The 141,559-nt window shown below is 42.3% G+C and overlaps 11 protein-coding genes and 1 long non-coding RNA gene across 17 annotated transcripts in view; 7 read left to right on the forward strand and 5 right to left on the reverse strand.

The window, feature by feature from the left end:
• Window positions 1-18,429: 18,429 nt before the first annotated feature.
• On the forward strand, window positions 18,430-29,016 carry LOC115582392 (condensin complex subunit 2-like). The gene is made up of 18 exons (XM_030418353.1): window positions 18,430-18,546; window positions 19,630-19,852; window positions 20,048-20,138; window positions 20,326-20,418; window positions 20,565-20,682; window positions 20,809-20,957; window positions 21,721-21,910; window positions 22,059-22,141; window positions 22,502-22,695; window positions 23,177-23,322; window positions 23,656-23,762; window positions 25,114-25,233; window positions 25,682-25,789; window positions 25,990-26,133; window positions 26,223-26,333; window positions 26,518-26,594; window positions 26,924-26,999; window positions 28,653-29,016. Exons 2-18 carry the CDS (start codon window positions 19,635-19,637, stop codon window positions 28,710-28,712), a joined length of 2,085 nt encoding a protein of 694 aa, XP_030274213.1. The 5' UTR covers window positions 18,430-18,546; window positions 19,630-19,634; the 3' UTR covers window positions 28,713-29,016.
• Window positions 29,017-31,676: 2,660 nt separating this feature from the next.
• LOC115582398 (vesicle-associated membrane protein 8-like) lies at window positions 31,677-39,085 on the forward strand. Its single transcript, XM_030418362.1, has 3 exons — window positions 31,677-31,906; window positions 35,024-35,188; window positions 37,503-39,085. The coding sequence occupies exons 1-3, from the start codon at window positions 31,892-31,894 to the stop codon at window positions 37,686-37,688; spliced, it is 366 nt and encodes a 121-aa protein (XP_030274222.1). The 5' UTR covers window positions 31,677-31,891; the 3' UTR covers window positions 37,689-39,085.
• On the reverse strand, window positions 34,903-35,480 carry LOC115582403 (uncharacterized). The gene is made up of 2 exons (XR_003984164.1): window positions 35,418-35,480; window positions 34,903-35,328 (listed from the first exon to the last, which is right to left on the reverse strand). It is a non-coding gene; the product is annotated as an uncharacterized LOC115582403 (long non-coding RNA).
• Window positions 39,086-39,317: 232 nt separating the features above from the next.
• LOC115582397 (vesicle-associated membrane protein 8-like) lies at window positions 39,318-41,616 on the forward strand. The gene is made up of 3 exons (XM_030418361.1): window positions 39,318-39,621; window positions 40,177-40,344; window positions 40,851-41,616. Exons 1-3 carry the CDS (start codon window positions 39,592-39,594, stop codon window positions 41,037-41,039), a joined length of 387 nt encoding a protein of 128 aa, XP_030274221.1. The 5' UTR covers window positions 39,318-39,591; the 3' UTR covers window positions 41,040-41,616.
• Window positions 41,617-48,350: 6,734 nt separating this feature from the next.
• On the forward strand, window positions 48,351-53,695 carry LOC115582399 (vesicle-associated membrane protein 5-like). Of its 2 annotated transcripts, none has more exons than XM_030418364.1 (3): window positions 48,351-48,673; window positions 51,079-51,222; window positions 52,926-53,695. In XM_030418364.1, exons 1-3 carry the CDS (start codon window positions 48,671-48,673, stop codon window positions 53,070-53,072), a joined length of 294 nt encoding a protein of 97 aa, XP_030274224.1. In that variant the 5' UTR covers window positions 48,351-48,670; the 3' UTR covers window positions 53,073-53,695. The 2 variants fall into 2 exon arrangements, with proteins under 2 accessions (XP_030274224.1, XP_030274223.1); XM_030418363.1 differs by having other exon boundaries at window positions 48,387-48,673; window positions 51,070-51,222.
• Window positions 53,696-53,820: 125 nt separating this feature from the next.
• On the reverse strand, window positions 53,821-57,102 carry ankrd39 (ankyrin repeat domain 39). The gene is made up of 4 exons (XM_030418359.1): window positions 56,787-57,102; window positions 56,518-56,621; window positions 55,598-55,801; window positions 53,821-55,510 (listed from the first exon to the last, which is right to left on the reverse strand). Exons 1-4 carry the CDS (start codon window positions 56,878-56,880, stop codon window positions 55,364-55,366), a joined length of 549 nt encoding a protein of 182 aa, XP_030274219.1. The 5' UTR covers window positions 56,881-57,102; the 3' UTR covers window positions 53,821-55,363.
• A 563-nt stretch (window positions 57,103-57,665) lies between these two features.
• Window positions 57,666-66,982, forward strand: LOC115582361 (BTB/POZ domain-containing protein KCTD9). Its single transcript, XM_030418319.1, has 12 exons — window positions 57,666-57,859; window positions 58,164-58,285; window positions 58,379-58,422; window positions 61,287-61,383; window positions 61,792-61,850; window positions 61,972-62,100; window positions 62,206-62,273; window positions 62,770-62,865; window positions 62,954-63,103; window positions 63,508-63,613; window positions 63,695-63,828; window positions 64,449-66,982. The coding sequence occupies exons 1-12, from the start codon at window positions 57,812-57,814 to the stop codon at window positions 64,563-64,565; spliced, it is 1,170 nt and encodes a 389-aa protein (XP_030274179.1). The 5' UTR covers window positions 57,666-57,811; the 3' UTR covers window positions 64,566-66,982.
• A 3,893-nt stretch (window positions 66,983-70,875) lies between these two features.
• Window positions 70,876-71,665, forward strand: LOC115582120 (progonadoliberin-1-like). The gene is made up of 4 exons (XM_030417863.1): window positions 70,876-70,978; window positions 71,053-71,200; window positions 71,374-71,472; window positions 71,583-71,665. Exons 2-4 carry the CDS (start codon window positions 71,054-71,056, stop codon window positions 71,622-71,624), a joined length of 288 nt encoding a protein of 95 aa, XP_030273723.1. The 5' UTR covers window positions 70,876-70,978; window position 71,053; the 3' UTR covers window positions 71,625-71,665.
• A 9,864-nt stretch (window positions 71,666-81,529) lies between these two features.
• Window positions 81,530-88,130, reverse strand: LOC115581157 (neuropeptide Y receptor type 1-like). 3 transcript variants are annotated; one of them, XM_030416040.1, is made up of 3 exons: window positions 87,930-88,130; window positions 87,513-87,719; window positions 81,530-83,825 (listed from the first exon to the last, which is right to left on the reverse strand). In XM_030416040.1, the coding sequence occupies exon 3, from the start codon at window positions 83,677-83,679 to the stop codon at window positions 82,582-82,584; it is 1,098 nt and encodes a 365-aa protein (XP_030271900.1). In that variant the 5' UTR covers window positions 83,680-83,825; window positions 87,513-87,719; window positions 87,930-88,130; the 3' UTR covers window positions 81,530-82,581. The 3 variants fall into 3 exon arrangements, with proteins under 3 accessions (XP_030271900.1, XP_030271898.1, XP_030271899.1); XM_030416038.1 differs by having other exon boundaries at window positions 87,513-87,799; XM_030416039.1 differs by having other exon boundaries at window positions 87,849-87,952.
• An 18,292-nt stretch (window positions 88,131-106,422) lies between these two features.
• Window positions 106,423-113,867, forward strand: klhl22 (kelch-like family member 22). Of its 3 annotated transcripts, none has more exons than XM_030417944.1 (8): window positions 106,423-106,748; window positions 106,966-107,237; window positions 108,225-108,390; window positions 108,478-108,801; window positions 109,213-109,622; window positions 110,979-111,171; window positions 111,297-111,530; window positions 111,689-113,867. In XM_030417944.1, exons 2-8 carry the CDS (start codon window positions 106,990-106,992, stop codon window positions 112,028-112,030), a joined length of 1,917 nt encoding a protein of 638 aa, XP_030273804.1. In that variant the 5' UTR covers window positions 106,423-106,748; window positions 106,966-106,989; the 3' UTR covers window positions 112,031-113,867. The 3 variants fall into 3 exon arrangements, with proteins under 3 accessions (XP_030273804.1, XP_030273806.1, XP_030273805.1); XM_030417946.1 differs by having other exon boundaries at window positions 108,478-108,789; XM_030417945.1 differs by lacking the exon at window positions 106,423-106,748 and having other exon boundaries at window positions 106,755-107,237.
• A 5,934-nt stretch (window positions 113,868-119,801) lies between these two features.
• Window positions 119,802-124,302, reverse strand: tbx16 (T-box transcription factor 16). Its single transcript, XM_030416641.1, has 9 exons — window positions 123,749-124,302; window positions 123,501-123,660; window positions 122,561-122,663; window positions 121,975-122,139; window positions 121,720-121,866; window positions 121,560-121,630; window positions 120,974-121,062; window positions 120,607-120,820; window positions 119,802-120,484 (listed from the first exon to the last, which is right to left on the reverse strand). Exons 1-9 carry the CDS (start codon window positions 123,762-123,764, stop codon window positions 120,043-120,045), a joined length of 1,407 nt encoding a protein of 468 aa, XP_030272501.1. The 5' UTR covers window positions 123,765-124,302; the 3' UTR covers window positions 119,802-120,042.
• Window positions 124,303-131,705: 7,403 nt separating this feature from the next.
• Window positions 131,706-141,559, reverse strand: part of cabin1 (calcineurin binding protein 1) — a 51,226-nt gene continuing 41,372 nt past the window's right edge. The window contains 4 exon segments of the mRNA XM_030416639.1: window positions 131,706-133,607; window positions 134,913-135,115; window positions 135,240-135,398; window positions 139,678-139,936. Coding sequence (XP_030272499.1) covers window positions 133,461-133,607; window positions 134,913-135,115; window positions 135,240-135,398; window positions 139,678-139,936 — 768 coding nt within the window. The 3' untranslated portion in view covers window positions 131,706-133,460.

Raw genomic sequence — 141,559 nt, forward strand, 5'->3', positions numbered from 1 at the left:
AACTGAGGCTCTGTTGTAAAAGAGGGAACAAAGTTCAGATTGACAGAGCTGCTCCTCGTCCTGGAGTGACTCACAGCTCCATCAGCCCTCCCTCTTCTTCCTCCTCTCACACAGCAGCTCCACTCTGTCACTATATTTCCTTGTTCCCTCCCCTTCATATCTACAGTCTGTGGATGGGCGTAACTGAGCTGACAGACCTCATTCGCTGCACAAACACACGTGTTCAGATCAGAGCTCAGACTAGTTTCAGTTATCAGGAAGTGAAGCTCAGACGGTCGTTGACACTGAGAGGTGAAATGGAGCAGAAAGCAGTTCAGCTGGACCGAGAACTTTCTTGTTCCATCTGTTTGGATCTACTGAAGGATCCGGTGACTACTCCCTGTGGACACAGCTACTGCAAGAACTGTATTAAAGACCACTGGGACACAGAGGATGAGAAGGGGATCCACAGCTGCCCTCAGTGCAGGAAGAGCTTCACACCGAGGCCTGAGCTGCTGAAAAACACCATGTTAGCAGTTTTAGTGGAGGAGCTGAAGAAGACTGGACTCCAAGCTGCTCCTGCTGATCTCTGCTATGCTGGACCTGAAGATGTGGCCTGTGATGTCTGCACTGGGAGGAAACTGAGAGCTGTCAAGTCCTGTTTGTCTGTTGATTCTTTCTGTGAGAAACACCTCCAGCCTCACTTTGAAATCCCTGCCTATGGAAAACACAAGCTGGTGGAGCCGTCAGAGAAGCTCCAGGAGAACATCTGCTCTCGTCACGATGAGGTGATGAAGATGTTCTGTCGTACTGATCAGCAGTGTATCTGTTATCTCTGCTCTGTGGACGAACATAAAGGCCACGACACAGTGTCAGCTGCAGCAGAGAGGACTGAGAGGCAGAGAGAGCTGGAGGGGAGTCGACACAACATCCAGCAGAGAATCCAGGACAGAGAGGAAGATGTGAAGCTGCTTCAACAGGAGGTGGAGGCCATCAATGGCTCTGCTGATAAAGCAGTGGAGCACAGTGAGAAGATCTTCACCCAGCTGATCCGTCTCATGGAGGAAAGACGCTCTGATGTGAAGCAGCAGGTCAGATCCCAGCAGGAAACTGAAGTGAGTCGAGTCAAAGAGCTTCAGGAGAAGCTGGAGCAGGAGATCACTGAGCTGAAGAGGAAAGACGCTGAGCTGAAGAAGCTCTCACACACAGAGGATCACAACCAGTTTCTACACAACTACCCCTCACTGTCAGCACTCAGTGAGTCTACACACTCATCCAGCATCAAGATCCGTCCTCTCAAGTACTTTGAGGATGTGACAGCAGCTGTGTCAGAGCTCAGAGACAAACTACAGGACGTCCTGAGAGAGACATGGACCAACATCTCACTGACAGTGACTCAAGTGGATGTTTTACTGTCAAACCCACAACCAGAGCCCGAGACCAGAGCTGACTTCTTAAGATATTCACGTGAAATCACACTGGATCCAAACACAGCAAACACAGCTGTTATTATCTGAGGGGAACAGAAAAGCAACAAGAGTGAGTCAACAACAGTCTTATTCTAGTCACCCAGACAGATTACTGACTATTCAGGTCCTGAGTAGAGAGAGTCTGACTGGACGTTGTTACTGGGAGGTGGAGAGAGAGGAACAGTTATTGTAGCAGTCGCATACAAGAATATCAGCAGAGCAGGGAGCTCAGATGAATGTTTATTTGGATTCAATGACAAATCTTGGAGGTTAGATTGTGACACAAACAGTTATAACTTTTATCACAACAGTGTCAAACTCCCGTCTCAGGTCCTCGGTCCTCCAGAGTTGGAGTGTACCTGGATCACAGTGCAGGTATTCTGTCCTTCTACAGCGTCTCTGACACCATGACTCTCCTCCACAGAGTCCAGACCACATTCACTCAGCCTCTCTATGCTGGAGTTTTGTTTATGACTCTGCTGAGTTCAGTAAACTCAAATAGTCTGAAGTCATTTCAGGGTCAGTGGGTTAAATTGTGTGTTTCATTCCTTCAGACTTGTTGTGTTTCCATCATTGTTGCTGAGAGCTGATTGTTGTGGCATTTCTTCACTGCACACAGATCAACCTGTCAATCAAACATTGTGGGCGGTACTTTGCCGCCTTCTTGTTGTTGTGTAATTGTTGGACTTTCTTCAGGCGGCGCTCCTTCCTGTGTCTGTTCAGCCACGGAGGCTCTCGCTGCTCCTGATGACTTCACTTCACATGATCATAATCAATAAGGAGATGCTTCATTATTTGCTTGTACATAGCTGAGATTCTGCTCCAACACACTGATTGTGTGGATGAAGTCAATCTGATCATGAAATCACTGAACAAGAGTGCTTTAACAGACTTTACTGACGGGACGTGTGAACAAACTGAAGCTTTAAATCATGAATAAACAAACATGAACAAAGTCTTTTCTCCTCGTCTTCATTCAGGGTTTCATACAGAGCTGACGGAGAACATGTCAAACTAACATGAGAGTTCATAAGCTGAAGTTTGGGTGCAGTACTTGTATTTTACTCGAGTATTTCCATTTTCTGCTCTGTTGTACTTCCACTCCACTACATTCTGGAATCAGAGATGGAACCTTTACCAACTTTCTGTACCAGGCTGTAAACATGCTGTAAAGTTGGGCACTTCAGCACAGGTGTTAACAGGATAGTCTTGTTTTTGGAGCCTCAAGAGGCCATTTTAGGAACTGCAATAAGGTCAACTTCAAATTGGGTCCTAATGGCTTCAATGATCACTTCACTTTCCCTAGACATCCACCAGCTGGTCAACGTTTCACTTTTTCTGTGAAGTATTTAAACACCTTCTGAGCAGAATGGCACAAAAATGGCATAAATAGCAATTAATGTGACATCCTTAATTTTCCTTACGTGTCACAATGATGCAGACGTTTGTGGTGCTCGAGTGAAATGTCTTAGTGAAATGTGAATGTTATCATTACGACCGACATTATGACTTGGTGGTTGCTCGCTTGCACATAAATAATATTACATGGTAAAGGTCTGAGTCGAGCACCCTGACCAACTACCTGGTTATTCTGTACAGTGTAAGCAGCCCTGTGTGAGTGGACATCTTTGGCATTTGGTTCACATTTTCTCTTAACTCTATTTCTCTCTTCAATATCATTTTTGTTTTCATACAAAATAGTTAAAAAGATCATCCGTTTCCTGTTAGTCGTCTCTCTAAAACTTGTGTAGAAGTGCTCACTTTTGCAGCGCACCTCTCAAGAGAAGGTCGGGCAGGCCATGAAATGAAGTGCCTGTTAATTACATCTTCACTCACCCGAGGCGAGACTGAAGCACACGGAGCCCGGGAAATGTCGATGCAATTGACTTGAGGTCGAGGGGCTAACACGAGATGAGTGATGGAGCGGCAGGGCCACAATCTACACCGCCACAGAAACGCAGCAGCACAAAGATTAACAACACTCGGGCGCTGTGTGGCTGAGGATGGATCTGGTTGTTGAGTCAGTGGGCGGATGTGCTGCATTGTTCGGCCCCGCGAGTCATTTAGTGGGGTTCAAAAAGAAATGGGATCGAGAGTGTTTTCAGTTGGGTGGTATGTGTGTGGAGTCTTCTTAAGTGTGATGTTTGTTTGCTGGTTCATTCATCTTTGAGCGAAAGTTAAAGGCTAAGCCTGCGTGACTGAAGGAAACATTTAGCCACGCAAGCTCAGCAAGCTGACTGAAGTGTAGAGGAACAACAAAAACACAAAATAAGAAGCCTTCTTTTTCATTTAGCATGATATTTACTTTGTTTAAGGTAAACTTACTTATGAACTACTCATTTACTAATTCACGTATGGCAGCAGCAGCACAGGAAGATGCAGCGGCTGTTCCCTCCTCCAAATTATGCTGCTGTTTTTAACATTAATACTTTCGGTTTTATTGCTGAACTACATAATGCATAAGGCAGGAATACTGTCATCATCACTGGAGAGGGAAGTGTGGTGCTTTGGATTAAGAGCAGTAGACTTTGAGATCATCACAGACCTCAGTGTCTTCACCCATCCTGACCAGCTGGAGGAGGAAGAGAGTCAGAATAAGGCCGAGCTAATCCAGCTTGTCTGGCAGTGGCGTGCACAGACTTTTGAAGGGCAGGGGCAAAATACAGCGCGTTCTCACCACTGAAGAGGGCACTGAAGAGGGGCACTTCAGCACGCGTTTTTGCCACCCCAGAGTGCAATTTATCATGTTTTAATCCATAAAGGGAGCAGTTTTGTGTGTTTTGCCAACCAAGAGGGCACTTTAGCATGCATTTTGGCTCCCAAGAGGGCACTTTAGCGTGCATTTTGGCTAAAAAGGGCACTTTAGCGTGCATTTTGACACCCCAGAGGGCAATTTATCATGTTTAAACCCACCAAAGGGGCAGTTTAGTGTGTTTTGCCAACCAAGAGGGCACTTTAGCGTGCATTTTTGCCAACCAAAAGGGCACTTTAACAGCATTTTGGCTCCCAAGAGGGCACTTTAGCATGTGTTTTTGCCACCAAATGAGGGCTGGTTTATCATGTTTAACCTAAGGGGAGCAGTTTAGTGTGTTTTGCCAACCAAGAGGGCACTTTAGCATGCATTTTTGCCACCCAAGAGGGCAGTTTATTATGTTTTAAAACCAGCCCAAGGGGGCATTTTAGCACACGTTTTGTCGCCCTAAGGGCACAACTGGGCCACGACAAGGAAATGAGTACAGCTGGGATGACGTGAGATGGACTCTGTGTTTACAATATCGATGCTCAGTGATCTTGTTTCTGCTGTTAACATTTACCCTGATGCAGATTTAACAGATGTATCAATGTATCAATAACTGGTATATATGTTCTGTAATTTGCAAGAAGCAGTTACTGGTTTTCCATTTCCTGTGTTGGGAGTGGAATTATCTCTCACATCAGCGGACATCATACTGCGTTAAAACAGTACTGTATTCTGTATGTGTTCATGATGTGGCTGAAGGATTTACTTCCTAGAAGATGAGAGGAGGTGGACGGCTGTCAGTTAACTGGACTGATGGACTCAAGGACAGCTTGACTGATGCTTTTGGGAGGTTGCAGCACAAAGCTGAGCTGTCAAGGACACAGTTCACTTGAGTTTTTAAACGGCAAAAGCTCAGGTGGAACCAATAACACTCGTCAAGGTGATTTTATTCTTATCACAAATTTTCCTCAAGGGGCTTTAAAAATCTGCACAGCGCACAACATCCTCTTTCCTCAGGCCTGGATCCATAAAAAAAGCAAACAGAAACTTCCTGAAGTGGGAAAAAACCTCAGAAAGAGCAGCTGACGGCTTCATTTCCAGAATAAACCATTGTAGTAAAGTGACAGTACAATGGTTCATAGTTTTAAACACATATAAATCTTGGAGGACTTTAAGCAACAAGTGCCACAAATGACGGCTCAGTTTTATTCACATGAGTATTTTTGTAGTTCGGTGAGATACGTCTTCTTTCATGGGGATCACATCATGTCAGATTGAGACGTTTAAACCAGTACAACTTATAAACTGGCTCACAGAATGACTCTTCTTTCACATCAAAACTTTCAATACAGAAGGATTTGTTGGGACTTTTCTTTGCCAACTTGATAGCGACATTGGCGTTGGTGTAAATCTGTTCACGCAATCGTTTTCACACAAAACTAGATGGTATTTAGTATTTTTTAAAACAAACTGACTTTCTTAACTTGCAAAATTATATTTCATCTGTTGTCACACATGTGTAATTCATGACATTATTGTTATATGTTGGCATCAAAATTGTGTTTCTCTCGCGATTTACCACTATACATATTTGTTTTAATGCTTTCTGTGCCTCAGGGAAAAGTTGTCTATTTGTCTTTAAAGTCAGAATCACATAAATATAAAAAAACGCCATCCTCAGAGGGAATAATGTCCCTTTATAACCCTGCCTGAAGTTGTTTCTGCAGTTTCACTAATGAAAATCAGTCCGTCAAGGTTTTCTCCTGTGATTTAAATGTCTTCCCCAAAAACAACAACCACAACTGATTCCTGGAGCTAAATAAATGCATTTAAATGGAAAAAAGTTTGCAGTCCAGTTTATTTGTTTAAGAAATGTTATAAAATGCTCAAACGAACTTGAACACCAGTCAGTCAAAGATGAACATGTGACGATAAAGATGAAGCTGCAGCGTGGATCTCTAATGGGACGTGATCTGGTTCTGAGCTTTATTCTCGCTGGCCGGGCTTTGAGTAGAATCTAGGTGATTACTGGAGACGGAGAGAAATGGACGCCTGGAGGTGAATAACATGACAACCGGTCTTAACATACTGTAAAATCATTGATAGCTTCACCTGCATATTCAGCTTCCTGGAATTTGTCGTGATGTGAATGAGATCTTTGAGATTATCAGCGTGATGGTATCGACAAGAACAGTTTTTTGTGAGCATAAAGATGCTAAAAATGATGCTAGCTGGGGCTTTATGAAATGTTTCAGCAGCTTTTTAATCGTGTTTAATGCAAAAAAGAAGAATAATTCACTTTTCTAATCCTGTATCTTGACTGCCACCACTGAAATTATCAGGATTTTCATTTCATTGCAGGATTTCTTTTTAATAAAGTGTCAATACCAGCCTGATAGGTGATGTATCGTCTGGCCTACAGCACACAGCTGCTGGCCTGAGCTTAAATCCTTCAGAGAAGATCAATGAACATGAGTAGGGGACGCAATTATATGATGCTCCACCATACGAGACGCGAGTGGGCTCCTTCATTTCATGGTGGGAGGCCGGTATCTCGCCTGTAACTCAGAGGACGTGATGCGACTGTAAGCCGAGCCTTAAAGAGTTTTCCGCTGATAATAACAAGAGTCCCAGACAGATGTGCACAATAACAGCCTCCCATAAGTGCAGAGGAGAGGCTCGGTGACAAGGAGGGAGGGAAAAAGGAAACCGTGATGGATAACGATTTAGTTTTCTCTAAGCCTGTTTAAATGTCAGAAGGGAGGGGCGCAATATTCTCCAATTAATAAACTGGAGCGCAGTGTGTATCTGCTGAACACTGATAAATGGAGGGAACGGACAGTTAAACAACGGGAGGATTACATGGCGGAGAACGTATGAACAACATTTACAATTTCACAGTAATGAAGCCAGTCAGACTCACTAAGAAGACGTTTTTTTTTTTTATGTTAACTTTACTTAAGCACTGTTGCTGATGGATGGAGAGGATTATGAGCATATATCTCACACCTGAGAGGTTCTCCAGAGCAGCTCCACTGGAGCAGCGAGGTGGTCCGGGCTCCTCGTGGCAATTTTTAGCAGCAGTTGATGAGAAAGTGCGGAGCTCCCGTGGCTCACTTCCAGCCTGCCAGGTCTCCTGTTAAAGCTCAGGGTTAATAAGTGAGTCCAGAAGCATGTTTGAGAGAATTTCTTTCAAATATAACTGTCGATGAATTTCAAATAAATCCAGTATCTCAAACTATTAAAGGCTTTTAGCAACCTCATCCAGCCGTCTGGTTGTCATGTTGGTTGTTCACGCTCATCATGCTAATGCAAGATGGTTTTTTACACAAGTGAGACACGAGGTGATTGAATATGGTAAGCAATGAAGACGATGCTTAAATGTGAGCGCTAACAATCGCTCAGGTGCTAACCAAGTAGCACAAAGCACACCGTCCCTGAGCCAAAGAACATCTGCAACATCTGCAGCAGCTAGTGTTAGCACAAAGCACACAGTTGTTTCTTTATCTATTTCGTAGACTAAAAAGCTAACAGTTAAGGTGGAACGCTCCTAAAGCTTAGTTCCATATAAATGCAGGATAATTCGTTGTTTTGTCGTTAGCGAAAAACAATATTGACCTTGAAGTTGAAAAAGGAGCCTCATGTAAGAAACAAAACTAAAATCAAAAGCCGAAAAAGTCGCGTGAGATATCGCGTCGCGTTGTTGCTGGAAGACAGTAGTTCCACCTTAACTGTCCTCCAGGTTACGTCACATTCTGAGATCGACACTTCTCCACTGGCAGGACGGCGGCGAGCGGAACGAGCTACTGCTAACGTGAGTTGTTCAAAAACCTTCTTTTTAGTAAACTCTGTGTACACAAACAATGTTCTCAATGCTCGTGTTCATGTGTAGAGACCCTGGTGATACTACGAGCAAAGTTTCATGTTGTGTCGAGACTTCTTACTGTTTTAAAAATAGAGATTTTGATGCTATCGTAAAAGTGCCCGTAGCACTCCCATTGAAAATGAGTTTGACCCGAAAACTAAAATATGGTAAATCTTATGCCTCTTTCGTCATAATTATGCTTTTACACAAAGGTTTGACTCATATACATTCACAAAAAGACCCTAGGTTGCATTTTGGCGAGAGTTTCACATTAAGTCTCTCGCTGCTCTGCAGTGAATCCTGACTCGACGACTGGACATGCAGGTGTTCAGGTCAGTTCTCTGACCTCGCTCTTTCACAGTTGCTCTAAATATTTAAGAACATCTCGCTGACTGGCAGACAGTTAATTTGCTGTGCCGTCTGGAGGCCTGTTAAAATCTCCTTTCCTTCGTCTCCTGGCTGCTCACAGAACAATGCGAAACAAAGAGTGACGGCCTGCTATCAAATATAAAGAAGGTCAGGCACTTGCATATTCACCCGCTCCCACCTGTAATCACTCCACTTGTCTCTGCACCAGCGCCGCTCTTGATTTTTTCATGGTGCTCCTACGGTTCTCTGAGAGCCTGTTAGAGCAGCTGACAGTTTGACAGCCAGTGAGGATTGTTCTCACCTGATTCAGCTATCCCTGCCTTCCAAATGCATCAATGTATCCCAATATATTAGTCTCCAAGAGCACTGGAAAGTTTCCCCTCCAGTCATCGTCAGAAAGTGTGATAGGGGTGAGCGGATGGATCCCAAAATATTCATTTCAGTTTCTCTCCTCCACGTTTCACCAACATATTTGTATTTCACTAACGAGTAGAGCTGTTGTCCTGTTGTGTTGTGTTGTGCAGCTCGCCTCGCTCACTAGCTTGATCCGACTTCTGGCAGCGATGGCTGAACAAAAGGAGGAGCGTCGATAGAGAGGTATAGTGATGACGTATTTGTGTAGGCTAGCCCGGAAGTTAGCATCGCCCTGGTTCCCTCCACATAAAGCCAGCGGGAGTTGAATTGGATTTTGGATTAAGAAGTAAGAAGCAAATGTTAGGCCACAAACACACGACATCACGGTCACATGACTTCATTGCACCACCACTAAGAGTCTTACTGCACAATCACTATCCAGGTTTTCTATAAACTGATCAATGTACAAGTTGTAAAGTCAGAGTTAGAACAGTGTGTAACTAAAGTGGGCCTGTAAAGACGGACTAGTGAGTAGATGAGTCTCCGTTTAATGTCCCCGACAACCTCTGTAGTCTCATTTAGACACTCGTTAGCAACCATGCAGAACAAACTTGTGAATATCTTCAGCTGCGGTAACCACACACCTTATTTCAGTCATATAACCGATAACCTATAAAAGATACTCTCAGACTTTGAGAGGACGGAACTGGATGTGCATAAATTATAACTGATTTCCAGGTTTTAGGACAACAAACTACACGACTACGGCTGTAAATGAAAACCTTGTGAACTGTGATGTGTGTATGAGGCTGTTCATGACTGTGACAACACCACAAACTGGTTTAAAACACGTGAAAACACCAGAAAGAGAAACTCGGAGCTGCAGGAAAGAAGAGAGGATGAGGTTGGAAATGTCTCATCAGCATCCAGAGAGAGGCAGAGGATGTACAGTCAAACTGATTCAGATACTATTAGTATTACTCGGTATTATTAAATCAAAACCAATTTTTGTGGTGGAGAGAATGAATGATTGACAGAAATAACAGCGAGAGTGAGATATGCAGAATATTTCTCCCTCCCATCATCAAAGACCCTCTAAGTGCCTCAATTACTGCTGCATGTAGCATCGCATAATTATCAACATCTTACCGATTTAAACGCATAGCACATTCAAGAATGTCACATGGTCTGAGTTATTATATTGAAGGGAGATGAGCGAGCCGTTCATTCATCAGAAAACGATGCTGTAGAAGCACCGGGAACAATGAAACCAAGTGGGAATGACTCATTACACGTACACATCTCTGACCTCCGACTCTGCGTGTGTTTCACGCTGTGAAATAGTCGGATAATGACTCTGACTGACTGTTCAGAGTCAACCGCAGACAACACAGAGCAGCATGAATCCCTCTGTATCCACGTCGTGTTGACTCGACGTTCAAAACAAAAGAATAACGTGTGTAGAAATGCAAATTCTGTCTGAACCTGAACCTGCAGCTCCAACGTGATGAACATATTCTGTCAGGCAGTCTGTCAAATTTGATTTGAAATCAATTAAAACGTGTTCGCTGTAGTTGTGTTCAAATGGTGACAGAAACCCAAATAAGTTACAGTTTTGACCCTCCAGTTTAGTTAAAACGCTGTAAAAGGAATCGTTTGACACACAGGGGGACTGATAACTTTCTCATATCTTTGCATTAAATATTAAGATGGGGTTAGAGGACTTCTACGTCTACGTCGTCTGACTTCTGATGAGGAAAAGCCTCCAGAAAATGAAAGCACACACGTCAGAGACGAGGTTAACAGCTGAGTTTCCCCCCAGATGATTAGCAGGGCTGATAATGGTGTGATCAAACGGGGCACGTCCGACTGATTTCCTCTGATGTGACTGCAGATATACAGAGAATGGAGCCTTCCCTTCACACATATTTGAGGAACAAACAACATGTAGATAAAAATAAATCAGCGGTTGATCTGCTCTTTTAAGTCTCTTCTGTCATTTTCTGGAGGCATTTTCTTCATCAGAAGTTGAATCACGTACATACGTTAGGTTTCTCCATGCGTCTGCTGTCACCACAGTCTGGTAATGACCCTTCCTTCTTTTTTACGCTCCTTGGATGGTTAGCCTAGCTTAGCATAAAGACTGGAAACACAAAGGAAGCAGAATCCTTCGATCTTTCAGGCGACACTGCAGCCGTGATTTAAAGGATTTTACTGCATGGACTCAGGAACACGGCTGTCTGTAAACACAGTTCATCGCTGCGTCTACAAATGCAAATTAAGTTAATTAAGACTCTAAAATGTAAAGAATAAAGAGTCAGATATCAACAACATCCAGAGGAGCTGACGACTTCTTCTTGCCTGACAAACCACATGTTCAGGGGGAAGTCAGAGCTGGTGTTAGCATCTGTCCTGAGTGATCCGATCACACCGCGTGAACACACATCTCATGTGCGACACAAACAAATAAAGAAATATCTCCATGTAGAACATTTGCTGAATTAACAAGAAAGTCCAAATAGTTCAGAATTTGTTGTAGACATTGTTTCACAAAGTTTATAAAGTGTCTCTGAACTCCACAACTCACAAAATTGAGCATTTTTTTAAGGGAGTCTGGTGACTTTCTTCACAGACGGCAAAGACGTTGCCAGTGTTCGTTGCTGTTGACTGTATTTTAAAAACTTGACATGTTTGCCGTTAATAAAATGTCATCCTCTTCTTTTATAAAAAAAATTGTGTAAATGATGAAATCAGTAGAAACTGCTGACACTTTATACATGGAAGGAAACAACAGCAGAGAGTCTAACAGAGGGTCTCCATCAGTCGAAGTGTATATGTGAACCTTAAAAACTGGGATTTTAGCTTTACTGCAGAGACTTGACTACTATATGCCACCAACTGCTTAGAAATTAAGCACACGCACAAACACACACACACATTTATATAAGGCCATAAGTCACATTTGCATAACTGGTATGAATTTTGCTCATACGTTTGTATTTATTTTTGCCCTTATCGTCGTCTTTGAAGCTGTTCCATTGTTGAAGGACCAGATAAATGAAATTGCTTTTCATTGCTCTGTTATTTTTTTCCACCTGAGCTTGACAAACAGGCTCAGACACTGACGGAAACTCACGCGTCATCGTATAATGACCGTGGCCACAGGGGTCCAAAAACAAACACCCCCTCCCTCTCTTGAACGTATTGGCCTGTCACTGCACTGCGAGTGTGCACCGCTCATGTTCAGCAGCGTCTCTTAACCGATTATTGTCATTTCATTTATTTCCACTTTTCTCTCCCGGCTGGCCTCGTACTGTGGCTCGTGTTCTCCCTCCTCCCACAATCCTATCTGCCCGAAAAATACCGACGTCTGCCCCCCGACAGAGGCCAGAAGATTCGCCCTCTTCATCCGTGATTAGAGGGGAACACACAGGGAGAATTAAATGCACGCTTGTCTTAATCAGCGGATGATGCATTTTTTTGGGGGGGATGACGTGCGACGTCTCATCGTGGGTGGTTGCTTAATTCCTCCGGGACAAATCGTGTCGTGGAAGAAGAATGGTATAAATGTCCTGAAGTGGTTTCTAACAGCTTCCTGTTGCGAGAGGCTGCACACAAACCCACAGTTCTGCTCTCTCCCTGCATCATTTCCTCTAAGACAGCGGCTGTAGGGCTCCTCTTTATCTCCCTCCTGCCTCCTCTGATGTGAAATTGTGGAGGCTTCATCGCCGGCCTATCCTGCACACTCATGGAAATGGGATGGCCTTTATTCATCTTGCTCTGTTGCCTGGGAACTAAATCTTCTGTAGCGCGCGGCATTGACGGAAGACCTCTACAGCAGCTGTAATTTACCTTCATTTTATTCTTTACGCTTGAGGCGTTTTTTCCATACCTCCTTTTCAGACTGACCATAAGTACCTTCTATAATAGAACAAGCCTGATTCACATAATGACAACAAAGCACGGGCAACACTTCCGAAGCACGAGCCGGGATGGAGGTACTTACATGTGGAGCGCGTGTTTTCTGTCACACGCCCCCGAAGGAGAGATAAATGACATCATCAATAATTTTCCATGCAGCTTTGGCCGGATGTACAGATGTTCATGGCGCCCTCAGACGTGTCATCGATTCTAACGCGATGGCTGTCGTGATAATCAACCGTGCTGATAGTCAGATTCTCCACGGCGGAGTCGATACAGGAGAAACCCTGAGCTGACAGCAAATGAGTTCATGTCAGTCTTACTAATCACATTATTATTATTTTTTTTTTTACCTCTAATCAATATTTGGACTCCCACCAGCTGCTTTTCCTCATATGAGCCATCAGTATTCATGGAAACACTTTGGGGTTATTCAGATGTGGGTGATTGAAGTGTAAGGAGCCGTTACAGAGTGGGCTCGATTTATCTCCAACTTCACTTTGGTGTGCAGCAAAAATATTTGAAAGGATGGTTTGAATCAGGTAGAAGTCATTTAAATTTTTCATGGATTGGGGCCGCCTCCAAGTAAACACTGCGTGAATACTATTAGCAAAATATATTGCATGCGATGTGTGTACAAATATGTGCCGGAGTAAAAGAGACAGACAGACAGAGAGAGAGAGACAGATGTGTTGTTGTTAAAAAATACATGAATTAATCATTTTCTCTGTCACATGTTTCCATCTATCCAGGTGAAACAACCTTCCTCAGCAGGTCGTTCCTCACTAAAACAGTTACTGAGTCAGGGACAAACACAAGAAGCAGCTGATTAGATGTTCTGAAGATTGTTTTGGCCACTGGGGGGCAGCAGAAACACATTTTCAACACAGTATCGTTTGTTTCTGCGACCATAAAACCACGCTGTTGCTCTGTCTCAGTTCAGGGTCTGCATCCTTTGAAGGACCTGGACTTTGAGTCCTTCAGAGAGACCTCGTTAACCTCGTCAGTCGTTGTTAAATGTGACGGTCTAGCCTTTCCTGGTTGCGTCACCGGATGTTTTACCCTTAAGTCACAATTTCTGCCACCCAGACCCGCGAAAGTGACGATCTACGCCATGCGATGTCGCCATTTTCTCTGTTAATTTCCTCTTTTTCGGGCATGCAAAGAATCTTGGGATATGTGAGGCCACGAAGGATCGTAGCTGTGCATCCTCCAGCCTTCAGGTGGCGTTGTGACGTAATTGGCCTTCAAAATGCTCCTCTGAAGGATGCAGACCTGAACTGAGACGCAGCATGTGACTGCCAATCATTGATCCAGTCAGTGAACGTTTCACTCTGAGCTATATTACGTTCATCGAGCATCAGCTCATTGGTTTAAAGGCTACAAACATGTTCTGCCTTTGCGTTCGACTCTGAGATGTTCAGGGACTTTTTTCAGCCGACTCGTTAAATGATCATTTCCTGCTTCACACAGCTGATGCAGATGAGATAATTTCACAACACTGTAATGTGTGAACATCAGGTTAGTAAAGGCAAAGATGTACTGAGCAAAGATGGATGATTTAATACTCTTCTTCTTCTTTATCCTTTTTCCTCTCGTCTTCTTCTTCTTCATCTCCTCATCCACCTTCTTCTTCTTCTTTATCTATTTATTTCCTCTTGTATTCTTCTTCTTCTTCTTTTCTTCTCACTTCTTCTTCTTCACCTCATCATCCAACTTTTTCTTCTTCCTTTGTCTTCTTCTTCTCACTTCTTCTTATCCTCCACCTTCATCTTCTTGTTCTTCTTGCTCTTCTTCCTAGTCTTCTTCTTCTTATTCATCATCATCTCCTCCTCATCCTCCTTCTTATCCTCCTCCTTCTTCTTTTTCTTCTTCTTCTTCTTCTACTTCTTCTTCATCCTCCTCCTCCTCCTCCTTCTTCTTCTTCTTCTTCTTCTTTTTTCTTCATCTTCTTCTTCTACATTCCCTCCTCCTCATCCACCTTCTTCTTCTTCTTTTCTTCATCCTCTTCTTCTTCTTCTTCTTCATCATCATCTCCTCCTCATCATCCTCCTTCTTTTTCTTCTCCTTCTTCTTCTTCTTCTTCTTTTTAAGTGTGTTGATGCTGCTCTTGCCAAGTCACTGAAGGCAGTTTGACTTTGTGATCTAATATAACTAATAATATCTAAATAATTTTCCCATTACGGGGCCGATAATTCATCAGCTGTACAGATTTATAAGATCTATGTTATTCCCTCGACCTGACTCTCCAGCCGACGTCTCCGGCATGTTTAACAAATGGTCAACACTCTCTGACCTGCTCTGCTGCTCCAGTCTGTCCTTGTTTTAACAGCCCTGTGTACCCGTTTACAGCACTCCTCTGCTTTGTAATTTCATTAAAAGCATTGGACCGATGCAGTCCATATATCATCTTCTCTGGCTTGGACCTCGGCCCGTCTTCTCCTCTGCCAGAATCCAGCAAACGCTCTGCATACTGCCGGAGCGAGCCGAGAGTTAAGAGCCTCGTTAACCGTGAGATCAAGAGCTGAACCTCCCGAGCTTGTTTACCAGGAGTTAGACCAAGATGAACACGACCTAATCAAGGTTCATTGTTAAAAAAAAAATCCAGACAAGAAGTGTTCGGTGCTGATAACTAGGAAATGTTATTTTCAGAGAGGCAGATAGGACGGAGAGAGATTGAGTCATTTAATAATCCTCATCATCTCCCGTCAACGACCAGACAGGAGAAATCAATCAGGCATCACGACGAGCTGAGGTTTCTTCTGCTGAGGAGATAAATGCTTTTCATTTGTTCGACACTGATGCACTTTGAAATGAATGTGTGTGTGTGTCATGTCTGTATATTTGTGGTTTCAATAAAGTGCATGCACATATCACCCCACACACACAGTGTCTTTTCAGTTTTAATGCCATAACCATGTATCATACTGAAGCGCTTTTCTTAAAGTGCATCAGAGATTTTAATCAGACACACGTTCTGTGTTGTAGTTCAAACCAAAACCCCCGAGCGAACACTGCCACCGTCCTCCTGGTGAATAGAGCTGGGATCACTTTATTAAATGTACACCGGAAAGGTATTTCTTCCTGCTCTCGCTGCTCAGGATGAAGCTCACACGGTGTCAGAGGACGCACATTCATCACTTCAGTCCCAGGAGCTTTTAAACACAGAGGTCCAGACGAAGGGCTTCGTCGCTCTCTGGCTCTGTGGTGTTAGAAGTCAGATTAAAAAGAAATGAAACCACCTAAAGCTGCAGTTTTTACTCTAGAAGATGGTTGAGACTTTATCAGATGGATGACAGATTTTGTAGTTTATGTGATGACAATTACCTGGAGGGATGAAGATGTTTTGTTTGATCGTTGATAACAGAAGGGAATATTTGCCCATATCCTTTTTTTTTGTTAGCTAGTCGTCCATCTGTGTTTAAACGTTTAAACGCTTCCTGTTATCGCAGACTGATAAACAAAGATATTATCTGCAAACGGTCCCTTTGGACAGCGGGTCAGTTTTTAGCGAACACAGATCTTGAAGACACTTTCTGTTTTTCTTTATCAGCAGTCTAGAAGTCATCACCTGGGCTCACAGCCTGGATCCTGACATGACCGAGCCAGGCAGCCTCCAGGATAAAGAAAAGAGTTCAAAATGGCTTTTTAGTTTTTATTTCACAGCAAATGGGGAGAAAAACCTACAGACGTGGTTTTAATCCGGTGCTGTGGCCTGCAGCCGTACTGTAACCTGTTGGAGTCGGAGTCTTGCTGTTTACTGCCATCTAGTGAGCATCTGTCGCCGTGTCATTGTCGTCAATTTGTCCTCTGAACTCCACACAAATTCTACACAAATTTCAGGAAGCTGGGGAATAAATTTGTCAGCACAATTTGATCAGATTTTATCCCTAAAACCAAGAAAAAGTAGGATTTCAAACTGTCATTTCAGTCTGTATTATTATAATTACAACAGCATTAAGAGACGTTTAACAAGACCAAGATCTGCATCTGCCGTACTCTATTTAAATTGATTAAAGGTGAATTTATCTTGTTAACAGGAACAATCAATCCAATAAGAGAAGCTAGGTGAGCCTGTGGTGAGCTGTCAATATGTGTATTGATCTAAAGAAAACAACCTTAATGAAAGAAAAGCCATTCTGTTTGACATCATAGTGACAGACGTTGGTGCTTACAAAAGCAAATGCATGTGAACTGTCAGTGGATTTCCATTTTGATATATTCATAACGACATTGAACGCCAGATGTTTGGTTGTTTGTCTGCTCTGACTCGTCTCGGGGGCAGTTTTGATGATGCACTGCAGAATGATGCATTCAGGACGGATGTGTTTGTTCGTTCTGGTGTGATATGAACTGCAGCTTTTTAAGTTTAGAGAAAGTCACAGCTGAGTGCCGCCTGTAACAGTTTCATAAAGCATGATCTCTGAAAAAAAGACAGTCAGTGCATCCGATCAGTGTGCCAGTGAGGGAGACGACCGCTCAAACAATCTCTCACTGATCATGAACTATTTATTGCTTTTTAATCAGAAGAATCAAGAGGTGAGAGGAAATGTGCATGCAGATGATTGTGTAACAGCGAGACAATGTGAGTATCAAGTGTTCACAAGTGCTATCAACAACTTTGTGCAAGAGCAGCTGCAGCAACAAAACACTGAAGTGTGAGTGTATCACAATCAGCATCCGTGACACAAAACACTGAGCAGAGTCTATTAACCAGTCATTGTTTAAAGGTGCTATTTGTAAGAAAATTTGATTTTTGAGTCTCATTCCCAACTTGTCAGATGATGATGCTTTGGGATGGCGGCCGATCCTTCCAACAATCCCAAAGCGTTCGTTTTTGACAAGTTGGGAAACCCAGAGCATCATTAAATGACTAAAAAATCTACTTTTCTGACAAATAGCACCTTTAGAAAACAATTATGATCATTCTAGAATCAAAATATGAATACAATACCACTCATACGACTACAATCATGATGATAATGATAATAATGATAAAGCAATTAATTAATACAAAATTTAAGCTGCTTTGAAGTCAACTAGGTCTTATTTCTTATGAGCCATATTTGAAATCAATAACGATCATAATGATAATATCTAATATCTATTTCATATAGTGCCTTACAGGACAATCATTTTTATGGAATTTTATGATAAAATCTGCAAATGAAAAAAAAATCTGATGAAAAAATGTGAACATGTTCATACAGAACATGAATCTGAAAGTCAGGTTCAAAAACCTCGTTTCATTTGTTGACATAAGATTTTTAAGATAATTTAATTGGGACGTGATGGAGCGATGATGCTGAACATTGCTTTGTTCATCTAAATCACGGAATTAATTAATTAATTTAATGCATTTTTTTTGTATCTCTAGCTAATTATATTTGCTTTTTTTCCCTTCTGTCTTTCAGTTGCTGTTTAAATGTCTTAATGTTTTAATTTTGATTAATTTCTATGTCTCTGAATGGTTCTATAGAAATAAACTTGCCTAAGTGAGGTTTTATTTGACTGACGATTTTTAGATCTCAACCTTTAGATCTCTAAACATTGTTTTGAACAAAGTACTAACGAATATAAAATAGAAAACGGGACCTGAAATAAATCCAAAATGCATTTTAGTCAGGTTAGTTTTGTTCCTTCTGGCTGATGAGTCATTTAAGCAGCTCTCGGAGTGGGCGTGTCTTGACGTCATGACGTATGTGGGTGTTACGTAAACCGTTCGGCGCAAAAATTCAAACGCCGAGCAGGAAGAATAGCTGCAGCCTGCTCTGTTTCACTTCGGCCATATTACAACTTAAAACCGGCCGAAAGAAAACATCTCCGGATTTTCGACGTTGTGAGGACCGGTGCGTGAACAAAGCAAGATTTGTTGTACAGCTCTTGTGTGTCAGTGAGCCGGCCAGCTAACAATGATAGTAAAAACACGTTGAGGGTAGCTAATGCTAACCGTTGTTATGCTAGGTTGTATGTATATGCAGCTAACGTAGACAGCTCGCTGAGCTTCACAAACGTTTGTTGGTTTTGTTCGGTTAGCTTGAAAAACACGCGGTGTTAAATTAAGGCTTTACCTTCTCAAAATGTGTTAGTGTGTTAGCGATAACTTCAGGCAACTTTTTAGGTAATTAATCTACTTTCTAGTGCGGGATCCCTTTTGTTTATCACAGTGTCGTTCTAGCTAAGGTTACCTTAAATCAGAAATTAGTGGCTGGTTGGTGGCTTGAGGTAACGTTAAAGCAGGCAATATGTTACCGTGTGTGTGTATATATAAATATTATTTTACGTATTTTAAAGGTCACCAGTGAATCTCAGTTTTTGTTTTAAGTCTTGTGCATCCTTCCAGCAAGCGGTTTATGGGGTGTTTAAATGTTTTACATAATGTAGCTTTCATGATAACTTGTTTGAAAGTCATGATTCATCTCATATGAGGGTTTCTTAATTGATTCCTCATGTTTACATGTGGCCAACTACTGTATGTCAGCTCACTGAGGAGTCAAGGGTGTCAAACTTTAAAATCCGGATGGAGAGTAAAAGCTCAAAATCTGCAGATTTCTCAGACTAGTTGTCTCTTGCACAACAAACAATGTTATACATGCATTCAAAGAACTTTCCATCCTATTAGGGATGCACCATATGGATTATTTTCAGCTATATGATAACCGCTAATGACCTGACTCTAATGGGCGACGCTGATGAATTAACCGGTAATAGAAAGCAATATATTTGAGTGCTGTTTCATGCACACCTGACTGTAAAAAAGGCCAATATAGTTTATTTGTTCTTCTGTACCTGTGTGAAATACTGCCACCTTACCTGTTCTGTCTTTCTAAACACTGAAACATGATCCCAGATATTTTTTTTCAGACTTCTTCATACTGCTTTGAATTGCATCAACATGTAGCTTCTGTGTTTGTTTGTGTATTTGTCTCCAGCTAAGATGAGTGCAGCCTCTACTCCGGTCTCCCGGGTACGTCAAGGATGGACGTCATCCTCCTTGAAGAACAAGGGCCTGTCCCCTGCAGCCTGCAGCACCCCGCTCCTGGCAGCCTTCCCCGGCAACGATGATGAGCAGGAGCGACGTCAGCGCCGAAGGTCAAGAGTCATTGACCTTCAAACTGCCACTGACTCCTCCTTCAACGACTCTGCATCTCATAGGTAAGATGTGAAGACTGAGATTTCTGCTTTTTACTGTTTTGAGACTGACTTTGTTGACATACTGTTTTGTGAAGCTTATAGTGCAACTTTTAGCTCACTAACAACATTTAAATTATGGCTCTAGCAGACAATGTTCTGTCTGTTCTGCTTGTCTGTATCTTGAGAGCGTAACGATAATCTTGTTTTTGTATGCAGTGCTGCAGGGACTCCTGCCGCCGTGCCCAAGCTGTCAAATGCACAGATCTCTGAGCATTACTCCACCTGCATCAAACTCTCCACTGAGAATGTAAGTCTTGAAGTGTCACAATAATAAAACTGGAAACAGAATGACTTTTCTCTTTGTCTTTTACATTTTCAGCTTATTTAAGATGTTTATCTATCATACTACTACTTCTATTGTGCGATTTAAATAGAAAGTTTGAAGAGCTAATAGGAAATTTAATAAATGCCTTTTCTCTTTCTCTTTTTCGCAGAAAATCACCACCAAAAATGCCTTTGGTCTGCATCTGATTGATTATATGGCTGATATTCTCAAACAGAAGGACTCTGAGCTCACAAACTTCAAGGTTTTTTACTACTACAACTACTACTACTTATTATTTCCCAGTTTGTTAAAATTCTAAAATAATATAGTTCTTCCAGGTCAATGCAGTATGAAGAAGTCTGATTTATTCTACAAGCAGTGTGTGTATTCTTTGTGTGGGTCCTAAAGGTGGCAGCTGGAACTTTGGATGCGAGTACAAAGATATACGCTGTGAGGGTGGATGCTGTTCATGCTGACGCCTACAGGGTGCTGGGTGGCCTCGGGGCAGAGACCAAACCTGGAGAGGGTGAGAACCTCAGCAGTGTGATTTATTTTTTATATATCATATTGGTCTACCTGTATTTTTCCAGTATTTGAACATTTTCTGAGTTTCTGCTTCTTCTTTTTTCTCCCTGTTTTCTACGTGGATCAGGCCACGGAGCAGACCAGCAGGAAGGTGATGGAGGTGCTGGAGACGGTGAAGTGACTGCTAAGCAGCCGAGGAGAAAGAGGCCACCTAAGAAGACAGTAGAGCAGAACCTGAGTAACATCAACAGTGCTGAGTCGGAGAGGAAGTGTGAGGTATTGGGTCACCCTATAAAAATAATACAAGTTCAAATGACACCATCGTCTGTGTCATTAAATTTGTGTTCCTGAAGGACTCTGGGACTAAACCTGTGTCCCGACCAGGCGAACCTGGGTGTAAATTTAGTTCCTGACACAAAGAGTTCCCTTACTTGCAGTGTTGAACATCATATATGCTCTGCAACAGCTTTAGATTGTTTACCTCTTCATTCATAAAACATGCTGTACTGCTACTAGCATCAAAAACTGGACAAGTTTTGGACATTTAGAGGTTTATACCACCAAACACTCAGCAGATTATCAACTCTGTAGGTCAGGTGCTCTCGAGTTTCAGTCTCCTTTTCCACTGCTATGTTTACCTTTTCATCCATTCATTACATCTTACTCAAACATTCAAATCATGCAACAACAACAACAACAATAAATATATTTTTAAATTAGCATGTGAACTGCCACCATCATTTCTAAATCGTCGTCCGTCTGATTTTCCTAATCCTCACTGTTCTTCAGATGCAGTAGACACGAACAGAATACACAAAAGGTTTATTTACTGAGTTTAGTTTCTCTGGTTACTTTTACTCACTCTCCATTATGACTGCATCTCCTCTCATGTCCAGCTGATTCTCAAATAACTAAACAACATTAACTTTATGAAGACATTTACTCTGAGGTCTATTTCATTGAATTATAGGTTGTTTTCTTGTTCACCTCTGTGTCATAATAAGTCAGTGAGGATGATCAGCTGTTCTCACCCCACCAGGTGGACCCCATGTTTCAGAGGATGGCTGCATCCTTCGATGAGAGCAGCACGGCAGGCGTCTTTCTGTCAGTTCTCTTCAGCGAGGACAGTCGCTGCGAGCTGCTGTTTCCCTCCAACATGACCCTCCTTCAGTCCAGACCCTCTTACTCTCCTCCACCTCCACAGGGAGTCCCTGCTTCCCCATTTATGTGTAAGAGACCTTAACAAAACCCCAAATAAATGTTTTCTGTCATTTACATGAATTGATATGTGGCCGTGAAACACTGAACCGCTGTTCCACCTAGCTGTGCCTCAATACAGATGCTAAACCCAAACTTTCTGTGTTGTGTTTGTGCCAGCTGGACTGCAGCGTTCCCAGGAGAAGAGCTCCATCTGCCCCTCGCTGCAGGACTTCTCCTTCACCAGCTGGAACCCTGAGCAGGTCAGAGAAACCACAAAACCTGATATCATTAATTAATCTGATGAAATTATAATAATGTTATTATGAAAGTATAAAGAATAATGTTGCTGTAAGGTGTATTTTCTCTACATTCACACAATAATCAGTGTTATAATGTGAGTCCTCTCTTATAGTTACCAGTTTTAATATATTTGAGTGGTTCTTCAAAATTATGTGACCATCTTAGCTGCAGCATAGAGTGAAAAATCTGTCGCATTGAGACATTTTTATGTTGTTATTTACAGATCTTCTCTTGTACTGCAGTTTAGGATCCACTTCATTATACATCAGTGGTGGTAAATCATTTATACTCTCTCTATCTGACTCTTCGTCTTCTTTCAGACTATGAATCAGCTCTTGGAGAAGATGAAGCAGGGCGAACACGTGTTTGACTTAAACGCTGAGCCCGAGCCCGAACCTGAGGAAGATGACTGCCCTGACTTCGACGCTGACTATGAGGAGGGAATGGGCGACTGTGAGGAAAGATCCAAGGAGCATAAAGAGGGTTGTGAGGCCTCTGGCTCTGGCAAAGGAAGGTAAGATCGTGAGTTTGAAGGCAGTCAAACAGCGATGTTTGTCCTCTGCTTCGAGGTAGAGAATTTAATCTTTTACCACAGACCATCTGTTGAATTAACATTTCTACTTCTGTGGAATGAGTTTCTCTAAAGTCTCTGTGGGCGAAAGTTTCTAGAGAGAAAGTTTCTTTTTCTCCTTGAACTCTTTTAGTACACGTTGGGCTATTATGATGTAAAACAGCCTCCATTAAGTTCTGTACCTGGAAAATGAATCTTCTTAATGCAGGTGTAAGCTTTCAGTCCATAATGCATTACTTATGTAATCATCTGCTAAGTAATTGCATTGCCTATTATCACCAGGAGAGGTATTGAACTCGTTAGAATATACTGAATAGGTCTCTCTCTGCCTGTGTTAACAAAAGGCTGTTTTGTGTGTGTGTGTGTGTGTGTGTGTGTGTGCTCATCTGAATGGTTTCTTACTGCTGGTGTGATGTTGGTGCAGGGATGTGATTCCAATTGGAGAGGGAGACATTGCCACCATGTGTCTGCAGCTGTCCTCTGAGCCCAGGGAGTACTCGTACTTCAGTCCCCGGACCATGGCCACATGGGCTGGACCCGGCTACTGGCAGTTCAAGCCAAAGCACAAATGTGAGTGAAATTCACAATTAGAGATGATGAAGATTAGTTAGAGGTTGGAGTACTTGCACATCACTTTCTATTACGTATCCCTGTACTTAGATGCAGGCAGCCTAATGCAATAACGCTGTAACAGAAAACATGTTTTTGCTCTTTGTTTATTATGATGAGAGTTGATATAGTCTCAACCAGCTGCAGTTCATCTTTATGCATAATGTACACACATTAGGCTCATATTTGTGTTTGAGGCATTAGGGGGATAATGGTCGTCCTCTCCTGCTGAATGTGTGCAGAGTAACAGCTGTCTGTCTGTCTGTCTGTTTTCATGGTCTTCATCTTCTATAGTGGACCATCTGCCCGACAAGGAGCCACGTAAAAGAAAGCCCAAGAAGACCTTCGAGATAGACTTTGGCGATGATGTCAATTTTGACACGTACTTCCGCACCACAAGAGTAAGAACCATTACTGCTTCTGTTGTTCCACACACAGCATATTCACTTTTGGATAGATATGTTATTAGAGCTGCAAAGATGAATTGATTAGTTGGAACGATTGATTTAATCACCCAAGTATTTTAATAATTGAGTTTCCCTGATTCCAGCGTCTTAAATGTGAATATTTTCACTCCTCTGTGACGGTAACCTCGTCTCGGCTTTGAGAAACACTGATTTACATTTTCTGATAATTTTATAGATAAAATAACAAATCAATGAATCAAGAAAATAATCTTTAGTTGCTGCCATAGTACAACTGTTACCTAATGCTCAGTATTTAAGGAAAAGTGCGACATATGGAGAAACCTACACTGTTTTTATTCATGATTTGACTTTAAGTAGGCAGAAGGAGCAGATAAATATGTTCTGATAGGCCAGAATGAGGATGTTTGAGGGCTTTCTTGCTGCCAGGAATATTTGTGTATACATGGTCCACGATAATTCTTCCTCATGTACAAGAAAAGCGAAAGAAAAAGAAAGAAAATAGCCCAAAACAAATAAAGGTGCTTTCACATTAGAGACCCGGCCCCAGATTCACTCACCCCAAAGTCCAGTTGGTTCTATTACAGTAAACATTAGTGTACCGTACTCGGGCAAAGTTCACGATCCAGCCGCAGCCTGCCTGTCTACCTAACAAGCTGAAGAATTGGAGAGAGCCTGAAGAGGTCGGTGTGTGTTTACACTGCAAAACTACAGCTCAAAATCCTCCAAGAACAGACATTTCCAGGGCGCGACCTATAAGAAGTAAAGTGAGATTCATGACGCTGCTGCTGCTCCTTCTTCTTTTTAGTGTGTATTGGCGGATCACAAATCAACTACATGCATACCTCCACCTTCTGTATAGGACTCTATATGTATGCAAGTGTACAAGTGCAATCGTACCTAATGTGAAGACTCCCAAAGGATGTTTTACTGCAAGCATAAAAGTTTCTGTTACAATGAAAATACAGATTTTCAAAAAAACCAAACTGCAGCTTGTGTCTGTTAATTGGATAAGCTGCGGGTGGTAATGACAGTAAATCATCTCCTCAGAATGAATAACAAATATGTCACTTAATTCAGTTTATGAAAGTGTTTTTACATCTATCTAAAGAACAGCCTAAATTCTGTCCACCTGCAAAAACCCATTTTACTCAGCACAGCGCTGCCCGGGGCGTCGACACCTAACAGCAGAGTCAGAGGTGGTCTGTCTCCCGTCGCAGCGTTCGATATGTGGAGGCATTAAGGCCATAACATGGTGTAGTAACCATAGCAACACAGCATTCAGCACTCTGGGAAATCTGATCCGATGTTCTTTTTCCCTTCGCAGGCCGCCACGACCATCACCAAGTCTGCCCTCAGCGCCAGCAACAAGAAGACGACTCTACCAGCAGACTTCCAGTTTCCACCAGAGACGCTCTCCCAGCTCAGCCTCAAACCCTCCAGCTCGGTGAGTCTTTACACTCCGGTCAGCTGACGGGGTGGGAAAAGGGGTCAAAGTAGAGACGTAGTTTTTGTTTGTGGATTCGGTCAGAGTTCAGTCATCGTTTTCTGGATGTAAGTGACACGGTTCCTTTCAGCCCTGCAGAGGTCACACATAGAAAACAGTTTGGATGACTGATTATTTACAGGTTAGATGTAAATCTTTGGGGTCAGATTGAAACATCTTCAATCTTTTTCACTACTGAAACCCCGTATTAGTCAGATGTTGCTTCAAGTGTGACGTCATTATCAATTCAGTCCACAGAAACATCAGAACATGTCGGCACACTTAGATCATTCTCACAGCAGTCGTCTTTTTACATTAAATTACACTTTCCCATTTGAAGAGCTGCTACGTTCACATTTCAATGCACCCGGAGTTTCTATTGTATTATTATTGTTTTTGTTTGTTCTAGCTGAGTCAAGAAGGGCAGAAGAGGCTGTCCGGAGAGCTCGGAGAAGGCATCGGAGACTACGACTACAACAACGCCAACGACACCGCCAACTTCTGTCCCGGTCTTCAGGTCCGCTCTTCTCCTTTTGTGTAGTATTTGATCAACTTCTCTTTATTTTATTCATATTTTAATAGACTTTCTTTATCTAAAGAGTAGAGATGAGTCATAGAGGTTAAAAATAACATTATCTTGCAGTGTATTTTACTCAGTGTCGCTCTGATGCTGATCTGTAACCACATCATTTTCATCTTTTTGACCTTCGTTTTCAGGGTGGCGACAGCGACGATGATGCTGAAGGGTTTGCCGGTTCAGATGACACCCAGCCCTCAGGTGATAGTATACCTCCGCCCTCACAAGATCTAGAGGGCATCTCAACATATGGGGAGGATGATCTGGTCCCTGAACCACACAGGGTGAGTGACCCGGGACTTTTGTTCAAGTCGAACTGTACGTGGGTCTGTTTAGGGACTTACATGAACTTCCTTTTATTCTGTTTTTGTAGGTCAACAAGATTGAGATAAACTACGCTAAGACGGCAAAGAAAATGGACATGAAGAGACTGAAGACCAGCATGTGGACTCTTCTCACTGAAAGCCCAGAAAAACCCACAGACGTAAGTGACGCTGAGAGAAAAGTCATGTATCCGCTTTGTTTATGTCTGCAGGCATATAAAGTGGTACATTGGCTCTGGTTGTGGGTCATTAGTGAGCAGACACGCAGCCAGTCAGAGATGTTAGCGGTGTTTATCTGTTACTACATGAGTGTTTGATGAGTTTGTGCCTTAATGTTCCCTGCAGGAGCCGCCGACTGTGGAGAAACCAGAGGTGTGTGGGGAGAAAGTCTTCAGTCAGACCACAAAGACGCTGCTTCAAAGGTACCAGCAGAGCGGACCTCCTGCCATGACACGCCACTAATGAGGATGAATAATGGCAGAAAGGGCAGCGCATGCAAATATATGTGTCTTTGTGTTGGGTTTGACCTGTCTTACAGATATGGAATCCATCTTTACTTATACGTCTCTTTCTATATATATTTTAAGATATTTCTCAGTTATATCATCTGAATGTTGCTGTGAATCAGTGAGAAGCAGAATCAACAAGATCTAAAAGCTACTGCAGGATTTAATGGCATGACCGATTGAATGGAAAATTAATAGTTTTTGTGCTGTTCTCCTGTTTTCTGTCTCTTTCTGTGGCGGTCCAGGTTGCCGAACACGATGGCTCAGAACCTGTCGGTGCCGCTGGCGTTCGTCGCTCTGCTTCATCTCGCCAATGAAAAGGTGAGTTCTACTTTTTAAAATGTGAAACTAAAACTAATTCAACATTTTGGGAATTGTGTTTATCCACTTTCCTGCAGAGAGTTTGATGACAAGGGGCCGTATTTATCAAGCGTCTTAGAGTGCCATTTTACACTTAAGTCCTGAGAATTTGTGAAATTTAGTCCTACTCTCAAACTTAAGAATAAAAGCTATTTATCAACTTTCTTAAGTCTAAGAATCACTACTACTCTCCCAGATATTTAAGATGACAGATGGCTGAAGGCTTGAGAAGTGTATAGTTGATTCCCTATGTCTTCCCATGCCTGTTTTTTATCATGGCTAGTAAGCGTTGGGCTGAACTTGCCTTTAATGATGAGCTTCCTTTCCTCAACTAGCTCCACTAATAACAGTGTCTCCTCCTCTCGCCAATTGCGTTTTCTTTTTGATTCCATGTTGATTTCTGCATGTGGCTGCAGTAGGCTAGTATATATTGAGCCACCCACACCAGTTTCAAGTTAGTTGCCTAATTAATTAACGAAAGAAAAGGAAACATGTATTTTTGATTAATTGCCAATATGTTTTGTATTATTTTGTAGATTATTGTCAAAATATACACTCCCATTGTCCACTTAAATATTTCTAAAATATTTCTTTATTCTTAGACAAGGGATTCCCTTCCGTGATTGGTCATTTCTATGGACACAGAAGTGACGTCACCTAAAATTCCGTTTACGGCACATAGTAATGTCGTAATTCAGCTCTGAGAGTGACACTTAAGATTCAGTCCTACACTTCGCTGAAAGTGTGAGTAAGACGCTTGATAACTAACTTTTAAGTGCAGCTTTCGGCGAAGAATTTTTTTACTCATAAGTCAACTCTTAGCAGGGTTCTTAGGAGTAATTCTAAGAAGCTTGATAAATACGGCCCAAGATCAATACCGTTCTCATATCCATTAAATACGAAGCTAAAGCACCTGTTTGGTTTAGCTTAGCTTAGCCTAGCTTAGCAAGAAGCTAGCCTGCCTGTGTCCAAGAGTGACTAAAGCTTGAAAAGGCAACGAGAGACGAGGAAGGTTTTATTTTTCACATTATCTTGTAATATTCTCACATGGCCAATAAGAAAAGTGATTCAAACATGTAATTTGCTACAAATGGATACAGAAAGCTCCTTTAATTAATATCAAAATAGTTAGCATTTAATTTGCTTGCTATTATGAATCAGTTGATTGGTACTTGATGAGTAAAAATCTTATTTACCTCTGCACTGCAAATAAGCAAATCCTCCAATATCTAATATCTTTCTCTATGTTTAACATTTCAGTGAAACGCTGTTTAGTTATAAAAACAACATAACATCCACCAGAAAAGGTTATATATGATTTGCTGGTAGGTTTGTTTACATTAATATAGATCAAGACAACAAATGAATCACTGATTAAAGACTCAAAACGTACTTTTAACTGCAGGTTCGTCACCTTTAATGTTTATTTTCCCCCGTGGAAGTAATGTATAATACCTAAAAATGATAATAGAGAGAGAAAGAGATTTTTTTCTCTGCCCCAGAGTTTACTTACATCTTAAACCTGGAATTCTCTTTCTCCGACATGTGGCCACGCATAGTATTCATGTCTATTTATTGTAGAGTGAAATGTGGAATATGTTTTGTTTTTAACAGAATCTGGAGCTGGTGAAGGTCGACGACATGTCAGACATCATCATACGACAAGGCCTCTAAATGACGGGCTGCTTCCTGGAGAATCTCTGTTATTCTTTCACGCTGTTCTCTAACTCTTTTCATCTCTTTACTTTGTATAATATCCGATATGTCTGTGTTTCTCTCTGTGTCTAAACTTGATGTTTTTATTTGTTTTCTAGTACACACAGTAATGTAATCTGTCCGAAAAGTCAAATCTGGCACAACATTTCTCTTTGCTTTTATTCTGAGCTATTGATGCGTATGTGTTGATAATTTAACTGCTCCACCTCCGCACAAAAATGTATATTGTCCCAAAAAATAAAAGCTTTTTTTTTTCTAAAAACGTGTTGTAGAGGTGGATTCCAAAACATTACCTGTAATTTTCTCCATTATTCCCCATTTCACAGAACGAGACAGGCGGTATTTTTAGCACTCTGGATAACGATCTTCCCGGCAGGCATTAGCTAAAGTGGACATAATGGGCCGGATTATTTTTAGCTGCTTGAGATTAGGAGCCGCCTGCAGCAGCGCTCTGACATGACAGCAGGTAATGATCAGCAGTTAGGCGTCGCCGCTGCCTTCCTAGATAAAGGTGAAACCGGTTGGTCGGGGCTGGTGCTGGTGCTGCTGGCTGGGGCGTGACCCGGTGTGACGTCAGTGTGTCACACGGCTGCAGAGACGGGAGGAGACAGTCAGACAGCTGGTTCAATTTAAAGAGTTATTCCGGCTTCTCCCAGTAATGGAAGTCGAGCACATGATGAACCAAACTGCTGCTTCAGAGAGGATCATTCTCACCTGCGTTTGATGATTTCTGATCATTTGATGTGAATGATGTAATGTGACTGTTGAAACACTGAACCACAGACAGGAGTGAAGCTGTAACGGCCGTCTGGAGAGGAGGATGTTGCAGAACACGGTGCGGTTCATTTGTAATATTTAGCCATGTTAAAGGAGCAGTCTGTAGTTTTGGGGAAGAAATGTTAATGAGAAGAGAAAGATTTTCATTGATGGTGGCGGACCCTGCCACCTTTCTAGCTTCAAACTGTTCTGGGACCTTATTTATTCACTGATGGAGAATATAAACCTCTCTGATTTGTATTATTACCTCAGTTTGAATTTCTTCTCCAACACTACGTACTGCCACTTTGATTTAAAAAAAAAAAGACATAATAAAATCACACGTTCTCACTTCGGATTTCTGTTTTGTTGAAAACATATTTACAAATATAATAAATACTGAATAAACATGTGAGCATGAAGCTGCGAATTCAAATGCCAGTGTTGTAAGAAAGAAACTTACTTCCTGTTTCCAGTTTAATAACTTTTTTTTATTGCTTAAAGGGGCACTAAGTACTTTTAACAACTACAAAAAAAACTCAGTTTTAATATTTACAATATAATTAATGATGTATTCAGACAAATAGCAATATTTTAACTCGGAAATCAAAGTAAAACAGGATGAAACTGTCATTTATTCAGTTTATTCATGTGTCACGAACACAAAGAGAGTTTGTTTTGGCAGAAATAAATCTTTCGCCTCTGATTAATGTTTCATTCCTAAACCTACATAAAGGCCTCTGTTCTTTTGTTTGATCATAAACACAAGAGATGACAACACCCAGCTGAGCTCTGAGCTCAGCTGAGAGGAAAACAAAGTGTTGTGGAACTGACTGATGGGTTTATTCAGTGATTCAGTCATGAGGCCCGCAGCCAGCATGAACATGATGGAAACACCTCGGTGTGACGCCATCCTGAGGACAGAGGAGGGAGAGCAGCAGCAGCATGCTTCAGTACACAGCGATGAGGAAATCAAGGGGAGGGCCTTCAAAATAAAAGCACGCAATTGTTGGTCATATGTCATCTGATTACAAATTCAGGCCAGTCTCTCTCTCTCTCTCTCTCTCTCTCTCTCTCTCTCTCTCTATCTATACATATATATATATATATATATATATATATATATATATATATATATATATATATATATATATATATATATATATATATATAGTTTTTTCCTACTCTAGTTTTAAATATATTTTCATTTTGCAGTTTACCTTGGTGAAAATGTGATCAGATTCGTTTTCTTCTTTTACATTCTTTAAAGTTTAAGACTTAGATTTCAAACGTCTCAGCATTTGAATGTGACTGTTTTTAACTACATGCTGTCCTGTATGGTTTTCTGCCGTTTATCTTTTATGCACATCAGTTTTATTTGTGTTTTGTCATATTGCTTATCATCTGCTATAATCTTTATGCGCCCATTCTGTTTTTTTATTTTAAAAAACAATTTATTTGTGCTCTCAACATCATTGTCAAAGATTTTCTGAGATTTAAATAAAAGCTGAATGAATGAATTAAAAAAGTTATTTAATTTATTAATTTACTTAATAAGTTGCTAAACTAACATTACCAACAGTCAGAGATTTAAAAAAAGAGATTTGTCCTATTTTATATCTGTTATACTTTTACTTCTTATCTGTTATAATTTTTATGTACACAGTCTGTTTATTAATTTGTTGTTTCTGTTTGTTTCCTTTTTTTTGCATCTATTCTGTTTTTTTTGTTTTTTATTTGTGCTCCCAACATCATTGAAAATTAGGTCTTGCCTTTAATGATTTTTCAATAATAATAATAATAATAATAATAATCATAATCATAATAATAATAATTTAAATAAAGATTGAATTAATTAATGAAAAAAGTTATTTTATTTTATTTCATTTTTTAGAACGTAATAGCTCACTTAACCAAATTTAAAACATTTAAAATAAATAAATGAAAAATAGAAAACAGAGAAATTAAAAACTGGAAAAAATGTAAAAATTTAAACCCAACCCAGATATTGAGTGGACTTCATTGACTTCATTGAGTGGAGATCTTAAAAAAAAAAAAAAGGTTTCTATTCTATATCTGTTATACTTTGGAATTAATCTTGAAACTCGGAACTTTTAAAAAATGTCTAAGCGGTTACGCATTTTATTTTGAAAGGGTACTCCGGAAGCAGCGGTTGTGTAACCAGGTACTTGACACCTGAAGCGAAGGAATTCAGTTTGAAGAAAAAACAACAACCAGGAAGTTAAAGCGAGGAGGAAACGAAGTCCGTGTGGAGGAGCATCAAACTCTGAGGAGCTTTTAATCCGCGTATAAAGTCCAGTTCAGTCCAGAGGAACCAGGTTCGGCGGGTTCGGCTGTGAAAAAGGACTGCTTCCAACAAAATGGACATTGATCCGGTAGGTGATCCGGCGGTTCTGTGTGTGTGTGTGTGTGTGTGTGTGTGTGTGTGTGCTGAGCCGTCACCATGTTGAGACTCGACGTGCAACAGGTGGATCCGCACACAGAACCACTTTCAAACTGTCGAACCGAGTCTGGACTTTACTTACAAGCAGTGTGTGAGGCTTTAACTCCACTTTGTAGAGAGAGGAAGTCCAACAGGTTCCGAACAAAAATGGCCTGAAGTTCCACCCCGCCGCTGCTGCTGCTGCTGAAAGCATCCGAACAGTACCGAACCGAACCGAACCGAACCGGTGTTATTCATCAAGATCACACGATTAACTTTACATTTAGTGACGTCACACACCTTATATGTGCATTTCCAGGGTTTTATTTCAGTTTAAAAGTTGATTTTTAGCCGTTCATTGCTGCCGACGCCTCCATTAAAGGGCCAGTCTGTAGTTTTTCGAACTCCAGAATTTTAATATTTACATTATTAATGACGTCACAAGACAAAAACTCAGAGATATTTATGATTCCTATAAGTGCTTAAAGAAGGACAATAAGGTCCACGGATGTAGGAGCCGATCGATGTGACTCTTTCAGGGTCGAAAGTGATTATTAGAAAGCAACGACACCGAAAACTGATGTTTGACATCGATAAAGATTTTTGTTTTTACTGAAAATGACTGTTGCTGCTCTTTAGTACAATTCCCAGTTACTTCACTTGACTATTTCCTTTTTTCTGCTACTTTTCTCCTTCCTCTCCACTGCTTTTTATGTAAAACATTATGTTACCAATTACAGATTCAGATCATTCAGGTCAGATAGTGTTTGTGGGCAGGACGTCGTATGAGAGGACGCTGAAGTTATTTTATTTTATCTGACAGAATAATCCCAGAGATTGATAATCAGAAAAATGCTGCCAGATTACCCGACGCTAGAAAGGTGGCAGGGTCCGCCACGTATAAACAAAGTAAAACAGTATTAAATTGTGTTGTTCTTTAAGGTCAGTTTTTTCATTTACTCATTAAAACAAAGAGAGTTTTTCTCTTCTGATAACATTTCTTCCCCCAAAACTACAGACTGCTCCTTTAAAAGAGTCACTCTAACTGAATTCTAGCAACTGTTAGAGATGAAACCCGACCCAGAGAAGCTCACAGCGTTTAATTAATTGACACATATCTCTGTTATGGGCCCGTCTTATTAAGTCTCTGGTGGAAACTGTTTGAGTTTACTGCTCGCTAGCTTCCGTTACAGAGAACCGTTGGCCTTATTCTGACACATATAAATGGAGGTCACATGTTGTATTAACAAATCTGTGGCGAGAGAAGAAGTTATTTATATGACGCCCTGCACATTCATGTTTAAACTGAACTGAAAAGAGATTCATAATAACTTACTTTTAAACCTGTCAGACATTTTAAATGATGCCTGAGATTGTTGTCTTTGGTAACTTGAGGTCATTCAAAGACTCCCAGGACCTCGAAGGAGGAAATCTAAAAAAATACTTTAGTTTTATTTATGCAAGAGATGGTAGAAGCCTGGAGTCAGCGTTCACAGGACGAGGGTTCATGGGGTGTGATGTGGATCTGTTGGAGGCCACTGACATGAACATGAACTTTGCTTCCTCTGCTGACCTGTTTAAAAAAACGGACTTCTGTGGTTTTGAAACTGAACTTTCCCTCTCTTTGAAACGTTCTCCAGCTTCACCGCTGGGCTAAACCAACAAGCCTTGTTTTCCTGCAGCCTGCAGCGTTTCCTCGTGTCACTTTTCACGTCAGCGTTTATTAGAGAGCTCTCTGACGGTCTATTGTTTGCTTGTGGACTGAAAATCCCGCCATGTGCACTCACAGATTCAGGGGTTTTTCACATTTGACTAGATAAGGACGAGAGCGGTGAAGACAAATAAAATATTTTTGCATTTACAGCAGCGGTTAACGTTTAGATTGATCTCATTTACATCCGAGCGTTGCCTCATCTGACAGGCTTTTGTTTGAGCGGACGAGTTTTTCCGGGCGACTGAAGTCACGCTGCTTTGGTTTGATACAGCCGACAGTGCAGGGAACATCTTGTACTTGTCATATTTCTGTCTGCGAGCGTCGATACTTGATATCTGTCAGCCATGAGTGGGTTTAACTGACCTACTAACTCTGTTACAGGAAAGGCAGCGAGTTAAAAACCTGGTTTGATGGCACGTAAACAACGACGCACATCAAAACATCTGATGAGACGTGGACGTGCGTGATTTAACGGGGAGATAAAAAACAGAATGCGTGAAATAAAAATGCAACAGTAGCGACACATGTTGCACAAACCAGCAGCTCCAGAGGGAAATATAAAGAGTGAGGGATGACGGAGAAACATGAGCCGAGACAACAATGAAGGAAGAGAGATAATGGAGAGCAAGACAGGAAACAATGGATAGAAGGCAGCCCGGGATAGAGAGAGAGAAGGAAGGAAGGGAGGGAGCGTGACACAGCAGAACCTGCTCTGTTTCCTGGAGACGGCTTTGTTTACAGTCTGATCCTGACTCATGGGACGTGGAAGTCACCGTACGCAGACTCAGACAAACATCACACTGCGTACAACATGCATGCTTTTAGAAATCACACCTACAAACAGTCGTTTGACAGCCGGCAGCTGTCACAGGCAGCAGCCCGAGAGACTGAGAGGACTCTCAGAACCAGCACCAGCTGTCACGCTCTTTGTTGGCTGACAAAACTGGGGGTCAACAGAAAACACATTATTAGAAATCAAGTAGACTGAAAAATGTGGGTATTTTGGGACCGATTTTCATCTGCAGGAAGAAAGTCTTAATGTCAAAATGTTGTGCAACCAGTGATGAAACAATCTAAAGGACAGTTTACTCAAGTTCTGCTCTGAAGTACAGTTTAAGAAGTGTGTTCAAGAGGAAGCTACATTCTGTACACGGAGTCATCGGCTGGATTAAGAACTGTGCAACATGAGCATTCAATAAAATCACTAATCACGATCACAATCAAACATCAATCTGTCAGCTTAAACTTTTACTTTATTCCAACTAAAGGATAAGAAGGATTGTATTTCAGCTGACGCGTGTTCTGCATGTTCCTCAAATAAATCTCCTGACTGAATTTTTTTCTGTCCGGTCTCAGGAGCGAGGAGAGGCTGCAGAGCCGGTGCCGAAGGACAAGGTGCAGACTTTGAAGGATCAGGTAGACGGAGTGAAGAACATCATGACGGAGAACGTGGACCGGATCCTGGCCCGAGGAGAGAGACTGGACGACCTCATGGACAAGTCGGAGGACCTGCAAGCAGGGGTCAGTCTTACCTCAGGTTAATCCTTCTAATGGTGTGAAAGTGGGTTGAGAGGTTGTGTGATGACACAGATCCTTTTGTGGTTCACTATACGTCTGTTTTTGTTTGACATCAAGACATCAGAGCGAGGAGGATGAGGGTGCTGCAGATGCACAGAGACACAGGGCTCCAATACTTCAGTTTATACAACTTATATTGGGCTGCAAATTACACACATTAGCATAATTTCACCTGCCACACTGCCAGACGGTCCGTCACAGTAATTGTTCTCCGTCAAATTGCATTTTTCTTGCCCGACCTTGAATTACACCTTTTGTCTCCGGTTCAAATGAATCACCGTGCAGACTTTATAGTTCCTCTTCGTGGTAGACAGTTTGATTTAGTCGTAGCAGGAAAGACACGGCTGGAACTGATGACATTAACGATGGCTCTGTTAAGTACACCTGTGCTTTATCTGCAGTGATACTGTGGATCAAACCTTCCCTCTTAGTCTATATTCATTATCTGAAGCGTGACTTCCTCACCTGCGGTATCAAGTGACATTCACAGTGGCTCCGTTCCATTTAGCTGTGCCAGTGAACCAGCAAGCACGACACCTGGCATGAACAAAGGAGTCATTATCAGTCCACCTCCTCCAGGTGTCTGGAGCTGGTAGCAAAGACTCACCTCAACCTGCCACACAAAAAGTAGCCATTATTAAGCTAACAGTGCTAACGTAGCTCCGTGCAAAGAGAACAAAATCAGATCACCTCCGCTAAGTTAAAGTGTACCGTCGAGATATGATGTATGAATTACTTATTTGATATAGTACATCTTATAGTTGATCTTGTTTGTAGATTCTGGTTCAGTGAAAACTGGTTTCAAAGCCTGGACCATGGCCATGTCACCTTGGACTGAACCAGTTTAACCATTTCCTGTACTCCCTGACTTTATTCTAAGCTAAGTTACTAGTCCCATTCACACTGCTGTTTGGTTGAGAGGATCCTGCGCCAGTTCTCCTCCTCTGTGTGAGTGTCTCGAAGGCGACGAGGGGTGAAATCTCACTCCGGCACTGATCCGCCTCTGGAAGTAGAATCAGAGGCGCAGTATTGGCGATCCGAACCGAACCCCTGAGAACGAATAGGCCGGCTGTGTGTATCAGGTCCTTCACTCAACTAAATAAAGAGAAATGTCCCATAAAGAAACGTTACAAGGAACAAACAACGGTAATGTAGTAACTTATATGAGGAAAAAAAATACCACAGATATACGTGGAGAAGTGTCTGTCCTCCTGTCTGTCCCCCTGTCTGTCCCCCTGTCTGTCCTCCTGTCCGTCCTCCTGTCCATCCTCCTGTCTGTCCCGCTGTCCGTCCCGCTGTCCGTCCTCCTGTCTGTCCCCCTGTCTGTCCTCCTGTCCGTCCCGCTGTCCGTCCTCCTGTCCGTCCTGCTGTCTGTCCCGCTGTCTGTCCCGCTGTCCGTCCTCCTGTCCGTCCTTCTGTCTGTCCTTCCGTCTGTCCCGCTGTCTGTCCTCCTGTCTGTCCTCCTGTCCGTCCTCCTGTCTGTCCCGCTGTCTGTCCTGCTCTCTGTCCTCCTGTCTGTCCTCCCTACTCATCACGTTTCTGCCCGAAAAACAGCGTCCGTCACCAGCAAAAAACTTAAACTCACCAAGTGTTTGTGTTGAAAAAAAAAAATCACGGTGATAGTCAGCCATCCGGACCGAGACTTCATTGAACTTTCCCTCAGAAAATGGCCTCTGTCCCTGCGAGTGAGGGAGTCAGACAGCTTCCAGTTTACTGATGGTGATTATGTAATTATGTAATTTAGAGTGAAAAACGTAACTTTCCAGGATGTTTGGTGGGTCAGTATCTCAACCACTACACATCATAACAGCATCCATATGATTATATAAACTGTCCGCTGGTTTAGATTGACAGATGGACACCTGGGGAAACACCTTGAAAACACCCCGACGTCATCATCATGACGTGTACCGTCACGCCTCTTTAGGAATCACACAGCGGTTCGTCTTTCAGGCGGAGCTGCTTCGCTCTGTGTGAACGACCAATGGCTGACCAATGCTGCTTCTCTGTGTGAGAGGAGCTACAGACTGCTAGCTCCAGCTATATATCTACAGCACAGACAAGAGAGTGAATAATCCTAAAACACCAAGGCAGCGTCCAAACAACAGGTCTGATCCTGTTTGTTTATCAGAACTTAGTGTCTGGACTCTCAGACGCTCCTGATCAGGTCAGATTCTTGTGTCCGGGTGTCAATCGCCCCGCTGTTGTGAACCACTTTATCAGAAATCAGCTGATCCTCTCGTCTCTCTCCACTCAGGCTCAGCACTTCAAGCAGACGTCTCAGAAAGTGGCTCGCTCCTTCTGGTGGAAGAACGTCAAGCTGGTCGTGGTCATCGTGGTGGTCGTCCTCATCATCGTCCTCATCATCATCCTGCTGGCCACCGGAGTCATCCCCACCAGCGCCCCCGTGCCTCCTATAGTCCCTCCCACCCCAAAGCCATAAACACACGCGTGATGTACATATAGACGTAATTAAATCAGAAACAAACGCATTCCTTTTTGCACAGAATACAAAGTAATATATAGACTCGAGCGTATCACTGCTGTCCGGTGAAACCTTCGTCACTTCTGTCTTAGTTTATCGGAGGTCAAGGACTTCATGCTTTGGTTGAAGGAACTTTAATGACAATTTTGAAAATCATTTTTAAAAGCACAAATCAGTGTAGCCGTTTTATGATTCGGGTCTGCAGACAGTCTGAAGTGTTCACCTGACAGCAGCATGAAAACACTCTCTGTGTTTCACCACCAGCGGTTCAGATCGTCACTTCAGCGCGTGTGTGGATGGAAACGATGAATGTGGGTTTTCTCCAGCGCCTCGCCTTTGAATGAGATATGCACCTTTTTTTTTTTTTTTTTTTTTTAACCAAGGATTGTTTGTGTAGTTTAAAAAAAAGAAAAGAAATTTGTTGCTGACATTGGACGAATCTGTAACAATTTTTTAGGTCAGGAGATATTTAACGAAACGTTTGTTACCATGTGTCACTTTTCAAAGTGCCTGCAGTTACTTCAAAGAAGACAATCTAGAAAAAAAAATATCATTTTGTTGGAATTTTTGTTTCAACGTGTCGTTGGTGTTGAGGTCTTGCTGTTAACGACTCAGCATTTGCAGTTACGCTGTTTTTCTACTCGACAACAGAATCGCTTAGTAAAACCGATCACATTCACTCGTCACTCACTGTGTTGAACTCTACCGCAGTTTAAATGTGTTACTTTGGTGTTTTGGATCCAGTAAACAAACCGCCGGGCTCAGCTGTTAAAGGTCGCCTGGTGTCGGAGGATCCGGCTCTTCCAGCCGACCAGCTGAGAGCCGGATCATTTCCAGCCCCCCCGGTTCCTCCTGCAGGGTTCAGCTCCACACACTCGACCCTCACGGCTTATTCCTAGAAAAATGTTCCTCTGTCCGCCTTTTCTCTGCTGTTACTTAAGCAGTTCAGCTTAACCGGGGTCAAAATCTTTCCCATGATGAAATGTAAATACATCCTCACCTTTATGTATATTTGCAGCAACCAGCGTGTTGAAGTTCTTTTTAGAGGATATTTATTTAACGCTTAACGTCAGTCTAGTTCTTTCTTTTTCTCCTAATCGCTCATCCACACTGATTTATTATTAAGAAATGGTACCGATCAATCACTCTGCTGTGAATCATTTTCTAGAAGGACGTTTAGAAAACTGTTCTCACTCTCACGCTGACCGGATCAATGCAGCGTCGTGAGACGTCTTCAACTTGAATTCCTGCTAATTTCTGATTAACAGAACTCTGGAAGCTCTTTTCTCCTGATTGTCTTTGTGGTATTTAACGGTTTTAACTGTCTGATATGAAATAAATAGTATTTACCTTCAGCTCTGTTGTGATCGTGCTTCTTTTGTTAAGGTGCCACAAGATGGCGGCAGAGAGCTCAGCTGGTCTGAGACGAGATGCTTTACTCAGATCAGTCTTAAAGTTCAGTTCTCCCACTCTGATCAGTTAACTCACAGTTTCCTAACGAGCTGCTAATCAATGGCAGGAAGTTAAAACACTGCGAGTGTGATAACATCTATTAACTGCTTTATTATTATGTTAGTACTAAATGTTGTGAACACCTCAGACAGTGAAGAAGGAGACATCTAGTGTATTTATAATGAGGGAGAAGGAGCAGGTGTCATTTTAATGAGTTTAATGTTGTAATAATATAATAGAGAATTATCATGTGTGCGACGTGTTAAAACATGTGTGGATGGGATCTTTAGATGGGCAGGGTTTTGTTACACCTTCCAGGAAAATGTCCTGGAATGTCCTGAATGTTCAGGAAGTTCAAGTGTCCATTCTGCGGCCGCTTCAGGTGCGTTAGATTCGTGACAGGTTTGGCATGAGCGCAGCAGGAGACGAGACGGACATGGTGAGTTAACAGTCGTCTTGTGTTTCTAAGCTTTTATTGCTTTACTGTTATGATTAGAGTAAGACATATAGAGAGGAAAGGATTGTTGTTTTATTTTGATAGGATGATTTTTCAGGTTAAAACCCCTCAGAGGACATAAGACACTTTATTTGTTATTGTAGACAAGCATTAAATTATGTGTAATAACTCGAAACAGAAGCAACGAAATGATTCAGATTTAAATTTAATAAACATGGATCTGATGAAGCACCGCACATTTTAACTCTGCTCTGGTTTTTATATCCTGCTGGGAAGTTTAATCTATGGCTAACCACATCATGCACCAAACTTTAAAAGGAAGAAGTAAAATTAAATACAAATGTAAAAGTAACTAGTAACTAGAGCTGCATAAATGTAATGTAATAGAGTAAAAGTATGAAGGAACTATCCAGCACAATAATCCAGAACCTTCTGCAGTCTGTAAATTAAAGGTTATTCTGAAATATAGAAGTGCTGCTGACTCAACCTGACAGTCACTCTTTCATCACTTTAACTTTTTCTGTTTCCCCGGCCCAGGAGCGAGGAGGAGTGGACTCAGAACCGGCACCACAGAGCCGGACACAGAACCTGAGCCGTCAGATAAATGAAGTCATGGACACACTGAAGGGGAACATAAACCGACTCTTACAGCGACACGAAAACCTGGCCGACCTCCTCAACAAGACGGAGGAAATGAAAGACGGGGTCAGTGTCTCTGTGGATTCTTACTCACCTGTTAAATAACGAGGATGTTAATCAATAACCTCTGTGATCATCATGACGTTCAGAACTGAAATGAACCTGATTTAAACTTAAAGCATGTTTTTATGAAGGCATCGTTCCAGCTGCACCTCGCTGGGTGATTAAGCTCATTAACTTTCTGCACAGGTGATGAAGTTCCTGCTTTCTGTCCAACCTGTTGTTCAAGTTTGATTCATTCCGGTAAACGTGACTCTTTCAGTAATTGCATGTTATCATCGCAGGAAGTACGTCCTGCAGAACAACTTCCTGCTAACAGTCTGATTAATCGTAGCAGGAAAACAGGCCACTGATATTACTCATGGTGGTGTTCCATTTAGCTTTGCAAATGAGCCAAACAATCAAGGGTTTTAATGCCAGTGTAGTTTTTGTAGTTCTCTGCAGGGACACGTTGAGGAGTTTGAGGTCTGTTTTCTATGTGTTGCTTCACCGGTTTGTCTCGTCGTTCTCAGGCAGATCAGTTCAAGAAGACGTCGGACAAAGTGGCTCGCTCCTACTGGTGGAAGAACGCCAAGCTGATCGTGGTCCTCGTGGTGGTTGTCCTCATCGTCGTCGTCATCATCGTCCTGCTGGCCACCGGAGTCATTCCCACCAGCGCCCCCGTGACTTCTATAGCCCCTCCCACCACCATTAAACCATAAACACAAGTAGAAGTAGATTATGAATAAAACAGGAGCGAGGACAGAACCTTGAGGTGCCCCTCAGCGATTAAAACGCAGATTGATTTGGTCTACAAACGTCAGTTATCCACAAAAAATCCAGACGATTCTAACTGTGGTTCTGTTCTGAGAGCCCACTGGAGGATTCCTGAACAGCACTGGGTCCAGTTTCTTTAAATAAACATCACGATGATCCAGTTTTCTAACTCCAGCTCGGAGACGGCGTTCCCGCTGCTGTGAAGCTGCTGCGACGGAAAACAAGCAGGACTCTGGGAGGCACAAGACCTTCACACTTTAACATGTGGCTCTGGTTCTGATAATCAATAAACACACGGCCCGGGTCAGCTGGGCGAGGTCAGCTCTCAGGTCCACGTCTGTTCCCACACTTCTAGTCTTCTGGAGGATCAGCTGAGAGAGATCATTTAGAGAGCCGCCGTGATTCCTGCTGTCGGACCTCAGAGTTACTAGAAATTCAGATTAATTAATGTCACCACCTGCATTCACTTGACCATGATTGGATGACACCTGTCGCCAGGTTTATAAAATGCTTGTTTGATTGTTGTCCTCCATTTTGTGTCCTGATGAAGACCTTCAAATCGGTTGTTTTTTTTTGTTTTGAATAAAAACGCTTTAAAGTCTGATTCAAGTGTTTTTGTTCCTGCTCCACACGAGTGCACAAAGTTCCTCTGGTGTGCTGACCTTTTTCTATAAGAGTCAGTATAAAAGACAGTCCTTGAACACACCACTGCCTCTTTTTCACAGTGCTTGAGAGACTTATTCAATGCAATATTCCTGTTCTGCTTCAGCAGGTCTCTGTGTGTGGAAGGTTTGTTTTGTTTCTGTTCGATTAGCAGAATTTACAAGATACATTTTCTGTTATTCAATGTACTTTGATAGTTTAATGCTCCGTATTATAAAAGTGTTTATTTTTTCTTCTTTGCTGTTGGTTGAGCTGACACAAGATGGAGACAGAGACACAGACTCTCCTCCTCAGCTCTCCAGGGATTCCCCTGCAGCTCCTCTGTTTGTGCCTGGTTTCTGTTTTAGTTCAGTCACAGGCGTTAAAGCAAAACCAGCACGGTTAAGCAACTGCAAAATGCCACAACGACATTTTTGTGGAGGTGTTCACCCCGTGGAAAAGGACTTAACCTCGGGAGACATTAAAAACAAAAGTGGGTCACGTTAGTTTGAGTACTGTGAAGAATGCAGTAAAAAAAAAAGAGGGTATATTACAAATCAGGCCCAGCTGGTGAGGCGAGCTGCCAGAATGCCTTCTTGGTGCGAACATCTGTTTAGGATACTTGAAACGTTTAAAATCTATTGACTGATTTATCTGTCGTTGGGTTTTTATCAAATATTTCTTCACATTATTTTATCTAAGACATATCCTAACTGCAGCTCCTTCTGTGTGACATCACGGTGAACTATCCCTTTAAATGTGTTTTTATTTCCAGTAACTTCAGAGACAAAACACATCAAACATTCCAGACTGCATTCAAACCAAACTGTCACCTGTAGAAGAGCTGCGGTGAGGGAAAAACAGGCTGCTGAACAGGTCGTAACAGGCTCGCCTCCGCTGTCGACTCAACAGCAGTGAACCTCTCTTTGTCCCGACACATTCAATGTGCTGTTGTGTCAACAAGTGGTGACTAAAATATTAATGTTTTACATCCCCGTGACAAAAGTCCTGCTGGGTTTTTGGAACAACAGACTCTTAGAAAAACACAAACAAGAATCCAGTGAAAGCTCGTTTGTTAGTGATGGGAAGTGAGCCTGGACTCAGACGGCTGCAGTCATGCGGATGTGAGCCTGCCATCCATGGACGAGTTGTTGGACGACGAAGTGGAGGGAGGCTGGTCCAGCATGCTCAATGTGCTCTTTGTTTCCATGCTGCTTTTCCCAGAAGAAGGCTTTTGTTGGTTGAGCTCTGACCTGACAAAGTCTCATGTGCTGCCTCTGTCACAAAATGACAAATACTCCATGATGACATGCAGATGTGTTACAGGGAGTTATGAGAACTTTGATGATGCAACAGTGAAATGAATGTGATGGAAAGTAACAGCTGATGAAGGTCAACACTCAGTTATCTTATACTACTATACTAATAGTGTCCTAATTAACACTATACTAACAAAATACTTTACTATCTTATCCTATACTTTACTGTACTTTGCTATGCTATGCTACACTTTCTATACTCTAGTCTACTATACTAAAACTAATACTATCTAATACATAACCTATACTATACTATAGTATATTATTCTATACTAACACTACACTATACTATGTTATACCCTCATATCCAATTATATACTGTACAACACTGTACTATACTAATAGTATCCTACATCAACACTATACTAACAAAATACTTTACCATCTTATCCTATACTTTACTGTACTTTGCAATGCTTTGCAATGCTATGCTATCCTAGGCTACACTATGCTTTATTATGCTATGCTATGCTATGCTATGCTATGCTATGCTACACTTTCTATACTCCAGTCTACTATACTAAAACTAATACTATCCAATACATAACCACCACTATACTAAACTTTGCTATGCTAGGCTATGCTATGCTATGCTATACACTGTACTTTCTCTCCTCCAGTCTAATATACTAAAACTAATACTATCCAATACATAACTCATACTTTACTATAATTTTCCTAAACTTTGCTATGCTATGCTATACTATACTTTGCTATGCTATGCTATGCTATGCTATGCTATACACTGTACTTTCTATACTCCATATACTAAAACTAATACTATCCAGTACATAACCACCACTATGATATACTTTGCTATGCTATGCTATACTGATTACACTAACAATACTACTACTATTAATTGTATCCTAAATTAACAATATAGTAACACTATACTTTACTATAATTTTCCTAAACTTTGCTATGCTATGCTATGCTATGCTATGCTATGCTATACACTGTACTTTCTCTCCTCCAGTCTACTATACTAAAACTAATACTATCCAATACATAACTCATACTTTACTATAATTTTCCTAAACTTTGCTATGCTATGCTATACTATACTTTGCGATGCTATGCGATGCTATGCTATGCTATGCTATGCTATACTATCCTAGGCTATGCTATGCTTTATTATGCTATGCTAAGCTATGCTGTACTTTCTATACTGTAGTCTACTATACTAAAACTTATACTATCCAATACATAACCAACACTATACTATACTTTGCTTTGCTATGCTATACTGATTACACTAACACTATACTTTACTATAATTTTCCTGAATTGTGCTATGCTATACTATGCTATGCTATACTATACTATACTATACTATACTTTGCTATGCTATACTATACTATACTATACTATACTATACTATACTTTGCTATGCTATGCTATGCTATGCTATACTATGCTATGCTATGCTTTACTATACTATGATATGCTATGCTATGCTATGCTATGCTATACTATGCTATGCTATACTGACTACACTAACACTATACTGTATTAATTGTATCCTAAATTAACAATATACTAACACTATACTATAATTTTCCTAAAGTTTGCTATACTATGCTATGCTGTGCTATGCTATGCTATACACTGTACTTTAAATACTACTTTCTATACTAAAACTAATACTATCCAATACATAACCAACACTATACTATATTTTGCTATGCTATGCTATGCTTTACTATACTATGATATGCTATGCTATGCTATGCTATGCTATACTATGCTATGCTATACACTGTACTTTCTATGCTCCAGTCTACTATACTAAAACTAATACTATCCAATACATAACCAACACTATACTATACTTTGCTATGCTATGCTATACTGATTACACTAACAATACTACTACTACTGATTGTATCCTAAATTAACAATATAGTAACACTATACTTTACTATAATTTTCCTATACTTTACTATACTTTGCTATGCTATGCTATGCTATTCTATATTAGCTCATTCACTACAACATCCTGATGTTACAGCAGTATCAGTAGTTTTAGTGATAATGGTTGTAGAAGTAGTAAAAGTGTTGTAACTATAATGTGTGTTTGATAAATGATGATGTGTCTTTTTCTGACTTCAGTGAAAAACAGTGTCATCACTCCAAACTCACTGATTTTGATAAGGCGTCTGTATTCTAAGCTTTGGCTCAGACAGAAACACATGTTGCAGGAAACAGAAGCAGTTAAAGGACCAGGCTCCTTCCTGCTTCCCTTCGATAACAGCACATCATCAGGAGTATTAAATGCAGTTTTTTTTTGATAAGTTGTGTTTATTCAAGGTTCATTCGGCCTGTGTTGACAGAGTGGAGCACCACCCAGCTCTCCAGCTCTTTACCATGAAAGAGCGATATCACCAAACTTCACACAATTAGTGAGTCTTAACTCTTCAGCGAGGAATGTGGCTGGAAAACAATATTGACTTTTAATAATACAGGTCTTTTCTAAGACATATATCGCAATTTAAATAAAAACAGTCTGGGGGAAAATCCATTTTATACATCCAATCACATGCTGCACATACAGCACTGACATGTTATATAATCTAGTTTTGGTTTCATTTCCCCGCTGGGCTCGCCCCATTCGCTGCCCAGCATCCCAGTGCTCCCAGTAGGGCAAAGTTTAACCTTAAAAAAACATATGTGGCAAAAATAATCTGATAAAAAGTGAGTGGGGACAAAGAATATGATTCAAAATCTCCCAAGGACGCGTGGGAACTGATTAAGTTTAGAGGTTGATAGTATCATATCCACTTATTCATACTTCTGGGATTTCGATTTTACAAGGAAGAATTCACATTATGAGTCAATAAAATAACCGTTTGAGATTTTAGGAAGTAATTTATGAATTACTTCCTGTTTCCAGTTTTTTTTCACCTTCAATCTTTTCAGCTCTGGATCCCCGATTTTCCCACATCCTCTTTTCATGTGTGCATCTTTGGATACAGATTCAAGGGAACTGATGTTCTGAATCAATCATGCAGCTACTATCTAATAATCGTGATGTCTCGGTTATGTTCAGATCTTTTCCTAATCAGAGGGGGTTAATGGGTTCTGTCTGATGGTGTTGTGTTTGGCACGAAAGTGCCACCGAATGAATCGAAACACTGTCGGAAAGAATTTTAATTGCCCCTCCGAGTGACGTAGTTGAAGCCACAATGGAGTTATGTTGTCTGCCTGTCTTATCATAACGCAGCACTCATGATTCAGTCTAAGTGACTGACGGCCTGCTGTTCTGTAGCTGTCCTTCAAAAAGAAACCCAGTGGTCTCCGTATGACCCAGCGGACCTCATTATGTAGAACTGTATCATGAAGGAGTCTGAAGCAAGACAAGGACGCCATTGTTCTGTTTTCAATTAAAGTAAACCACAGTTACAGGATAGGCCTACTATACAGACGTAAAGAATAAAGATTATATGACAGAATGCTGTTGCAGGACATAAATGACACTCAGTACAATAAGATCATTTCACTTTTTAGTGCCACAGACTCGCTGTCAGTCCCTGTGAGGATATTATGTGACTATTCCACATGTTTCTCACAAGGGTGGACCAGCAGCCACCTTCTTATAATCTCAAGCAGGGAACACCCATCAGTGACCCAACAGCACACAATGTTCTGACTAGAAATGGACCGGTTGAGTGCTTGGGTCAGGGACATACAGAGAGGATGAGCCCGGAGAAGCTTTCAGACTGTCAGCAGCAGCATAAAGACATCAGGATGTTTGTGATGTGTCTGTTGGGCAGCTCCTTCTACTTTCCCTGCTGGATGAAGGAGATAAGGAAATGTCACAGTAGGGTCTGAGTGCTGCTGCGTTCAGGGGCCCCTGGTAATTTAACACACATTTTTATGATACAAATATGACACTTAGAAGCTAATCTATGAATATTATTTTGAGGTCAGTAAGACATTTTTTGGAAATAAGTCATTACTTTGACGTACGTTATTATCTCAGTCATTACAAACATTAGCATAGGTGTTCATATGGACGTCATGGAAGTTTAAGGGGAAGTTAGAGGTGTTCACAGGGAAGGTATAGGTGTTCATATGGACGTTATAACAGTTCATATGGACGTTAAAGGTGTTCACAGGGACGTTATGGGTGTTCACAGGGACGTTATGGGTGTTTATAGTGAAGTTAAAGGAGTTCATAGCGACATTAAAGGTGTTTTAGGGACTTTAAATGTGTTTCTAGGTGTTCATAGTGACGCTGTAGGTGTTCACAGGGATGTTATAAGTATTTATGTATTTGTTTATTTAAAAGGGACAATGCACATAAATTTTCAGTTTACACTTAAAATGTAAATATGCCAGAGTTAGCAAAAAAGCTAATTTTCGTCTGTAGTCCCTTGGCATGTTCATGGTGACATTACAGGTGTTCATAGATAGATAGATAGATAGATAGATAGATAGATAGATAGATAGATAGATAGATAGATAACTTTATTTATCCCAGAGGGGAAATTAGGTCATCATAGCAGTGGTACAATACAATCAGAAATACAAATACAATAAGAGTACAATATCGCAGTTTAAAACACTATATACAACATACAATAAGATGCTTAGCAGTTCCAGATAAATATTAAATAATGTTAAATATTAAATACTGAGCAAAATGGAACTTAGTGGATTTGAAGGTGCAAGATAAAGAGAGAAAGGTGCATTTTTAATTACAGTGGTAAGATTTAAGTAATAAGTCACTTAAATTATGTGAGTGTATTGCCTGAGCGTTGCTGTGAAGCGTCGTAAAGTCTGATGGCACCAGGTAGGAATGATTTCCTGTACCGTTCTTTAAGGCAGCGAGGTTGAATGAGTCTGTTGCGTCATAGGGACGTTATAGGTGTTCATAGAGACATAACAGGTGTTCATGGTGATGTTATAGGTGTTTATGGGAACATTATAGGTGTTCACAGGGACAGTTTAGGTATTTAATGACGTTAAAGGTGTTCACAGTGACATTACAGGTTATCATAGGGACATTACAGGTGTTTATAGGGACATTACAGGTTACCATAGGGACATTACAGGTTATCATAGGGACATTACAGGTGTCCTCTGGGACGGTATAGGTGTTATTTTGGATGTTTAAGGTGTCCACGGGGACTTTATAGCAGTTCATAGTGATGTTATGTTATAACGTCCTTATGCAAATTGCCGTTGTAGGCGTTCACAGTGACGTCAGAGGAGTTCATAGGGAAATTTTTGCGAGCTGCGCTGCGGTCACGTGTTCACCTTGCTTGTAATTGTGAGGTTTCCGGGAATCCCTTGAACGCCTCTCACAGAGAGCTCCGAGTCCAGCAGAGAGGGCAGAACCGCTCCGGAGAAGTGAAAGTGACAGGACCGGTCCTAGCCGAACTCTGTCACACACACACACACACACACTCTCTCACACACACACACACACACGACAGATCCGCAGAAGAAGTTTGCGGTGGTTTCGTCGCAGGTGGAGCACCGAGGGAGCTGCAACACCGCAGAGCTGCTCTGCTGTGTTTCCTGTTTCTAAAGTTGACTGGAGTCGCTCTATAAATGCATTGGATCCGGTGACAGCCTCGACACGAACAGCACCAGACGCCACAGACATGGTGAGTCAACAACAAAGTCCTCCGGGTCCATTTGATCTGTTATAAAGGTGAACAGATCGATAAGAAGAGTTACAGAGAGTCTATGAGGAGCTTCACACTGAGGGGGTAAAGTCCCCGGAGGTGACTGAGGGGCAAAGAGCTTTAAACTTTAAAACTACCAATTTAAAACTTCTGTTCACCAAGTTTGAGATATTATTATCCTGTTTTTATTTAGTTTACAACGAGCTGCTCCGGTGATTCTCAAATACATGAATGTAAACGTGTGTATTTATATTCTAAAATAGAAGCAAACACAATTAAAAGCGTTGGAGTGGAATGAGTCTGATCATTAGTTATAAGTCTGGTAATTATTTTGAGATAAGTGAGTTATTATTATGGGATAAGTCAGTAATTACTGTGGGATGTGTCAGCATTTTGGGGATAAGTCGTGTGATCATCAGATAAATCCCTCTAAAATAAACTGATAAACTTGACAGACGTGTTAGAATGAAGTGAGTTAATTGTAATATTGTGATAAAATGACTCAAGTTGAGGTTTAAATGTGAGAGGTGAGAGATGAGTGCACATAAAGTAATATTATAATAAAAAAAACATGTAAGGATGATCTCTTCTGGCTGCTCTCCGCTCAAGTTTATTCCATTAAGTCATGAATCAAGAATTCGTTCTTGGCGCTCGACAGCAACCCTTCATGCACTTCTTGAATATGAATAAACTCTGCGTGGTGTATTTATTTTCTTTTTAGTATTATGAGGAAACAGCAGAGCAGTTTTCAGTGAGTAGCACACGACGCTGTGAGGACCACGCTGCTGCATGTGGGTGGGGTTTCCCTGGATGTGCCAGGTACATTAATGCAGGCAGGAGGGAGGGAGGGAGGGAAGGAAGGAAGCAAGGAGGGGAACTGGAATGGGCAGCACTTCCTGTGTTGAGATGTCGCTGTCGGCTGAATTTTAAACACAGACTATTGTTCACCTACATTTGGCTGGTCCAAAGTGAGAGAACTGGACTCACAGGGCATCAATGAGTCTGCTGTCCTCAGCCGGCTGAGAACATGTGTACAGAAAACACGCAGAAACAGGAAGTGACATTTAGTTATAAGATGGAGAAACCGAGCGTGACCTTGTTTTGTTCTGTCTGTCGGTTTCCTGTTCGTGACGACTTCTGAGATGGTGCGCTTCCTGTCGCGGTTCAGAGAGTGAAGGTGGAGATGTGAACCTGTCAGGAGACGGATCGCTCTGAGGTCAAACTGCTCTCAGCGTCCTGCTGCAGGGTTCTTACCGTCTGCGGTTCTTATTTACTGTCCCAGCCCACAGAGACGATCGTGTAAACAGCTGCTGCAGGAAAACTTTCTGCGTGAAGTGGGAAAACCTGTTTTTAGGATTTCCAAATAGTTTCCTGTTTCTACAACAGAGTCAAGTTTCAGTGCTATAATCGACTTGAAAACGTCACAGTAGGACGACTTTTTCTGCTGAAATCTGCTCGCAGGACGGTTGTGTTTATAAAACAGTCTCGATCCGTATCAGACAGACATAGTTTGAGCTTTTCTGTCCAGGCAACAAGATCTTTAGAGATATTCTGACAACGGGTCGACTGATACGGCTCTTTCAGTACCAATAATTAGAAATCAGGGAGACTGAAAACCGATATATGGAAGTGATTTTCATTTGCAGTAAAAAACTCCATGACTACAGTTTTGAAGGCCGGCCTGAGCAGAGATATTTGTTTTGTTGTCAGACATGATGAAACTCCCTCCAGAGCCTCAGGCGACTTCCACGGTGGCGTAGCAGTTAGCACATATGTTGATCCTCGAGTCAGCTCCCCTGACCGAGGGCGCTGGCTAAAATCTGGAATTGGTCTCCGGGCACGAACGCGCCGCCCACTTCTCCCTCGAGATGCAGAGTACCAGTTTCACAATGTTGCATGATGTGTTTGAATAAACAACGAGTTCACTCTCTCAGAAGGATTCACTACGACTGGCAGGGACTAATGGCATTAAATTGGTGGAAATGTGCAGAAAAAAACCTTCTGAAGCTCAAGAAGACTAAAATATTGCAGCTACTTTAACTTGTGTCACATCTTTTACAAAGCAACTTACAATACGTGCATTGAAGTGCCGCCCTGACATGATGCTCAGTGCAGATATTCAACAAGTCCTATTCTGGGTTCAGCCCTGAAAAATGAGCGTGGTAACGACCCGTGCTCACCCAAAACAAAAAAATGCGTCGCATCCTGTCTGTCTGGAGAAACAAACGGCTGGCACTGGGAGTTTACCACCAGGTTGTCTGTCTCTCTCTAAAGGAAAGTTCAAACAATGTGAACACACCAATTCCTGTGAATAAAAAAATCCCCAATGACTGGATTTACCAACATCGTGTCTCACTATATTGTTATGTGTGTTGACTGGACAGGAGAATGGGAAGAGCCGCCTGCAGCAGGCCCAGGAGGACGTGGAGGAGGTGACGATCATCATGGTTGACAACCTGAACAAGGCCGAAGAGAGATCCGGCAAACTGGACGACCTGGAGAACCGAGCCGACGACCTGCTGGAAAAGGTAACAAACACTCGCTCGCTGTGGAAGTTTCTGGTGAAAGAGCACACGGACTCTCTGTCCACAGGCGTCTAGGGATTAAAGCGAGGAAATGTCATATTGATGTCTATAAATACACCTTAGGTGGAGCTGGAGAGGAAAACAAATGTACAATTTACATCCTGATTGTGTTTTATGGTGCTATTTTTAGAGAGGTATTTCCTATTGTTTTCCTAAGATGAATGAAAGGAGCTGGTCTCCCTGGGTACGACAGAGTGAGTCCAGGACGTGCCACGAGGCAAATGTCCATCCGGGGGTCAACAAGTGGGTCACGTCTTTCCCACATTTCCCCCCCTCCGTCTGCCTGGTGTTACATCACGCAGTTCTCAGAGAGGCGAAGAAGCAAAAACAGGCGGACGACACGACAAGAAGAGGAAGTGTTTATAGTGAAGTGTTTACAGTGTCGTGTCGTAAGAAGCTGCGAGGTGATGTTGAGTTTAGATTTTGCAGTGAGTCGGAATCCTTCTCAGAAGCAGAATCACATTTCCAGGTTAGACGTCACCATGTGTGTCTGGGCCAGCTAACGTTAAAGGGATATTCCGGTGTAAGTTTAATCCATGGTGTAAATCACCGTGAAACTGTGTTAGACTCCCTCTCGAGAGATCAAGTTAGCAGACCGCTAATTTACGGAGTTTTATCAACCTCAGAAACGACCGCACGACAACAATACACTGCAGTAAATGGATCCAAATAAAAACCGCCACCAAAAAGCCACAAATAATGCTCAGAACAGCACCAAACTTCAGCAACAGTACAAATAGGGTCTCAGCACATAGTCCGGGGGATCTAACCTCCGCTAGCTTAGCTGGATTTCTACTGAAAAGCTGACTAAATTTACCACTCTTCTGCAGCAGCTTCCTGTTGACGGGAAGTCCCGACGAGTCGATTACCGAGTGCAGCAGAGTTCCGCGGCTCATGGATGAAAATGTCTGATTATGACTCCATGGAAAAGCAATCAAAGTTCATATGTGTCTTACCTGCCAGTTTATAACAGTTATTATCGAGAGCGGACAGGTAAAAGAACAGAATTGAGCATTTCTAACCGCACTCGGTAATCGTCGCGTCGGGACTTCCCCGACCCGGAAGCTGATGGAGGAGAGTTGAAATCTGTTTTTAGCTCCACAATAGAAATCCAGCTAAGCTAGCGGAGGTTAGATGCCCCGGACTATGTGCTGAGACCCTATTTGTACTGTTGCTGAAGTTTGGTGCTGTACTGAGCATTATTTGTGGCTTTTTGATGGCGGTTTTATATTTGGATCCATTTACTGCAGTGTATTGTTGTCGTGCGGTCGTTTCTGAGGTTGATAAAACTCCGTAAATTAGCGGTCTGCTAACTTGATCTCTCGAGAGGGAGTCTAACACAGTTTCACGGTGATTTAGACCATGGATTAAACTTACACCGGAATATCCCTTTAACTTCCCAACGTCCCCCACAACAACCGGTCTCCTTCAACAGTATTAGACGGCGGTCTATCTAATAAGGGTTCAAACATTAGACGTCGGCGTCTCCATCCTCATCGCTGAAGTCTGACAAAAATGTTTGAATTCGAATAGTTGGTTTAATATTAAACACAACACTTCTGTCCTGCTCACTGCGAGATTTTGAGTCGTTCAGTGTCGCACCAATTTAAGAAACATCTTCTCTTTGTGTGTGTTTTCTCCTACAGAGTAAAAAATTTGAGAAGACGGCCAACCAGGTGAAGCAAAAGAAAAGATGGGAGAACAAGAAGATGAAGGTGTTGTTCATCGGCATCGGCGTGGTGGTCGCGGTCATCATCATTGGACTCATTATCTTTGCCAGCGTCGGAGGGTAGCTCCCTTTTCCAGATGGGAGGGAGAATTAAGAAAGCTGAGAGACACGAAGCGGACGAGGACGAACGATCCAGAAGAAGCTGTGGGACTCTGCTGTCTCTCCTGACCTGCTCAGGCTGTGGTCTTTCTGTGTTTTAGGGATATTTATGAGCCTTCTGGTCTCACTCTTCATTAGTCTTCAGTTGATATGGTACCGTTGATCACTCAGCTGCTTCACTGCGTTTCTTTGTTTTCTTCTCAAAGGTCATGTCTCCGATGACCCATGATGATTAGATGTAAATAAAAAAAACTATGACTTCATTATTTTAACTAAAACATCATTAGTGCTGCTACTTTTGTACTGTTCGCTTGTACACAGTGGTTCACGTTCAAGAGCAGCACTCGGAGAATAAACGCCATCACTGACCTTACGATAGGATTAATGTCACTTCAGTTCACAGGATGATCGGGTGAGAATCAGAGGAGGAAACAGAAGAGAAACTGGATGATTGTGCAGCTGCATATTGCTTCAAATAGGAAAGAATGAACTGATGTAAATGAGAATGTCATGTGCCAAAAGTGAAACTGCCCCAAAAGTTGTGTTTGAATTAAAATATTTGTGCTTAAAAAGGCCTCTGTATCCCAACATGTCTGTGTTGTTCTGTAAATTGTGCAAAGAAAAACAGTCGTGTGTTTTGAACTGATCATATTTTGATCATGTTTTTCTCAAACGACCAGTCTGAAGATCACATCGAACACACCACTACATGATGTAATCACACGCAAAAGCGTTTTAATTTATTTTACATGAATATTGCCAGTGATCTTTCAGAGACAGTTTGAGTCTGGAGCTGTGGACAGTAGATGAACATAATTATATTTACAGTTAATCTGCAGTTAAAGTGAAGATAATAAAGAACAGTGACCCCTGCTGGCCACTATTGCACCTGACATATTCAGAGGAAAAGAAAGTTTAAGCAGACATCACAGCGTAGTTCAATCAACCATGGACTCTTAATGTCTGTTAAAATGCTTGATGACAGTTTGAAATCAGTCTCATCGTGTACGACTTTCTATCTTTTTTAATTTAGAGTGAGTTTTAACCTCCTCTGTATTGATTACTGTGGATTCAGATCAGCTGTTGCAGACTGGCTCATAATTAATGAGTGGAAGCAGCTTTGGGCGTTCCCCTCTCAGCCAATCAGGGTGTGACGACGTCCTTCTTGTGAAGGCTTAAGAGAGGTGAGGTCAGACCGGTTCTGATTCTGCTTCTGCCCTGACTCACTGCAGACCTCGTCCCAACAGACTGTCAGCCAGAGACTCTGCTCTGTTGAGAGTTCTCTGCTGCTCCTGATCTTTCTAGTTGAGGGAAGTTGTTGGTCTGACCATCGACAGTCTCTCCTCATCTACTCCACCTGCATCAGGTCTTATATGTACCAGTGTGACGCCTGCAGGTTTTCTTTTCACCTTATCTTAACTGAACCTCTTGAAGCCCGAGCTCCTCTACACACCTTCAGTTTCCCCTTTTTATTTCATTGTGGACTTGAGAGTTTGTCGAAGCAGATTTCAGTCTCATTATTACCCCCGAGAGGCTTTTGTTAATTATGACAAGTATTTGTATTTCTCGAAAATGCATATGGAAGCAAGGTATATGGTCTCAGGCAGGGTGTAGTAACCACAGAAGAAGACAAAAGTGTGTTTCAGCTGTAAAAACAGAGGCTGTGACGCTTCCATCGTCTCCCCAAATCACATCCTCGCGATTTTCATAGTAATTTCTTTTCAAAATGAAAGTTATGATACAGAAAAGATAATTCCTGTTGGCCTCAGAAGTTAAAATGTATTATTGGGTGAATCTATATTAAGTGCCAGTGCACCTAAATGAAAATGTCAGGCGGTGTAAGAAGGTAGTTTGGAGCCTTCAGTCGTCTGCTCGCACCTTAAATTTGCACTGCAGAGTGTTTTAAAACATGTCTAATGATACAAACACACCTTTTAAACTCATTTAATCTGTTGCATTGATTAATAACTTCATTCATACATCGTAAGTAACCACGTACAATAGCATAAACATGACTTTGGTGTCCATCCACGATGTCTTACTACCGGCTGTAACAGCTTCACTGTTTGCCTGTTTAGTTTTCCAGCAGTGTGCTGAGAGGAACGAGGTCAGTGTGTGTGTGTGTGTGTGTGTGTGCTGCCAGCTGATTCACATGGTCAGCAGGCAAAAACACATCCAGCTTCAGACAACAGCTCCCCCTGCTGCCACAGGATCAGAAAGCCCTGACAGGATGACTTCACATCGGAGTGTCTCTGGTCACCGAGGTGGTTTTAGGAGCTCCTGCAGATGCGCCTGCGCTGCCAGCTGGTGGGGCAGCTGCAGCCTCTTGTTCGGCTGGCTGCAGAGTGCTGGACATTTCTCCAGGAGCAGCTGACACACGTCCACATGGCCTCGTTCTGCAGCCTGCTCGATTTAACACAGCAACACACATGTATATGATTAGAAAAGAGTCTCTGTGGAGGGTTTGATCATCTCATTGCAGCTCTGTACCTTATGTAAAGGGGATGACCCGTCGTCGTCACAGAGCTTGGGGTCTGCTCTGTGCTGCAGCAGGAGGCGAACCACGTCCAGGTGACCGCAGTAAGCAGAGCGATGGAGCGGTGTGGCTCCGCCTGGCGTCTGGGGAGACGCACAAGCACCACTCTCAAGAAGAAACGTGCACACGGCCAGATGACCACCGCGACTTGCATAGTGCTGACACAAAACACACACACACGACACAGACGGTGGACAGCAAAGACAAGAGACAGGCCGTGTTTAGATTACATGGATGTGACGTTCACTCCTGAAGGAACAGTTCATCCCAAAATGAAAATCCAGTCATCACCTCCTCCCTCCACGCTGACGGAAAGTCAGGGGAGGTTTCATAGTCTGCAGAACATTTCTGGAGCAAAATCCATAAAATGTCCACTGACTAAATTGATTTGAAGCATTATTTCCATCTGCAAACACAAAGTCAAGGTTGTGCACGCTGACGCTTTTAACTTAGCAACTACAGTGAAGACTTCAGCTTAACAAAGAGTGTAAATAAGGTAATTACACATCAATTTGGGTTCTCAGGGCCTCTTTAGACACGTTTCCAGCTACTTCAGTTGTTTAGAAGAATGCTGCAACTCTGTTTTTCTGTGAAGCTTCAGAAATGTTCTGTGGACTACGAAACTTAATCAGCATGAGGGGAAGAGATGATGTGGTGTGATGAGTGGATTTTAAACTTGTCCTTTAAGGTCAAACCGAAGATTGGAAGCTTCTGAATGTCTAAAATGTGATAATATCAGTCTGAATTGCAATGTGTATATTCAAGTTACTTGTACTTTAATTAAAACTATTTTCTCACGTCTGTATTATTTTTGCAAATATTTGTGTTTTGTGACAACATACTTTGTGATGTATTCAGTTCCCAGTAAACTCACCAGAGCTGTGTATCCAGCCGAGTCTCTCAGGTTCGGGTCTGTGCCCTTCTGCAGTAAAGATGTGACTCTCTGCAGGTCTCCATCCACTGCAGCAGACCAGATACCTGCACAGAGGGACGACACACAGCATCATCACTGAGCTGCACTGATACAGATCAGTCAGATCAGGAGGATCAAGTCAGCTAATGACAGAAAAAAAACATGCACTATTTAGATTTTGGAGCAGAACTATAAGACTCGTGGTTTATGTCTGACACATGAATGCAAACCTCGTTCAAAATCCATTTCAGTCAGTGTCTGGTGAACGCTGGGAGAGGCGGCAGGCAGGGAGCAGCACGCACAGCTGTGTCCGTCAGACGACATTATGTTTTTAAAAAAAGGATAAAATAGTTCCAGTTTGATTCAAAACTCAAGCTGAACACTTGTTGTTATGAATAATCATCATGCTGTCTGACACTTCCGTGTTTCTTCTTCTTCTTCTGTGGCAAAAAAGAGTAGTCGACAACACGGTGGTGCATTCACGTACCACCACCAACAGGACTAACTCAGCACACAAGTTAATAAATAAAGTTAAGAAGCTGATGAGTCTTTAACCGAATGTTTAATAATAATTAATGTAAAGGCTGAAATATCTTAAACAAACATTTCTTCTCAGCTAAACGACAAAACTTCAGGATGGCTAAACCGTTTTCGCCAGACCTCCTCATTACGTATGCGGCCTTACGTGCTTACGTAAAACGCTTCGACCAATTGCAGAGCTGCTGTCAGGAGGCACCCTTCAGGGACTGTCAGATTCCTTAACTTTCTGTCCCAGATTTGTTTGGGGTAAAGACCGACAGCATATAACTTTGTGCTCTGATGGCATCATTATTTATAAAAAGAGAAATTAGCCTCCGCTGCAACTATTGATTTCGTTTTTTATAAATATATGATCAAAAACGTGCTAATCTCTTTTGTTTTTCATATATTATGGCTAATCGTTATTTTCCCACATTACTTATAGTACGTTTTATGTAGAGGATACGCTGGTGATAGAAATAATTAAAACTGTAATTGTGAATGTGGCCAAAGGGTTGAGCTATTAAACTTTCATCATACGTATAGGTGTGCAACTTAGTATTATCGTTTTTTTCCGGTTGCTCCTGAAGGCATCTTCTCGTCTCGTGTTGTTGTCTGACGCAGCTAGCTAGCTAACGGTAGCCAGCTCTGATCGATAGGCGAGTGTTAGCTAGCTGGCAGGCGTCACTTATTATAGTTACTGTAGCAAAATACTTCCAACCAAAGCGCCTAAAGTATGAGAAGAGTTACCTTATTTATTAACGGGACGTCTAAAAATGGCAAGGTGGGTAAAAAAAGGAAAGAAAAGCTGCTCAGTTTGGGAGCTCGGGCCGCAGAATGACTGGATTTTTCCACTGAACATTCGTGTTTGATTAAAGCTAACACTAATCCTCCACTGTAGCTGTTACATTACAACTTTATTATGTTATTAATAATACTGATGTGGAGCGAATGTCAGTCTTTGTGGCGTTTTATACATGTTAGCTCAGCCTTGAATGGGCTCATTAATCATGTATGTGTCAGACTGCAGTGACCTATTTATGTTTCAGGATGAATCCACTGATTTGTGGTGTTTCCCTCTCTCTCAGGTTGTAGCAGTGTACGGGACCTTGTCAGATTTACTATCTGTAGCGAGCAATAAGTTAGGAATCAAAGCCTCCTGTTTGTACAACGGGAAGGGTGGCCTCATAGATGACATTGCACTTATAAGGTGAGCTCACAGCACAGTCATGGATGTTGCTGGCTGCTGTCATGGAGCCTGTCCTCTCATCCTGTGACATGTTTGTCTGTGTTGTTTCTGCAGAGATGATGACGTGTTGTATGTGTCAGAGGGAGATCCATTCATTGGTGAGTGATGTCATGTAAAGGAAAGGTTTATTTATTACAAATCAGCAGATACAATCAATGATAACATCGACTCCTGCAGGATTCTCAGCCTCTGTCATCGTCGACCGCTGTGGTTTTATCAGGACTAACAGCAAAACTGATCATAAGTTATCAAGGAGATCAATAACTGATATATTTGCAGTAAAAGTGTCACAATTTAGAATAACCAGTAGGAACCTATAACTTAGGTTCAGGCTGATATTGGATATTATTGAATATCGCGATATTTTCTGTCATGCTGCTGTATTTCGGTTTTTGATTTTAATTAACTACGTTGTTATTTCTCACCTGGCTGATTAAAAGTTTTATTTAATGCAGCACTCTTCACAGAGCGAGCTGAAGTGCTCAGCAGATACAATCAATTATAACATCGACTCCTGCAGGATTCTCAGCCTCTGTCATCGTCGACCGCTGTGGTTTTATCAGGACTAATAGCAAAACTGATCATGAGTTATCAAGGAGATCAATAACTGATATATATTTGCAGTAAAAGTGTCACAATTTGGATAACCAGTAGGAACCTATAACTTAGGTTCAGGCTGATATTAGATATTATTGAATATCGCGATATTTTCTGTCATGCTGCTGTATTTTTAAAAAAAAAAACATTATTTTGATTAACTACGTTGTTATTTCTCACCTGGCTGATTAAAAGTTTCATTTAATGCAGCACTTTTCACAGAGTGAGGTCACAAAGTGCTCAACAAGTAAAATCAATGATAACATCGACTCCTGCAGGATTCTCAGCCTCTGTCATCGTCGACCGCTGTGGTTTTATCAGGACTAATAGTAAAACTGATCATAAATTATCAAGGAGATCAATAACTGATATATTTGCAGTAAAAGTGTCACAATTTAGAATAACCAGTAGGAACCTATAACTTCAGGTTCAGGCTGATATTAGATATTATTGAATATCGTGATATTTTCTGTCATGCTGCTGTATTTCGGTTTTTAATTTTAATTAACTACGTTGTTATTTCTCACCTGGCTGAGGAGCAGAGACGGACCAGCAGCAACTGATATTGTAGGCTGTCATGTCATGTTTGCAATTCATCCTTTGCACTAAAGTTTCAGTTTAAAAGTTTCATTTAATGCAGCACTTTTCACAGAGCGAGCTCACAAAGTGCTCAACAAGTAAAATCAATTATAACATCGACTCCTGCAGGATTCTCAGCCTCTGTCATCGTCGACCGCTGTGGTTTTATCAGGACTAATAGTAAAACTGATCGTAAGTTATCAAGGAGATCATTAACTGATATATATTTGCAGTAAAAGTGTCCACATTTAGATAACCAGTAGGAACCTATAACTTCAGGTTCAGGCTGATATTAGATATTATTGAATATCGCAATATTTTCTGTCATGCTGCTGTATTTTAGTTTTGTAATTGTAATTAACTACGTTGTTATTTCTCACCTGGCTGAGGACCAGAGACGGACCAGCAGCACCTGATATTGTAGGCTGTCATGTCATGTTTGCAATTCATTCTTTGCACTAAAGTTTCAGTTTAAAAGTTTTATTTAATGCAGCACTTTTCACAGAACGAGGTCACAAAGTGCTCAGCAGATACAATCAATGATAACATCGTCTCCTGCAGGATTCTCAGCCTCTGTCATCGTCGACCGCTGTGGTTTTATCAGGACTAATAGCAAAACTGATCATGAGTTATCAAGGAGATCAATAACTGATATATATTTGCAGTAAAAGTGTCACAATTTGGATAACCAGTAGGAACCTATAACTTAGGTTCAGGCTGATATTAGATATTATTGAATATCGCGATATTTTCTGTCATGCTGCTGTATTTTTAAAAAAAAAAACATTATTTTGATTAACTACGTTATTTCTCACCTGGCTGATTAAAAGTTTCATTTAATGCAGCACTTTTCACAGAGCGAGGTCACAAAATGCTCAACAAGTAAAATCAATTATAACATCGACTCCTGCAGGATTCTCAGCCTCTGTCATCGTCGACCGCTGAGGTTTTATCAGAACTAACAGCAAAACTGATCATGAGTTATCAAGGAGATCAATAACTGATATATATTTGCAGTAAAAGTGTCCACATTTGGAATAATCAGTAGGAATGTAACTTAGGTTCAGGCCGATATTAGATATTATCGAATATTATCATGCTTTTCACAGAGCGAGCTCACAAAGTGCTCAACAAGTAAAATCAATTATAACATCGACTCCTGCAGGAGTTTCAGCCTCTGTCATCGTCGACCAATCAAGGTGATCAATAACTGATATACATTTGCAGTAAAACTTATTATATTGGTGTCAAGTGTAGATTAACCAGTAGGAATGTAACTTACGTTCTGGACGATATTAGACGTTATCGAATATCGCGATATTTCTGTCACGCTGCTGTATATTAGTTTTTAATTTTGATTGATGTTTGTAATCCATTCTTTTCACTTAAGTTTCAAGTTAAGAGTTTTTTTAGACAGAATACTATTTTTGTTATTTGAAAGTGTTGTGTGCATTTCTGTAAAGGGAGAAGTTAAGAAATCAGCCTTTCATCCTTTATTTATTTCTAGTATTCCTACAACTAATCAACATCAAATACAAACTGTATTGAATAAAATACTTTATTTCTGTAAACATACATAATATGTATCTATCTATCGATCGTTTGTTTCGGTCAGGGTCTATTTATTTCCAGGGTTAATTGATTAATAGTTAAATGTATACAAAGAAAATGAAGAAATCTTGATATTTAAGAGGCTCCAACCAGCAAGTTTTGGACATTTTTGTTTGATAAAATGTCTTAAACAGTCAATCAACGAATCATCATCTCTTTTTTTTTTACATCACAGACCCTCAAAATGAAGCCAAGGTCACATCCGATCAGCACGGCGCACACACCGATTGGCTGACCCTAAATATCGGTGGTCGTCCCTTCACCACCACCAGGTATCTGTGTCCTGAATGAGTAGTTCAGGGGTTTGAGGTGAGGTGGGGTTCTGTTAGGTTCTTATCCAGAGTCAGTTCTGTGTTGCGGTGGACCAGCAACCTCCATGTTCTGTGATTGGATGGATTAGAAGAGAGCGATATAACGGCTGTCAGGCAGCAGCAAGTGGTGGAAATATTCTAAATATAGCAGACTTTACCCAAAATACATTTCCCCGTCCTCAGCAGCACATCACTGCTTCATTAATGCTTTGTGCTTCATACAACCCCACTGAAAATACCTGAATTATCCCTTTAATCCTGTTTTTTACACAGTAGGCATAGCACTGAAGATTTAGGTTAGTTTGTCTTCGTTATAGTTACATTTAGTTCATCGTCTTCTTTGCTGAATGTGTCTGTTTGTGTGTTCAGGAGCACTTTGGTCAGCAAAGAGCCGGAGAGTATGCTCGCTCACATGTTCAGAGAGAAAGGTGAGTTGTTGGCTGCAGAGACGGCCGACAGTCGGGACGCAGTTCCTCATTCTTTCATGTGAGCCGTCGCTCTGAACGGGGTTTGTTATTAACTCATTACTAACTTCTGCGTTTGCTTCAGATGTGTGGGGGAACAAGCGGGACGAGCACGGAGCTTACCTGATCGACCGCAGCCCCGAATACTTTGAGCCCATCCTCAACTACCTGAGACACGGCCAGCTCATTATCAATGAAGGCATAAACATACGAGGTGAGGAATCCACAATAGGAACGTCTGCCCGTATCACTGTGAAGAAGATCACTAAATGAAATGTAAAAAACACAGATTAATATCGTTGTCCTGAATGTCTTCCAGGCGTCCTCGAGGAGGCTCGGTTCTTTGGAATCGAGCAGCTCGCTGAACAGCTGGAAGTAGCAATCAAGGTAAGATGATTTATGGAAGGAAAACAGTTTAACTTTCATCATTTTTGGTCGCACAAAGCACCCAGGAAGATGTACAAACAACAACACTGTGGCCTGAACAGCATTTTAAACTTAAGAGGAAAGATACAGCGGCGATAACAAAGAATAAGAGGCACATTTTTATTTACAGGGTGAACAGAGAGGGATACAGCACAGAAGTTTGAACAGTTTTTGACCTATTAATCTGGGAAAGCTCCCAGTCTGACGTGCGAACATGTTCCCATGACAGGATTTGACATAAATTCACAGCCTGTAGGCGACAGATCGATTGTAAGATCACTTCCTGAGCCTCACAAATCTCTGGTTGCAGACTAAGAGCGACCTTTTGAAGCGGTCTCAGTCCGGTTGTTCGGTCCACACCAGGGTTTGCCGACAAGCCGTTTTAATTGAACCGGTCAGGATTAAATGTGATCACTCCCTTGACAGCATCATGAACACGTTCTTACTCTCTGAACAGAACTCGCAGCCTCCGGAGGACCACTCTCCCATCTCCCGCAAAGAGTTTGTCCGTTTTCTTCTGGCGACACCCACGAAGTCCGAGCTGCGCTGTCAGGTACGGCTGAGTCACAGTGTTTCAGTCACCGTCATCACTCGAACCACATTAAATTAAACTTCAACTCTCTTACTCTTTGTGATTTCAGGGTCTTAATTTCAGCGGCGCTGATCTGTCCCGACTGGATTTGCGTTACATCAATTTCAAGATGGCCAATCTGAGCCGCTGCAACCTGACGCACGCCAACCTGTGCTGCTCTAACCTGGAGCGGGCCGATCTCTCCGGAGCCAACCTGGACGTGAGTCTGAAAACAGTTTTCTGGTCGTCACTGGGTGATTCATGTGCACGTACAGTGTCAGCAGACTGCACTCCACACATCTCACAGTGGGGAAGTGAACATTTCCTTCTTCTGTTTATATTGTTTGTGGTGTTTTTGTGTTATTTTCCTTCCTGCTGGTGAACAAAAGACTTTTAGATTTAGTGTTTTTTTGGTCACTTCGCACCGGCTGCCCCCTCAGTTGTGTGGAGGACGGACCCTTCTGTTCTTAAACATGTGTGCCAATCACACACACCTACTCCCACTTTCACTCGTTAAAGAAATGAACAAGCCGTCTGTTCTTTCCTCAATTTAGTAACTCTGCATACTTTTCTTAAAGAGTGTCGCCAGATATCATCGTCACTTGTGATCTTTGTCTCTTGAAGGGTGCTAACCTACAAGGGGTGAAGATGCTCTGCTCCAACGCCGAGGGAGCTTCTCTCAAAGGATGCAACTTTGAAGATCCGTCTGGACTGAAGGCCAACCTGGAAGGTAAATCCATCATCGCACTCAAAGAAGAGGAAGCTTCACCTTTTTTGTGGCCGTGTTGTAACTAAATGTTTCTGTAATCAGGTGCTAATCTGAAAGGCGTCGACATGGAAGGAAGCCAGATGACGGGCATCAACCTGCGTGTGGCCACTCTGAAAAATGCAAAGCTGAAGAATTGTAACCTGCGGGGAGCCACTTTAGCAGGGACGGATCTGGAGGTGAGTCACGGCTGACGGAGGGGATAATCTTCACCAGACAGTCAACAGTCTATTTTTGACTGTAGCACCTTCAAGCTGCACAGAGCAGAGAAGTCAGACACAGGAAGGGCATCAAAATAAAACCCCTTAATCGTATATCACATCAGCTCAGATACTGTTTCTTTGTCATCCTGCAGGGTCTTTTCTTTCCCCCCGTCTCTTTTCTGTACATTTCCCTCCATTCAGCAGTCAAATAAGAGAATTACAGGATGTCACAGTGGATTGTTTGCACCTCAGTGGCTCGTTACGCCAGGCAAAAGTGAAAATGTATCCAGTTTTTAACTCTGTGCTGTCTCCTCCGGATCCCGCTGACTCCAGTAGCTTCCTGCTAACGCTAACAGAGTCGCTCATTAATCCAAAACACCGACGTCTGTCCTCCTCTGTGGTCTTTAGTTGACCGCACAGAAAGACATATAGATACAGAGACACAAACTGTTTATGTTTTGTGGGGATTAACTCCCTTTTGACGCCTCGAGTGGCCATTCAAGGAACTGCAGGTTTTGGTACTTCTGCTTAAGTGGTTAACAGTTCTCCAGGAACCACTTTAACTCCTGCGTCTGACTGTTTTGTCTCTGCTGCAGAACTGCGACCTGTCCGGCTGCGATCTCCAGGAAGCCAACCTGCGAGGCTCCAACGTGAAAGGAGCCATTTTCGAGGAGATGCTGACGCCGCTGCACATGTCGCAGAGCGTCAGATAACTGACGGCACAGCTGCCGGTCCCGTGTGGACCTCAGCTGGCTCCTTCATCCTCCAGCCTCTTCTTCCGTATACTCTCCTACCTTAGATCTGTCTTTACCTGTCTGCAGCGCAGGTAGTCGTATGCACATCCCTGGCATTCCACCTGTATTATGTTAGCTTTAAATACCTTGCACTAGAATCTCTTCAGGGTTTGTCTCTCTGTGTGTTCGTACGGTAGGATTGTTCCTAAATGTTCCGCTGCGTATACCACCAAAACAAAATAATGTTCCTCGTGTTATGTACATGTGCGACTATAATCCATTTTCATGTTTGACATAATTTATATTCACTTTATATTACTTGACATGTTAATGGGAGTCAGATAATCAGATGATCTGTGCGCAGTGAAGTTCAGGCGGCTGAGCTGCGCTGGATGCTGCTGTAGCAGAAGTAGGAAGGTCACTTACAGTTACTGTGTTGTTCTATATTCCTCTTTAAATATGTAATTTAAATTTGCTGGATTCAACGTGTTTATAAAGAAGCAATGCAAGCCAAAGCCATAACGATAGCACAGCCTGAAAGGCTAAAAGTGCTGTTAGTGCACCAATAGAACTATGCGACAGGCTAGTTTTAAACACAGCTTGGGTATGCAATACATGATTTACAGCTGTGACGTTTCCTTTTCCTACTTTTGAATTGTCGTGTACGTCAGAAGTTTTCCTTGTGTTGCGCTCTGTGAATCTACCTCTTTTTTTAATCCGGTGTGTGAGTGATCCACGATTGCATGCGTTGGACTGTGGCACTGCATATTGTGATGTTCATGTGTTGTCATTTATTATTCTACAGATTTCCATTGTGAGAAAAGAATCCAATGTGGTGGCGATGTGCTTTTTAAAGGTGCAACGTGTGAGAGATGGCCAGATTTCAGTTTCAAAGAACAAACGTGTGAAGAAACATCAGTCTGGCTGCTGAAGTTAGCATGCTAACCAGCTAGCCGCGGCCCGTCACGTCTCCTAACGCCACTTTGTAGCTCAGCAGGTGAAGTGTGACGGCCCCGTAGTTTCAGCTGGGAGACGTAAAAGTGTCGAGTTCCTTCTTAGTCTAATAAGTCAACAAAATAACTTCAAAAATGTCCAGAAAGAAAATAATTGTACACCTGTTTTTCTTACTAAACTAAAGAATACAACCGAACACCTTCTGAATTCAAGTTTCTCTCAAACGTAGCTCATCGTAAAACAAAGCTAATTTAAACTCAACATTAGAGCCCAACAGATTCATCAGCCTGTCACTCAAACATCCGTATTGTGGCGTATTTGTTGTCCGTTTCCTTTCTTTTCATTATTTTTCTGAAAAAGATGCCCGGGGTAGTTTGTAATTATAAAACTTTACACTGTTTGTGTGCACTGATGTCAGAACTTCAGGTTAAAGTTCTCTAAAATCTCCTGCCACGGTTACGTACGTAAATCGTATACTTGTTACAAGTGATTGGAAAAAAAAAAGTGTATTTGCATTTATATTTGGCGTATAGAAGAATATCGGTGGACGAATCGATATCAAAATATTTTTACTCCCTCATATCGACACAGAAAGTCCAGTAGTGGTCGGGAAATAAAAAGCGACAGAGTCCGTTCGACGATGTGAAAATGTTTCACTGCTGTCGTCGTCTCGTCCCGGGAGGCTAACTGAGCTACAGCCAAAGATAGCAGCAGCAGCAACACAGAGCGAGGTGTGCAGCAGGTAGCGGTGACGCTGCCCCCTACAGCTCTGGAGCTTTGACTTCTGGCCATGTCTTTACGGATTACACCTTTAACTCGAAGCCATTTTCACGTGTCGCTCACGTGTGTTTGCCTGGAAAAAAACTCTCATGTATCGAAGTATATCACTTAATCATGCTTTGAACTTGTATGCACAATTTATATGTAATCCTGTAAACATGTTGTACCTTTTCACCAAAAAAACTTGTTTGGTGCTTGTAATCTTCTGTAAATCAAATCCGGTTGTTTCCAAAACTACCAAAAGAGTTCCTTGTTAGAGTAGGCCGGTGTCGTCAGCTGTTTCCGTCACCTCTTCTGGACCGCGTGTCCGTTTTTTTGCATGTGTGAAGAGCGTTTACTCGTCTTCGAACGGTGAAGTTTCTCTAGCTGTAGCTCAAAGCTGCTCTGATGCAATACTATTCAATAGTAGGTACCCAGCCTGTGAGAGTGAATGATGAAGGCAATCATGTTGCGTGTTTTTCTCCCCTCGAGGGTGAAAATCAACGGAAGAGCTCCGGTTATTTATTTTGATACATCTCGCTGAATGCAATATGGCGCAAGCGTTGGTTTGTGTCTGAGACGGGGAGTCGTGTCGGTCTCCCTCTCTGTGATTATTGCACTCGACCGTGGAAATTTATTTCCATAAATGACTGTTATAAATAAACTGCTATGAAGAAGAAGAAGAGAAAGTCGTGGTTGTCTTTATTTCTTTTGCACAATACACACAAATACAAGCAAGTAACAAATAAAAAAGAAGAAAAAGAAGATATACGAACCAATCACCAGAATAAATGTAAGATAAGTACATTTCTGTAAAACCACACGTCACAGTTGGAACTGGATGATTCTTTATGTTGCAAGTTTATTTTTGTTGAGGTTGAATTTTGTGTTTCTCTCTCGTCACAACTCTGTGCTCATGCCCTAACATCTTGGATCAGCTTAAAATACCTTTTCTGTCGCCACGATCACAGATCAAGATGACTAAGACTTCATGGCACAAACACCGCTAGAAAGTCAACTTAAAAATATCTGTAAGTGTGACTTACAACCTGGCCGCCTGTTTGGCAGCCATTGGAAACAGAGCCTATGTAACCAAAACCAAGTGAGGTCCAAAACAAAAGCAAGAAAACTGAAATCCTGGCAGATTGAAGGCGTCTCCTCTCCTTCATAATGTGAGGGAAGGATACCAAATCCATGTGGGATGTCAGAGCTTCTGGACGCTTTGAAACAAGTCCTGAGCTGCTTCAGTTGTTTAGCAGAATGCTACAACGCTGTCCTGAATCTACGAAGAAATCCTTTAAATTGACACTCCTCACATGTGCAGAACCTGCCTTAGAAAAATCATGTTTTTAAGTTGTCTTCAGTATCACAGTGATCCAGTGATAGTTGTCTGTACATCCACAGGTTCACTGCTAACGTGAAGTGCTAACAGATAATTCTGCAAGGTTTAAGAGAATTTAATGTTGTTTTTTGGTTGTTTCTGTGTTTTAAATCAAGTCTCCAGCTGCTTCAGTTGTTTAGCAGAATGCTGTGAAACTCCAGAAATGTTCTGTGGACGACGACACTTCACCTGACTTTCATCAACATGGAGAGAGAGGAGAGGAGGACTGAATCTGCGTAGAAATCCTTTAAATTGACACTCCTCACATGTGCAGAACCTGCCTGAGAAACATCATGTTTTTAAGTTTTCTTCAGTATCACAGTGATCCAGTGATAGTTGTCTGTACATCCACAGGTTCACTGCTAACAGGAAGTGCTAATAGATAATTCTGCAAAGTTTAAATGTAGTTTTAGAGAATTTTATTATGCTTTTTTGGTTGTTTTTCCATTTTAAATCAAGTCTCCAGTTGCTTCAGTTGTTTAGCAGAATGCTGTGAAACTCCAGAAATGTTCCGTGGACTGAGACATTTCACCTGACTTTCATCAACATGGAGAGAGAGGAGAGGAGGACTGAATCTGCGTAGAAATCCTTTAAATTGACACTCCTCACATGTGCAGAACCTGCCTTAGAATAATCATGTTTTTAAGTTTTCTTCAGTATCACAGTGATCCAGTGATAGTTGTCTGTACATCCACAGGTTCACTGCTAACAGGAAGTGCTAATAGATAATTCTGCAAAGTTTAAATGTAGTTTTAGAGAATTTTATTATGCTTTTTTGGTTGTTTTTCCATTTTAAATCAAGTCTCCAGTTGCTTCAGTTGTTTAGCAGAATGCTGTGAAGCTCCAGAAATGTTCTGTGGACGACGACACTTCACCTGACTTTCATCAACATGGAGAGAGAGGAGAGGAGGACTGAATCTGCGTAGAAATCCTTTAAATTGACGCTCCTCACATGTGCAGAACCTGCCTGAGAAACATCATGTTTTAAGTTGTCTTCAGTATCAGAGTGATCCAGTGATAGTTGTCTGTACATCCACAGGTTCACTGCTAACAGGAAGTGCTGACAGATAATTCTGCAAAGTTTAAATGTAGTTTTAGAGAATTTTATTATGCTTTTTTGGTTGTTTTTCCATTTTAAATCAAGTCTCCAGTTGCTTCAGTTGTTTAGCAGAATGCTGTGAAGCTCCAGAAATGTTCTGTGGACGACGACACTTCACCTGACTTTCATCAACATGGAGAGAGAGGAGAGGAGGACTGAATCTGCGTAGAAATCCTTTAAATTGACGCTCCTCACATGTGCAGAACCTGCCTGAGAAACATCATGTTTTAAGTTGTCTTCAGTATCAGAGTGATCCAGTGATAGTTGTCTGTACATCCACAGGTTCACTGCTAACAGGAAGTGCTGACAGATAATTCTGCAAAGTTTAAATGTAGTTTTAGAGAATTTTATTATGCTTTTTTGGTTGTTTTTCCATTTTAAATCAAGTCTCCAGTTGCTTCAGTTGTTTAGCAGAATGCTGTGAAACTCCAGAAATGTTCTGTGGACTGAGACACTTCACCTGACTTTCATCAACATGGAGAGAGAGGAGAGGAGGACTGAATCTGCGTAGAAATCCTTTAAATTGACACTCCTCACATGTGCAGAACCTGCCTTAGAATAATCATGTTTTTAAGTTTTCTTCAGTATCACAGTGATCCAGTGATAGTTGTCTGTACATCCACAGGTTCACTGCTAACAGGAAGTGCTAATAGATAATTCTGCAAAGTTTAAATGTAGTTTTAGAGAATTTTATTATGCTTTTTTGGTTGTTTTTCCATTTTAAATCAAGTCTCCAGTTGCTTCAGTTGTTTAGCAGAATGCTGTGAAACTCCAGAAATGTTCCGTGGACTGAGACATTTCACCTGACTTTCATCAACATGGAGAGAGAGGAGAGGAGGACTGAATCTGCGTAGAAATCCTTTAAATTGACGCTCCTCACATGTGCAGAACCTGCCTGAGAAACATCATGTTTTAAGTTGTCTTCAGTATCACAGTGATCCAGTGATAGTTGTCTGTACATCCACAGGTTCACTGCTAACAGGAAGTGCTAACAGATAATTCAGCAAAGTTTAAATGTAGTTTTAGAGAATTTTATGATGCTTTTTTGGTTGTTTTTCCATTTTAAATCAAGTCTCCAGTTGCTTCAGTTGTTTAGCAGAATGCTGTGAAGCTCCAGAAATGTTCTGTGGACTGAGACACTTCACCTGACTTTCATCAACATGGAGAGAGAGGGAGGAGAGGAGGACTGAATCTGCTTAGAAATCCTTTAAATTGACACTCCTCACATGTGCAGAACCTGCCTGAGAAACATCATGTTTTAAGTTGTCTTCAGTATCACAGTGATCCAGTGATAGTTGTCTGTACATCCACAGGTTCACTGCTAACAGAAAGTGCTGACAGATAATTCAGCAAAGTTTAAATGTAGTTTTAGAGAATTTTATGATGCTTTTTTGGTTGTTTTTCCATTTTAAATCAAGTCTCCAGCTGCTTCAGTTGTTCAGCAGAATGCTGCAACTGTGTTTTACTGTGAAGCTCCAGAACTGTTCTGTGGACTACGACACTTCACCTGACTTTATACAATCAGGAGGAGGAGAGGAGGACTAGATTTTCATTTTGGGGTGATATATTGTCAGAGATCAGCAGATTGTTGTCCAGTATTTAAAGTAAATATCATTATTTCTAAAATCGTCAATGTTTTTACCATATTTTCAGCTTATTTGATGAGTATCTACATGACAGTACAGGCAAGGTTAGGTTGAGGGTTATATAAAATGATATAACACGGACAGAATTGTATAAAAAAGTCCCAAAGAACATCAGAAAAACTGGAAATAAGGAAATAATCTGCTAAAAATGTGTCAAAAAACATCCTGCAGTTATTGCGTTCTCTACTTTGGTTAACTGTCCTGTTAATCAGTTGTTCTGTGCTGCTTTTGTTGAATTTTGACCTTGAATATGATATAAAAAGGGGGAAAGGGTTGAGAACAGTGACACAGAGTCCCGTCAGCTCTTTTGTCTGACTGACGGCTTCGTTAAAGGAAACAAAACTCGTCCACTGTAACTTGTTCTTTTGTGGAAACTCCACGTGTGATCTTTCCTCGGCCCTGCAGGTCGTCTGTAAGTGTTTCTTTAATCCCACTCTGTGACCCCCTGTGGTGAAGAAGAGTCAGGCCGGCTCAGGCTTATAAAAACCCTGGAAACCAGCGAGCAGCAGGATTCACAGAGGCACCGCAGGCGAGAAAACACCTGAACAAGAAGGTAAGCACATGTTTTAAGTGTGTGTGTTGTGAGCTCGGTAATATTGTTCTAACGTGAAGCTCTCGTTCCCTCAGAATGGCTCCACAGACCTCAAACCTCTGGATGCTGCTGCTGCTGGTGGTGGTGATGATGATGTCACAGGGCTGCTGTCAGCACTGGTCGTATGGACTGAGTCCAGGAGGGAAGCGGGACCTGGACAGCCTCTCGGACACGCTCGGCAACGTGAGCATTTTTATCTCTAAAAGCTTAAAATCACATCTCATCAGCGGATCTGAAAAAGACGCGGGTGCACGAGCATGCTAACACTGTTAGCTCAGCAGCTCCAGTGAAGGTTTCAGCTTTAAAAAGTGTTGTTTTTTGCAGAGATTCACTGAGATGTTTTGTTCCTTTCGCAGATTATCGAGCGTTTTCCTCACGTCGACTCTCCCTGCAGTGTTCTGGGCTGTGTCGAGGAGCCACATGTCCCCAGAATGTACAGAATGAAAGGATTTATTGTACGTTTCTCTGCTTGTTATGTTTCTGTTGATGCATCAGTCAAGTTCATCTGGGGTTTTATTTTAACCTCAAAGTTCTGGTTCAGATTTAATCTCTTCTTCTCTTTCAGGGCAGCGAGCGGGACATCGGACACAGAATGTACAAGAAATGATGATTATCTGAATTTACAATAAATGATTATATTAGCATAACCATGTTTTGTGGTTTATTGTGTGAGACTTGTTTACTAAATGTTTAACATCTGGGAGGATTTGAACTCTTAATGGGATTATAATATGATGTTTTAAACTCCCTGATGAAGAGAAATACAGCAGAAATGTTTCCACACAGCAGGAAAATAAACGTGTCGCCTCCATATAATCTATATAATCTATATAATTTGGAGACTAAAACGTGATCGTGATTAGTTTGAAGTTTCAACACTGAGCTGATGGACCTCTGCCACTGTTGTGTTGCTGACACATGATCGCTAACAGACACAAAAACAAAAATAATCATATTTTAGTCCTTTTTGCAGTTTGATATCAAGCAGAGAGAAGCTTGTACACGTTCTTTAATTGATAGTCGGCTGCTTTAACAATCAGTTATCCATTAATCATTCATTTTTCCTTTAGAGCTGATCTGCTGCCACATGAGGAGCTAAAAGAGATAAAAAAAAACATAAAATCAACAATAAGTTATTAAATCTTAAATGAAGTAACACAAAATAATGATGATTTTAATGACGCAGCTTCAGTCTGTTGCTGTTCAACAACTGAACGGCTGAAATGTCACAATATCACTTTATATAAAACATCTTTTTGTGTTTTATTTGGTTATATTTTCAAAAACAAGCGTCTGTAATCTGTTACTATAAAATATATGTTTACTGTATTTGTGCCTCTGATTGGCGATTAACACATTTTTAATCAGTTAAATTCTTAACAGCTGAAATTCATGTTTCTCGACCTCTCGTGGCTCGTTATGACTAATTATGATTAAAGGAGGAAGTCAGGTGAATATAGTTGTGTGTGTAACATTATCTGTGTCACATAAACATGTTTGTAACTGAAATAACACATTTATTTAAACCTGACAATTTCCTAAACACGTAGTTTTTATTTTGTAAGATTATTATTATTTGTGCTGCATTTTCAGGTCTGCAGCTCAAACCTGCTGAGAAAAACCAGATGCATGATGGTCTTGAATGCAACATGACAACACAGACGATGACGATTAATCGATGACATTATTGATTATCAAGTGTTTACGTGCCTTTGAGTAAAAGTTCTTTTTACTGGAAATTCACTATAATGAGGAGTTGAAATCCAGCAGCCGGCTGTTGGCAGCAGAACGACCCGTTGTGACTTGTCATAGCAGGAAATGCTCGGCTGAAACAAATCCAGTTAATGATGGTTCTGTTCGTGTGTCAGTAAGCAGCAGAACCGGCTCAGCTGTTATTGTCATGTCGTAGCTTTTCCTGCTATGACAGGTCGAAAAGGTCGACTTCAAATATGCATTCAGACTTATTCTAAGATCTTAAACAGGTTGAAGGACTTTGTGACTCTTTGTGAGTTCTTTTTTTAGCAGAATCTGAAATCATTTGGGTCATTTTCACCGAGCGGTTCTGATGAGATGCTCAGTGTTTCTCCACCAGGTGGCCTCAGAAAATAACATGAAACTTCCTCCTCCAACTTTCTTCTTTCCTCCACTTGCTGCCTGTCTGACTCCTCAAACAATCAACCGTGAACATCCCTATGTTCAGACTCTACATAATCTCTGCTGCTCGGATTTTTACAGAATATTTTCTGTAAAAAAAAGTCCGGATCGGATCCCGTAAATGATTGAGTGTAATTTATTGTTCTTTATTGTGTTTGTCCAGCAGGAGAACACGTGTCTGAAGCCAATTGTATTCTAATATCTCACCGCTTGCTTGACTTGCTGCCCTCCACAATCTGCCACGGATTATAAAAGGTCTTAATCATGGGCGGATAAGCAACATGAACATTATTGGACCAGGTGTGTGTGTGTGTGCGTGTGTGTGCGTGTGTGTGTGTGTGTGTGTTTGCCGACAGCGTATGGAATTTAAACAACCTGAATAACAAATCGAAGTTAATTCATCACCGAGATCTGACAGCCTGTAATATCCTGCGGACAGCCGTGTGTGCATGTGTGTGTGTGTGTCTGTATGCATGTGTGTGTGTGTGTGTGTGTGTGTGTGTGTGTGTGTGTGCATGTGTGTGTGGCTCTTATCTCCAGTGGAAAGTGTGTTTTTGCTGTCACTCAGCAAACACACGGGTCACAGAATCACTTCCGTCTGGTTTCATCTCGTTGACGAGATTGCAGCGACTTCTGTTGAACATCCAGCCGACACCATATGGGTCAAGTATTGTCCTTTATTGGAAGTGATTGATAAGGGGATGGATGTACCGAAAGGGAGCCAGCACAGCAGGAAATAAAATATTTACTCGAGATCGATAACGTGTGAACAATAACGCCCCGTGCTCTTCCACCCTTCATGTCTAAACCAGAGACTTCATATCTCAAAGCAGCTCCGACTTAAAGACGAGGAGAGCTGAGCAGCACCACCATCATCAAGAACAGACCCGACACGGACCCTGCTGAGCCGGTCCCCCCACAGCTGCAGGTCCACAGGTTACATCTAATTAGTCTCTCTGAGACCGGCCTGAAACTGATTCAACTAATAAAAGTGAACAGGGGGTCTGATGGAGGCCGGCGCTGGAGTCTAAGTAGATGCTGCAGGTTTGATGTTTGGAGGCTCCGGGACCTGAACCGGTGACGATGGACCAACCCCAGCAGAAGTTCTGACTGGTCAGATCAGGGACAGCAGGTGAAGGAGCAGGGTCACATGTTGGGAAAGTCACTTATTTACATTCTATCCGACACTTTGGTCCAAAACGACCTACAATAATTCATACATTCGCCGGCTGCCATGTGAGGTGCCGACCAGCACGTCAGGAGCAGTTTGAGGTTCAGGATCTTGCCCAAGGACACTTTGACATGCAGACCAGGGGAATTGAACCAGCGACCTTCTGATAACAAGACACTGGGGTACTTTACATGCTGGTTGAGAGTTGGATGAGTTGATGGTGTAGCTTCGTTAGCGTCATTCTGTTCAACGGTGACCAGGAGTCTTTGTGTAAGCGAGATAGAGGCTGTACGACTGTATGGGGGCCTAGATATGAAGCAGGTGGTTAGCATAGCTTAGCATAAAGACTGGAAACATGGGCAAACTGTTAGCCTAGCTTTGTCCAAAGGGTTAAGCTAACAGTTTGCCCTCATCTTTGCATTAAGTGAAACTAAACACCTGCAGGATTAGCTTTATATTAACTGATCAAACAGGTGAGCTGTATTCATCTACTCATCACTTCCTTAGCTGATTAGCTTAGCATTCAGACTGGAAACAGACAATAAAAGCTATTCTGACCCGAACTTTAACCTATGGCTTGCAGGCCCTTCTCTGGAACCGGGTCAGTCATGAGTTTGTGGGGTAAACCATGAAAATCAACAACAAACATGTCTCAGAGGTGTCAGTGTGAACCAGACAGAGTAATCACACAACAGTCGAGTGTGTTAACATTAGCTTTTTACCCAGGGCTAGCAGAAACACAGTGTGGGTCGTTTATTCCCGGGCTTTGGTCAACAACCCGTGTGTGATCCCGGTCGTCGCGGGGTTAACGCTCGGCCTCGGGCGAAGGATATCTCAGAATATATGCAGTGTGGAAAAAGCCCTTTAAAGAGCTAATGAATGACTGAGCTTTAGATTTTGTTAACGTTCAGACAGCCGTCTCAAGCTGTTACAGTGTTTACGCCAAACATTTTACTTATCGAGCACCGGAGCTGCCAAAAAATAAAGAAAGAAAGAAATGGTTTGTAAAATAAAGCACCGAAAAACACAGACACGTCTGCTGTACAGACATCAGAGTGATACAAATCTCCAAAGCGTACAAGCTCGTATATGTTTTGTCCTTGTAGTGAATCAGCGTGCATGTAAAAATGGAGCTGGTTAATTAGCTTCACCTAAAAGTCCCATTTACTGTTTGAAACCACGCAGACAGACCAGAAGGGAAAGTCCCGTACGTGTCACCAGGCTTCCCCCTGCAATAAATACCACATCTCACTTTCTTTGTTGTGTTTTCTTTTTCATGCAGAGTGAACAATCTGACTGCATCAAACCCCGGCGTATCTCCGCTGTCAGCGTTTAATAAAGTGCCTCTAATAGCTCGGTGCCGCATGTCGGCTCGAAGGAAACCCACTGAAACCCCCGAGGAAACTGTAACCAGGCAACTAAAGCCGGCCGAGGTCTGCTTCTGTTTTTTCCTTCTGACCGAAGGAAATGGAAGGTCAGACGCTGAGGCCGGCTCCTAAATTGCCAGGGCGAGATTAAAGACATGAAAGCGTTTCTATCTATCTTATCCATCCATCTTTCTACCTATCTATTCGTCTGTCTGTCCGTCTGAATCTTATTTTCTGATCTCATGTCAAGACTGCACATGCACACGACACAAAACCAATCCCGAGGGAAAAGCTGTCACCAATCAGGCGGCTGCTATTCCCGCCTGTCAAGTCCACTTCTGTTATGCAAGACAAAACTGCATGTGTGTGTGTGTGTGTGTGTGTTATGGATTTTACAGGCGACACAGAGGAAATTTAGGCCCAGATACGTCTTCCTGTATTCGATGGATGTTTCTCGTCTCAGAAATCAGAGCGCTCTGAAGGACTGTTTCTGTTTTTTTGTTTCTTTCTTGCTGTTCTGCAGATAAAGCCGTGACACGCTCCCTGAAACAAACCCTCCCTCGCGCACCGGATGATTCAGGAAGCGGCCGATCCGAGGCGGAACCATTAGGGCAATTCAATAGAAAGATAAGAAAACGAGGAATTATTGACGGAGCTGATCTCGCGTGTTTGACCCTGACATGAGCTACCTGTCGGTTTGGATGCGTCCTGCAGATGTTAGCATGTATGATAACACGGTGATCGGGATTCCAGAGGCAGCGGGCCGACTCCCTCTGACCTTTTCATCTGCCAAAACACAGATTAGTGCCTGCTCACGAGGGAGCAAAGGGGGCACGATGCCCTTTGTCTGACATCACCGAGTACAAGATTTGCAACTAAAACATGATCGTGGAGCGAGTCTTTATGGTAGCACCTTATATAACTGCAGCGCGAGGGAGCAAGAGAAAGCAGCAGCTCAGATCTTGAATAGGTTTTGCTGCATCACGTCTGATTGCCTCAGACATGGAGGACATTACAGGCCGACTCTTGTAACTCCTGGTGGATGGGTCGGACACAGATCAGAACCATTTCAAACCCAGTCTCCAGAATAAACGCTGGTCATGTTCGCCTCCAGAAACCATTGAAACATTCAGCCCAGTCATCACAGTATGATGTTAGCAACGTTTCTGCAAACCGCGGTTACATCCAAGAATGATCAGTCCCAAACTTGAAAATTGTCCCAAGGTCTCCTTACAGATCATCTCAGTACAAATAGGGTCTCAGCACATAGTCCGGGGCATCTAACCTCCGCTAGCTTAGCTGGATTTCTACTGAAAAGCTGACTAAATTTACCACTCTTCTGCAGCAGCTTCCTGTTGACGGGAAGTCCCGACGAGTCGATTACCGAGTGCAGTAGAGTTCCGCGGCTCATGGATGAAAATGTATGATTATGACTCCATGGAAAAGCAATCAAAGTTCATATGTGTCTTACCTGCCAGTTTATAACAGTTATTATCGAGAGCGGACAGGGAAAAGAACGGAATTGAGCATTTCTAACCGCACTCGGTAATCGTCGCGTCGGGACTTCCCCGACCCGGAAGCTGATGGAGGAGAGTTGAAATCTGTTTTTAGCTTCACAATAGAAATCCAGCTAAGCTAGCGGAGGTTAGATGCCCCGGACTATGTGCTGAGACCCTATTTGTACTGTTGCTGAAGTTTGGTGCTGTTCTGAACATTATTTGTGGCTTTTTGGTGGCGGTTTATATTTGGATCCATTTACTGCAGTGTGTTGTTGTCGTGCGGTTGTTTCTGAGGTTGATAAAACTCCGTAAATTAGCGGTCTGCTAACTTGATCTCTGGAGAGGGAGTCTAACACAGTTTCACGGTGATTTAGACCAGGGATTAAACTTACACCGGAATATCCCTTTAAACTGCTCGACTTGAGTATTTGTTTCTCTGACATCTTCTGACTTCTCCTCTCTACATCTAAACACAAACAGCTGAACTCACATTTTGAAAAACAGGCTTGTTACTTTAGTTTGATGCATCTGAGGTGAATTCTGGATTCTTGTTATTTCCCAGCATCAGCAGACTGATGTGGACCAATCAGAGCACATCACGCACGGCAGACGCAGCGAGACGAGACAAAGACGTAAAAGCCGTAAGAAGGCGTAAACAGACAGAGAGGGAGACTGGAATGTGGAGAAAAGGCGTGTTAGTGTCTCGTATCTGCAGAGAGTTTCTGATTTTCTCTCTTTGTTGCTGCTCGGGACGCTTTACCAACCCAACATGTGTCTATTTGACGTCCTGGGAATGAGACTCAACAATCAACTGTCTTTGTGGTGCGTTCAGGAACAGCTGGGACAAATCCTACTGATTCTACCTTTAACTTTAATAGTCTTTGAATTCTATTAATATGACGTGAGCTTCAGTTAGCTTTGACCACAAATGTCCTTCAGAGGGAGACTTTTTACTCTGATACTCTGAGTACATGTCAGAGCCTGTAATCTATTACTTTACTGGAGTGAACAAGATGAATCAGTACTTCTACTTTTACCAGAGTCTGTTTGTACACGCGTATCAGAACTTCTCCTGGAGGACAGACTGTGAGGACATCTTTTCAAATCAATTAATCTTCCAGAGACGAGCTGTTTCGAGCTGTTTTATGTTTTTTTGGTAATTTTTTTTTTGCGTTTTAAATCAAGTCTCCAGCTACTTCAGTAGTTCAGGAGGATTCTGCAGCGCTGTTTTGCTGCGAAGCTCCAGAAATGTGTCGTGGACTACGAAACGTTCCATCAGCACGGAGCATCGATTAAGCTTTCATTTCAGTGTGAACTGAACTAAACCCTGTATGAGGGGAGTTCTGAAACCAACAGGAACAAATGTGTTATTACAAACTTGAAACTTGTTTTGACTTTGAACCTGTTGAGCTGTTCCGTGTCTTTAATGGGATGTGAATGCCCTTTTTCTGGCGGTATCACGGCAGGAAAAAAAAAATGCAACTGTTGAGGCTTCAAACGCTCCGAACGACAGCTTGGGGAACATCCCGGCCAACTATGCAGTTCACGTTGTTCCTGTGATTGCTGTGGTTATATGTGAATCTCTCTAAATTAAAATGCAGAGAGCCAAGATGCTAATCTTTCTGGAACTGCTCCACTGACAAAGGAGAGTCTGGCCCCCGTGTGCTCATTAAGTTTGTCTCCGGCTGAGCTTCGTTTCGTGGCGCAGTAATGTGCCCGCAGCCCCCCGAACAGCCACTCGGCTAACAATGTAACACGGAATCATTTTAAGTTCCCCTCTCTTTGTGGAGAATAGTCGCTGGAGTACGTCAGCACCTCCGGCATCTCGGGTGCTTTATTTTCTCTCCCGAAAACAAAATGAACACTGCAGCTTCATTCAGTGGCGTTTCCAAAAGGTTTGGAGACGGGAGAATAGGAGGAGACAGTCTGAGGAGGTCGGCTCAGGACAAAGGCAGCAGAAGCACACAGTCAATTATGTCGCCGAGGACCTCCGAGAGCTGTCTGAAGGGCTCGAGAACAGTTTGAGATGCTGTGAGAGTCAGAAAAAAAACAGATTCGACTTCCCTTTGAGGTGTAAAAACATCCAACACCTGACCTCCTGACATCATCCTCCCCTGACAGAAACCATCTTTAACCTCTTCACTGATGACAGACGCCGTTTAACATCTACGCCGACGAACACGACGCTGATTTATTCAAACGCTACGAGGCGCATCCGAGATGTGTTGTGATCTCAGACGTTCCCCCTGAATAATGCACACGGAGGCGGTGCACCGAGTTTGACCTCAGACAGATTTTTTTAAACGTCGTCTGTTCTGCAGACGCTTCTTCTTCTTTTTTTTTTTAACGTAGCAGAACGACAGAGACGAGTGTCGACTGACTCATGTGTTGACACTTCATCTGTGGGGAATCAGGATCCCACAAGGTTTGGAGAAGCTGCAGTTTCTCTCTTTCATTTGATCTGGAAAGGTAACATATGATCACGGATCAACGAATCAGGCTTCCTGAGTGAGAAGTGTGTAATTGTTTATCCGCTGATCCACTTCACTGATCGCACATCGACCCGGCTGAAGCAACGGATGCTTCAATAAGTTTCTGGAGCGTCTTTACAGATCAAATTGGGATCCAGAGACTTCAGAACAAGCTGCATGGAGCCATTATTCATTATCATTATTATTATTATTATGTTCATTATTGTTTTTGTCGTCTCTTTAACATCCTCAGTAGTTTTGCAGAATGCTGCAACACTGATTCACTGAAGCTCCAGAAATGTTTTGTGGACGACGACACTTCGCCTGACTTTCATGAGCACGAGGGGGCGAACTGTTCCTTTATCAGCTCTAATCCAGAATGACACAATATACATGAATATAAAAAAACATTTTGGCACTTTTAAGATACATGACTTTTACTTGAAACAGAGTATTTCTACTCGGAATGATTTGATGTTGCGATATTCACGATAACGATATACAACAAAACGAAATATCGATATCATGTTTATCGCACACAAACGATAATGTCGCACAAATAATCCAGCAGAGATGTTTGTGAGTTCAGTGGTTGATGGTACTTGTTCTCGTTAGACTCTTACATTAAAGACAGATTTGATTGATAGCATTTCTTTTTTCAAGTTTCAATAGATAATATCGTCTGATTAACGGGATATTCTGGTGTAAATTTCACCGTGAAACTGTGTTAGACTCCCTCTCGAGAGATCAAGTTAGCAGACCGCTAATTTACGGAGTTTTATCAACCTCAGAAACGACCGCACGACAACAATACACTGCAGTAAATGGATCCAAATATAAACCGCCACCAAAAAGCCACAAATAATGCTCAGAACAGCACCAAACTTCAGCAACAGTACAAATAGGGTCTCAGCACATAGTCCGGGACATCTAACCTCCGCTAGCTTAGCTGGATTTCTATTGTGAAGCTAAAAACAGATTTCAACTCTCCTCCATCAGCTTCCGGGTCGGGGAAGTCCCGACGCGACGATTACCGAGTGCGGTTAGAAATGCTCAATTCCGTTCTTTTCCCTGTCCGCTCTCGATAATAACTGTTATAAACTGGCAGGTAAGACACATATGAACTTTGATTGCTTTTCCATGGAGTCATAATCATACATTTTCATCCATGAGCCGCGGAACTCTACTGCACTCGGTAATCGACTCGTCGGGACTTCCCGCCAACAGGAAGCTGCTGCAGAAGAGTGGTAAATTTAGTCAGCTTTTCAGTAGAAATCCAGCTAAGCTAGCGGAGGTTAGCTGCCCCGGACTATGTGCTGAGACCCTATTTGTACTGTTGCTGAAGTTTGGTGCTGTTCTGAGCATTATTTGTGGCTTTTTGGTGGCGGTTTATATTTGGATCCATTTACTGCAGTGTATTGTTGTCGTGCGGTCGTTTCTGAGGTTGATAAAACTCCGTAAATTAGCGGTCTGCTAACTTGATCTCTCGAGAGGGAGTCTAACACAGTTTCACGGTGATTTAGACCATGGATTAAACTTACACCGGAATATCCCTTTAATCCAGCAGAGCTGTTCGGCTTTCTGCATCTTTTGTTTTATGAGTTCACCTGTGTTTTTCACTGATAATTGAGTAGCTGTTGTAGTTTTTGTCCACTTTCTTTACAGTTACATTCACAGACTCCATAAACAACACACAGAAAACACAGCTGAAGATAGATTTGATTGCTGGAGCGGCGACTGTTCGGCCACAGTCGAAAGCTGAGAGCGATGTGGATGAAACGACCTGCGAGATGACAGCGAGACACATGTTCTCTACATGAGGTAAATAAAACAAAACAACAGTGAGAATCTCAACATTAAAGATAATAGTAAATATTTTAATCCAGTTAAATAGCACAAAGAGAAGTGACCAACAACAGGAGATATCTGCTACGCTACACGGTGCTCGTCGTTCCTGTACACACGCTCATAAACTATAAACTGACACATCTTTCACAGGCCAGACATGTAGTAAGTAATGTTATATACAGCAGCCGTGAGACCTTTACTGCCACTTTGTTTTATGGCACTTGATATATGGTTATTGTATGGCACATTGAACGAGAGAAGAAACACTCCACACGCACTATGTACTGCAGCGCGGACCTTGGCGGACGGCGTGAAATGGTTACAGCCTCTCGCCAAGGTTTTCTGTAAAGGATCATTACGTCGTTTGTGGTGGATTTAGGTAATAGGAAACACATTAAGATGATGCTTCTGAGTGAACGCCTGCAGTCACAGATGATGCACTAATGTCCTCTCCTTTCGGTTACGTATTAAACTGCTCTGCCTATAATCATTAACACGTCACAGTTCACAATCCGCTCATGTGTTGTTTTTTTTCCATCAAATCTCAAGAAAACAATAAAACAGCAGCCAGAAAGCGTCTGTTCTTCATCGCTCCTCTGCTGCTGCTGCTGCTGCTGCTGCTTCCAAAGGTTAAAAGTGAAAGAAAATGTTAAACAGCTCCGAGTCGATCCCGCTGCTTCAGAGAAAACACGACAGGTTATATCAGATAAATGCTGCCTCTTCATTCACGAGGAGTGCACTGACTGTACAAACTACAGATGCAAAAAAAAAAAAAAAAGTGCTCATGTAAAGTGCCTTCAGTTAAACCTGTCCAACCTTTGTCCCATCATTGTGTTATCTACTTCCTCTTACATGTTGAATCGAGGGCACCGTGCCGAGCTGGTTAAGTGTCTTCGGTCGACTCCCTCCGGACCGCTATTGTGAGGTTTATAACATTGTTAACGTCAACCTTGCTTTTAGGGCGCAGCCAAGCAAGAAAAGCTCCAAAGGATGACACAATGAGGGCGGAAGAGGCCCCCGTAGGTTCTTTGTCTCCGACTGAAAAGCCTGGGATCTAAGTATTGATGCTGATAGACCCGTTGCTGAGGATCGACCCCTTGGTGACCTCGGTGCTGACGGTGGAGAGCGGGACGGTCTCGTACCTCTCCGCCACCCCCCAGCAGCGGCAGCGCAGCAGCGTGGACTTGAGCTGTTTCTGGAAATTGCTGTTGAGGAAGCCGTAGATGATGGGGTTGACGCAGGAGGACGTCATCGCCGTGAGGTGGCAGAATGAGAAGATGAGGTTGTGGCTACAGTGCGGCATGGCCTCGTGGTTCCAGTCGAACACCGTGTTGAAGACGTTGAGAGGGAGCCAGGAGATGGCGAACAACACCACTATGGCGATCAACATGGCGTTGATCCTCGTGGAGCCCTTGGTTTTCTTTTGCGTGGCGTTCCTGCCGCGCTCCACCATGTCCTTCCTCCTCCTGAGGCGCAGGTAGACGTGCAGGTAGCACACCATGATGAGGACGAGAGGGAGGATGTACTGGAAGACAAGCAGGGAGGTGGTGTACGCTCGCCGCTCTTCATTTGACGGCCATTCCTCCATACAAACAAGATGGTCTCTGAAGGGGACGCTCAGGTTCTGGAAAGGCATGGTGAGAACGCTGTAGGAGAGGTAAGGCACCGAGATGAGGCACGCCACGATCCAGGTGATAGCCACGGCCAGGTAGGACTGAGCCACCACTGGCTTCCATCCGGTCGGGTGCACAATGAGCTGGTAGCGCTCCATGGCGATGAGGACGAGGGAAAAGATGGAGACGGTGACAGATATACACATGATGAACGGCGAGAGCTTACAGAGAGCGTCTCCGAGGATCCAGCGGTCCATCAGAGTGTAGATAATCGTGACCGGCATGCACACGATACACAGGAGGATGTCGGAGCAGGACAGGTTGACGATGAAGATGTTGGTGACGTTGTGCATCTCCTTGTGCCGCGTGATGACAAACACGAGGCAGGAGTTCCCGACGAGGCCGACCGCCATCACCGCGCTGTAGGCGATGATGAGGAAGGTGGGGCCGCTCACCGACAGCGAGCAGTCCTCCGTCAGGTTCCACTGTATCTCCTTCCGCATGGCCAGGTTGTAGTTGGTGCTGAGCTGCAGCTCCATGATGGGTTTTCCTTTTTTTTCACTTCAAAGGGACTAAATGAACTAATTTGCTGGGTCACACCTGCTGTAATTACTTCATGAATAATATTTGCATTTACAGTTTTCCCTCGTCCTTAATCTTCCTCGCAGCCGTCTTCATCTGCAGCCTGAAAAACAAGAAAAAGGAGAAATTAGTAACCGGAGACAAACTTCCACTTCTGACGAGCTTTAAAGTTTTGAACCGTGGAGACATTAGGAGGTTGGTTTGAGGGCGGCATTTTGCATTTTTAACCAGATAACTTAAAAAGCTCTGTTTGGAAATAATTATTCTAGAATGATTGGGGTGATTTTGTGGGCGTGCACGTCGTCATACAACCAAAATAGGCCTAACTGCGTGTGATTTCGAGCGCCTCTTTCCCCCTTGGAGCAAAATTACAAGGGTTAGTTGTACGACTCTTAACAACCCTCGTACATCATCAGTAGTCAGGGAGGGTGAGGGCGAAGTGGTCATGCGGGGGATTTGGATCGGAAGCAAGTTTGCTGTGCATGCAGAGCCGAGACTGGGTGAAGTGTCGTAGTCTGCAAAACATTTCTGGAGCTTCACAACAAAACAGAGTTGCAGCATTCTGCTAAACAACTGAAAAAAACTGCTAAAATGGCTTCATACCGCTTGTTCATCGGAATCCAAGCGTCCAAGACGAAATCTTTTCACAGTAGCTACTAAACTAAAAGTGTTCGCGTGGTCAAGGGTGTAAAAAACATCTTTTCAAATACATTTTGGATCTCTGGGCTTCAGAGACATCCATCACGCCGTGTGGAGCTTTTTGTTTTTACTTTTAAATCAAGTCTGCAGCTGCTTCAGTTGTTTAGCAGAATGCTGCGACTGTTCTGTGGACTACGACACTTCACCTGACTGACGACTGAATGCCTCATTTTTAGGCGAACCGTACCTTTAAATCAGACTAAACTATGTAACATCAGACAGACTTTTCTTGTCGATAAGTCAAGAAAGTTGTGGCGTGACCTGATTGAGTCAATCTGCCTCCGACACATCTTGAATGTGACTGTTGCACACGAGCAGATTGCGTATCGATGCTGAAGCAGTGTTGTGTTTTGGCCCTCGTTGGTTTATGGCTCAAATTGAAATGTAGAAACACTGCAGCATAAAAACAAATGGACCCTCGACTTGATGTAAAACAGAAGCAGACCGACTCTCTTCTGAATTCTCATCACTCCTGGATGCAATTCCACAGGTAAGGTTTGTGGTCCACTTAACCTTTGCCCACCCTGACGGAGGCTTCATTGTTAGAGAAACAGAGATTTATGAAGGGAATAATTAATGCCGGCGTGCAGAGATCACAAGGCTGCCGGCTGATCCTCTATCTCCTCGAGGACCGGCTATAAGAATAAATGATACGCTGATGGCACATCATCAAGAGCGCAGCACAGGTCCACTCTTCGTGGCATCGCCGTAATGGCATGCTGATTTAAATTTCCATCACAATAACAGTGATAATGACTGCTCCTTCAGAGACAATCATCCCCTCGCACCGTTCTTCTCCCCTTCATGACGGCTGGAATTGATTCTGTTTCTGTCCATAAAGGAGCAGATGCCTCTCGTCGTCAGTAAGCAGTCACAAATAGCTCCTGGGAAACCTAAAAGCGCGTGTGGTCCGGACAAATTCCAACAAATTAATGATCTGGAAAACGGAACAGAAACGCTATTTTGTTCCACTACGAGCGTATGAATGGTGCACGCGCATGTGTGTGCAGCACTGATTAACCAAGATGTCTCGGCCCGCGGCTCAATTCCAGGGGAATTAGTTTTGCAACACTCGGCTCCGCGAACAGAATGAAATCTACGGGATTTAAAGGACTCATCTTTTTTAATTGAGCACTCCTTAACGATGATAAACGCCGACACGTTAATTGCTTCAGGCTGTCTTTATTATGAGCAGAAAATTCCTGTTATGATGCGCTGTCTCATCCGTGGTGATTAATAACAAAGACGGAGTATTCATAACACACGTCAACACTCGTAGTGCAGTACAGTAACATCACTTCAGCCCCTCTGCTGCACAGAGTCGTCTCTGAGCGGGATAATCAATCCTGACCGGATACGTCGGTCCGACACAAGCTGCAGCCTTGATGCTGATTATTTATGGCAGACTTCTGCACACTTAGAAGTGACGAACAACAAGATTTACTGAGGACATTATTAACCCTTTGATGCATGAATTGATAAATCTGTGTGGACACATCAACGCTAAAAGAAAAGTGATACCGGCCTCTCACAGATAAATCAGCGTTCAGGGTCGACCCATGTGGGTTTCCAGGGTCGATACTAATTCTGATTATTAGAAATGAAGTGGACTGAAAACCCATATTTGGGACCCATGTACATTTACAGTAAAACTTTAACTCTTTGGGTCAAAATTTAAAACAACCTGTGATGAAATAAATCAGAACAATTTACTGACATACTGTTCTTAACCTGAGTACTTCCTGTACTTCCTCTCCACTCCACTAGTTACTCTGCAGATGCAGATTACTCATCGTTGATAGGTTGTTGATTGTGACGTGGGCGGGACATTTTTATCTGCGATCCAGTACCGATGATCCAAATATGAGAACTCTGTCTTTGTCCTGAACTCAATGCAGATAAAGATGCTTCAGTTTATTTGTTTATAATCCTGAAAAATTCCCAGTGAGGTTTATTGTTTCTTGTCAAACTGTAAAAAAAGGCTTCTTCTGTCACGTACGTATCTTTCCTCATAGGTGTTTAATAAACACATCTGAGGCAGTGTTTCCCACACATACACTTCACCCGGGCTGGCCCATTCCTGCATTTTATTGGCTGCGTTTATTGTTTTATTGCGTCCGCAAGAACAACGCCCCGTCTGCTGTCAGTCAGCGAGCTCTGCAGACACACGGAGACGCTCTCTGCTGTTACATCCGTCCTGGAAACACACCGACTGCAACGCGACCGCTTTTTGGACAAACTATTAAGTGCACCTTGTTGCTGCGTTGTCGTTCCGTGTACGTTTGTTTTGATCGGCTACGTAATTAACAAGTTTCCTCCACACACACAACAGATCATGGGTGTTTTTTTGTGTGTGTATTTAAGATAAACTGACTATAAATCAAATCAATATCTCTGTGAGTGAAAATATATCCAGGGGACGTCCTCTGCTCAGTGGACCCATAGTTAGATGTCTGTTTAGTCAAACTGCTAAAATGTGAATTATGTTGTCATTTTCCAATTAAATAAAACACAATATGGCAGCTCTAATATAACCTTTAGTGTGTAACGTCCGCTGGATGTGTTTTCAGTGAAGCATGACCGATACAGGAGCGAAAACAAAACATCTGATTTATCAGCCAAAAGAAATATGTCCATAAACACATATTCTGTCAAACTGTAAACTTCACTAAATGATCCAGACATCTGTTTTCTGCATTTTAATATCTAAAAAGGATTTCCTAACCGGTTTGTAACAGGCATCGTATGCGTTGATATCGATTAATCTGTGACGTGCCGATATCAGCCGACTGATTTATCGGTCGAGCTCTAATTAGGACGCTGTACTTCAACTTAACTGGTTATAAATCTTGCCAGCTGTAACAGACGTGCATGACAGGGTTAATATCTGAGAGGAGCCTTAAAAATATCCTGCAGGAATTAGATTTTAAAAAAAACAAAAACACTATATGAGAGAAAAACCAGACAAAGACGTGACAGCTCGTCTCACTTCAGTCCCTGAAACACTTCAACACAAGTCCACATCCACTCATGCACAATGATTTTTGACTCATGCACAAAGAAGGGATGGAAAGTGTGAGTGTGTCCTCACCTCGTTCTCTGCAGCTGTCTCTCTGTGTGTCTCTGTGTGTGTCTGTCTGCAGCAGCTGTGTGTCTGTCGGACTTCCTCAGCTCCGGACAGGTGGAGCAGATCCTCCGTCCTCCGGTGCAGCAGCGTGTTGTGAGCTCACTGCTCTCCCATCACGTCTCCAGCTCGGGACCCGCCGGACGTTCCTCCCCCGCCGCGCAGCACTTTCACCTGCAGACACAAGTCACAAGACCCGGCTGTGACATCCTCCAAACACACGCGCGTCAGATCAGGTCATTAACCTGAGAAAGCTTCAGACACACACAGACAGGAAAACACACAAAAAAATCGACTTCTTACTTTCAGGAAATCCTCCAAAAAATAAAAAAGAGTTATGAGCTGTTACATGAAATGTTATAACTGAACCAGCTGTTTTCTCACCGAGATGTTCCCTGTTGTTGCTGCTCCTCATCAGGTGAGACACAGAGTTTTAGGAGGAGGAGGTGCAGGAGGAGGAGGAGGAGGAGGAGGAGGAGGGAGGTGTCCTGCCAGGAGCTCTGACAGCAGCTGAGATATCTCTTAAAGCGACCTTATGCCTCAGACTCGGCTGGGATGTGACTGGGAACACGTTACATAATACACTTCTCCCTCGCCTCGCATGCACGGGGGCACGCGCGCGCGCTCGCTTGTGTGTGCGCGCGCAGGCAACGCGTTTCCCCCCCACAGGAGGAGATATTTGGATTTCTCTTCTTCGTACACGTGCTGCTCCACCAACCCCACCACCTCCATCACCTCCAACCCCCAGATGTGTCCCTGACATGATGGAATCTTACAGAATTGTATTATTAATATGTGATATTATTCTGGTGGCATGTTTAAAAAATGCACGCAGGTTGTATTTTATGGGTATATGCACATGTTTAAATCAAGCTGCTGTGTAATGTGCAGGTTGGGGAGGCACTCACAGCTTGTACTTAAAGGGTAACTACACCATTTTTCCACATTAAGGTGCGTTTACTGGTCTCCTTAATCATTCTTATGGATGATGACATTCTGTCATGTGTTATTGAACAACTAGTATCTGATATCAGGTGTGTGTGAATGAATGAATGAATTTATTTCAAGCCAAACGTGAAAACAACATGAAGAGGAGTTTATTTAGATTATTTCGACAGGATATAATTCAGGATTATTATGGATGATTACATTGTACATTACAAGTTTTACTGTTATTGAAAAAACAGTAAAATGATGACGACGTGGCAACAAACATGTTTGAATACATGTAGAGAAAAAGCTTTGTGGTCCAGACCTTTATAGAATAATTGCAGTCATTGCGATTTCTGTTTTGCACTTCGTCACATTGCGATTTCGATTATTATGCGATTAATTGTGCAGCCCTACTGCAGATGTGGAAACAGTCGTATGAAGCCTTCTGTGGCTCCAGAGGAAGCTGCATGTAATCAGACAAATTGCCTGCGTAACGTTACTTTTAAAGTGATTATGTCACAAGATTACGGCCATTAAAAAGTAACTTGTTACAGCGTTATCTTACAGCATTAGAGTTCTTTAGAGCTACAAACGATTATGGTAAAACTCTGCATGTTGCATCCCTAATAATATGAATAACAGATACAATATGACATTTACAGCTCTTTGATTTATTAAAACAATCTGACAGTGAGCTGTGCAGAGGCAGACAGGATCAACACAACCAGCACTTATCCTCCAGGCACACTGTGATGTTGTTTTTGTCCTTTTCACCCCCAAAATTCAAAATAATGGGAATATTTCCACCTTGCTACATTGAATGAACTCGATATGCATGTGCACTGACACACCTGTAGGTTTACCTTCCTCTAATGAGTGCAGCATACAAAATAATTTCAGTTTATAACTTTAAATGATATAATAATTTGCATTAAAAACACTTATACCAACTGAAGATACAAAACAAAGTGTTTTTAAGTTTTAAAGATTGGTCCCCCCCCCCTCCATTTGCCTCAAAGTGGTTTGTTCCACTGCCTACCAACCTGCACCTCCACACATTGGCGTAGGTACTCGTGTCTGTGGAGACGTCTCTGGGAGTGTGTTGGTGTCGGCGGCTGACCTGTTACTTTGCAGAAGTTAACTTGAAAGAGAAGATGAAACTCTGCTGGCAGAATAAATGTTTGTTAGAGTTTTGATCCCCAAATCTCTCTGGAGAAAAACCTGGAGTTGTCTGTTAAAAATCACCTTTACAAATGTTGGAACACCCAACACACAGAGTGGGTGATTTACAACCGGGTCATTGTTCTGCAGTGTCCTGGTTCAGTTAAATGTCTTGACAGGATCCGGATCTGGACCCAGGCCGTGGTCCCTCAAATCACCTGTAAAGATATGTCTGTCAAACAAAACACATTCAGAGTAATAACCAGGCTGCATTTGGTTCGGTCCACTTCCTCACGGTTGAATCTTGAGCATCAACACAGCCACAATATTGATACTTATGCATCTGAATCTATTAACGTGCTGGTGCAACCCTGAAGTTATTAAATAGTAGAAACCAGCGTTTCCTCTGTAACAGTACGTTTGGCAACAGGAACTGGTTTATTATCCCTCTCAACACTGAAACTAAATATCTGTCCTTTCCCTCGAGGTCGACCAACCGGCTCTGATGCAGCATAAAATCTGCAAAATAACTCGTTATGGAAGTTATCAAATATACAAGAGTTTCACGTACAATTTCTGCCTCCAAAATGTAGTGGAGAGGAAGAATAAATGTGTGTTAACATTGTGCTTTAAGTGCCGCTTGAGTAAATGTATTTAGCTTCTTTCCTCCCCTGATGATCCGAATGTTGTGTGCCGAGGATAAACAGAAACAATGCTGTGCAGAGAACTTCACACAGATTTTGTTATATTCTCGCATCCTGTGAAAGTCTGTGGGCGCGCAGCTCATAGTGTGTGTTGACGAAGACAAACACAGACTGTCAGCAACAGAGGACATAAATCATCTTGTGCTCTGTTCATTTATTATATTTTGTCCCCCAAAAACACTCTGATGCATAAATCTGAAGAAAAAACAAAAAAATCCAAAATCGTTCCCTGCTGCCTGAACTCAATAATAAATATTGATGGATACGAGCGAGCACGCTGACTTCTCTCTCTGTTGAAACGATCGTTACCTTGTCGCTGAGTATTACTGGATCAGAGGGATCAATACCCAAAACTACACATATGCCACGTTCTCCATAGCGTGTTCCTTTCTGCATAATGTTCGTAACGTTCGTAAGAGCTACAACATCATGATCATCCTCGTCCCGATCACTCCGCAGTTCACACCTCCGACTATTTTAGACCCAGTTTTTGCACCTCTCACGCTCGAGCACCAGATTGTTAGCTGCTTCTTCACACTGTCCCCCACACACTCCTGTTTCGAATGGAGGCTGCATGAGAGAACAGTAATAGCTGTTTGTCTGAGAGGCAGTGCGGCGCGATGACTTGCCACCAACAACAACGGCTCTGTGGGTGTTTTCGTTGACACGGGGTGTCAAGTCACTCAAGACAATCTCTGTACATATTCCTCAGAGAAAGGCAGGATTGCTGACAAAGGCTGGTGAACTGTACTGCAGGGTTTGTAATTCTTCCCCCCTCATGATTGAGTCTATATTGAGACTCGTAGACGCTGAATGGTTGTTGTACCTCTTCCATTCTGCAATCTCCACATCTGTCACTCACATTTTGATTGTTTCTTTCAGCGAGAAGAAAGGACAGAGAAAACAATTTTTTAGGGTCAGCCTTAAATGCATTTCCAATTTCGAGCCCTAGCCTTTGTTTTGAAGTGGCTCCTCGCCCCTCAGAACAGAGTCACAAAGAGCTGGTTGTTGAAATCTCTTCCGATGAAGTGCGACAAACCTTCAAGACTCTCCTGCGTCATCAGTAGTCGCTGATGCGTAAACAGACGTGACGAGACATTTCAAATATGTCGTCTACAGCTGCGGTTATTTGTCTTGGATTATCACAATGTCATTTACAATTAATCTGAAGGAGATAGAAAAAGTCTACGCTCGCAATTTCTCGTCATCACCTTCATTACCTGGACACCAGCTGTGCTTTATAGGCTATTATTAGTATCCGTGTGGTATTAGAGAAGTGGTACCAAGTGCAGCAACTTCACTGCTAGACTTAAGTTAAATTTCAGGCATCATGTGAATCAAAATGTAGGAATATGTCAATAAAATATATCAAAATGCAGCTTACTGCAGCTACTCTTGTGTTTCTTGTTCAGCAGCAGCCCCTAGTGGCCCTAGTTATTATTGTGTCAGCAAAGGAGGAAGTCAAGTTCAGACACTTGTGTAAAAACACAAGTAAAAGTAATATTAATATAATTCAAAGACTATTAAAGTTAAAGGTAGAATCAGTAGGATTTGTCCAATTTTATTTTGTAAACGGTGATATATATGTCAATTTGGGAGACAATGGCAGTTCAACTTTTCAGTTGTTTATGAGGATGTGTTGGTTGGACATTAATAAGGAATATCTAACAATAATAGCCCATCAAAATGGAGGTGTAGGGCTCAGCTTCAGGGGATGCGTCGGCACTCTTAAATGTCTAGACGAGTGGGCACGATGGTGACATGACGGGGAAGGTGGGGGGGGGGGGGGGGGGTTCTTCTTCTGACAGCGTACCCAGCAGTTTATTTGTGATTGATAAGCTACTCGAGGACATTTAGCACCATCGAGTGTGTTCAGAGAAGCTTGTTGAACCCTGTCATGGAAGAGGGAGCACAGTTCTGTCACGGAGCACGTACTGTGCATAACCAAACACAGATCAGACGAGTTTCTGCCCCGTCTTTGGTGATAGGGTTAGGGTGGAACGAGACCAGATAACATGTTCCAAAACATTTTCCTAAATGTTATCTCGCTGTCACATGAAATATTTGATTGCTCTTTGATCACTTCTTTTACTCCTGATGCTCTATCGACTGTTTAGACTCCCATCCTGTGTCCGTTTACACGATACATAATGTAACCTGATTCAAATATATGTCCATATTAGGATTCGGAGACAGACTCACGTTACGTAAGACGGTTGTTCTTGTGGGAAAATAGTTCATAGTTTTATGTGTCACTGCAAGAGTAAATCAATATAGTACTGTGACCCAATTAACAAGGAACTGTTCCCCTGCTGTAGATCCACATATTCATGCATATTTGGAGAGCGGTTGTTTTTTCTTTGTTGTATTTTTAAGCGCATGCCCTGTTTCTGTGTGATTGATATTCGTTTACACAAAACTCCTTCTTTAACAGACCTTTAATAACCTCGGCTGTGCGGATCAGCAAAGCAAAACAAAGAAAGAAATCGTGACTTTGTGCGACTTCACACTTTGTTTAGTCGTGTTTAAAAGGACGTGCAGCAGAAAGAAACTGTAAGGAAAATAAAACACACAAGAAAATATTTGTGAGATATTTTCAGATTGCAGGAGGATTTTTAATAATGGGGGGAAAAAAAACATTTGTAAGTGTGGTGTAAATCAATACTTCACGCTGCTGTGAGAGGAGCTGTAATGTTGTGTGAAAAAATAGCAATTCTAGTACTCAATGGGTTCTTCATTAAAAGAGATGAGAACTGAATTTATTTACTGTTTCTTTTGTAAAATTGAAGCCGTTTTCACAACATAAAGGAGATTTAAAAGGTATCTGAGGTCTGTGAGGGTTTTCTTTGGCAAAGTCAAAATGTCACGAACGCACCGTGGGCAGCCGTCCACGTGACCTGAGAAATTTACTGATCTAAACTTACGACTTGCCAGTGTTGAGTAAATTTTCTTGCAGTTTCAGGGTCTGCACATAAATTGGGATGGCAGAAAAGAAAGTAGTAGGAAAAGAGGGAATCGGCAAAGAGCCAAAATTGAAAAAATACAAGATTGTTTCATACTTCAAGTACCAGAGAAAAACATTGTGAGCATGTGCTAATTAGTAGCTAACAGCTTTCCGGCACACCGCGGAGGCGTTGTGGGGAAACCGAAAACAAAAGTGGATTTACGAGTCGACAAATGAGACATCATCGTTTCCCCAAACATTTTACATGCAGATACACAGAAACCAGAGTTGTTGTTCACTTTAGAGGGTGTTTTAAAGAATCTGAGTTTGATGAACTGAAATGCGGTTTGTGTCTGTGGACGAGAGGCCAAGAAGTTCAGGAAAATATTGTTTTGCGAAATCTGAGGAAAGCAGCTGTTCTGAAGTGATGAAATGAAATTGCCCTGTTCTGTGACCCTAGAGCTGAATTTCTTTTCTGTTCTTCTTGCTGTGGCACAGAGAGAGGTATTGAGTTTCTTCTTTCAAAGTTTAAAATGAAAAGTAAACAAACCATTGATGTCCGAGTGTTGATGATGAGTTGAGGAGTGAAGCTGCTGTCTAGTCTGGTGGTACAGCAGCAGATACTTGTGTATCTGTTGTCAGATGGCAGCAGGGTGAACAGACTGTGGCTAGGTGGGTGTTTTAGTATTCTTTAGTTTCTGAGGGCTCTGTGCAGACGTCTCACTTCACTAATGTCACTGATGTTCTGTCAATGGAACCAGTGATGATGAATTTAGGAGTTTTAGGCCTTAAACACACTAATTATCTTTTTTAAAAGCAGACATTTACCCCCTTCATTTAAAAAACAAAATTCTTTTCACGCAACCTTCATTCTACAGAATATCTCCATGCACACAAGAGCACAAAAAATAATTACCAATGCCTGCCAGCAGGTGGCGATAAAGTCTACATCGCCGATACTTCAAATACCAGAGAAAAACATTGTGAACATGTGCTAATTAGTAGCTAACAGCTTTCCAGCACACCGCGGAGGCGCTGTGGGGAAACCAAAAACAAAAGTGGACTCACGAGTCGACAAGTGAGACATCATTGTTTCCCCAAACATTTTACATGCAGATACACAGAAACCAGAGTTGTTGTTCACTTTAGAGGGCGTTTTAAAGAATCTGAGTTTGATGAACTGAAATGCCGTTTGTGTTTGTGGACAATAGGCCAAGAAGTTCAGGAAAATGTTGTTTTGCGAAATCTGAGGAAAGCAGCTGCTGTGAAGTGATGAAATGAAATTGCCCTGTTCTGTGACCCTAGAGCTGAATTTCTTTTCTGTTCTTCTTGCTGTGGCACAGAGAGAGGTATTGAGTTTCTTCTTTAAAAGTTTAAAATGAAACGTAAACAAACCATTGATGTCCGAGTGTTGATGATGAGTTGAGGAGTGAAGCTGCTGTCTAGTCTGGTGGTACAGCAGCAGATACTTGTTAACTGTTGTCAGATGGCAGCAGGTTGAACATACTGTGGCTGGGTGGGTGTTTAAGTATTCTTTAGTATCTGAGGGCTCTGTGCAGACGTCTCACTTCACTGATGTCACTGATGTTCTGTTGATGGTACCAATGATGTTCTGGGTGGTTTTAATTACCTGCTGTAGAGCCGTCCTGTCCTGGGTCGTGATGAACCGTGCCACTTTGTCATGTTTCCAGTCAGGATACTTTCTATTGCTCCTTGGTGAAAGATGACCACAGTGTTTAGTTTTCCAGTCACCTTCATGGCTGAGTTTGTGTTGCATGCTGAGCTGAAGTCAACAAACAGAATCCTGATGTAGCTGTTCTTAATCTCCAGGTGTTTGCAGACAAAGGGAAGGGCAGTGGATATGGCATCCTCTGTGGATCTGTTGGTTCTGAAAGTATACTGGTGCGGGTCAAAGCTGGCAGGGGTGTTGTCTTTGATGTGCTGGAGAACCAGTTCCTCAAAACACTTCATCAGGATGGGGGTGAGAACCACAGGGCGGTAGTCTGTACTACTGCTGCAGTATTAATAAATATGGGCACCAAAGGGAGTTACGTAACATAAAACCTTATAAAAAGCATAGAAATTATCATTTTTTTAGTCCCTAAGGCAATCAGCAGTAAGGTAAATTATAACACAGGCTGCCGTACTTGTATGTTAATTCCCCATGCTCCCATATACAGCTACTCTTATATATGATGTAAGTATAGAATACCATAATGAAAAGATTTATTACCTTACACAACCTTTATGCTGTTTGAAATCTACTACTAAATGGTGCTGGCCGTAAATTAGTTACATAAATCCCACATGTCAGGCAGAGATAAGGATCCTTATTCATATATGTGCATTAAAATGCAGATTGAATAAAGTAGGGAGCAGAAAAAATGATGCTGTATTAATAAAGAAGCCGCAGATGTTATGTTTGCTTATAGGATACATGTACAAGTAACCTTGTACAGGAGCATTTGTGCATTTTGAGACTGGAGAAGCTGACCTTTTTCTTTCTTTGCAATGTTTACTGTTATGCGTCACTGAATGTATGTGTGATTTATGGCTTTTTATGTGATGTGGGTTTGAATGCAATATGTACTCTGAGTCTTAACAAGATGTTTTATGATATACGAAAGAAAAACTCAAAGAACATGATCATTTGTATTCACTTTGATTCGTCTGCTGATTCATGTGAGCAGCAAATCTACTCTTCAAGCTAACAATAAAAAACCTGATATGTCTAAAGTCCAATTCATCATCAAAATCAAACACAGAATATTGATCATGAGGCTTGATTATTCCCTCCAAGCCGCCGTCATTACAACCCTACAGTAAATCCATATGCATTGTGTGCAGGGAGCTGCTCATTGAGCGAAGGACAATCTCCCCTGCAGTATTACAGCCCCCTTACAAGGAGCGAGCTGATCCTTGACACCGCTATTGCAACGCACTCCTATAAATCCCCCCGAGGCTTTAAATAACCCCAGCCAAGAACAAATGCCACAATGCCTCAGGTACGCGTGGATGACAAACAACCCCCATCATCTGCACAGATCACATCTGACACAGACGCTCACCCCGGTGCTCTTCTGTTGAAACGTGACTTTTGGGAGAAGCACACACTGGTGGGCATTAAAGAAAAGCACGGATCATGTACTGAGTGACAAACCCACAGAGAATTATCAGCCCTCAACTCTGCGCAGATTATAACATCTATCTATCAGCTCATTGTATTGGATTTCTGGCTGTGTTTTCACCTGCACTATGGACTGCTGTTTGGTGGTTTGGCAGACTGGCAGCTAAAGCTAGCAACTAGTGGGTGAATGTAGCAGATAAAGAGCCAGATATTTCCCTCAGGAATTAGTGGAGACAAATAATGGTGCTAAAAGGAGAGTTAATATTGGACTAACATTCAATAAACACATGCTCGTGTTGCTCCAGAGCTGCTAGATGTGGCGCTAATAGGCCAACTGTCTGCTAACACGTTCGCCTAACAGGCAGGGGATCTCTCAGGCATAACAAACGATGTTTGCAGAGTGTGGGGAGGGCCGGGTGGAGCAGAGAGGCAGAGGAGGAGGTGCAGAGCGAGACCTCCTGGAGGAATAAACACCAAGAGACTCATCAGATTCTGCTCGGATCAACTTCTGGGATTTATCTTCACTCCCAGCTTGGTTAAGGAGAGTTAGATGCAGACCTAGACCGCTTGGAGGAATAAACACCCACAGTCGCATCTGGTTCAGCTCTGATCTAGAGCCAATTACAGGTGGGAGGAGAGCTCAGAGATTACTTCTCAAATTCTGGGATTGAATTATTGGTTTATCCTCACTCCCAGCTCGGTTAAGTAGAGAGTCAGGTGCAGATCTGGACCGTCTGGAGGAATAAACACTCGGAGTCGCGTCAGATTCTGCTCTGATTCAGAGCTGATTACCGACAGACGAATGTTACCTTTTATCACAGACACACACCCTTTGTTGAGTTAGGTTATGTTCAGAAAAGTACTCTTGCTTATTAACACAAAATGATCCTGCAGTGAAACTTGCACAAAAAACACGAGGTGCAAATTAACTCGTTGAAAATCTATCTGGCATGAAGACGAACCGTAACAAAAGTGTTTGTTGTTGTATTGACCAAATCAAAGAGATGTCATGTGTCCGTGAGATTAATGTGATAACAGATGGATTTTTTTTCCTCATGTTTCCAGTCTTTATGCTATGCTAAGCTAACCAGCAGCAAGTTTTCACAATCATTCACATGAGAGCGGTCTAAATCTTCTCGGGAACAAAGTAAATAATCACACTTCCCAAAGCTATTTCTTTATATTTATACATCTTTAGCTTTTATATTTATACTTTTGTTTGTGTTAATATTGTTTTAGCTTTTTATTTGTCACTTTTTCCTCAGCTTTTTGTCTCTCAAGCTGCTGTAACAAGTGAATTTCCTTGCGCAGGATCAATACATTTTATCTTATCTTATTGTATAACCCTTCCAATTGTCTCCCCATTCGTTACAAATGTGTTTTCCACAAGCAAAATGTAAACCCTTGGACCCTAAAGTCTGCCACAGCCTGGAACGAAGCAAAGCTAAAAATAACCAGATTTCAATTTTTGTACGTGCCGCCTCAAGAATTACATTAAGTTAAGTCGAATAAACTGATTTGAAGGAGGGCTAAGGAGAAAAAAGCAATAAAGACAGAAAGAAGAAAAAGAGAAATTGAGATTGGGGTTTATTAAAACACAATTGCATTAGCAGACCGAAAGGTAGAATCAATCCAGTGTGCATTAGACCTGCTGACCGTCCTCCCTTAATTCATATAAATGTTCTGCATGTCCGTTCTGCTTTTTTAAATCCACAGAAGTATTCGGCCGAGCTACAGTCACATCTGTGTGCGGCGCAGACAGTGCCTTCTTACCACCTCGCTTTTGTGTCGGCGTATGATTCAGAGTTTACACCAACATTGTCACAGCGAATAAGACGGTGGATGTCACACCCCAAAATAGCCCTCATCCCAACAGCGAGAGGCAGAAAACTGAATTCAGATGCGGCGTAACGTGATAGAGGGAGGGAGGCAAGCTGCTATTGATCCACTGAAGCCTCGTTCAATATGAGCCCATATCCACTGACACATGGCAGATATGACCAACCGCCCACTCGGGTTCTTGGCCACTGTTTAGATTTATCCCAATTAAAATTTGATCCACCATCAGTCTCATTTGGCTTCATCGCAAGTGTTGGGAAGATGGCCGTTACCAGGGTTACTGTACATGGCCATGTCTCCTGAATTACAGAAGAAGCATACTGGTCACGTAAATTAGTCATTTGAAAAAAAAAAACGAGACACTTAAAGCTTTTTCCTGATATTCCATGAGCATTGTGTGCAAACTGTACATGACGCAGAGCAAAGCTCTCCTCTGAGAGCAGCTGTCAGTGCACAGCTGAGATATCTGCTATCAAGTCTCTGCTTGCTGTCTTGTCGAATACGTTCCCCAGGAGATGCAGCTTCCCTCCGCGAGTGGATGATGCAAGAAAAAGATGCCCTGATCCAACCTCGGCCTTTCTGTACAAGTTGTTGTCTTTGTACAGTCTTTAAAGGAGACTTTTAATTTTTGTCCTTTCCCTCACCGTTTTATATTCTTGGCAGCATGGAGGCCAGTGACGATGTGACGTTGATCACCAGTTTGTGCACATACTAAAGTATCTTTATTTACTTGCAACCACCAGATGTTGATAACGTGTCATCACGTAGCGCGTCGGGAAACACGTCAGAATCCCGTGTCTACTGCAGAGTCAGGTGACATCATCCTCCATCACCATGCCACGCACTTGTATATTTAACACCCAGCTGCTAGTTTCGCACGTAAGAATTTATTTAGCACCGCTGCTCTGTTGTTTATGTGGCTTAGGCGTTTGTGAGCTGACCAATCAGAGCGGAGTGGGAAGCGGGGCCTTAAAGAGACAGGAGCTGGAACAGTGATGAAATATACCTCACAAAGTGTCTCAAAGCACAGTTTTGTGTCAGCATGTTAATGATTTGTTTATTTGTAGGTTGGAAGAGAGATGGTATTGATCAGTTTTTACTTTTCAAAGTCACTGGTGGGTGAAATGTGGTCTACATGAGACCCAGTATTGCAGTGCACTATCACTATCTTTATTGCTGAACGTCTAAACCCTGCTGGATTGATTGGAGTAGACTCAGATCACCTTGTGTGTGCTGGGTGTGGAGACTGGCTCCTAATTAATGATCGAGAGCAGCTCGGATTATTCCCCTCGCAGCCAATCAGGGTGTGATGGCGCCTGTTGGTGAAGGCTTAAGAGAGGTGGGGAATGACACCCGGGTGATTGTGATTCTGTACTTGACTCACCGACATGGACCTCATCCGAACAGATTGTCAGCCAGAGACTCTGCTCTGTTGACATTTCTCTGCTGTCTTGTTCTTTCTGATTAAGGGAAGTTTTTAGTATTCTGCATCAGAACCGGGCCGTGCTCAGGTTTCTGTTATCTTCACTGAACCCCTTTATTGTAATTCCTCCCTGGTGATGTCTTTTTCTCTTACCGTCCTTGACCGCTTTTATTTGTTATTTTTATCCCGTTTGCCTAATCTTTTAATTTGTTCTCACTGTAGTTATTCATTTTACTTGTAAAGACTCATATTGACTTTTTTTGTTTTTACATTTTCTGTCAACTTAGCTTCCTCGTGTTTGTTCTGTAATATTGTCTTCCTGAGTTTCCTGTTTCCTTCTTGTTTGTCAAAGCTCTTTAAAATAAAGTTTATTATTATTATGTCATACGCCTGTCATTTGTTTTTCGTTTTGTTTCATTGGGCAAACTTTAAAAGGTGGAAAAATGAAGTCGCACAGTTTCATGATCCCCTGACGAGGCATTTGTTTCATTATTACTGAGGTATTGCAAGAGCTGTGACTCCCCACAGATGTATTTTTGTTGCTCTGTTTTTGTTTTATGGAGTTCGGGAAGGGTTCTTCAGTGTTTCCCTCCCAGCACCACCACAGGCTGACTTTACTCCACGTTTCCATCTTTATATAACCACCAAGTGACGATCCTTGCATCCTGAGGAGCAGCTCACACTGTTGGGATGCTTAAATATTTCAGCATCGTGGGGTTTGTTTTCTTTAAGTCTCCATCGAGCCAAAAGCAACGACTCTGACCTCAAACCCGAGAAAGAAAGAGACACTCCTCCAGCTGACTTGGGATTTGCCATCACTGTCGAACAATAAATGTCAGTATTTTCCCATGTAATTTTAATAAGTCTGATCTGACTGGCTGCAGAATAAAACTGCATTTCTTCCCATTGTTGTGCCATTGTAATTTCTGACAAAATGACTCATGATCCCATCAAAATAAACTGAGGAAGATCCGTCCAAATCCTGCAGCAGAGTAAACGACCCCCCGCTGTGAGAGCAGAGTCAGTTGGCAGGCTTCATCAAACAGCGGCGCTGGAAGTTGTTGTTACAGGATTTTTGGTCTGGAGGAAAATTGATTACTCGCCTCACAATCTCGGAGCAGCCTCAGCAAAATTGCACCTGCCAGAGCCGCACCTCGTCACTTTACAACCATCCATTCAGCTTATGGATCACAGAGCAGGGTGGTGTGTATAATACAGGAGACACAGTTCATTTCACACCTCTCCCGTATACTTCACAAACTGTCCAATTTTTTAATCTTGACGTGGCACACTCCAAGGTCGAGCAAGTAAACAGTTTCAGGTTCCTGTGAATACACGTCACAGAGGAGCTGTCGTGGTCCTCACACATCTCCACCCGGCTAAATAAAGCACAGAAAAAACTTTACTTCTCGTCAACTTTTCCAGAGGAGCAATAGAAAGTATCCTAACTGGAAACATCACAAACTGGCACCCATCACGGCCCAGTACAGGACGGCTCTACAGCAGCTGATTAAAACCACCCAGAACATCACTGGTAGTGTTGACAAATATACTAAAAGACAACACCCACCCAACCACAGTCTGTTCACCCTGCTGCCATCTGACAACAGATACAGAAGTATCTGCCGCTGTACCAGCAGATTGTACAGCAGCTTCACTCCTGAACTCATCATCAACACTTGGACATGAATTGTTTGTTTACTTTTTATTTAACAGAAGAAACTCAATACCTCTTCAAATCACACCAGCAACACTCCACCATGAGGTAGTTGATGTTTCTGACTATTATGTATTAATAGTCTGCATTAAGCTGCCCTGATATCAAAATATTCAGCTTTAATTCAATATTAGTATTTAAAAAATGTCTCTTTTCCATAATGAAGGGGGGGAAAAAGAAGTTCTTGGGACACAAAATATGGCAAAACAATCACACAGAAAAGATACTTTTGACTTATTTCATTTTTATCCCATAATGGGGAAAGCACAGTAAAAACTTTAATTGTAAGAACAGTATAAAGAATATAAACAAGACACAAACAGTGACTGAATTCTCACCATTGCACACATGATTGTAGAAAGTGTGCAGTTGAAAGTTTGCTGGTGGTTCTCACTAATAGCTTCTGATGGCACCATGTTGTTTTTGTGCTGCTCCTGTGTGATCGGGACTCTGGTCCATAGAAAATTACAACAGAAATGTAATTATAATCTTGTACTGCATAATGACGATTAAATTGATCAGGGTTGTTGAATCTCGCTCCTCTTATGTAACATATTGTATTAAAGGCTGTAAATAAGATCTCAGCGCTCCACTGACGAGATTTATTCAATTTTTGCCACACATTGTCAAATCTCCAGTGTCACAGGAAAGATGGCAGGTAGTTGGCATGGAAACCATCTTAGATGTGGTGCAGGCAGAATAAATGGCACCGGTGGATCTCTGCTGTCCCAAACTAATCAGTCCCGTTGTCGGCTGCTCTGCCAGTGGCGATGGCTGCTGCTTTTGTTTGTTCCAGCCAACCTGCTGCACGGCACCTTCCCTCGTTAGTGCCTATTGTGTCCAAAGCAAACAGCCCCCCTCCTCGCTTATTCACCAGTCCTCCCTCATCATAATCAGCAATGGCACCATGAAATGATCTCCTTCAGTTATTGTCTGAATGAAGGTTAACTGATTTGTACAACAGCTCAAGGTCAGCCTCTTCCATGTCTTAGTCACGGCTGCAGCCAACATTTCTTCTCGTAGTCTGATTGTAGTATAAATTGACAGTTAATTCTGTAAAAGCAGCCCACTTTGTTTTCATTTCTTTGTCAGATCTTCGTCCAGCCCGCGGCTCGCCTGCTGCTCAGCCTTTTCCTGATGAGAGAGGACGGTTGGCTGCTAATGCACCGCAATGCCTCTCTCTCAATAATAGCACAACCAGGCAACTCTGTGACCTCCAGGAGGGTCCAGTAAACACAGAAACAATGCTTTTAGTCTTTGACAGTGACTGGCATCACAACAAGAGCGCTCGCACAATCTTCTAATTTGCATTACTGACTGTGTACCTGTGATTATGTTGCCCTAATTAGCAAGTAAGGTGTGAAAATTATTTTAAATTAATGCTGAACAGGTGACATCTGCATCTGTGTGTGATGACGAGCTGCCAGCTCAGCCCAGCACTTGATATTCACCTCTTAGAGGGTTCTATATGGAGGCCTGAAGCGGCCAATTCTACAATGAATTAAGAAATAAATACATGGGCCAAAAAAATTGATGAATATGTCACAACATATATCAAAGATGATCGTTTGTTAATTTTTAAAAGGTGACAGAAGTTGATTTTTTTACCATTAATTTACTCAACTATTTAATTGTATTTTTCATAATTTATTAATTTTATTAAAATGTATTTCAAATTCTTTTCCTGCTGCGTTTTCTCCCCTTTAATCCACAAACTTACCACCTCAACAAAGGAGGTTATTTTTAAACCGCGTCCAGTTATTTGTCAGCAGGATTACACAAAGAACTACTTGACTGATTTTCATGAAACTCGGATGGAGGATGAGTCTCAGCCGAGAATGAAGCCTGTTAACTTTTGGCATGGATCTTGATAACGGAGCGGATCCAGAAAACTTTTTCTCACTTTATTTAATATCGCAAGATAGGGCAACATTTCTGTCAGTCTCTCAGGTAATAATGCAGGTAAACTGATGAAAAATCAGATGTGTTTAGGTGGCTTGTAATTGCTAGTGAGTACAATATGATGTGAATCTAAATAAATATTAAGATCTAGCGGTTTTAAATATGTTTTATTTGAAATTGAAATAGACTTGATTGAATTAAATGGGACTGTTGGGCCCTGGCGGAGGTATGCACTCTACTGAGTGCCATTAAAATGTATTTCTGTGGTTTTTGGGGGGTTTTTTGTACATGTCTGCGTCGGCTGCCGAAGCCAATCACAATAATTTATTTTGATCAATTTTCGATTTGGACAGTTTCAGCCCTCCATACTGTGAAATCTATTGTATACAGCAGTACAATTTTAAAACTTCGAAGTAAAACTCTGTCATCAGGATTAATTTTTCTTGTAAAGAAATATGAAAAATGGTTGCCATTAGCAACCTGAGATGGAACAAACGGTGACATAACCTTCACCGTCGGAGACTAATGAGTGGTGCATTTCTCCGGGCTGTGACACTGGACCCTCGTTTCTCTGTCAGTACAGTGATACATGACAAATAAAGATTGTGATGAGGGTTACAACGATTGCTTTCATTATTGATTGAGCCTTTGAACTCTGCCACAGAAATGGTTCACCTGTGCCTTTATTTGTATTTTATTTATTGTGATGCCATTTCTTGTATTTCATGCAGTTATGTAAGTCAATAACGACAATAATCAATTGGAAATGGTGTCATTGTTTAAAAAAAATACAAATATCTGAATTATTGCTTTACACTGTGAGTTATTTGAGCTGTCTATCTTTCAGTTTTTAGGATATTCTCATTTTAATGAGCTGAGCAGAAAGTGTTTTGATAATTTCACCTAGAAATCAAGATGATCTTAAAACGCTTCATTTCAGTGCACATGTGTTATTCTCTACTTGATGACATCATCATTAGCAGCTGTAGATTTCTGCTGCACGAGAAAGACTCATGCCTTTGTGGTTGTTATATTTCAGACCGATTTTAAGCAGATACATGCAAAAACTAAGCCCACAGGAGGTTCATCGTCATTGGGTTCATTTGCTTTATGACTTTTTCTCCTTTACACCCTCTATAAAGTGGCAGAAAATAGTGGGGAAAGTCCAAAACAATTTCCTGAAGCCTCAGGTGATGTCATTAAATTGATTGTGTTTGTCAAACCAACCCTCCAAAAGACCTAAATATATTCAGTATGAGGGATGAGACAGATTTTCACTCGAAAATGATCTAACCGATTACTTGTTTATCGAAAATAGCTGCAGCTTAATTTCCTGCAGACCAATTAATCAAAGGTGTGATATCTCAGAAAGGGTGTCAGACTCACATCATGCATGTTCTCTATCAGCGCTGTGCATGTTTGCTGTTCAGGGAGCTGAAATAGGCTTCATTACTGTCAGGAACTATCGAAGGGCATTTCCTCAGCCACATGACAGATACAGCCAGGGTGTCAGGGGAAAAAGTTATTGCTATTTGAAAAGGGCATTTCTGCACCCAAGACAAAAAGCCAGGGGAGTGCTCTCCCCTGTGCACCCCTGCTGCAACATATGTGAGACTGGAAAATAAATCAAGTGATGGATTATTCCAACAGGGTTATTTTTTTTCTCTCCCGAGTGGAAAAATCTCTACTCTTCGCGTCAGGAAATGATCTATGCAAATTGAACCCTCGGCAGAAGATGAACGAGGCTGTAAAACCTGAGCAATAAAGAAGCCTCAGTTTTTATGAAGAAAAAAAAAAAAAATAGAAATAGAAAAATAGAATGAGCATGATGACTGGCTGCCTGAGGAAATCTGTGTGGCAGCTCATGCAGTTATCACACAGCGTAAAAATCAATCTGGAAAGCGTTTGATCAGATGGAGACCAATGGATGGAGGCGAAAAAAATGATGGAAAATCATTTTAGTCGTGGCACATCAAAGACCTTCCTCTTATCATCATGTTTTTATCTGAGGTTCTTGTGTTACGTAAAAGTGTCATTTAAACACAAAGATATCTTGTGTATTTCTACTTTAAATAAACTTTTGATAAAAGGCGAGACAGAAAATGTCACGTTGTGCTCCTTTTACAAGTAAAACCCCTCTGGTTAAAGGAGCATTATGTAGTTTTGAGGAGGAAGTTTTAATTAGAGGAGAAATATCTTCACTGACTGACTTGTGTTTCTTTATCTAAACAAACTTAATGATCAAACTCTCTCTGTTTTCACGACTGATTGACGGAAAACACAATTTATACTGTTTTACTTTGCTTATATGTGGCGGACCCTGCCACCTTTCAGTGTTCTGGGGACTTTATTTCCCGCTGAACAGCTTGTTTCTTCACTTATGGGGACAAGTTTGTATTATTACCTCATTAATATTGTAAATATTAAAAGTCTGAGTTTGAAATGAGTTTTAATGTAGCTGTTTCAGATGGCCAAACAGTTTGTGTGATAACCAGAAAACAAAATCAACAAAGCAATGACACCAGAACACTTACATGATTTAGACCTGAAATGCGGTGGAATGGAGGTGTTCAGTTGCATAGAAAATATAATGCATATAATAAGTGACTGCATTAGTATTCATTGACTTTAAAGTGACTGACCTAGTTCAACAGAGGTCCAGATGTGCAAGCCTGATTGAGACCTTCCACACAGACTCAGTGTTGTGATTGCAGCTAAAAGTGCATCTTGACTTGAAGGGGGTGAGTCACTTATTTTAAATGATATATTTCAAATGTATTGACATTACATTGTTTTCTCTTTTTTACCTGTAAAAAGGGGAAAACAATCATGAACAGGTCGCACAGCAGGGCGTTATAAACAGGAAACAGCACCCTCTTGTGTTCAACTGACAGAGTCACAACATCCAAACATTTGATTCACTCAAGATTTATTTTATCAATATAAATAAAATGTTGATTAAAAAAAAAAAAATTAAAGGCAAATCCTGCATAATATAAACATACTTTTATTTTGAAAGAAAAACACTTTTATTTGTCGGCATTGGGACAAACGTCTCTGATTGGCTCATTCTTAGACACTGGGCGGGACAATGCGACAGCAGCGACCAATAGCGTTTGAGCTCACCGCCCCACATCAGAAAGTAAACAGTCTTGTTTTGATCTGTCAAAAAATCCCCAGCCGACTGAACGTCTCGTTACACCGGCGGTCAGCAGACTGTCCGACACTTTATGTTTGACGAACACAGACGATACTTTCGCTCTGTCGTTTTGTTTCACTTTATAAATATCTTGCTTTCTGTTTTTATTAGTGCGTTTCATGAGCCAGCAGGCGAACAAGCTGTAAGCTAGCTCGCTAGCTAGGTTGTTGTTATTTACCGTTTAACTCACTAAACATTAGCTGGCGGGTTTGCAGCGAGGTGGCAGCTAGCAGCGGGTCGACGGTTCGACGAATGTATGTAACTATAAACTTTCACTTGTGTCTATAAGCTGTGTAGATGAAGCTATGATGTGTATAACTCACACTGACTGTGCTGTGACATTTCAAGAAACCATAACCTCCTTCTTTAGCTTCCAAGCTAGCTGCCCAGCCCATTCCTTCACTTCCTGTCTGTCTCTGCTCGTCTTCTTCCATTGTTGTTGACATTAATAACAAATATGTGAACACTCAGAATGATATAGAACAGATCGAAGTGATGAAGCCTGAACGTCAGTGTCCTGCCATGGCTGAGGATAGGGAGGTGAGTCCAGTGGGGGGACGTGCTGGATCCTCGGGCCGCCCGGGCCGTCAGACCTACACAAGCTCAGCCCATTTCCGCAGCCTGCTGGACGGACTGCTGGCTCTGAGACAGAGTGGCATCCTGTATGATGTGGTGCTGCTGGTGGAGGGTCGACCCATCCAGGCCCACCGGATACTGCTGGCAGCCTCCTGTGATTACTTCAGGTAAAACTCACACCAGGTGTGCAGGATGCTTTACTTCCGGTTTCTCCATTTTTCTTTAATTCATTTTATTTTTGTCACAGCATCATAATTATCCAACCTGTGCAACTTGTTTTCCGGTCGTGCATGAATCACTGTCATTCTCAAAATAAGTTCAGGAGTATCAAGGTGTGTTTCTGTTTCACTTGATTATTTATTGTGTGACATATCCGAATTTGTATTTTGTGATTATTCTTGGTCCCCAAAAATCATGCAGCACATTTGTTACATATCCATGTTTTATTTGTGTTTTGTTTGCAGACTCATGGCTCAAAGCTTGAATGAATGGATTAATCCCTGCACACGCTAATATGCACCTGTTTCCCAAATATCCCTAACTCGTTTTGAGTCGTGGTACAAACCCATCCTGTATGTAGAAGGAGCGAGCGCACTGCGCAGGCAGGAGTATCTTGGATATCATCGACCGCGACCAGATGGCTTGAATTCTTGTTTTTTGCAGAACCGGTTGTGTTTCCTACTTACACAATAGCACATTCAGTCCTGCCAGTGAGGGCGTCTTGTCTCTGAATACAATATGTCACAAGACACAGCCAAGACTCGGTGCAGATTCCAGTGTAAACAAATGTGTGTGGCCCCTGCAGCTTATCAGTATCTGTCTTATGATCAGCTGTGGTGTGCCTGTTTTAGCTTTACTATGCAGCTTGTGTTTACTTGTCTGGAGATTGTTTTGTTCCAGCCTACTGCTGCTTTCTACAATCTGTCAGATGAGCAGAGCCGTGTTCACGACAACTTTTGTAATTCATAAAAGTGGCATCTTGTGTGTGACGTTTATAAATAACTAGTACAACGTATGAATACAAAGGAACAGTTGTAGAGGCCTGACGTGGTTTGTTTTTTCCTCACCTCTCCTCGCTCCTCTCTGGAGATGCTCTTAAGGGATTGAGACATGATATCCCTCGAGATCCATTTAACGCTGTGTCACTCCACCAGGGGAATGTTTGCTGGAGGCCTTCGGGAGACGCAACAACAGGAAATCCCTATTCATGGCGTCACTTACATGGCCATGAAAAAGATCCTCGACTACATCTACACGTCGGAGATTGAGTTAGATCTGGAGTGTGTGCAGGAAGTCCTGACAGCCGCCACGCTAGTACAGGTAAGCTCCTTGTTGTTGTTTCGCTGCGTCACGTTGTTCATTGTTCTGTTTTCTTTCAGCTCATTCGTGTCCCTTTGTGTCTTAAAGCTTGAGATTGTCATGGGCTTCTGCTGTGAATTCCTTTTCTCCTGGCTGGACGAGAGCAACATCTTAGAGGTGCATCATCTCGCCGACGTCTACGGACTGCAGCAGCTCAACGCCAGGGTCCACTCCTACATCCTCAGGAACATCCAGACTCTGTCTCGAACCGATGTGTACCGACAGCTCCCCGAGGAGGAAGTGTTCAGAGCGCTGAGCAGCAACGAGCTGCAGGTGAACAGCGAGAACGAGGTGTACGAGGCGGCTCTTCACTACCACTTCAGTCCAGAGCAGGTGGAGACTGACCAGGTGTACTTGCAGGTCAGTCCTAAGGTGTGTCTGCATTTTCATCTCTCCTGCTTCATCACATACACACTAAATACCGAGCAAGTAGGGAGTCATTGAGTCTTGTTCAGACCTGGTGTTAACATCTGTCCTGAGTGATTGATCACACCTGTTAGCAGTGTGTATGTACATGTTTCCTGGGAAGAAGAAGAAGAAGAAGAAGAAGAAGAAGAAGAAGAAGAAGGACACGACTTCCTTTCAGTCTTGACAAATCAGATAATTTTGAGAGTTTTGCTCCGTGAAAGTCAGATCCAGTAACAGTAATAATGTCACTGGAGACGTATGTCAGTACCAGGTGTGAACAGCCTCTTGATCATTAGCTCCCTGCTCAGTTGTACTCACACTTTGTTGAAGCTTTACCCGCCTGAATTGCACTCAACTAATCTTTAACCATTTTAGGACAATCTCAAGATGCTCGACGCCGTCCGTTTCTGTCTGATGGAGAAACAGGTGTTGCAGAGGCTGCACGGCAGACTGGACCAGTGTCCGCTGAAGGACTCTGTGTCCGCCGCCCTGCGGTACCACGAGCAGGAGCTGTGGCAGCCCGTCCAGCAGACTCCTCTCACCCAGCCTCGCTCCACCTTCGACTGTATTCTGGGTTTTGGAGGGATGTTCAGCGCCAACTCCCTCGCAGACAGCGAGCAGTTGTTTCACGTATTCCACCCGAGCTGGGGGGAGTGGAGGACTCTGACTGCATCTCACGCCCCTCGAATGTCCAACCAGGGCATCGCCGTGCTCAACAACTTTGTTTATCTTATCGGAGGAGACATGAACAGCAATGGGTTTCGTGCCGAGAGTCGCTGCTGGAGGTGAGATCACATCCCATTTGTTCTGCGTAACAGAGTGCAGACATGAATTTTAAACTGTATTCAAGCTGTGTTCAACTTGAGACAGCAACTTATTTTCTTTAAAACTAATCTGTTGATTATTGTTGTCAAATGTTCATTACAGCTGTAACGTAAAACAAAAATGTTGATTAGCGTTTCAAAAAGTCCCACATGACGTCCTCAGACAAAGTCCACAGTCCACAAAGATATTCAGTTTACTGTCACAGACGAAAAGAGAAACCAGAAAACAGTTTTAAACAATCTCTGGTGGACAAACTGTGGCAACTTCCAACATGTCTGTGGTATCTTTTCTTTCTTTTGTTTGCTGATACAGACGTATTTGCAATAAGCTAATATTAACTGACATATAAGACCATGTGACTTTCAGTTTCACATGTTCACATGTTCTCAGATTGTTTGCTTTGTCTGACCAACAGTTCAAACCTGAAGGAATTCAGTTTACGCTGATGTCAGACAGAGACGAGCAGAAAGATCCTCGTTTGACAAGCTGGAAGCTGTTTAAATGTGTGACATGCAGCCTGACGAGGAGTGTTCCATGACACCTCACCCAGAATTCAGACATTTTTATGTTCAGTGATATGTTTCAAATTCCAAAATGATACGTAAGGAAACAGTGAAGGGCAAGTGTCCCCAGTGACAGTATAATCTCTACAAGTGTTTTTTACCTGTGTATGGATCCAAATGATTTTTCCCCCACGACAAATGTTTTTTTCATGTGTGGAACTGAGTGGAAAGAAAAATGTTTGTTTGTGTAATACTCATTCTGACCACATGAGGTCGACACGCGTCACTACCTCCTGTTCTAAACAGGACTAGAAGCATCCGAAGGTTCTTCCAGAAGAGTTTTGATAAAATATATCCTAGAAAAAAATGTCACATGTTTTCAGAGATGGAAAAAACTATTTAGACTTCAAAAATGGATCACCAGGAAAACAAAGGTCCTCAATGGCTCCTCAGGGCTTCTGTAAATATGTGCATTGATGGTTTGAGGATCTGGACACACAGAGCAGGATGAGATCATCTAGTGTGCAAGAAAACAAGCTGTGAAAATCTCCTGATCCCAGTGAGAAAAACAGGCTCAGTAGGTATGAAATAAAACCTCTGAAAGTCATGTTGCAGCCAGCGGAAGTTAAAACTATTCATGAATAAGAAAGAAATAATGTCTAAACTTCAGATTCTGTATTCCCTAAACGTGTTGCACATCATCACACTCAACTTAAAATAATCTTTAATGTGAAGAATCACTTATCAAAATGATGGCAGATTAATTTTTGTGTAAAACAAAATGACTGAAGTGTTTTGATTCTTTCTCTCCAGATACGATCCGCGGCACAACAGCTGGTGCTCCATACAGTCTCTGCAGAAGCGGCACGCTGACCACTGTGTGTGTGTGCTGGGCGGCCATATTTACGCCGTCGGAGGGCGGGACTACAGCAACGAGCTGGACTCAGTGGAGCGCTACGACCCTCAGACCAACACCTGGGAGTTTGTCTCACCCCTGAAGAGAGAGGTGAGACGGGACGACGGCTTGTAATACTGCGTCCACCCACATGATGGTGCTACAGCCTCACAGGGTTTTCCTCTCATACGTCAGGTGTTCACCTTTCCTTGACTGTCCTTTAACCTTCCCTCCAGGTGTACGCTCACGCAGGGGCGGTGCTGGACGAGAAGATGTACATCACCTCTGGGCGCAGAGGGGGTGCGTACCTCAGAGAGACCTACTGCTTCGACCCAGCGGCCAATAGTTGGACAGCGTGTGCTGACGGGCCGGTGGAGCGGGCGTGGCACGGCATGGCGGCCGTTAACGGGCGCGTTTACGTGATTGGTGGAAGCAACGATAAGGGCAGTTATCGGAGCGATGTCCTGAAGGTACACGTCACAAGTTGTCAGTAGTTCATGTGTGTCAGGTTCTACGTGCTTCAGAACAAAGCACATCAAAAGGAATAATTACAGTATAATTTCTTTGTACAGCATGCAGCACCTTTTATGAAACAGAGTCATTCATATCCCTTTTTTTATTTTTTCAGGTGGGGTGTTTCGACCCTGAAGTCAACTCGTGGTCTTTAGTGACCCCCCTCCCCGCTGGACACGGGGAACCAGGCATAGCCGTGCTGGACAGTCGCATCTTCGTGCTGGGAGGACGATCTCACGACAAAGGCAACCGGATGAAATACGTCCACGTGTACAACAGCGACACAGACGAGTGGGAGAGCGGCACGGACTTCAAGGAGCGCGTCTCCGGCCTGGCAGCCTGCGTCGTCCTCATGCCCCTCCCCGTGATGGCCGAGGCCCGGAGCTGGGAGCAGCGCACCAAGGCATCGTGGGAAGAGATGGACATGGACAACTCGGACGACTCTAGCGAGGACTGACGCAGCCTCGCCGAGCTGAATGTCTGAGCACCGGAGACTGTCGAGCACTTTTCATACGCAGCATGTTGAGATTTGGTACCTTTTGTTTTATCATGAAAGCATCGCGTTCTTTCTGCACGTCGACCACTTTGAGTGCCTCTGAACCAAAGTGTCATTTGGGAACTATTTACTTTGAAAATATCTTCTTAAGATCTGATCGGACCTGGTGTTAACAATCCGTCCTGAGTGGTGAACCACAGGTGGACGGCTCTGCAGGTGCAGGTGTGAATGTCCCCGCACACTGGAGACGCATTTAAGATCCGATCACTTAGACCACAACCAGAGGTGGTGCACACTGAGGGACCGCTGAAGAAGAAGAAGAAGAAGAAGAAGAAGAAGAAGACACATGTGGGTCACTATGATGTAAATGACATGTCTGCTCTCTCTTCACCTGCAGATGTTTGTGAACACACAATCTGTAACTTTTGACATGTTTTCTGAAGCAAATACAGGAAACATTAACCAATATAGGAAACTTCTCCCTTAGAAAAACGCTCAGTTTTGTGAGTTGTTGCATGAGGAGGAACTTTATAAACTTTCTGAATCACTGTCTCTGACAAATCCTTAATATTTTGTAAATTCTGTAATTATTATTAATTAATTTCATCATGTCAGAGCTGACAGACTCAGAGCTGTCTACTTGTGATCAGAAGTTTAATGTTCCAAACGGTTCCAATTTATAAAAGAAAAAGATTTTATTGACGGTAAACATGTCAAATTATATACTGGTACCTCTGTGATCCCTCTGGAAAAAGTCACCAGACTCCCTTAAAAAATTGCCCAATTTAGTGAGTTGTTGAGTTTGTAGGAATTTTATCGACTTTGTTAATCGCTGTCTGTAACAAATTCTTAATTATTCGGGTTTTCTTGTAAATTCGGCAAATATTCTGAATTAAGTTCTTTCTATTTTTTGTGTGATCCACCCCAGGATTGGATGATAACACCGGGTCTGAACAGCGCTGTAGATAATCTCTCTTCTTCCATGAATCCCTGCCTGCTCACATGCTAACGCTACTGTTTCCGCTGCTCCCTCATTATTTCCTGTCACTGTAGCTGCTCCCACAACAGAAAGGTGACGAGTCCTGGCTATGCAATAACACAGTAATGTGGAGAGTTCTCGGCTAAATTGTTCACTTTCTGAGAATTAACGCACATCGTTGACTTTTTACTTATAGTTTAGCTGTCAGGAGTCATGTTCTCGTTCGGTTTGAAGGTCGTGCCTTGTTTTTGTGAAACCATCCTGAGCTTTTATTTGCTGTGGATTGTGTTGTTATGTTTCAGGTGGAGATGAGCCTTAGTTATTGTGCCTCTGATGTCACAGTGTGTGTTTGTGTGGCTACATGATGAGGCGCTGGTTCTGCAGGTTGTAGACATGAGCTCATGTCTGAAGTCCTGATAGTCATGTGATGAAACTCAAACCGTCGTTCTGGTTCTTTGTGTTCTGCCTCGTCGATCTTTGTTATTATATAAATTATTCCACGGCTTGATCCAAAGAGAATAATGAGAGTAGTGACGGAGGATTTCTGAGCCTTTCTTCCTGCTTCTGCTTGTCGCCTGGGTTCATTGTTCCGCTGCTCAGTAGAAGTTTAAGACGTTTAACGACACCCACTCTTCTGTGTGTCCTTTTTAGTTTCTCTCTCGTTGAAGTCGGGCGTTTGTGTGTGAAATGTGCTTTTCTGTTTCATATAATGAGATTTGTGTCTTGCACTGTAGTCGAACACACTGTTACCATAAGATATGCAAATTTAGTCTCCAGTTCATGAGATAAGTTTTGAAATTTAATAAATATAGTAATATATTTCTTCTGTCATGTCTGTTTGTTAGTCACACTGAGGACGCCGAGGTCACGCTGCTGTATTTATCTGTGAATTTTGGGTTTAACATTTAAATGTTTGAGGCCGTAATTAACGCAGATATTTTATCTGCTTTCTTTCATCCATCTCTTGTTTTTTTTCTTTCAAAATGATTTAAGCTCTTCTGTATGAACGTCCACATTTCATACTACGGAAGCCCTGAAGGACAAATTAAGTCTTCTTCTTTTTTTCAGCCTGTGAAAACATGTAAAATAAAATAATCTGGAGATTTAATTTTTTTAATCTTTGAAAACAGATAACATAAAATTGTCAAGATCTTTTTTTTCCATCTGTCAAAACAGATCAAATAAAATAATTGGGATTTTTATCTGAAAATGCATATTTAATAATTATTAAAATGTTAATAATTATTAATAAATGGGATATTGATTTTATTTTCAAGCTGTGTAAACTTAAAATAAAATTATTGGGAGATTCTTTTTATTTATTCTTTAATCTTTGAAAACGGGTAAAATAAAATTATCAAGAGATTTTTTTTTTCATCCGTCAAAACAGATCAAATATAATAATTGGGAGATTTTTTGAATTTATTTTTGAATGTTTGAAAACAGGTCAATAAAATTATCAGGAGATTTTTTTTATATCTGAAAAATTTTTAAATGAAATAATTGGGAAAATTTTTTTTTCAAGTGCCCAAAACAAGTAAAATAAAGTAATTGTTTTCACAGCTTGAAAATCTGCCAATTATTTTATTTTACACATTTTCAAATTGAAAAAAAAAATAAAAAATTCTCCAAAGTAAAATAAAATAATTGGGAGAATTTTTAACAATCTGTGGAAACAGGTTAAATAAAATAAACATGCTAAAGAAAGTTTTAGCAGGAGAAAAAAAATAATTTGTGTTTGTTTTTGTAATATTCATTTTGACCACAAGGGGCATCTTGTGTCCAATCAAGCAGGAACATTTAACACAGGAGGGAAAATATTTATTTTGATCAGATTTAGAAAAGATTTCCTCACTTGTCCCTCCGGGCTTCCGTACACGAGACTCATTCATGATCAGATTTAAGAATTCAAAGACAGAAACTAGTGAATCACTTTTCAAATAAGATGATTGATCTCATGTTTCCTGCAAACATTTTAAAATCTCATTGAGCTCAGAACGTTTTCAGTCTGTGACTCTGGACCCTCGGAGCTCCTGACGTCCTTCCTGTGGCTGAACTTCAGGTTCAGAAGTTGTTGATGCGTTTTTGAACACAGTTTTATAAAAGTGTTGGAAACATCTCAGAATCAGGTTTATTGTTTTATTCACATGGAAGGAATCTGCTTCAGTTTTTGGTGCATCGCAGGAAAGTTCCACTCTTTAGACCTTGAGCATGTTTGAACTTCAGTCTCCTGCAGTTCCTCTCCATTTGTCCCTTCACTCCCATCAGCTTTATGAAGGCCTGACTGCTGCTTTCCTCTTCCAGGCTGTTTCATCTACATCTGTTCCCCCTCCACCTCCCACCTCCTCTCAGTTTCACACCGCTGTGCCGCTGACACCAGCTCTGGACGTCCAGGATCAACAATCTGCTGCTTTATGTCGCTCTCTCCTCTTTTCTCTTCTTCATTCTGCGGCTGCAGAACCACCCGGGGGACCCTTCAGACGTATGTCGCCCACTTAAAGGCTTCTGAGTGCGGGTCGAACTGCTGCTCTTAACGCCGCCGTTATCTGAGCAATTAAAAAAGGCCCAAACCAGCCATTGATGCAGAGCTATGCAGATTAAACCCAGGGGAGCTGTGGATGAGTGTGTCAGGGGAGTTTTACTAAGTGCTCACTTTCATTTTTTTTTTGTCTCCCCCCTGCTGTGCTGGAGAGGAGGAGGTCCTGACTGAGCCGCTGTGTTCGCTGAGGAAAGTCAATATAGAACAAAGGAATCACCTGTGGATGAGATCTGGACTCAGAACACCAGACATCCAGCAGCTTTGTCTTCAAACCACTACACATTTTAAAGGGACAGTTCACCCAAAATGTAGCTGGGAGGTTTTTATTCAAATGCACAAAACAAAAACATAAAATGGCTCCACGATCCTGAGATCCCACATTGATTATAATTGACTTCAGAATCAGAAAACCTCATAAAACAGATCCGCTCAGTCATCATAAATAAACTGTAATTGTATTTTTTGATGTCTCCCTCTGACTGTTTGTTTCATCCGATATTATGTCGATAAAAACATCACGAGTATCAACGTTTCACAAACCAGTTTAGTCTGATAATCCGACCAGATTATATATTTTTCTCAGCTCCAGAGACTCAGAGTTCTGCACATCAGCTGACGTTGTTCTCATCGTTTCTGCATCTTTAAATCACAAGTTAACCTCCAGATTTTCCTGCAGCTTCTCATGTTTATTTTGATCTGTTGTGCAGCGACAGATATCTGAGTTTATTCTGCAGGATGAGCTGATAAATCACTCGTATGTTTTATTATGTTTCATCCTCATCGATGTTTGGCAGCTAAAACTCTCACCAAGATTTTATTTTCCTATTTTTTATGACAATTATTTTTTATGTTTTCTGGGTTTCATTTGAGCCAAACTGTCTCCTGGGAGCGAAGATCTCCTGATATCTCCGTGTTTGACCTTCTCACCCTCTCTCCTCATTAAAGGGAGTGAATGAACTGTGAGCAACATCCAGCTGAAGAACTCTGAGGTTCAAGAAGCCTCTGAGATAATGAATCACACTGAATTAAATCCACAGCAGAGCCAGAGAAGCTCCCCCGTCCTCCCCCTCCTCCCCGTCCTCCCCTTCCTCCTCCTCCTGGACTTTACAACAGTCATTAGCAGCTCATTTCCACCCCCATGGGTGGAGGCGACGGGTGCAGCCTGTGTTTTTCAGTCATGAAAAGGAGCCAACGGCCCTCGTTGTCGTGCTTCTTAAGGCTCATTGAGCTGGAGAACGAGGGTCGTGCACGTGCTTTATGAACCTCAGCAGGTGAGCTGCAGTCTCAGTAACGCAGCGTCTTTAATGCATGCTGGGCCGTCGAGGCAGCAGAGTGCCGCTCATTAGACCCACAAAGAGCAAATCCAAACAAACAGCAGCAGAGGACGAGCTGCCGATCAGAGCAGGACGCTGCAGAGAGGCTGATGTTAAACTGATGTCTGCAGGACATGAAGCGCAGAGAAATGAGAGAGTAGAGAAGACACAACAGAGACAGCAGCATCACCACTACAGACCACACAGACTCCTCAGCAGGCCTTCATTTTCATATGTATTCAAAAAGTCTGCACAGGTTTAGCTTCTGTGCACATTTCACCAAAATGTCACATTAAAAAAGTTTTAAGAAGTACAGTTATAATTAGGGGTGAGTATTGGCAAGAACCTCACGATACGATACGTATCACAGTATCGCGATATTGCGATATAAATAAAGATGAAAACACAAGTTCCTGTATATGTACATCAGATGATATTGATCAGAGGACAAATTGAGTCAAAACTATTTCATTCAAAACAGCCTCTCCATTTTATTAATTCCCATGAAATTTCCGGGCAGTAATATTCTCTTTGTCCAGCTCGTTGTTCTTGCTATCTCTTCTTAACTCTGAAGCCAAAGTGCTTCCAAACGTCAACTTTAAATTGCGGAGGCGTTGTTAACTTGCCATCCATTTTGCAAAGACCTCAGCCGCTCTCTCTACCACAGAAATACACCCGCCGCACAGCAGAGTCGCTCTTCGGCGATATATCGATATTTGGAGTTGAAGAATCGATATTGTATTGGGCGGCAAAGTGTCGCGATATATTGCCGTATCGATATTTTTGCCCACCCCTAGTTATAATGTGAACAGACCAGGAACCAGAGTGAAAACATTTAAACTACAAACAGACGCAGAAACAGAACAAATATCAGGACATTTCACAAGATCAGGAAACAAAGTTAGAACATTTATACGCATTAATATTAAACAAGCGGTCAACATCAGCGCACTAAAACATTTGAGGATGTTTAACAGAAAAAAACAACACAGAAGAAAGTGTGATTCACCCTGCAGTAAAGACCTTTGACTGATTTGAATATATACATATAATTTAACCATTTTTCTTCCAAGTCTCAGCGAGTGATTTTCCTAAACTTTGCTCAGGATACAAGATAAATTATCATCATACATCTTTTATAACACAGCTTCCTTAAAAGTAGCATGAACCCAAAATAAAAAGCTTCTCCTCCACGCTGTCGTCTGCCAGGTTAAAGAAATCACTGGTTTATTGATCCGTGAATCATATCTGCATCAACAGCCGAGGAAATGTGATGTGATGTCTGAAATCCAGAGCTGATTCATGTTCATACTGCAGTCGTTTTGTATTTTATCACTGAGCGTTTTAAGTGACAGAAGAGCCTCAATGCTGAGCCAGTCTGAAGCTTTAGAGCTCTTTTAAAGAAATACTGCTTAATAATTAATTTGTCAAACTAATCAAGGTCCTAAAACACAATATTACAGAATAAATGTGAGCCAGAACTTACAAATATTGTACGTTTCCTTTGTTACCGACTGATAGTAAACAGTAAATACATATTTATAATTTCACTTTTCATGCTCAAGTTCTTGTTCTGCCAGATGATTAATTGTGATTCTGTCAAAAGTCCAAGAAACCACCTGACTTCACCTGCGGCTCACACACACCTGCTGAGGAGGACACGCCCCCTCGAGGTGCAAACACCTGACCCTCATCAGAGTCTTCCTCCCTTTGTTCAGAGTTTCAGCTCGAGTCTTCCTGTCCTGGAAGTTCAGGTTGTCTCTTGATATTTGATGTTAAGTTAAACCGCTCTGAATGTGGAGAGATTATCCAAGATGCTGAAATTAGATTAATTTCATGCTGCACTCCAAATACTTAGAATTATTTTAAAGTGAAGCTCTCCAAAATGCAACCGAGGCTTTTTTTGTGAATGTACCCGAGTCAAACCTTCATGTAAAAGCATAATTACGACAAAAGAGGCACTTTTAAGATTTACCGTATTTTCGTTTCGGGTCAAACTTATTTTCAATGTTAGTGCTACGGGCACTTTTACGATAGCATCAAAATCTCTACTTTTAAAACAGTAAGAAGTCTCGACACAACATGAAACTTTGCTGGTAGTATCACCAGGGTCTCTACACATGAACACGAGCATTGAGAACATTGTTTGTGTACACAGAGTTTACTAAAAAGAAGGTTTTTGAACAACTCACGTTAGCAGTAGCTTGTTCCGCTCGCTGACACCAAACAGGATCACATCCAGTGCAACAAACTGAACCTTTACAACATGAAACCTGCACATTTCCAGAGCCCGATTAAAACTGGCTCAACAGGAAACCTTGATGTCACTACAGCTCAAATATCTACTGATGAAATTAAACCATTGAACCAGATTACAGCCAGTGAAAAGTAAGAAAAAGTCAAATTAAAAACTGAGTAATTTAACATCTTTGGACTTCTTATACACACTTAATATCACTTTCATACAAAAGTTCCAGGGGGACTAAAATAATCCTTGTTGGAAAATCTGAAGTCAAAATAATCAGAAAAGTGTTTTTCAGCTCTGAAGATATTAAACGAGATCTGTGACACTCAGTTTATTATGACGGAGCAACTACTGACACCACACAGAACCAGAACTTTGCTGACGATGTGAACATTTGACTGAGATTCTTTGTGGTTAAGAAGAATGATTTCCTGTTAATTTTTTAATGTTTGCTGTTCAGAACACAGTTCAACCCAGTTCAGAGACAAATGAGTGATTTGTGGTTCAGACGACACACAACAAATGCTGGAATTTAACTCAGAGATTTAAAAAGATCAGAACCTAATGTTTGGTTCCTGTATGTTCTCCGTGACATGAACTCCAGAGAAGTGGATTCTGAGGTGAGTTGACGCAGAACGACCCAATAAAAACAAACGAACATGTTGCTTTTCTTTTTATTTTCAGATCACGTCACAGTTCACAGACATTGCACACTTTTATTTAACATTCTTATTCTTCCAGGAACTCTTTATTCTTTCTCTCTTTATACAAAAATAATATTTTCACTTGATGAGATGAAATACAAAATAAATAGACGATTGGACGATGAAGCGGCGGCTCCTCGGCGGTCATGCATCCTGTCAGCTGCGGCGGAGTTAAAGTCTCAGTCCGTCGCGTTCACCAGCAGGAGTACGAGAACAGCGGGTACTGGCTCCACTCGGCCACGTTGCCATGGTGATAGCCGTGGTGAACAGCTTGTGCGGTGTAGTCGGCGGTCAGGTGGTGAGGAGGCGGGGGGTACTGGGCCGGACCGGGCCCGCTCCACTGACCCAGCGGCTGCTCGGCGCTGTACGGGCTGTAGATGTGGTGGCCGATCACTCCCGGTTTGCCGGCGGGGGCCATGGTCATGTTGAGGACCCCGGTGTAGTCCTGAGGGCCCGGGAGGTGCTGCGGGCCGCAGGAGGACGGGCCCACCTCGTGCGTGCGCTGCTTGGAAGAGTCGTGGTCGGGAACGGTGGCGACGTCGGGGACTCTGGACTCGAAGCTGCTGCGTCCGGATCCGCTGTTGGTGCTGCCGATGCTGGAGGACGGAGAGGGAGACTTCCCGTACTCGTGGGCCCTGAAGAGTGACGAGAGGAAGAGTTCAGTTTAACGTTCTCATCTTATTCATCTGCAGCAGAACATTTTATAAACACACACTCAGAGTGTAGAAGGATCTTTGGGTTCTGCATCATCTCTCACCTGTACGGCTGGTACGACGCTGCAGCAGGAACCAGCTGCTCTGTGTTGTACAGGTCTCTCGGGTCGGCACCAGCGGGAGACTCGGTCCTCACTCTGTGATCCCGGTCGGCGGCCCACGGGGAGTAACGCTCCTCTTTGACGGAGTCGCCTTCTTTCCTCTTGGGCGGTTCTGCTTCCTCTCCGTCGTAACCTTCATACGACGACCTGCAGAAGTCTGAGAGGACACGAACCATCAGATCAGTGACGTGAAGTAAAAACAGAAGGAAGAGAAGCTGAAAAAACTCCCTGCAGCGTCTCTGCTCGACTCTGTTTAACTTTTATCATGACCACTAAGAATATGATTTGTATTTCTTTCTGTGAAAGCTACCTGCTGGACTGTCCTCCTCAGAGTCTCGGCTCAACATGTCCGACATCCTGGCTCGTTTCTCCAGACAGGCCGGGTTCTTGTTCGCACGTCTGCAGAGGAACATCAGAGTCATTATTAAACATTTTTAATTTAGTTTCCTATTTCTCCAGAGTAAAACAGAACAGTTAATCAAACATGGCGGCCTCTCGTGACAAACAACCCAACGCTTTCTTCACCACATTCGTTCTAATGTCCTGAAAAAGTCAGATGTGTATCGGTCCGCAAAACAGTTCTGGAGCTTCACAGTAAAAACAGTTCTGCTTTACAATTTAAGTAGCAAAGATGTTATTTTCATCCTTTTTTGAGCAGAAATCTTTTCTAATTATTTTAGGATTTCACGGCTTCTGGAGACTTTGAACACTCTGGAGCACGTCTGTGTTTTTTCTCCACTTTCTTCAGATGTTTTGCGGACGTATAACTTTCCATCAGCATTTTCATTTGTTGGGTGAACTTTCCCTTTAAGTGTTTTCATCACTGAAGGAAATCTGGATGCTTGCACTCACAGTTTCCAAATAAAGCAAACTAAGAACCTGCATGTGACACCTACCTCTTTTTATTCGTGCCTTCATCTCGGAAACCTTTTGCGAACGGGTTGTGATCGATCTTCAGCTTTGTGATCTGCAGGCAGAGAAGTGAAATCAGTTAAACTCTCAGTAACGTGTTTAGATTTGGTGTCCTAGCAGCCGTGTGAGCAGATGGAAACCCACCTTGGTGTTCTGGTAGGCTGTGACGGCCGTGAAGGAAGTCTCAGGGAAGGTGAAGGTCTGGAAAACACTCCAGCGGACGCTGAACATGTCGTCCGCCTGGACGATGTGGAAGCGCGGGTGGTAGCGATGCATGGAGTGCAGAATGATCTGCAGACAGGAGGAGAGAGATTCAATCAGAAGCTGCTTTTACAAAACACACACTTCTGGAAGTGCTCTGTATTCGTGCATCAGGGATTGTTCTTCTTCTCTACTTACATGTCCGTGCTGGTCGAGCGTGTTGTTGGTGAGCTTGAGCTTGAGGAAGGAGACCGACTGCTTCATCCAGTGGCTCCCCGGGGCCGGAGAGTCGGGGTGGAGGTACGTCCTGCAGGGCGGCTGGGGCTCCGCTTTACCAGCCACCTCCCATCTCTCTTTATTCCACTGTAGGAAGGAGAAAGACAGACAGTCAGTCAGTCAGTCAGAGATTTACAGATTCCCACAGTGAGAGTGGAGTGACTGCTGGCCTGCACCACCCACAGAGACAGGGGGCAGTACAGTGGGCTCCCAGCAGGGGATAGAAAAACAGGAAGAGATAGCAGCCTTTGATGTAGCATGTCGGGAGGTGGTGGTGGGGTGATAAACAGGGGGGGGGGGGGGGGGTCTGTCTGGAGACACGGTGAGGACCGAACACACCAAGAAGAGCCAACACTTTATTTATGATAAGATAAATTATAAATGCAGATTTTACGTCCTAAACTCTGAAGACCTGGAGCTCTTTTTAATGAACCGCTCTGCTCAGAAGCTCGACAATAAAAGTATTTCTGTTCCATGAAATTCATAAAAACAAATCCTGCCGTCTCACCTTGTACCTGAATCCGTCCTCGGGGACCATGTCCACCAGTAAGATGTACTTGGCACATGGAATAAGACCGGAGAGGTTCACTTTGCAGTGTGGAAACATCCTCCTGCAGCACAGGGAGGAACACGAGGAGAGGACAGGTCAGCAAACAGACTCAGAATACAGAAAGTTTCAACTGCACGGAAATCAAAAAGTTCTCTTCTTACAAGACATGAACTGAAACGTGGGATAAATCATCTTGTTTTATAAGTTAATTACTTGTTTCTATCTTTGTATTCTTACATGAAAAGCACTAATGTTGCAGCACAGTAAAGAGTGAAATGGACTTTTTATTTTTTATTATTTCAGGTCTTTGACTCGATCAGAGCTGCTCGTTTCCAGATGGAAAAACAACATATTTTAAGATTTCTCGTCAAGTTAAATTTGAAATCAAAGTATTAAGTTATTTTTTCCTCACATTCAGTTTTTGTTCTTTTTGCTTTATTTCAGTTTCCTCTGTTGCAGCGAATGTAAAGTTTTCCTCACAAGTTGAGAAAAACATCTAAATCTATGCAGACGTACACAGTAAACCTTCTGTGTGTATTCACTTATTTCACGTTACATTTATAAACTTAAATGTGTTTTACAAACCTACAAAATCTCACCAAGTATATTCAAATAATTTCTCAGTTAAAAATATCTTTTTACACTTTATATAATGAAGTGACAATCATCTAACATTTCATGGAGATACAGAGACGAATTTAAGAAATCTCTGAGCACATTTTTTGTTTCTTATCTTTTAAGATGCATCATTTGAGTTTTAAACATAAAAGTGATGCATTTCAAATTGCTTTCTGTAATAAATCACACATCCAGTTGTTTAGTTTGAACACTCAAAGTGAGAGGAAACTTCAGAATCACACGAATCAGCTGTTTTAGATGAAACAGTCGGTCGTCTCACCTGCCCGGCTTGGTGATGATCATCTCTGTTCCTATTCCGTGGAAGGTCTTCCACAGGTCGGGGTCCTCCAGAGTCATCCTGATGTTGCCCTGGAGATACGCAGGGTCCGGGCCGGCAGCCATGGAGGACGGAGGAGGGCCGCTGAAGTTTGGCTTCAAGTCTGGAAGGAGAAAGAGAGTCATCACAGCTGAAGTCAGACGGCAGGAGGGAGGAAAGTGTGGAGGCTAAAAACCCGCCGGGACACTCACCTCTGATGGACTGCATGCTTCAGGTTCTGCAGCACAAAGCTTGTTCAAACACCGAGGGCCCAATAACAATCCACGAGTGAGAGATATCCTCAGTAGTTCCTCCGGCTTGTTCTCCCGCCTCAGGAGGGATAAAAAGAAGAAATCCAGCAGCTCAGGGAGTCAGAGGGTCAATCAGCCGGCCTGTGGTGGATCATTCAGAGGTCTGGAGTCCTGCAGACGGAGGTGAGCGGGACTTTTAAGGGGAGCGGTGGAGTAGGTGGGGTCAGGAGAGCCATTCCCAGGCTTTGAAGTGGCACAATGATGAGTCAGGGACCCGCTGTGATTGGACGGGGCTGGAAATCAAAGAGACTTAACAGAGCCTTGATACCGTCCCCACAGGAAGAGGACGGAGGAAACGCAGCTTTATTAACTGCTAAGAGACTTTAAAACAAATATGGACGCACTTCCACGCTGCAGCGGCTCCACGACCCCAGCAAACATCACACACACACACACACACACACACACACACACACACACACACACACACACACACACACACACACTCCCCTTAGTGTGTGTGTGTGTGTGTGTGTGTGTGTGTGTGTGTGTGTGTAACCTGATAAAAATACAGTGAAAGGTTTCATATTTCCATTTTCTGCTCCTTCAGACTTCCACTTGAGACAAATTTTGTATTTTTACTCCACTACATTTACTTGATAACTTTAGTTACTAGTTACTTTGCAGATTAAGTTATAAAAAAAATCAAATAAACTGTGAATTTACTCTCTTAATCTATAGTTTAACATTACAATCAACAACTACCTGCAGATTAACTACACAGACTAGTTAAACATGACGTACACAAACAAACATCAGTAATTAGAATCCAATCATCTAAAACATTTTTGCAAAATGAGTTCTTTTATTTTGGTAGGACACGTCAGCTGGTGCTGAGCGGTTCTGAATGATTCTGTTGTTTCTGCAGCAGCACAGGCTGAACTCATAAATCCTCTTTATAATGAGTTTATCTCAGATATCAGATCATTACTGAGTGATTTACTCTCATATACAGTTTATAACTCTTCAGACTGCAGACAGGATCTGAAGTCTGGATCAGAATCGTTCTACCGTCTTCGATAATTCAGTAAAAAAAAGGGAGAAATACCTAAAAAGTGTGTTTTTATTAATTTAGTTATTATTTAAATTTACCAGAAAGTCTTTTTTTCACATCGATGTTCTCGACTATCTGTCTTGATGGATTCTTTGTCTGTATGATGTGACACAAATGTAACCTGTGCTCAGTTTGGATAAATATGTTAGGATATAAAAATCTATTTTAAAACGTGTCACTTTGGCTCTGATGCAGCAGGAAATCTGCAAAGTAACTAGAAACTAAGTCATGAAACAAATGTAGTGGAGTAAAAAAAGTATGTTTCCTTCCAAACTGCAACTGAAGATGCAAATACTGAAGTAAAGTACCTGAGAATTGTTCTAAAGTACTGTACTTGAGTAAATGTACTTAGTTACATTCCATCGGTGGGTTCAGGTGAGCGTAGGAAGCTGCGTCTGATTGGTGGAGCAGAGTTTAAAGGTTTAGATGTGAGTGCTACATCACAGAGACGAGGCTGTGGGAGGGAAACGGTGTGTAAACCCATAATGACGTGATGACAACATGAAGTCGTCCTCCAGGTAACTTCTACCTGAGGGCGTCCTGTGAGGCCTGCAGCGGAGGTGGAGGTGGAGGTGGAGGTGGAGGTGGTTGGTGGGGTTGTGTATTGGGTGTCTAGACAGGCCCGATGCTCTGATAGATAATCTCATTAGGCCAGTTTCCCTTGAAGAGGCGGTTTCTGCATGTGGAGAAAGGCCCGCGGTAAAGGCCGGCAATTAACAGCCAGTTAGCACCACGAGCCCAACTGGGGCCTGAATGGGGACGTGAGGGCTGTGACAATAAAGACCTGCAGACCACAACAACAAGCCGCCGTCCTCCAGCAGAAACACTCCTCAGCTCTGCGTTCAGAGTCGAGCGCCGCAACACAAAAGGCCGAACACGGCAGCGTTAGCATAGAGGGGCTGAGGTGCAGCGCTGACAGGACGATTTGAATCCAGGCGACTCTCACGTCTGTCTTCTAACACGCACGCATCACTTCCACCTTCATCCCTCTTTGTATTCTCCTGTCTGCTGCTGCTGCTGCTGCATACAGTCACACTGAGCTCACAGTGCTCCTGACAGCCCCACACCACAAACACAACTTTGTTTATTAGCTCTGTAACTGTGTGTGTGGGAGCCAAAGCACAACTCTTTAAATGTATTAATCTATCTGCATATATGGATATATCGATAACTAGATACATAGATGTGATTTTATTTCTAGTGAAGATACTTAGACTTTATTATTTGTACTGTTGCTGCGTCTCAGTTCGGGTCTGCATCCTTCAGAGGAGCATTTGAAGGCCAATTATGTCGCAACACAGCGCAAAGGCTGTCTGAATGTGAATGAAACTGTCTGTCTACGATCCTTCCTGGCCTCACATATCCCAGGATTCTTTGCGCGCCCGAAAAAGAAGAAAGAAAGAGAGAAAATGTCGACATCGCGTGGTGTAGATCGTCACTTTCTCGGGCCTGGGCGGCAGAAATCGTGCTGAAGGGTAAAACATCTTACAGATACTTACAGTTGGATGGACAGAATTTTACTTTCGATACCCAAATAAAAGTCTTAAAGTATCTGATGGTAAATGTATTTAAGCTCTCTTCAAAACAGGCGGCTTTCACTGGCACCACAGTAACATTTCAGCCTCACATCTTTACTTTTATTAAAGTTTGACGGTTGTGTACTTTGTCCAGCTCCGCATCATTTTCAAAGCGACGTGCAGAAACGGCTCCGGCAGTGGAATCAGCAGTATCGCGTCCATAAAGAGACGGCGACTGTTAGAAACTGTGAGAATATTGACGAGCCTCTTTCAGGCTTCTTCGTGCGGTCGATGCAGAATAAAAGCACGATGACACTCGGCTTGTAATGATGCACTTAAAGAGCCGTTAAACGCTCTGGTGCAGGACTCTCTGCGCCCCCTCCTCTCCTCTGTGGATCAACACTGGCCTCGAGGAAGTGCGATGTGGTTTTATCCTCCTTATGTGAAGCCAATTGTCGAGGAGGAGTTATTAATCACAGGTTCAGTGTGGCTCTCCTCACTTAGCACTTAGTCAGCTCCTCCGAGCCGCAACGGGGATTCCCTCAAACTGTTTCACGGGTCGAGGAGGTCACGCGGCTCTGAGGAGGAAAATGTCGCGAGAGATCTAGAGATTTTGATGGCAGATTCTCTGCAGCCGAGTGTGTGAGTGTTGGAGCTGAGGTGTACGATTCAGCAGCGACAGTGTCAATCCCATTACTCGCCGGGTCTGGAGGCGACAGGCGTGACCGGTGAGGCCTCAGGACTCGGCCCGGAGGCACGACGAGAGCTCTGCCTTACGTAACCGCAGCCTGGAGGGCGACACATCAGGGAGTTCATCTGGAGGAGACGCTGCTGTCCTCCAGTACAAGTTCAGAAGTGCAAAAACAGACTCTGGTGGAAGTAGAAGTACTGATTCAGCTTGTTTACTCCAGTAAAGTAATAGATTACAGGCTGTGACATGTGCTCAGAGTAAAAAGTCTCCTTCTGAAGGACATTTGTGCTCAAAGCTAACTGAAGCTCACGTCATATTAATAGAATTCAAAGACTATTAAAGTTAAAGGTAGAATCAGTAGGATTTGTCCCAGCTGTTCCTGAACGCATCACAAAGACAGTTGATTGTTGAGTTCTCAGGATGTCTTTAAAAAGTTCAGATATTTGTATTTTACTTGAGTATTTCTTTGACTTTCTGTCTCTACATCCGAACACAGACACCTGAACTTTGTTTCTTTCCACCTCTGCTGCTTCATTATTCTCCTCCAGGAAGTTATCTTGCTGTTATTTGGACTTCAGACGAGGTTCCCGCTTATGCTTTTAGTTTATTAGCTACAGTGAAGATTTCACGTCTCGTATGGAGCCGTTTTAAATGTTTTGGTGGCCACAGATTCTTCAGTTGTTCAGCAGAATGCTGCAACTCTCTTTTACCGTGAAGCTCCAGAAATGTTCTGTGGACTACGACACATCACCTGACTTTATATCATCGTGGAGGTGAACTACTCCTTTAAAGTTCACTTCACATTTTCTCTGCGTCCATCAGAACGGATCACATGTCCAGCTCCTGTCCGACTCCTGCAGCGGGGCTCTTCCTCCTCCCAGGTGTCAGCCGCTCTTCAGCCATTTGCTTTAACTGCACAGATCCCCTTGTGCTCGACAGTTAACAGCTGCCAATATACAGCCCGGGCCCGGAGGATCAGACGGCTCTCTAGCAGCCCAATAAAGAGCCCCCGGAGTGGACTGACGAGAAATCTCACACCTTTCGCCCACATTAGCCATGCAGCATGCCCTTTTGATGCTTAATTGGCCACTTTGAGGGGTTTGTAGAGAAACAACACGATGCCACAGGAGGCCCGACAGCCTCGCGTGGAGGAGGAAGCACTCACAGAGCAGACAGGAGAGTTAGACCGTGATATCCACGAGGGAGTTTGATCAGAGGACTTATTGATTCTACATGCAGCTGTTTTTATTCTTATATTTATATTTTACGCCTGAGACGTTTAAACACTTCATTTACTAATAATGCAGTTTTATTGTCAGGATGTTTCTGCAACATATGTTTTAACTAAATTTGTTTTTCTATAACATTTTTTATACGTTACAATGCATTTTGTATATTTAAATATCGCCCCAATTTGTTCTCAAAACTACTTCCTGATTAAATAAGTGTACTCTAAGGATCCAAAGTTGTGACGCTCTTGTATAGTTTCTATTTTATTCTACCCTTATTTGTATTTAATATACTTATAATACAATTATTTTGTGAGTTTCTCTGTTGATCTATTCCCGTTTTCCCTCAAACAAATAAAACTTTTTCCTCCAAAGTTTTGTGGAGTGGAAGTATGAAGTGACAGAAAATGGAAATACTCAAGTAAAAGTACATCAAACTTGTACTCGAGTAAATGTAAATAGTCATGTTCCATCACTGCCGACCGATAAGTCAGATTCATCAGCTTAAAGGCCAATTCATCTTTTTCCTGGCGCTCTCAAAACAAACTGTTTACTGTGAATAAAGACAGAAAGCAGTTTGTTCCCGTCTGACGTCGGCGTCCTAAACTCCGCCGGTCTCACGTGCGCTGGCGGTGGGCCGGCCCGGCTCACATTTGGTCGAGCACATAAGAAAACAAACCTCAGATCGAGCTTGCCTGGCAAAGGGGGCAAATGACAACTTCACAGCACTTCATAAGAAACTCCTGGAAGTTGCTAATGAAGACTAATGACTTCCCTCGTGTCGGAGACTTCACACCAGCGTGTACGAGCCCTTTGACCACAGAGGCAGTGTGGTCAGCGGGGTGGTCCGCTGCCGGCCGAGTCGCAGCTCCTTTACAGAACAGAACATTTCATTTCAAGTTTAGTTTAGATCAGAAAGATCTCAGAAACTCTTTTACGTCTATTGTTAAAACCCTCGATTCTGAGAGGAAAAAGACGGGCTGGTTTTCATCCTGTTACAGATTTGAGGAAAACTTGTGATTCATTATTTTAGGCTAAATAAATAAAATACAACTAAATTGAGAATCCTGCTGTTTTAAAATGACATTATATAAAGTTCGTCACCACCCGCCCTCTCACACACACACACACACACACACACACACACACACACACACACACACACACACACACACACACACACACACACACACACACACACACACACACACACACACACACACACACACACAGAGTGAGAATAAACTTGACTGTCACCATCACTGTTAAAATGTTTTGTGGCCTGGATGGTGACAGAAGTGACTGCTGTGTGTTTTAGTGAGTCAGCATCACCTTCATCACTTCAGGGGACGATGAAGCACGCGGACGTCTCGGCTCGATCACATGACAGCTCCCTACAAATTCATATATAACAAACATAATGATCATTAAAACCAAACCTCGTCAGACAGCTTTTATCCTCCTTACTAAAGAATAAATAAAAAAGTTTAATATAAACATCTTGACAGGATATTCTGCCGGAGCGTATTTGTGTGTATTTTTTAGTTGTTTTGTGCTTTTAAGATACAGTAAAATGAAATGAAATCACTTCAGACTGCATATAAACTGTTGTTACAGGAATAAAGACACTAAAGCATTAAACAGGATGAACTAATGCTCCCACAAATACAAGTCCTGGTTTATATTAAAACTAAAATGTATTAATTTAATCAAGTTGTGCAGATAAAGACATCAATTCCCTGTTAATGTTCTAATGTTTATGTCCTAAAACACTTTATGTATATTATATTGATACTGTATATTTTCACATTATACAGTATCTTCTCTTATTAATAGTTTCTTTTATTGTATTTTTTTATATTCGCAACTTTATACTTTGTGTTTTATTGTGAAAGGGCGTGTTTTTGTTGTTTTTAAAGATGACAAACTGGCTGAACTTACAAGAGACCCACTAATATTTAAAATGCTTTTATAATCTATTATAACATCACTTAACAACACTCATGAAACGAACATGTCACAATGTCGTGTTCATCCTGTGAATGTTCCATAAACTGCTGATAGAAAAGGAAAGAAAACCTGCATTCGATCGTGGATGTTGCTGAAGATTCAAACATGACAGACTTTTATAAAAGCTCGCAGAACGTGTGATGAATGATTGATGAGTTGTTACTGTACTCACAGAGACAGACGCGTCCACACGTCCTCTAATAAACCAGATGTGTTACTACAGTCGGCGGCTCTTATCTGGTGTAAGGAACCCTGTGGAGAACATTTTTCTGCAGACCTGGACGGTAATTTCAAGTAGCACACGGAACAAATATGTGTTTCTCAAATATATTTTTGGTTTGACATCTATAATGCATTCAGTCCAGACAGAGAGAACAGTTCCCCTCCAGCAGCCTCTCCGGCTGCGGCACATTCCCCGGAGCTCAGCAGAACAATAGAAAAACTATCTTACAGCAAAACAACAAAAGAAATAAAATACAAAAAACTGTTTTCTTTAATATCAAGGGTGATTGTTTACAATTATTCATTTGTGTTCTTTGTTTTTAAAAAGTATTTTTTTCGACAGCTTTCAAGAAACACAATCAGTAAATATCTCTCTTTTTTTTTTTATAGAAAACAATCTGTAAAAAACATTCGGTTGTCTTCCTCTGAGTTAAACTAGAACTGTGACAAATTTACCAAAATGGTTTCACTGGAAAGGCATCTGTATTAGAAAGGCTTCCTCCACGTGTATTTCAACTCCACTCAGCTCGGGAACGATGACGTCTGACAGCGTCGAGTCGTTTCCTGAGCGAGCCTCATCTTAATGTTTACACTCACGCATGCACACACTTCTCCAGCTCAGAGGGCCGTCCACACCAAGAACCATGACAGTGACGTCAGCATCTTACTGATGAACTGTACACGCCAGCTGTGTTGTCAGTGTTTGAAAATGGACATCAATGAATTCTTACTGTTGTACGTCACAAGGAAAAATAAAAAGTCGTTCACAGAATTAACAAGAAGGTCCGAATATTTAAGAATGAGACAGAGACAGAGTTTCACAGAGTTTATAAAGTGTCTCCAACTCAACAACTCACTAAATTGAGTGTTTTTTTAAGGGAGTCTGGTGATTTTCTCCACGGGGACAAAGAAGTAGCCTATATTGTTCCTGTTTAGTGTCTTTGTAACATGTGACATGTTTAGATCAATAACATGTTTCTTCTTTCATAAATGGAGTGTAAATGGTGAAATCAGTGTAAACAGTGTGTTCAAACAGCTGATCAATGTTGGCAGGTAAGACTTTAGCACTTTAGACACAGAAGCAGACAGGCTGGTACAGACATGCTGCCACAAACTGACACTTTTTACAAACAACTTCAGCTGAAAGATTTAATGCTGAATTTACAACAAGGACACAATGATTCAGAATTTATCGTAGCTGTTTTATAAAGTTTGTTCAGTTCCTCCTCATGAAACAACTCTTAAAATTGCGTGTTTTGTTAATGGAGTCTGGTGATGTTGTGGTTAATAGTTAAATGGTTGGATCAGTTAAAACAGTGTGTTCACCAGTATCTGCTGCTAATACTGGCAGGTTAAGAGAGTTAACATTTAAATATTTTAGTGATGCTAAACAAATTTTACAAACACAATAAACGGTAATCAATATACGCTACTTCATTGTCGCTCGTGGGGAAAGTCCCCAGACTCCACTGAAAAACTGCTAAATTTTGTTAGTTACCGAGTCAGAAACTTTGTGAAACTCTGAACAATTCTTCATTATTTTGTCCTTCTTGTAAACTCAACATTAATTTCTTTCTTTGTGTACTTTAGACACAGAAGCAGACAGGCTGGTACAGACATGCTGCCACAAACTGACACTTTTTTGTAGATTCAGCATTCAATCAGAACATGAAGTTGTTTGTCTCCTTGTAAAAAGTGTCAATGATGCAGAATTTCTTGGAGCAGGGGAGTCTGGTGACGCCGGAGTTACTCATCCAGTGACTCTCTTCTCCTCAGACCATCTCTGAATGTTCTCTGGATGTCAAATGTGTCGACAATACGTTTATTTTATAGAATAATGTCCCCAAAATCAAGCTAACTGATGTCTCTGGAAACTTTCAGAGCGATCTGATGAAGGACAGCTGATTAAAATCCAGCTGAATATATTTGTTGTTTCTACACTCGTCTTTACAGTTGCGGAGCGTTTTAATAACAATCTCTTTGATGTCATGTTTCTTGGTGAGGACGGCTCTTCACACTCGATGCATTAAAGCCAAACACATTGGAAAGATACTTGGATTGTGACATTATGATATGTACAAAAGCTAATTCATAACAACTGAAACCCCTCATTCAGATCAGTGCTGGTGACAGGACGTCTTCCTGGTAAGAACTGTTCCTCTTAGCTACAAATGCACACCGAAGAAAAGAAAAATATATATATATATCAGACAAAATATTACAAGAAATACAGTGAGTACAAAAATAGCACACAGTCGAGTGCCAACTGAAAAACATCCCAAATGTTAAGTGTAAACATTTCCAATCTGCTACGGGTTGTGAGGCTGTGTGGCTCCACGGATGAATGCAGCCGATTGTCCTGATGTCACCTTTGTGTTCATTGTAATATATTGTGTACTGATGCGATGCGTCTTCTCATGCCAAAAAGGAAATGATGGAGGAGAGCAGGTGCAAACCTCAGATGGACCGGTTCGCAGGTTTAGCTGCAGCTCGGAGGTACAGGTAGCACACGACATAAAAATAAAAAAAAATAGATGCATAAACACGAGACTGGAAGGCTGTGAAGGCTAAAAGTCTTTGTTGCCAGATCCAGAGTGCAGGAGAGCTCCATAAGCTGAAGTGTGATATGCATAAATGGCACAAATTTACAGACATGCTGTGAGACTGGAGCCTCCCGTCAAGAGCACCGTCAGTGACGTGACAGGCGATGACAATACTGCATTTCTTTCAGTTTGGGAGTGCGTGAGAGGGAAAAGACAGCTGCAGTGACATGTACCGTTCATTTTCTTTAAGACAGGTGCACAGGTTTGGCAGAGTGAGGCCCTGCTGCGACAAAAGGCCCGGTCTCGTTCAGTTTGAGCGTGCACACGAGGTCTCAGGTCTCACAGGCTCAGATGTCCATGTAATCGTCCTCCTCCTCGTCCGACTCGCTCTCCAGCGACGACTCCTGGCTGGACGTCTCCTGCACCTCCAGCGCCGGCTGGCTCAGAGTGTCCTTCTTCACCGTGGCTGCAGACTGAGACGACAGGATAACGTTCTGCACAAGAGGAGACAGCAGGGGGCGCTGTTGAATGTTAGAGTTTGAACAGATACATGTACTGTATGGTTAATGAACACTCGCACAGACGCTGCTCAGTCTGAGTGACCACTTGTGATTAATCGCTTCTAAATGGAAATAAAGTTGGGACAAACAAAATGTTTTTTACACAAAGAAAGAAAGAAATTAATGTTGAATTTACAAAAAGGACAAAATAATGAAGAATTGTTCAGTTTCTAACTAACAAAATCTAGCAGTTTTTCAATGGAGTCTGGGGACTTTCCCCACGAGCAACAATGAAGTAGCGTATATTGATAACCGTTTATTGTGTTTGTAAAATTTGACATGTTTATCGTCCCTAAAATATTTAAATTTAAACTCTCTTAACCTGCCAGTATTAGCAGCAGATATTTGTCAACACACCGTTTTAACTGATCCAACCATTTAACTATTAACCTCAACATCACCAGACTCCATTAACAAAACACGCAATTTTAAGAGTTGTTTCATGAGGAGGAACTGAACAAACTTTATAAAAACAGCTACGATAAATTCTAACTCACTGTCTCCTTGTTGTAAATTCAGCATTAAATGTAATACATGAAGCCGACTATAAACACAATCTCACCAGACTCCCTTAACAAATCGCCTAATTTAAGGAGTTGTTGAGTTGCATAAAACTATATAAACATTATGAAACTCTGTCTGTGACAGATTGTAACTCATTGTGTCCTTGTTGTAAGTTCAGCATTAAATCTTTCAGCTGAAGTTGTTTGTCTCCTTGTAAAAAGTGTCAGTTTGTGGCAGCATGTCTGTACCAGCCTGTCTGCTTCTGTGTCTAAAGTGCTAAAGTCTTACCTGCCAACATTGATCAGCTGTTTGAACACACTGTTTACACTGATTTCACCATTTACACTCCATTTATGAAAGAAGAAACATGTCACATGTTACAAAGACACTAAACAGTAACAATATAGGCTACTTCTTTGTCCCCGTGGAGAAAGTCCCCAGACTCCCTTAAAAAAAGACTGAATTTAGTGAGTTGTTGAGTTGGAGACACTTTATAAACTCTGTGAAACTGTCTGATAAATTCTTCACTATTATGGTCTTCTTGTTAATTCAGCAGATGTTCTACATGAAGATATTTTCTGTCTTTGTGTAAAAAACATCCAGTCTGTTTGTTCCAATGATAAATGTGCACGGGAGTGAGATCTGATGACAAGTGATCACTCAGGACGGATGTCAACACGACGTCTGCAAAGCTGCACACTGACAGAATCGTATATTTAGAGGCAAACTGCACACCTTAAGTCTTTGTTTGGTTTCCTCTGAGATGCTGCCTTTCGGGGAGAGAAGCGTGGGTGTCGGAGGTGTTACTGTGATTTCTGGAGGGAACTTGGTGACGGTTGAAGGGATGAAAAGCTTTGGCATGTTGGGCGGGACACGGGAGCGCATCCGGTTGGGGTCTGGAAGCTTTGACTGCTCGTTGCTGGCATACTGCTGCTGGTCTGAGACACGAGAAGAGGAACAATTCTAAATATTTGAACATTTTCAAGTCACATGAAGTCAAAATTCAATCTATGCATCCTGCTGCAACCCTTCCTGTCACATCTGGGGTTCAGAGGTTCTGACCTGGGCATGGTTGTGCGGTGCTACATGTGGCAGTTTCCTCCTGGAACCAGCCTGCTGCTGACTCCTGCCCCTGGGAAACTGTGGCGAGTTTCATCTGTTGACAGAGGTGTGACTCCTGCTGTCGGTACGAAAGTCCCTCTGGGGGCTCCTCCCGCTCCTCTGTGGACAAAAACAACAACACAACAAAATTCTATCAGCAGAGTATTTAGAGATTTTACAATATTTGAAAGAACAGCAGCACAGTTCTAAAACACGAGCAACACATACAAGAATCAAAAAGAGACAAAACTCCGGCACTCACTGATAACTCTTCTAGTTTGAACATGTTTAAATCACCATCAGCGTGATCCAAAACAATATTTCTTCAACCTGATGGGCAAGTTGGACGCTCGAGAATGATTTCTGTTTGCATCAGGGTTCTAAATTAACACCCACCAACCCGCCAAATGCGGGTTTAAAATCATTTTGGCGGGTGTTAATAAAAACTTACTAGCCAGTTTGGCCGGTGATGCATGAGGCAATCATGTCAGTCAGAGCCGCTCTACTGTTCTCGCTCCCTGGGCAGCAGCGTGGGAATTTCACGGCGGCCCGCACTTTGGCCTTGATGCCCCGTGAAAAAAACATCGTACGGCCACAGCGGCCTCTGTGCCCCTGGCCCGGTCAGCGTAATGTTCTTATCGTGAATTAATTCCAACCCTGCTGGGCAGTACTGACTACATTTCCCATGAACACTGTCGTGATGCTACGTGATGATGTATAAGACGCCCATTGGCTGCGCGCAGGCAGTGCAACCAACCAGCGCGAGAAACCATGGAAACAGAATACACAAAGAAGAAGAAGAAGAAGAAGAAGAAAAAGAATGAATGAACGGAGCAGAAACTCAATCAAAAGAAGGGAGGGAGCTAGCTAAAGTAAATTAAAAAGTAGCCTACACTTAAACTAAATGCGGCAGTGGTTGGTTGGACAGACGTCTGGGGGTGAGAAGAGGAAGGAGGCAGGGGATGAGACTGAGAATATCAACAACAATGCGTGCGAAATGAAAAAAAGAAAGTTCAATGCCAAATGGCTGACGGGTCGTGAATGGCTTGTGTTTGATCACGAAAACGTCGTCATGTTTTGTAAAGACTGCCGCATGTACGCAAAAGAAAAAAACAAAACAAACAATTTCATGGTGGGAGCTAATCATTTTAAAGTCGAGGCTGTAAAGGACCATGAGAAAACATTTGGCTAGTGGAAATTCTGATTGGCTTGTAACTTTAGAAAGTTACCAGCCAAATTGGCTGGTAATCAAAAAAGTTCATTTAGAACCCTGGTTTGCATGGACATGAATAAAGTGATTCTGTAAGTGCAACAATTTTCAGGACGGCCCCTCATGGTGTGGTGGGAATAATATTTGATGTTTTCTGGTTCAGCAGATTCCAGCTTTGTTGATTTTTCCAAACACTTGTAGGTCAAAAGACTCGAAACGGGTCGCGCTACAAAACATCTATGAATTATTAATAAGCCTCCATGTTTTGATGGCTTCTTAATGAGTTAATACGTTAATTTCACTTTTCACTCGTCCATAAATCTCCAACAGGAAAGTTGCATCTGTACAGACGAGCTGTGTTCATCTACCTCCATGTTTCTGTACCTGGCCACCCTGTGAGGAAACACGCCAAGAAAGAATACATTTCATCCACCTCAAGTGTCTACATGGTTATCAGGCGCTGTCATGTTCCTGCTGAACAGGTCATTAAAGGTTTACTCCACTTCACGTCACTTTGCTGCAGGTCAAGTGCGATAAGAATCAAGTCTGACTGATTGAGGGAAGAAGACCAGCTGTCTGTGAGTGCTGCTGGAGTTCTGTCTTTTCTAGTTTTATAATATTTGTAGTTAATTAATACCTCAATAATGATCTAAATTGGATTCTTTGCCACCAGCAACTTCATCCCCTTTGGCTTCAACAGGTAGAAAACTATCACCTCGAGATAATTTTCGCGTTATTTATCGTGAAAGCCACCGAGAATGACTCGGCATTAACGCTTCTGCGCATGTCGTCTGTAAGATTACTGATAATTCTCTGTTGGATGAGACTTTGAAGTTCCCTGTCGACGTCTCTCTGAAACATGAGAACTATCTGCAGCTCAGACTCACAAATGAAAACAAAAATGATCCAACGCTCTTTTCAGGCTTACCCACTGATGTTGCCTTGGAAACCATTACATAACACACAGTGCTGCAGTGAGGTGTGTGTGTGTGTGTGTGTGTATGTGTGTGTGTGTGCAAATATGTGCATGTGTGTTTCTGCAACACCTTCAAAGTTCATCCAACTTTAATAAGTTGAGAAAATCTTTTTGAAAGCTTCACATGAATTGATGAGCTGCTGCTGCTGGTTACAGACACCTGGACTGAGTGATGTCATCAGAGTCCACAGATGAAACATTTTCTCTCGTCTCGAGGTCGTCAGGTTTTTACCGCCGTGTCGATTCAATAGGTGATGAACGCTCTACGTATTTCAGGCCCTTCATAAACTCGTTCCTCTGCATCTTTGTGCACACATCGTCCTGCACGCTCAGATCCTCTCACCACACCATCCTGCAGGTCAACAGCCTTCAGCCGTTCTTCCTCCCACCTTCGGAGCTCTTCCGCAAAAATGGACTCTTCCTTGACCTTTAAAGCCCGACTCAAAACACTTTTTCAAACTGGCATACTCTGATTCTGACAATACTGGCCAGACTTACTCAGTTTTGTACTCATGATTTTATAACCAGTTATTGTTTTTTAAGGATGCACACTTTGGATTTTTTCCAGCCAATACGGATAATCACCTGCCTCTCATGGTCCATACGATAAGATTCCTAACTTTTAGTTTACTTGTAGTTTATGAACACATTGAAGGCAGAAAATATGAAGATGTATGAAGCAAAGACGGGTTTAAAGATTCATAGCTCGCATTAAATTAAAACTTGTCACACCTCTTTGAATCATTGCAGAAGAAGTGTTGCAATTTACAATTTCTTCCTCTCAAACTGTAAAAACACGTGTTTGGCTCTGTAAGTCTACACTGTGTGGCTCTAAACAGCTGTTTGACGTCACGAGCTGCGATTCTTCTCCTTCACTGTTAATTGGTGGATCGCAACCAAACTTTAAAAAAAGGTGCATACCACCACCTTCTGTATCTGGGTGTGTACATGCTGCACTTGTTAAGTCAATGGCAGCAATTTGGTCAGATTTTTATTGGCTAGAATTTAACAGATAACATTTAATAGTGGTTAATATAAATGTCTCAATATCAGGACAATACATTTCTCTACAAATAAAATGTAAACAAATATATTAAGATCAAGTGTGAAGTTTGCTGTGAAGCAGCATTGTGGATTTCGAATAAGGGACAAAAACAGATGAATGTCGAGATGCTGCTCCACCTGACTGATGTTTAATGTTTAATTTTGCACTTGGGGGAGTTTTCACTCACAAATATCCAAAAATAGAATCTGCTCTAAATTATCACAATGAAATAGAAGAGAGAAAGGTGTGGAGAAGAAGCCATTATAATCAGGATCAATTGATGGAAACCACTAGAACAAGAATGGAGACCAAAAATCACCTCCTGCCATCACAGCTACAAAACACTGACATTTACAGAAGTGTGGAACAAAATCAGCTCAGTTTGTTTTTCAAAGTAGATTTTTGAGTCATTGTGATAAAACTTTCCTAAAGGTCATCTCAAAAGCAAAAACTGTGTGAAGTTTGACATCTGCAGATACCTTTCAGGTAACAAAGAGGTCAAATTAAGCTCAGGTGTCACAGACTGCAGTAATGACCATTAGCTGAAAACGAGTGAAAACAAAAGGGGCATCTGGACGAGAGCCAAATTAGTTAATTAGCACTTTATGACTGAAGACAATCCTCCTGCTTTCATTTCTTTTCTGTGTCACAGAAAGCCGTTTGCTGCCCTTGAATGGCTCTTGGGTTAAAAAACAAGATGACTACATATTTGTGATTAATGCTCGCAGGCTGAGTTCAGGCTGCAGATTGTGGGTGAATGAATTACATCTTTTTATAATTATATTAAAACATGAGATGAATGCAAATGTATCCAGCTGAATATTCATTATGTGGATGAGCGATGATGATTACGCCTAACCCCCTCCTGAAGCTCATGTAGGCAGACACAGAGTCACAATCTGGAGGACACTGATTTCTAAAACTCTTGTTGGGGGACAGACAAAACCCAGAAGGCAAAATATAACCAGGCCAGAGTTATGTAACAGATCTTTGCAGGTCCACAGGCGCCCCCTGCTGCTCACACAGAGTAAAGCACTTTACCTGAGCAGTAGTTTCAGACTTCCAGACAAGAATCGGCACAAGTTATTAAACTTTCTGATCGTAGGAAAAGTTGAGAGACATTGTGTAGCTACACGGGTGGGATGTGTTGCAGTGCAGCCCGTCGTACCTGTGTGTGGTAAGAAGGCCATGGCTGCTGCAGGGTGGGCGCCCGCTCTCCTGTGCTGCGTCTGGTCGTGGAAGCTGGAGGTCTGAGGTCTGGACAGCTTGCTCAGGGGCTCGTACACCACCTTAGCTTGGCCGTCCTGCGTGGACAGCGGGTGGCAGGCGGTGTGGCTGAGCAGGACTGGCGTCGGCAGGGAGGCGGGGAAGAAGAGGTCTCGGTGCTCCTTGGTGTACTTGGGTGTGGTCGGGGCATCGCCTGCAGACTGTTGGGAGACAGAAGAAGAGCAGTGGTCGTGAGGAGGAGCGACTGACCTTGGGGATCCATCTGCAGCATTAACCCCTCCTCTGCCTCTGCTCAGGTAGATTTCTGAACATCCTCAAGACAGACTCGGTGCCAGAGAAACAAATACACTCAGTCGACATTGCTGCACTTTTCAAAAACAACACACATCAGCAGTATTAAAGTCTTAAAGTCATGAAATCCTTTAGAGAGCAGCGATGTCGTCCCCCAGGGGTTCAGAGGCTCACCTGTGTGCTGCACTCTGTGCCGGGTGCTCGGCTCTACGCCGCTCTGAATCCCTCTGAGCCACTTTCCTGTGTGTCCTTTTGAGGACCACTTCTAAACACAAGAGCTGCACAAACAACCGGTGACAACAGCCGCCCTGCTCCCACAGCTGCTGTCATGGCAACACAGAGCAGCACAGTCAAAAAGACATGAACACACCTTCCCTAGTTTTCCATTTAAAATGGATGAAAAGTTGCATGAAAGCTCGCCAGTAAAGCAGCTCCGCAGTCTCCCGTATGAACCGTGCCAAGATTCAACAAGCTGAAGAAAAAGTTCAGTAGAGGGCAACACAGATACGCACTGTGTTAATTATGGAAGCATGTCAGACAGTAAATTACTTTATTTTAGAATATTCTATCAAGATATCAATACAGAGAAGGAGCCACATGGCAGATGACACACTTTTTTGATGCACATCTTGTTCACCAGATGTTTTGTCGCATAATCATGATTTTTTTTTTGGAAATAATTAAAATAATGATGCAGAAAGGATCATCCCACTCCTCTCCTATCACAGCCGTATAGAGAATGGGAGGGATGACTTATTTGTCTGCTAACCGAGACGTTGACATCGCCCTGGTTTCCCTTGACAAAAAGCCGGTGGGACACAATTCTCGTTGAAGGATAAGTCTCGCTCTGAAATCTTGTGAGAGGCGAGATGTTGCAGGAACGTGACAGAGAGACGGATTTGAAGTTTAACTCAAGGAACTGCCGGCAAGAATTAATTTCCAAAGTTTCTGACAAATCTTTGAGACAAAGACTGTAAGTTAACAACTCACCTCGCAAGATTTCAGAGCGAGATTTCTCCTTGTTCTCAAAACTGAACTCATGATTTAACAAAAAAAAAAATGTCTCTGTGGGAATCATTTCTGTAATGAAACCAAGACTGACAACCTCAGCCTGTCGGTGACAAAAACAAGCACTTCTAGCGGATGTAATTTTGACAGTGTGAATCTTTTACAAACCAAAACATGTAAAAACAGGACCGCGGTATTCTTATGCTGGAATTCCCCTTTTAATCACACACCTCATCTGAGCCATCTAACCAAAAAAAAAACCCATTCAAAAAAAATAAAATCTACCGACTTTGAGTCGAGGGAACAGGTGGTGCAAAAATGCTTACTCATGTTCAGGTTTAGGACTCAATCCAGCAGCACTTAGATCTGTAAAAATAACCGTAACATGAATTTTAATTTATTTTTTACCATATCCAGCAGCTCTACTTTATATCTGCCACACAGAGCAGCTTCTGTCTCAGAGGCATCTTTGATTATTAAATGTGTAACGCTTGTCAAGAAGAGCCTGGAGGCAGCGTTCAGGG

Source organism: Sparus aurata, chromosome 5 (genome assembly GCF_900880675.1).
Source record: "Sparus aurata chromosome 5, fSpaAur1.1, whole genome shotgun sequence".
Classification (NCBI taxonomy): domain Eukaryota; kingdom Metazoa; phylum Chordata; class Actinopteri; order Spariformes; family Sparidae; genus Sparus; species Sparus aurata.

Excerpts from the sequence above, each read along its gene's own strand:
- LOC115582397 (XM_030418361.1), top strand. The coding sequence starts at position 39,592 with ATGAGCGCAGCAGGAGACGAGACGGACATG. Across the intron at positions 39,622-40,176 it reads CAGGAGACGAGACGGACATG|GAGCGAGGAGGAGTGGACTC; the intron begins GTGAGTTAACAG and ends TCCCCGGCCCAG. Across the intron at positions 40,345-40,850 it reads CGGAGGAAATGAAAGACGGG|GCAGATCAGTTCAAGAAGAC; the intron begins GTCAGTGTCTCT and ends CGTCGTTCTCAG.
- klhl22 (XM_030417944.1), top strand. The coding sequence starts at position 106,990 with ATGAAGCCTGAACGTCAGTGTCCTGCCATGGCTGAGGATAGGGAGGTG. Across the intron at positions 107,238-108,224 it reads GCCTCCTGTGATTACTTCAG|GGGAATGTTTGCTGGAGGCC; the intron begins GTAAAACTCACA and ends TCACTCCACCAG. Across the intron at positions 108,802-109,212 it reads ACTTGCAGGTCAGTCCTAAG|GACAATCTCAAGATGCTCGA; the intron begins GTGTGTCTGCAT and ends TAACCATTTTAG.
- LOC115582398 (XM_030418362.1), top strand. Across the intron at positions 35,189-37,502 it reads CGGAGGACCTGCAAGCAGGG|GCTCAGCACTTCAAGCAGAC; the intron begins GTCAGTCTTACC and ends CTCTCCACTCAG.
- ankrd39 (XM_030418359.1), bottom strand. The coding sequence starts at position 56,880 with ATGTCGTCTGACGGACACAGCTGTGCGTGCTGCTCCCTGCCTGCCGCC. Across the intron at positions 56,622-56,786 it reads TGAAATGGATTTTGAACGAG|GTATCTGGTCTGCTGCAGTG; the intron begins GTTTGCATTCAT and ends CCCTCTGTGCAG. Across the intron at positions 55,802-56,517 it reads CGGCTGGATACACAGCTCTG|CACTATGCAAGTCGCGGTGG; the intron begins GTGAGTTTACTG and ends GTTTTGTGTCAG.
- LOC115582392 (XM_030418353.1), top strand. The coding sequence starts at position 19,635 with ATGAGTGCAGCCTCTACTCCGGTCTCCCGGGTACGTCAAGGATGGACG. Across the intron at positions 20,958-21,720 it reads AGTCGGAGAGGAAGTGTGAG|GTGGACCCCATGTTTCAGAG; the intron begins GTATTGGGTCAC and ends TCACCCCACCAG. Across the intron at positions 26,134-26,222 it reads TGGTCCCTGAACCACACAGG|GTCAACAAGATTGAGATAAA; the intron begins GTGAGTGACCCG and ends CTGTTTTTGTAG.
- LOC115582120 (XM_030417863.1), top strand. The coding sequence starts at position 71,054 with ATGGCTCCACAGACCTCAAACCTCTGGATGCTGCTGCTGCTGGTGGTG. Across the intron at positions 71,201-71,373 it reads TCTCGGACACGCTCGGCAAC|ATTATCGAGCGTTTTCCTCA; the intron begins GTGAGCATTTTT and ends TTCCTTTCGCAG. Across the intron at positions 71,473-71,582 it reads ACAGAATGAAAGGATTTATT|GGCAGCGAGCGGGACATCGG; the intron begins GTACGTTTCTCT and ends CTTCTCTTTCAG.
- LOC115582361 (XM_030418319.1), top strand. The coding sequence starts at position 57,812 with ATGAGAAGAGTTACCTTATTTATTAACGGGACGTCTAAAAATGGCAAG. Across the intron at positions 58,423-61,286 it reads AGAGGGAGATCCATTCATTG|ACCCTCAAAATGAAGCCAAG; the intron begins GTGAGTGATGTC and ends TTTACATCACAG. Across the intron at positions 62,274-62,769 it reads AGCTGGAAGTAGCAATCAAG|AACTCGCAGCCTCCGGAGGA; the intron begins GTAAGATGATTT and ends CTCTCTGAACAG.
- LOC115581157 (XM_030416040.1), bottom strand. The coding sequence starts at position 83,679 with ATGGAGCTGCAGCTCAGCACCAACTACAACCTGGCCATGCGGAAGGAG.
- LOC115582399 (XM_030418363.1), top strand. Across the intron at positions 51,223-52,925 it reads CCGACGACCTGCTGGAAAAG|AGTAAAAAATTTGAGAAGAC; the intron begins GTAACAAACACT and ends TTTCTCCTACAG.
- tbx16 (XM_030416641.1), bottom strand. Across the intron at positions 122,664-123,500 it reads ATCATCACCAAGCCGGGCAG|GAGGATGTTTCCACACTGCA; the intron begins GTGAGACGACCG and ends CCTGTGCTGCAG. Across the intron at positions 121,631-121,719 it reads CAGCCTACCAGAACACCAAG|ATCACAAAGCTGAAGATCGA; the intron begins GTGGGTTTCCAT and ends CTCTGCCTGCAG.